Source organism: Tyto alba, unplaced genomic scaffold (genome assembly GCF_018691265.1).
Source record: "Tyto alba isolate M040663 unplaced genomic scaffold, T.alba_DEE_v4.0 Super-Scaffold_1000006, whole genome shotgun sequence".
Taxonomy (NCBI): domain Eukaryota; kingdom Metazoa; phylum Chordata; class Aves; order Strigiformes; family Tytonidae; genus Tyto; species Tyto alba.
The window spans coordinates 29022450-29124502 of record NW_024881272.1 but is presented as its reverse complement, the minus strand read 5'-3'; the positions used below and the strand labels follow the sequence as shown (position 1 = coordinate 29124502).

The 102053-nt window shown below is 39.9% G+C and overlaps 5 protein-coding genes across 11 annotated transcripts; 2 read left to right on the top strand and 3 right to left on the bottom strand.

Moving 5' to 3' along the window:
* Positions 1–6858: 6858 nt before the first annotated feature.
* PODN (podocan) lies at positions 6859–34502 on the bottom strand. Of its 5 annotated transcripts, none has more exons than XM_033008850.2 (11): positions 34254–34502; positions 30506–30753; positions 28853–28946; positions 27162–27226; positions 22788–22897; positions 20406–20562; positions 17268–17383; positions 15013–15670; positions 12170–12318; positions 9180–9381; positions 6859–7828 (listed from the first exon to the last, which is right to left on the bottom strand). In XM_033008850.2, the coding sequence occupies exons 2-10, from the start codon at positions 30746–30748 to the stop codon at positions 9213–9215; spliced, it is 1761 nt and encodes a 586-aa protein (XP_032864741.1). In that variant the 5' UTR covers positions 30749–30753; positions 34254–34502; the 3' UTR covers positions 6859–7828; positions 9180–9212. The 5 variants fall into 5 exon arrangements, with proteins under 5 accessions (XP_032864741.1, XP_032864740.1, XP_032864739.1 ...); XM_033008849.2 differs by having other exon boundaries at positions 34323–34502; XM_033008848.2 differs by having other exon boundaries at positions 34291–34501.
* A 4966-nt stretch (positions 34503–39468) lies between these two features.
* SCP2 (sterol carrier protein 2) lies at positions 39469–62634 on the bottom strand. Of its 2 annotated transcripts, XM_042807523.1 has the most exons (17): positions 62457–62571; positions 61106–61188; positions 60306–60360; positions 59679–59750; positions 57338–57469; positions 56325–56389; positions 55151–55277; positions 54206–54269; positions 53862–53948; positions 53104–53254; positions 52064–52211; positions 50022–50129; positions 48356–48509; positions 45197–45290; positions 44462–44591; positions 42938–43017; positions 39469–41688 (listed from the first exon to the last, which is right to left on the bottom strand). In XM_042807523.1, exons 3-17 carry the CDS (start codon positions 60319–60321, stop codon positions 41593–41595), a joined length of 1524 nt encoding a protein of 507 aa, XP_042663457.1. In that variant the 5' UTR covers positions 60322–60360; positions 61106–61188; positions 62457–62571; the 3' UTR covers positions 39469–41592. The 2 variants fall into 2 exon arrangements, with proteins under 2 accessions (XP_042663457.1, XP_042663455.1); XM_042807521.1 differs by lacking the exon at positions 61106–61188 and having other exon boundaries at positions 62457–62634.
* A 60-nt stretch (positions 62635–62694) lies between these two features.
* ECHDC2 (enoyl-CoA hydratase domain containing 2) lies at positions 62695–70365 on the top strand. The gene is made up of 10 exons (XM_042807530.1): positions 62695–62898; positions 64446–64513; positions 65125–65212; positions 65752–65838; positions 67178–67270; positions 67907–67963; positions 68363–68550; positions 68996–69046; positions 69358–69405; positions 70078–70365. The coding sequence occupies exons 1-10, from the start codon at positions 62778–62780 to the stop codon at positions 70153–70155; spliced, it is 879 nt and encodes a 292-aa protein (XP_042663464.1). The 5' UTR covers positions 62695–62777; the 3' UTR covers positions 70156–70365.
* A 151-nt stretch (positions 70366–70516) lies between these two features.
* Positions 70517–94592, bottom strand: LOC104366180 (protein zyg-11 homolog B). Of its 2 annotated transcripts, XM_033008805.2 has the most exons (15): positions 94471–94592; positions 88021–88186; positions 84765–85519; positions 82059–82199; positions 80609–80785; positions 80374–80438; positions 78827–78926; positions 78695–78745; positions 77862–78023; positions 77707–77754; positions 76870–77067; positions 76729–76781; positions 76005–76102; positions 73456–73655; positions 70517–71609 (listed from the first exon to the last, which is right to left on the bottom strand). In XM_033008805.2, the coding sequence occupies exons 1-14, from the start codon at positions 94471–94473 to the stop codon at positions 73465–73467; spliced, it is 2208 nt and encodes a 735-aa protein (XP_032864696.1). In that variant the 5' UTR covers positions 94474–94592; the 3' UTR covers positions 70517–71609; positions 73456–73464. The 2 variants fall into 2 exon arrangements, with proteins under 2 accessions (XP_032864696.1, XP_032864695.1); XM_033008804.2 differs by lacking the exon at positions 70517–71609 and having other exon boundaries at positions 71630–73655.
* A 2770-nt stretch (positions 94593–97362) lies between these two features.
* LOC104368029 (cytochrome c oxidase assembly factor 7B) lies at positions 97363–99488 on the top strand. Its single transcript, XM_042807537.1, has 3 exons — positions 97363–97601; positions 97691–97831; positions 98899–99488. Exons 1-3 carry the CDS (start codon positions 97496–97498, stop codon positions 99345–99347), a joined length of 696 nt encoding a protein of 231 aa, XP_042663471.1. The 5' UTR covers positions 97363–97495; the 3' UTR covers positions 99348–99488.
* Positions 99489–102053: the final 2565 nt, after the last annotated feature.

Genomic DNA, 102053 nt, shown 5'->3' with positions numbered 1-102053 from the left:
CTGCCTATCTAGCAGTGGGGGAGCACATCTTTTTGCAATAATAATGGCTGGAAAATATATGATTTTGCTGCATTTGGAAAAGAGGCTGCAGAATAGACAAATTTAATACATCCATTCACTGAGGGCCAAGCTGAAAATGAAATACATGTATTCAATTTCTCACTTTAGCCTATGATTTCACATACCACTAAGAAGGCAATATATGCTCAAAAATTACATTCCTCACTAACTACTTTGAAGCATACTGTTTGATACTTCTGGAATATATAAGAGGGTTTTTCCCACAAAACCCCAAGTGGATGAGATCAATAGCGCAGGAAGGGAGGTCACTGCTTAAATTCAGTTCATTATTCACTATCTCAGACTTCTCATGTGATCTCATGGTCAAGTGACCACAAGAATGCAGGGTTTGCTTCCATCTATAAACAGGGGAAAATGGTTTTCTAATTCAGCAGGGTGTTTCATGGTAAGGATAAATCGGCTGAAAACTGAAACAGTTACATAACACATTAAAGGGGACTCATATGATTACATTGGATTAACCACTCCTGTCTCTCTGGAAGCACAAGATCACTGCTCACAATATTCACAGGAATTGCCAGGTTCCTGTTTTAAGTGACAAATCCTCAGATTCCGTTATTTATGAAGTAGTGACAGTTGCATCTCCATAGCCTAGAAGATGATATATGGGAATGGATTTGGCACGGCTGAGATTTTTGGCAGATTTGTGTCACAGGATATTTTAGATATTTCATGGGCTGTCAAAGTAAAATCATAGCAGCCTGTTACTGAGAGAGTTGTATTTTGGGGAATGAATAAAGGCTTCAGGAAGACAAGATGGTGAGTATTGCTAGATGAAAAGTATTTCATCACTTTTCCTGGAATAGAATCAAACCTCCTTTCCTTGCTGGGTCCAAAATGAGAAGGTACCAACAGATGGAGATGTAGGGATGGAGTAAGCCAACCCTCTCTTCACAAACCTTCTTGCGGACAGCTACTAAAGACAGGTCTGCAGGTATCCACAAGCACACCCCATCAGAGCTAATTCTAATTCTTTGCTATCCCTCACTCACTGAAAATTATTGGAACAGACTACGCAGTTAATGGAACAACTTTCCTTCTATTTGGGATATGATGACTTGTACTCCCACAAAGACTTTTGGTGGTAGAGTGTCCTGGTTTTGGCTGGGATAGAGTCTAAACCACGGCATAGGGCATCCTGTCCTTCCTTCCAAACTAGCATGGAGCATTCAGTCCAGCACAAGAACAAGCAAATATTGTCCCCAAAGTGTTTTCAATTAAGTCATTATAAAGCCCTGAACTTCCCATGCCACTGGGAATTACAGATGTGCTCAGGGTTGGTCACAATTCCGCTTTTCAGGTTCCATTGTAGTTTTTCTTCTGTAAGGTACAGAGTTCTGCATCTGTTGCTTTAAAAGCAGTCATCTTTCATCACAGAGAGGTATCTCCATTTACTTTCAAAATGAAACACACACTTATATGTGTCTGCACATAATGCAGCTAATTGTTGCTTTTGAACTTTCCTAATAAGAATATCTCTAGCTTTTTTTTTTTTTTTTTTTTTTTTCCCCTGAAGAAGGCTATTTCAATAAGATGGAAAAAGCAGGGGAAGCAAAACAAAAAGTGTTTTATGTTCACAGATATCTCACATTACATCTGCTACAAATACTGTATGGGCTAAATGGCAAAACCAAAAGAAAAACAAGACTGACCTTGAGATGTTTCATTATGATTTCATTGCTTCTAGTGGTTTTATTGGGTTTTACCACCAGGCTATTAAAAACATGTGGAAATTATACAGAACTAAGTCAAACTGAGTATTTTCAACCCTAATCTTCCATCTTCTTTTCCGTTTAAATACTTTAAATAGTTCTTTTATATTTCATGAGTTTTCTTGAAAACAAACTCAACATACAGAGATTTAGGTAGTATATATTTTATTGGTAGTTTGATCAGTAAATGTATTATCGTTGTTTTAGAATAAATCATCCAATCTTCTCTTTTTTTTTTTTTTTTTAACAGAAGAAAGCATTTATCTGACATGAAATCATTCCTCACCAAGTATCTGGGAAGGAAGGAATCAGGATGGACAGGAGGGTATCAGTTCAGCACTGTGGTTGGAGCTAGCTCTAGCAGAAAGTTCGGAAAGGAAGTCTCAAAGCTCTCGGAGGGAGAGAGTTTCCACTGTGACTGCTCATTCTCAGTTGTTTTCTCACTGGTGCTGTGCACAGGACTAATGTAGAGCTCCGTACTGTACTTTCTGCTCAAATAATCTACAGCTCTTCAGAATAAATTTCACAAAAAGTATTAGAGATTATCTGCATTCCAGATGTTTTGTTCATCCCCTCTCTGAAAACAGTTGAGAACAACCTGGAAGACTCACTTTGGTTGTTCCTGCCTGGTTTGGAATTGGAAGATTAACTTTGGTTCTTCCTACCTGCTTTACAGAGAGAGTAGGAACAACTAAAGTGAGTCTCCCAGTGCCAAATCTTCTAAGATGTGGATGATGAGGGTGCCTCACAGTGCAGCAACTCTACTGTCTCCAGCACATTGGTTAAGTGCTTTGAGTTTTATCCCACTGCTACATAAACAGACCTGAGGTCCATCACAAAGAAGGGGAGAGATCTACTAATCAAAGTTAATTATAATTATGTATAAAAGATATAAACTAAATAAGGATTTTTTTAAAGCTAATTTCTTTGATGTCTGTCAACAAACACGCAATTATATCCTAAGTAGTAAAAGGATGAGACTCATTCATTTCTTGTCTGCACCTGGAGCTGAGAATACTGCAGATCAATCTAATTTTTTATCGGAAGCAACATTCTCGGCAGTATCATAATCATATGCTAAAAACAGATTCTGGAACTACTATGGGGAAAACTTGAGATAGCCTGTACAACTGTGCATTAAAACAGCCTTTGCCTGATTCAAAACCATTTAAAGAAGAACTTTATTGATGGACTGTTTAATGTCCTTGGATACTACTGAAGAATTTTTATGGAAACACTTTGTATACTGGATTATTACAACACATTTATCATCCACTGCCTCCACATATATCTCACAGCTGGATAACTTTACAATAGCAGTATGAATCAGAGCTACAGGGCACACCAATATTTTCCTCACTAAAGGAAATAGAGTTCTTTAGGGAGTTTACTCACTGTTCTTATATTAGCAACATAATAAAGCAATTACAATGACCTCTATAAATTAATCCCATTAGAGAAGGAAATATCTCGTAAAAACAAGGCTAAATTCGTGTTATATAAAATTCTGTATATGTTTAAGTTTTTAGGACAACTATTCCCAAACCCAGGAAGAAAGACTCACTAATATTACAGTATAGAGTGGAATCAATTAATAGGATATTGGACTATATCATAAAAGCTTTTCAAGAGACTGCTTCCGATCAAAAATATTATTTGTAAAATATGTCTTTATTCTTATTACTATTTTGTAAGCAAAATTTGTAAGAATGTTAGTGGGCTTAGTCAACATGGTGACAAACAGAATCATAAACTGAACTCTTATTGACCATCAGGAACCACTGGCAAAAGAGAACAACCGTGAAGTTTCAATCAGGCCCCTCCTGCCTACACCCCCTGTGTGGACCACTGAGGAGCAGAAGAAATAGCAGTTGAGTCCCAGGGAGAAGGACACTTCCTGTTCTCACCCGCTTTGTTAATGCAGGTCTGTACCCTCAGTCCTGCATGTACCTAACTTCTGCTACTCCAGATCTTCAGCCTTTTCAGGAAAAAGTCCCCTCTATCCATCTTGCAAAGCAGCAGAAGAAGAGGGGGTTTGCAGCACAGATGCCTTAGGATCAGTCCTGCCAGTCCAACTCTTCAACACCTGCAGGAGTTGGAGGATCCTTTCCCCAACTGCCCTTCTAATGGACAATCCTGTGGTATTTATGGAAGGAAGCTAAGAAAAATAATCCCCAAGTCCTCAAATCAGCTATTTTTTTGTTCAGTAGATCCAGCAGATCTCCACTCCTGCATGGCTGTCTGACCCAGAGCCAGCTGTGCTGAGGGTGGTTGCCATCTCTCAGGGGAAGCAACGCCACAGAGACACTGTGTGGCTGCCAGATGTCTGCAGTTGGCACTTAGGAGCTGCCACTGCTCCCCCAGGGGAGCACTTTGCAGACTCCCTCCTGCCCCACCATATCACTGTTCAAATTTGCTTGAAAGTTTTCCTTTGGAGGCTCTTTTTTCTTTCTTAACTCATTTTTCCTTAGAAAAGCATCTACTTACTGTGTAAAGCGCCTCTTTTTCATTAAATATAACAAACGCCAAACACCACAGCAGGGTGTGGTGAGGCCCTTGAGGTGGAGCAGTAGCCCCCTCACCACACCACAAAGGTCGCCACACGACCCCCCCCAGCCCCTCACCCTCCCTCCCTCCCTGGCAGCATGGCTGCTGGCATCCCCCACAACTCACCCCTCCTGCCAGCTGAGGCTGGGGACTGCAGGTCACCGGCATAGTCCTGTTGTTCCTTGAAGAGGGGCTCCCAGGGCGCCATCTTGGAGGGCGGAAGGCCTCAGCCTCGTGCCACCTCCCTCTCCACATAGGAACTGCCATGGCAAGGGCCTCTCCTCTCCTCACAGTGTGCAGGATGGCACCAGCTCCTTTGTGGGGCTTTTTTGCCGGTTTGGGCCAGGAGGAGCCCTCTACTTCTGTGAATGTGGGGAGCAGAGGGAAACAGGCTCCCCAAGCCCAGTCTGACCCCCGGCATCTCAGCATGGGCCCTGCAGCCCCTCCCAGCCCCCAGGGAGGGAAGAGGGGCCATAACCCTCTTGTGGGGATTTATCCTTGGTCTTTTTCCCCAGAAGCCCCCAAATAACAAGGCACTGGGGTTACCTGGGTGGCAGTGGTGTGGGGCAGGAGGGAGGGGAGTATGCGCAGAGGTAAGGAGTGGGCACTGGGTGCCCCAAGCCTCGGGAGGAGATGGCCAGGGGGACGAGGGGGAGAACGGCTGCAGAATGGCCTGTCCACAGCACAGATGCAGCCAAGCTACGTGCCCACTGTCTGAAATAAAAGCTTAATGTCCAGAGTCTATTTTTGGCACCCGTCGAGTTCTTGATAGCTCATGTGCTGCATGTGTACTCCTGTTGCTGTGAAAATTGTGTCCAATCTCAGAAAAGTCCCACTTCTCCCCCATTACGTGCAGTATTCTCTGTAATGTAGAAACATGGCCTTTAAAAGAGCAAATAAACTCAGACCTCAGTTTGCATACAGGCCATGCATGAATACCAAGCATGTGCAAATGCATACTTAGGAATAAAGTTGCCAACTGAATGTTTTAGACTTCAAGTTTTCACTATTGATACATCTAACTCAGCCTTAAAAACTTTCTATTCTTCTCTTTCCCATATCCAAGGAAGAGAATTGCATGAAAACAATGGTCGTGTTTCCTCTTTCTGACCCAACTTTGTGGCCTAAGGAGAGGCCAGCTTCCCAACTCTGCTCACTTTCACTGAAGGAAATAATAAAGTTACACCCTGTTCCTGGGTCTTGATCCACCCAACATTGGGGTTGGACCTTTGGATTACAGGTACCACACACAGCCAAAAAAATACGTGGGCTTAGTCCTGTGGACTTCTGATTATTCCTCATCATCTCTCTTGGAGCCTTTTATTCCTTTGAAGGAAGGAAACAAACTACTGTTTTAGTTTGACAGTTTTATGAGCAATATCATAGATGATGATGATACCAGATAAGTGAGAAATCAAGCCTGTGGTTCTCCCTCATCAATCATGACATGACAAAAAACTTGACAATCAAGACATTCCTCTTGGGGGGTTTTGAGGCTTTTACTGGGGAAGACAGGTGTCTTTTTTTTTTTTTTTTTTGCTGCTGGAAAACATTGTCCCCTTTATAGTACAGATTCAGTGTGCAATTATTTGGAAATAAACTTGAAAAAGGGTTTTCTAACTCTACTTCGTCTACAGGATATGCTCCTTCAACTATAGGTAGGCTTCCTTTGCCAAAGACCAATGCCTGATTAAGAAGTTTCACAGTGTACGTATCATCCTGAAATTTTAGGCCTGATTTTATGAGGTGCTAAAATATACCCTTACTCCTGCATTCACCACATCAGACTCTCAAGGGATTCAAAGTGAGTCTGGGGCACCTGATTTCTCACAGAATCACAGTGTAAGGGACTGAAATTTAAAGATAATCAACCAGTTCTCCATAAAACTGTACAAATCTGCATATTCTCACCTCGTTCAGGAGTATAATAAATTGGTCTGTTTCACTGAAGACTGGCAAAACTTTCACTGCGGTTTGCTGGAGATAGCTATTTGATTTGAGCTATATTCTGTGATTATTTTACATAGAAATTTATCCTAAAAGTCAGTTGGAAGGTTATTTTGTTGCTCAGCTGTATAGCTGAAATTCAAAAATGTGGGGTTTTTGCAACTTTTAGATCCATGCTTTTGGTTTTTTTCAGGAAGCAATCTTTCCTTCTAAGATTCATCAATGTGTTGAATTGTCTAAGGTAGGAAATATCAGCTTAAAATTAGTCACGTGCTATGGGAACCCAAAGGAGAGTGTGGAGCTAGATCTTCTCCAGCAGTAAAAACAGCTGTTAAAAAAATCAGCCAGCTGTGTTTCCAAGTAAACCCTGGAATGCAGTATGCAAAACAACACGTGTTCAGTCAGAAATCCTCAAAAGAAAAGACCATTTCATCAAGCAGATTAGTTACCTCAGATGAAGAACATTATAATCAAATAAGCAACTTGCCACCCAGGTACCTCTGTAGGTCTTCTTTTCCTTGGTTTCCTTATTTTCCATGATTCCAAAAGGAGCTGAGAATACTCAACACCATAAAATAGGTGAGGCTTTAATAGAGTATGACAGCAGGAACTGTCTCCAGACCTAAACTAAACAAAGAAATCCTCTTGACACTTAACAGTTTTCTCCTCAGACACCCCACAGTCATTTATATCTTTCGCTTCATTAATCTCACTTTTGACTCTTAATGTGAATGAAGTACAATATGTGAAAAATTCTACCACATATATTAAACCGCATACCGTTACTCAATCTTCTGGACATATTTCAGAGACATTCACACAACTGCCACATGGCCAAACAACAGCAAGACAGAAACTTTACCAAAGCTCTGGAAGGCAGACATACATATTTTTTATATTTATTCACAAGATCAATTGTTTTATCTTAAAACCTTTCTAGAACAGGCATATACTGCAGGCTTTCGCAGTAGAGATAAAATATTACGGGATCCAGCCTTACTTTTTCTTATCCAAATATACACATTGTTATAAGAGAGGAATAGTTGCATCCAGAATTATTATTGCTGCTTGATGACCAAAATGCCTCATATACTGCTCCACACATTAAACTAATGCGAATATCCATCTTCCCTGATCAACAACAGCTTCTTTGGAGTGGAGGGAAAAAAAAAGAAGCATATACATGATTCACTTAAAATGCAGTGACAAAAACAGCATGTGAAAGCATGTGTTCAAAACAGTCCCATATTGTTATTACAGATGGAAACAGTGAAGGAGAGAAACAGAAGAAACAAAAGCCAGCTTTTGTGAGTTCCAAAGCAATCCCTTATGATCCTGGGTCTTGTATAAGATGATTTGGAAGCTTTGGAAAGGCATTCAGGGTCTCTCCCTGCATAAGGCACTATAACACAGTCTTCCATGAGTCTGGCCCAGTGCCATGACAGTTTCTGCGTAATTCATTGCACGTTTTGCTAAGTGTTCTCTGTATATCTATATAGATATATACACATAGATGTATATGTAATTTTCCATATGCTTTCCTGCAAAACATGAGAAAAACAAAATCAATTACATAATGGAATACAGAATTCAGAATATGCTAAACTTAGTACCTGCTGACATGTCACACGTGCCCCAAACCAAACCAGAGATGTGTTGATTTGGAAGTTATACGTACTCTAAGTCTGTAGATATAAATTATTTATTCTCTCACAAAGTTTTCATAAAGCCCAGCCAGGAGGTCTCATGTTTGACTTTCCAAGTAGCTTCTGTCCTTCTCAAGCCCCATCATCTTCCAGCATATTAATACTATTCCTAGAAATTCCTTGTGTCATTCTCCATGACAAAATGTTAAGGACAGAACTAAATATTTTTTCCCAAGTCCTAGAGTTTAACTCTCCAAAAGCAGAGAGTAGTGTCTTGAACCTCATCATCTTTGAACATAAAATGCTTAAGAAATGCATTAAACAGATCCCTATTCTTCTTATGGAAAAATGTATATTCTTCAAACATTATTCTCCCTTAATTTTTTTCTGCAGTTGAAAAAAAAAAAAAAAAAAGAGGTTGAACTAGAGAGATTGGGTGGCTGGCCAGATTGTTTATGGAATACAGAGATGTTAACTTCAATTAACACTCTGGAATCGAAGTCAGCAGCAATCACAACCTGTAACTGGCCAGAGGCCTTTCAGTGAATCTGGATGAAGTGAGCAATGAACCAAGACTTATCAGTAGCAAAAGCACAGGCTGTTGAGAACTGGTTATCCTGGACCAGGCATTAATCCAGCCCTGCATACCATCTCCAAAAGTGACCTGAAGTAAATATTCTTTCCATAAGAAATATGCCAAGTGTAACATTATATTCCCACTCTGACTGGTCAGTGATTTAAGGACTGCATGAGATAGAGGTTGTAAACTTAATGCCATGTTTAACAGACACTGAGGGATCTATCTTTAATTTGTCTCATTTTTTTAATCCATTTTGAGCTCACATGATCTTCTGCATCAGTAAGCTTCACAGTTTGTTCTTTGTTTTCCTTTTGAACTAGTTGCTTTAAAATATCATGCAATATCTTTTCACTTTTTGTTATCAGAATTAGTAAATAATGACCTTCATATTTATCTACTGTGTCTGCTGTGGCTATAAGCAGAAGCCACTATGAACAGTCCACTGCCTCTGATAAAACACAGACATATACTGACTGCTTCACTTTACAAAGTAATGTATTTTCAACACTTTTTGATTCTGCAATTCCCAGTCATGTTTTAGTGTAAGTCTTTGAGTCTAGGGCTCAGACACCCACTTGTTATGTTTCAGTCATACTTGTAAATTGGAATTATTTATGCAAAAGTCAGAGAATTGGGTCCTTGACTTAACTAAACTACAGTTGTTACCTCCCACATGATGTGATTGTGTCAGTTCACATTTTATCTCAGTTCTTCTTTCTCTTCCTCATCTTCCATGTTCTCTTCTGAGTCATCTTTATTCTTTGAACTGTTGCTGAATTCAAGGTTCCCTTCAATATCCAGTACCTGTAAGTGCTTTAGGTTTTGGAAGGTACTTTCCTTCAGTGCTCCAACTGCAATCTTATTAAACCTTTAAACAAACAGGAAGGCCTCCTGTTAAAATAAACCCATTTTTATATTCAACACAGAAATTAGGAGACTAAGAGGAAACCATTGTGCAGAGTTACTCTAACTTACACTAACCCAAGTTACTCTAACTTTACACTGACCCACAACAGCACTCTAGGAGTACTGACTCTGGATGGAAAAAGGAAGGGAAAGCAGGTACTGATCAGCAAGCAGGCAAATGCAGTGACTGAACAAAGTTTGTTGACAGCACTCTGTATCATCACAAAAGGCCCTGAAGGAAAATATTGGGAAACATTAAGTATCTCCCACTGATCTCAAGTTCACTGATCAAGCTTTCAAAAACCTCCTACTTTCCTCTGTCCCAGCCGCTCTTCCCCCTACTATAACTGTATTCTGCAAGGAAAAAAATAATATTGACATTCCCTCCCCCCAAAAATTCTTTCTCTTGATATTCTGCTTTCTTCTTCCCAGAGAGGAAAGGCATCTGCTCCATAGCCCACATTTCAAAGTGTAACTTGATTATTCATGAGATCCTGTGTCATCCCCTGATAGTTTAATTCTTCTCCCACAAAACTCAAAATACTGGTACAAAGTATCCCTTTAGAAACAAAGCAACATGCAATAATTTTTCATCTTCTATTTGGGTTTCCAATAATATAAATAAACTAATCTGCAATTTGAACATCTTGCATATTCTGCCTGGTCTGTTACTCTTGAACATGCTTAAAATCGTATTCTGTCTAATATTCCAGATGTATATTACTGTTTCACAGCATTGCAGTGATTAATAGCCTCCCATTAAGAAATACTACTTAGTTTGGGTGGAGTTGCCTCCTAAATATCTTAGCAAAACAGTTTTGCAAATTCCTTTTTTCTTTTTATATAGAAATATAGATTGTGGTATGTGGTTTCTGGTTTGCATCCAAGCATTCACTAAAATCTCATAAATGTGAGCAGCTGAATAGACAGACTGCTCTAATTTACACCAGACTTTGTAATTTTATTTGCTTGGTATGGAATCATTCATCCAAAAAGGTATGCTTCAGAACTATTCAGAACTACAGAACAGTTTAGTTGCATACAGACAAAATAAGGCCATATTTAGTCTTGTGCAGCAAACAGCCTAGGTTTTCTGAATACATCCATTGGATCAAGCTTAATCAAATATTCTGTAGGGGTTCATAAATTACTTCTAAGCAAGATTTGCAATAATCTTCCATCAGTTCTTGTGATATAAATCTCTGCTTAAATCAGTTACATTAATGTGAGTTTACATTATAGGCAAAAAAGATCAGTATCTGTTACCTATAAAAATGTCCAACTGACAAAGTAGGAAAAAAAACAGAAAAGTTTCTTAACTTAGTTACATAACTGTCAGAGTTGTAACTTGTCACATGTTTCTGACAAAACGATCAAAGGAATGCACACAACTTCAAGACAAGTCATTCACACCTCACTAGAAGGGGATTTTGTCAAAATACAGGGCTAACAGACTCAGGCAAAGCTGCAGGCCTACAAGTAGACTGTAAACTTTTAGCTCAGAGATGAATACTGGAATATGACATAATGTTAAACATTAATTTCCCAGAATTTCTAACATGCTTAATCCATTCTAATAAGCACAGAAAGGACAAACTCTCCAAACAGAAAGATCTTATTATGTGTATTGTGCTGGGTTTCTGTTTGGGGGGGCTGTGGGTGGGGAGTGTTTGGTAGCAGAGGAGGGGGCTACGGTGGTGGCCCCTGTGAAAAGCTTCTCGAAAGCTCCCCCAGCTCCAAGTGAGACCCACCTCTGGCCAAGGCCAAGCCAATTAGTGACAGTGGCCGCACCTCTGTGATAACGTAATTAAGGGGAACCTAGGAGGAGGAGTTGGAGTTGCAACATCTGTGTGAACACCAAGGTCACTGGAAGAAAGGAGAAGGAAGGGAGGGTGCAGGGGGAGGGCCAGGTGAGATGGCTTGAGGTGAGATGGCAGGGCCACCCCCTCTGCCAGTCACCAGGGAAGCAGCCTGTGGAGGAGCTCACACCAGAGCTGTGCTTAAAGGAGGCCAGGACTCTGAGGGGAGAAGCCCCTGCTGTTGTAGTTCAGCACCGGGAGTATTGCAACACGTGGGGGTGACCCACACCGGAGTAGTACGGAGATGGCTGTAGCCACTGAGAAGGACTCACACCAGAGAAAGTTCACGGAGGACTGCCTCCCATGAGAGAGGATCCACACCAGAGCAGGGGAAGAATGTGAGGAGTTCCCCCTGCCCCCAGGAGGAAGAAGCAGCAGCATAGACTGCACCCCTCATTCCCTACTCCCCCGCACTGTGCCACTGGGGAAATGGAAGTGAAGCTGAGCCTGGGAAGAAGGGAGGGGTGCAGGGAGGGTGTTTTTGAAGATGTGATAACGCTTCTCATCGTCCTACTCTGCCTGTTAAGTGGTGTTGTTATTAGTGTCTGAATCAAACTGATTTTCTTTATTCTTCCCCTTATGAGTGTCTTTTGCCTGTGACCTTAATGGGTGAGTCATCCTTCCCTGTCCTTATCTCGATTCTTCAGCCTTTTGCTTTATTTTCTCCTTCCTGTTCCTGAGGGGAAGGAGTGAGTGAGCAGCTGGGTGGTGCTCAGTTGCCCTCTCAGCTCAAACCACTACAGTACCCATGTCTTTTCTGAGCAGATGACCATAGATTCATCATATGTTACTGTGAAAAGAAGTTGCTTATTTAGGAAGTTAGGATTTCAAATACTTTCTAAAAAGGATGAAGAAGAAAAAATGTGTCTTGCAGCTGAAACTTGATCTTACCTGAGGTAAATCCCCTTTATTTTGGGTGTGGATTCAAAAGCATTCTCTGAAACCATTGTGATCTTGTTGTTCTGAAGATACAGATATTCTAGAGATTCTGGCAGGCCTGATGGGATAGAAGTCAGCTGGTTGCCAGCCATGTCCAGTGACTGCAAGGAAGAGACAACAAAGGGCCAAATAAATAATTGAATTTAAATATTAGAAGCACTCCAAAAAGAGATTTGACAAATGAGTTTCCAAAGGCTGGCTCTATACACCACCCCCCACACCCTTTGGAAGTTACCCATTGTTTTTTATATATATACACATATACACATAAGTCTATAAAAATACAGACATATATATACACATATATACTTATAAAAAACTTAGAATGGTAGCAGTGCAGAAGTGAGATGTTCATGCAAAGCTTATTCAGGGTTTGTTGTGTTTGGAAATCATCTGGAAATGGGCTTTATTTTTCAGATGGTACTTCAGCAAGTCTGCTTCAGCACCTCTCCCTTCTGGTAAGGTCAGGAAAATGACAAACACCATGTGTACGGTGGAAATTGTGAATTGTCAGCCATGCAGAAAGGTTCAGTTTCAGTTCATGGTAGAAAACCTGAAGTGGTATTTATTATAGCATAAACTAATTTAATCTACCTCTAATTTGCACCATGGTAAATCTGGCCATGACAATTCTGCTCTCTTATACTACTATCTAGCATCAAGATTTCACATGAGACATCATGCTGTTTTGTTTAGAAGTTCCAACATTTCTTTATCTCTGTCCCCAGGCTTTAGCCCATGCTTGCTTTAAGTGAATTAAAAGCAGACTGGGTTTCACATATGCATGAGAGTTCCTTGGAAGCTGCTACTGCAAACTCTTCACTAGCTAAGGTTAGTGACTACAGTGACTTACACATAAAAACATCTGGAAATATTCTAACATGGGCAATGTATGAAGACATCAGTACTGAAGGCCATGATAATTTCTCAGATTAATTTTATGCAAGAGAATGGATCAACAGAAGTGCTTTGTTATCCTGTATTGTAGCATTTTCATAGCACCAAGCTGACACACTAGTTACACATTATTCAAAGCTACACTTCTGCAAATGATTGTCATGATTTCAGTGTTTTTATTCTCCACATAATCCCAGTCTGGCAAACAATTATGTAAATGTCTAGCTTTGCAATTGCCGATAGTCTTCAGTGATCTCCATGGAAACAGTGTGGACTGAAGTGTATTCTAAGTACATGCACAATCAGGATCTTATGTGATGGTTATTGTTAAATCCACTCCAGTACACTAACTCATAAATCAATTGCACGGTTAAGCCCTTAATGATAAAAAAGATTCATATATACTATCATGGAGATAACTAACAAGTAGTAGTGCTGTTTCAAAAAAAAGCAACAGCCAAAAATGCAATGTTAGTCTAACAGAATATTAAGTATGTGCCATTATCTTAACCTTGTTTAATATGAACAGGGTTTGCTGTGGGGTAGGTACAACTGAAGAGCCAGTGTTTGATTCAGCAATGCGTTACTCTGTCTTGACACTGACTACAAGGGAGAGACAGTAGAATAAAAGTAATGTGAAGTAGCTACGAATCAGGCCTTTTGAGAAAGAAAGCTTGTCATTACAACCAACAACTAAAGCTGCCTAACAGATCTCATGACCCATTTTTGTTTGAAAAAAAAAAAAAAAAAGCCAGCTGATAGTGCCTATGTTTTATTAAGATACTGCAGTGAAACAATTCCAGCATCTGTAATTCTCAGCAGTGTATTCTTTCCAGACTAGTTTTCATCTTAGATATATCTGCATGCACAAACACACACACACACACACACAGACATATCAGTGAGGCACCAAACAAATGTAGTAATACAAATGGAAAATGTATTATTAAAGCCATGGACCAAATCTGCAGCTGATGCAAACCAACAGCTCTTCAGATACTTTGCTGCATTGCTGATTCACCTTAACTGAAAACCAAACTATTGTTTATTCCCAGAAACAATAGAAAGGGACATGTCCACATAGATAAATGTTTGGATTATCTGAAAACACACTGGGAGCCAGTTATGCTCCATCTCCCTTATTCCTGGTCTGCTCTGAGATGTACAAACTTTGCCTGTATGGTGACCTAACCATATGCACCCTAGATGGTTGCCATATGACACAGGTAATACCTTTTACTGAAGGAAGCAGGCTGTTGCCTAAAAGGAAATGCAGACAAATCCTTCAGCCAGTGTAATAATCTTGAAAGGTCATTTTGCACAGCACAAATGTGTTTGTTCCTGCCTGCCTTATGGTTCATGTTTAACTTTCTCCAACAATTAAGCAAATGAGAAGACTGCTGATTGAATCCAGACCTTCTAGCTGCTATCCAGGTGCCTTAGTCAGCTGAGCTGCTAAATCCTACAGCTTGGCCTGTCTGATTATAAGCTGATGTGGGGGCTTTGAGAATTAAGTTTTTTGTTTATGCATTCCTTCCTCCTGCTGTCTCTTTTCAGAGCTGATTTTAAATCTTTTGGGAGACAAGCTATTTAAAAGGCATAATTTCAGTTTTAATGACAACATTCATTAATGTTTATCTGAAAATATAGGACACTGACTTTGTATTTCCCAGAATTAGCAGTACATGGCGGACCACCACCCTGGTCAGTGGTGGGAGGTACACACCTCTGGCACAACAGCACATAATTTCTACTCTAGAAACAGAAGGTGTAACACTTACAGTTCAAGCCCAAAACATGAAGACCAAGTGCATCTAGTATTGGTGCTACACAAATTGGCTTAGGCAGACAAATGAGGACACCAGCATTACAAAAACAATTAGAGGTGATGTTTCTACCTGGAGACTGCTGAGTTCTCTCCATGCTCTTGAATAAATTGAATTTACTTTCAGTTTATTGTTGCTCAAATACAGTTCCCGCAGCTTTGTCATCCCAGACAAAGTCCCTTTTGGAATGATGCTTATCTCATTCTCCTTCAGCTTCAGAATCTGCAAGTTCTTTGGAAAACCAAAGGGCACTGTGTGGAGATTGTTTCCAGAAAGATCCAAAGACTTTAGTTGCCTCAGTTTACGGAAGGCCTCCCGATGAATCTGGGGACTTTTGAGCTTATTGTAGCTCAGGTTCAACTCTTCAAGGAAGTAAGTGGTAGCAAAGTCATTCCTGTTAATCTCAGAGATCTGGTTATGAAGGATCATAAGAGTTTTCACTCGCCGGGGCAGCCCACTGGGAATCCTTTCCAGCATGTTGTTGTACAGGTGGACAGTGTGCAGCTTCTTTAAGCCCTGGAAGGCTAAAGGGTCAATACCTCGGGCTTTTAATTTGTTATTGTGGAGCAGAAGGTACTCCAGGTTCTTAATTTGAGTCAAGACATCTCTGCCAATCACCTTAATTGCATTCTTCTCCAGGTGGAGGAGGACGATGTTTCGAGGTAAACCACTTGGGATTTGTGAGAGGTTATTGCTGGACAAATCCAGATATTCAAGACTAGACAATTTCCTTGGGAAAGCAGGAAAGAAAACACTCTCCATTTAGATTCTGAAAGGTGAAATGATAACCAACTTCCCCTAGGATTTTACAAGCTTTGCTTTAGTCTTTTTAGCCAGCACAGCTCCCACAACTGCCCTTTTTTGTCTCATGATACGACTGATGGGGACAGCAAAACAGGGAGCTCCCATAGTGCCATTAGGGATTAGGACTAGGTGCTGCCATTGCTCCCCAGCCACACTAGCAAGAGAACCTGCTAGAGCTCCCAGACATCCAACTGCCACTGGGCTCTCATCCGACACCACAGATAGCAACATATGAGAAGTTTCAGTCAACAAACACCACAAGAAAGATGCCATGGGAGCACCATTAGAACACAGAATTTAGTGTTCGGTTTCACAGAAACATAGCCTAGCACGAGTGATTTCTGTCTTTCTGAAAGTGTATACTGAAACTGAGAAGCAGGTCTGCTTTTTAGATGATGAAATATTACTTTTAGGAAAAGCAGAAATGCTAATTCAGTGTCCTAGGTTAAGGTACTGAACTTCTCCCGACTCTCCTGCATCATGGAAGTGAGTCAGGACTAGAGCTGCTTTGTATAAGCTACTGAATCTGGATTCCACAGACTCAGTTGAAGCTAAAATAAATTCTCAGACCAGCCACTTGTACCAACTGGATGTGGATCAAAGGTATTACAGCCAGGACGGAGGAGCCCTGTATTCCCTTGTATTTTGAGTCAGTGTCTCAGTTTAAATGAGACTTTTAATCTGCATGGCACTACACTGCAGATGACTAGAAAGCGTTCAGGAAATGTGAGAACTAATGTATTACAGACATTACTTACTGGTTACTACACTGCTATTCACAGCTATCCATGTGTGCTCTGAATGAGCAAATATACTCTTTGGGTAAAGCACTTAATTGCTGCAAGTTGTAATGTTTCCCCATCTTGAGTCCATCTCAGTAGCACTATGCTGTGCTGTATGAGAGCAAGGAGCAATATCCACCCCCTCTGTTGACTGTGACTGGTGCCTTAGCTAAAGCCACTGTATTCTACTCATCAAAACCTTAACAGAAATGGTATGTCCGACATGACCTGGAGGCAGACACAACACAGCTATGGTAAATTACTAAGGGAGGTTTCTGGGAGTGGGAAGTGGAAAATGAAAGCACAGTTTGATACATTTTCATGTTTGGAGATCAGAAAAGTTTACAGAATTACATTACGGGCAGGACAGATTATGTGATCTGGATTTTCAGGTAGCACTCAGTGCAAGCAAACACACAAATGTTAATTTTTTGAAGTGTTAAGTCCCAGGCTGAATTAAGGACAGCCAAAGGCCAAAGGGAGCAATGCAGTCTGATGTTCAGTGTTACATCTTTTGTATAAAAGTATTCTGCAATGTGAATTCAAACCACTCACCCAGATCTTTGCTTTTGAATGGCAGCATCTGAATTTAAGACTTTTCATACCTACTCAGCAGAGAAATGCATAATGTCATACAGCTTTTGTTTATACTTTTCAAGATCTACTTTGTTCAGTAGATGTACTACATTACCAGAGGAGATAGACAGACACAGAGGTACAAATGACAGATCTCAGTCTCACCAGAATGTTTCATTGTCCATTCCTTCATTAGTCAAGTAGTTATTCTGTAAATACAGCTCCCGCAGACCTGTAAGTTCACTGAAGGCTCCTTTGGGAATCTTCTCTAGCTTGTTGTTCTAGAGGCACCAAAAGCACAAAGCACATTATTTGGCATGAAACAACATACGACATTCTGCTCAGCTGACACCAGGCAATTAAACTTCAAAAAGACTAGACATAAGATATTTCAGGGGGCATTATAATTCTCCTTAAAAAATAAATACAAATACTAGACTGAAATATTACAATCTAATTTTATGGATTCCCTGTGGAATCTTTGGGCTAAGGAGTTAGAATCTTCCCCCCACCCCCAGACAGTTTTATTTCGTATTTGTAGTCCTACCTATGTGCATATGTATAATGTAATCTAGACAACTACCTTTGGAGTTTGCTCAAAATTTATGGATTTTGTAAGACAGATTTCACCATAAAAAAGAATTAGCTTGGAAGCTGTGAACCAGCCATCCTTACAGCATTAATGGCATTCCAAAAGGTACGGTTCCTGCAACGCAGATTCCAAAATAATTACTCCTGTTGCCTTAGTGTGGCTTTGGAGTAGCCAGCAAGCAGACACAAACAAAATAGAAAACTAAATTCCACTTAGAAATTCCAGATAGGAACTGTAGGAATTATAAAAGGATATATAAAATACTAGGAACTATAAAAGGATATATAAAACACTGACACTGAATTTGCTAAACTTCCTACTATCCACATATACACAACAATGTGATGGACAGACTGGATTAGAGTCATGTGCCAACTGATATAAAGTGAATAGCACCACAGACAGATTTGGCTGAGTGTCTCAGTGAATAGTGAAAGAAAAAAAAAAAAAGATCTCTCACATCTAAAGTACACCTTTGGGGCACTTTTGGTCCACTACTGGCTGTCTTTCTTTTCTCATTGTCTTGTTTTTTTTCCCAGTCAAATATCAAGGTACTGACAGGCAGTGCACTTGAAAACAAAATGCTCATTTTTCTCTTCAGTTCCTCTGCCCTTAACACAACTGGTGACAGCGGGGAAGGACACGAGTTCAAAGTGTAGTCCTCAAACTCTGAGGCCCCTATGGGAGATAGTGATTACCTATAAATAGCAATAAAATGCAGGGGACTAGTAACTTCCTACTTTGCAGAGAAATTCCAGCAATTAAAAGGATCAGACTGTTTGCCTTTATTTTTCTTCAAGCTGGAGAAGCCTGTTTTCTAGAAGACTTTAATGGGAATTAGTGGTGAAGCCTTCAAGGGAAAAGAAAGCTGGGAGGCAACATAGAACTGCCTAAGTCCAGGGGCTGATAACAGACTCCAGGCTACACACGTCCAAGGAGCTGTCAACACCAGAAGCAAGCGGAACCAGGACTCCCCACCACTGCAGCTCTCCCATTGTTAACAAGGCAGAGAACTCTAGCACAGCCATGACGAAGTGTTTTTATCAAAATCAGATGATACAGAATTATAAATGCTGAAGACTAGTTAATACCACAAATTCTGATATTGCTCTATTGCTGGAGAAGTTGTAGCAGTAAAGAATCACCAATCCAAACGTTCTCTGAGTTGTCTGAATTGCCAGTTCAGTAGCAAACAAAAATCACTGATGCTAGGAAATTGTAGTCTATGTGAATTGAGTTACTGAGCAAAGCCAGTACATAGTGGGTAAACAGCTGTGTCTTGGGTTTGAGTGAGTGGTGAGGTTTTTTGGCAGCAGGGGAGGAGGTTATAGGGGTGGCTCCCCGTGAGAAGCTTTTCGAAGCTCCCCCAGCTCCAACTCAGCTCCACCTCTGCACCAAAACTGAGCCAATCAGCTGCGCCTCTGCGATAACGTACTTAAGAAAGGACATGGTGATGAGCAGTGGGACTTGTGAGGAGGAGTTGCTGCAGCTCTGTGAACACCAAGGTCAGTGGAGGAACGGAGGAAGAAAGGAGGGGGGAGGTGTGCCGGAGCAGAGACCCCCCTGTATCCTGTGGTGAGACGGCAGGGTGGCCCCCCCCTGCCACCCATGAAGATCTACGGTGGAGCAGACATTGATTTATGGCCTGTGGTTTCCGTGTGGTTGATCAAGGTGCTGTGCCTGAAGAAGGCCGAGGTCTTGTGGGAAAAGTTAGCCCCTGCTGCTGTAATTCAGTGCTGGGAGGTTGCAGCATGTGGGAGTGTCCCACGCCAGAGCAGCTCGGGAAGGGCTGCAGACGTGGGAGGGAATCCAGTCGGAGAAAGTTGGTGACCCACGCCAGAGCAGTGTGGGGAACGCTGCGGCCCATGGGAGAGACTCATGTTGGAGAAAGTTTGTGGAGAACTGTCTGCTGTGAGAGGGGGACCACGATGGAGCCGGGGGAAGAAGTTCCAGAAACTCCCCTCACCGAAGATAAAGGAAGTGGCAGCACTGACTGCACCCCCCATTCCCTGCCCCTGCGCCACTGGGGGAGGAGGTAGAGATATCGGGAGCAGAGCTGAGCCCGGGAAGAAGGGAGGGGTGGGGGGAAGGTGTTCTCAAAATGTGGCAATGCTTCTCACTGTCCTACTCTGTTACATGTTGTTAGTGTCTGTAATAAATGTATGTTCTTTTTTTTAGTTCCCCTAATGAGTCTGCCTTTTGCTTGTGACCATAAAGGGTGATTTTTTCCCCATCCCAGTCCTATCTCAAACCCCAAGCCTGGCTCTCTGTCCCTTCTTATTGCTGGAGGAGAAGGGAGAGACAGTGGCTGCATGGTGGTTGGCTGCCAACCAGACTCAAACCACGACAAGCTGCCAGGAAAAAAAGCACTGTCAGTGGCAAACTTAACTGGGAGGCCATGGAGAATGATTTACCTTCTTGTACTATGTATTAGTATCATTATATGCAGGGAAGAGTCCAACAATGCTACCACACAGGCATTTTGTCCCCTATGAGCATTTTGGTGCTTCGCAAAAACACACTGTTACTTATGAACAAAAAAGTAAGGTCATGGCAGACAGCTACTGTTGAGGATACAGCAGATGAGACTTACAGTGGGCCTGGGAACGTTTCCAAGTGCACTGAAATGGCTTAGCTGTGTGGTTTGAATCCCATACAAACACAGCACATTGTCACAATTGTAAAGGAATACAAAACCTTGTTGTCGTTACCTTCAAGTGTAATTTATATAGTGCTGGAGGGAGATTCTTTGGAACATACTTCAAGAAATTGCTGGACATGATGAGTATCTCCACATTATCGGATCCATTGAACATATTATCAGGTAACCCAGCATCTGAAAGTTTGTTGTTATGAAGATACACAGACCTGTTGGAAGGAGAAAAAAGATGAGGTTAAACAGATAGTGAGATCTGGGTGTTTTGTTTACCAAGAGAAAGCTGTATTTCAGTCTTTTCTTCTTTGTTTGAGATAAGTAAATTTGTTTTTAAAATGTGCCTTTTAATTTTGCAAGGTATATAGATGCAAAACCAAGTGGTTGGTCCAAATACTCTCTGAAATTTAGATCTATTCAAAATCCAAAACTGCACGTGAATATAAATGTCACAAGTAGTTTTATGTTCTTAACAAGAAACTGAGTGCACGTCTGCGATTGTGCAGTGCTTTGAAACAAAGAACATCAGAGTGATGGACTCACTTAAGAGTGTTAGAACTCATATCTGATTACTATATATGCCACCAATTTTAACTTCTATTTGGAATCAAATCTGGGCTTGCAAAATCAATCTGTAGATATCTTAAGAAAGGGCCGTCTTTCACTCCTCCATTCTTTCTGCCGCCATGAAGGCTGGAAATACCCCAGGAAACAGTTTCTCTCCTACTCCTAGACCTCAGAAAGGCATAGAGTACTGACAGAAAGACAGCAGATTTACTCAATCTGGAAGAATTTTGGTTTTTAATGAACCTTTGTGATCAAGAGAAAGATGGTTTCTTATTTTCCCTTTGCCCTTCTTAAACTTTCATATTCATAGAAGAGTTTCTCCCATCAGATTTTTAAAAAAATGATTCATTCTTTCTTATACAGGTTTTAATTCTGTATAAAACAAGGGACCCCTATGAAGTTATTCCTGCTTTTCATTGGCTTAGCTGCCAAATTAATTCATTTGACTTCAACAAAATAAATTTTAGGATTTTACTGATGTTGGTTACCTCTTCCCTTCCGGTGTTTACCCCAAATTGTAGTGACAGGTTAAAAATGCAAAAGAGCACAGTGTCAAAGTGTGCTTTTTAAACTTGTTATTGGATTCTCTACCAGCTGCAGAGAACTTGGCAGTATCTTTCTGGGAGGAAGGAAAGGCTCAGTACAGAAACACAATCGTGTGATCACACACTCCAGGGAGTTCAGAGCCACACTGAAAATATTGCTCACCCTGCATGGTCAGCTGTACTTTTAACTCACAAATATTTGCCTTTCTGAAAACCTTGCTTTCCAAATAATCAGTCTGAGACCATGAACCCTGCTGAAGGCAAATAAACCAACTGAAACAACTGTGTTAGGATTTTATACCAGCAATCTTGGAAATCAATGAGTTACCATTCTGATTAAAAAGTGTCAGTATAGGAGAGTGTGAAAATCAGAAGAGTGCAAGAATTTTAATATCAAATCAAATTGCAGCAGCTTCTGCAACTTAGATTAAGGAAGAGCACATGTATAGATCTAGCTTCTTTCATGATGAGATATTGCTAGAAATCAGTGAGTGACTCAGCCTTTTCAGCTACCAAGAGCCTACAAAACTAAAGGCCTAGTAAGCACATAGTAGCTTCAGTTCTCAGTGAATTCAGTGGGAATGGAGAGATCTTCAGTTCGTCACAAGGCTGGGCTCTATGAGCTCAACTGGGTCACCTATTATTAACTGCTTCCAAACTTGGATGCATAAATTGCTACCAACAGACTGAGATGTCTTTGCAGGATTTAGATGCTGCAGCATCTCTACAGATTACACAAAACACCTTTGGAAAATACTATCTCTCACAGGAGGTGGTCTTTGTGCATATGAATTTGAGATGGGCCAATGTGCTGCACTGGATCCAGCTGAGAAAATCATAACCTAAGACTAGCTGAGAGACCTCTGAAACCAGACCTGAGGGTATGAACCACTTCTGAAGGTGTTAAAGTGCTTAGCTTTAATACAGTTGAGTTAGTTATACTCAACTACACTGAGTACTGTACTCTCAACGTGATTCTACTTTTTAAAATGAATGGACTATAATAAAACTAGGAATTTCTACACAGTTAATCTCCATTTTGAGAAACCAAAGATGTTCCTTTCAACTCATAACTGATACGCAAACAAAATGGAGACAATTTAATTTTTATCTATTCAAAGTGTCTGGCAGCTAGTAAAAGCCCTTGGAATGTGTTTGTCTGAGAGAGATTGTTTGATCTTTCATGCTGAGAATAACAAACAGTCAGATTCTTTCCAAAAAACATAAGTAAGCAATAACATGGTTTAGCCAGATAGTTTCTTATCACCCACCAACTGCATCCACGCAGTGGCAGAACACTATTATTGTTTTACTTCCCGACCCCTTACCTCAAGTTTGGTTTCTGTCCAAATGTGAGCCCATATATCTTAGTGAGATAATTGGCTGCAAAATCTGCACTGACCAAGGTATTTGGTAAGAATTTCGGAGCCACTGTTAGCTGTAAAAGAAATATAGAGGGGAATTCCAATTAAATGCAGCAAATGTTTTAACTATTAGACCAGCAACAAAACACTTGCAAATTTATTTTCTTTAAACAGGCAAAAATAAATTAAACTGACTGCAGATTGCATAAGTGAAAACAAATTGTCCTCACTCACTAATCTCTCTAGGAAGGAGACAGACTTTTGCTCCAAGATATGTGAATGCTTGTTTTGGTTGGAAGAGTCATGTCTCTTTTTGGTGGAAGAAATCAAGGAATTGTTATTCAGAGAGCAAACACTTTGCTTATTATTGTTCTTAATTCCTCAGTCTGCTGTGCCAAAAAAATCCAACCCACCTCACAGTGGCCTACTACTTATTCTCTTACGAAAGTATATTGTGAGGGGGAAGTGTCATTTCTTATGTCTGTTCCAATATTGCATCTCTTTATGATGATCTTTTCAACGGTGGATTCAGGTTCTCAAAGGACAGGGATGCTCGTGAGTGAAATGATGGAATATCCTGAGGCTTCAAAGCAAAGACCTGCTGTACAGTGATATTGTGTTCACTAAACAAGTGATGTATCAGAAACAAAATACAGAAAGATCCCGTCTCCTAATCTTTATAGTTGACAAGAGGTATAGGATTAGATGTGTTTGCTCTTGGTCTATTGCTATTTTTACCAGTGATTCTAAAAAAATAATGCTAGGAATATCTGCACCTGAACAAAAATTGACAGAGTGAAAACTAATGATCAAAAAAAGCTCAGTTTTACAGAGCAGCAATAGCTAGGTTCACTGAGTGGCTGATAACAACAAAGTTATTCACCTAGAAACCAAGAACAGAGGTTACAATACAGGCTGGAGGACAGTTTTCTGGAAAGCATAAAGCCAGATTACTGCATCAAGATTAAGCTCTTGGGAAACAAATTCATAACACAGTGCTGTACCAGATATGGTCCTTGAGTACATAAGCAGAATACTACTGAATTTCAGTAGGCAGGTGCAATCACCATGGTCACAGATGTTAACTATAGTACTAATGAGATCACTCAAAATATTTTATGTATGATCTGAAGGGCTCTGGAGTGAACATCTTTTCCAGGGAGATACTTTATTCTTTGTCATCTAAAGCTTTGAGATCAGCATGGGAAACACTGGGCAATGGAAGAGATCTGCCTTCTAGCTTGAAATTCTTTGAATCTGTGAAGCTTCTTTCTCACAGCATTGTTGTGTTAAACAGGACTTAGTCTTTACAGCCAGCAAGGCACATCAAGACTCACAAGATAAGAAAATGTATTTTTCATTTTTTTTTTACCATAAAACTGCAAGTGGTTATTAATAGTAGCATAAAAACAAAAATATGTAAAAGATTAACAATGTTTGAGAGAACAGACACTTTATTGGAGAAGTGCCTAACTCAAGCCTTAAACTATGTATTTACCTAGAAGATGCCTAGATCTCTCTGTACTAGTTTGTTAAGTGTGCACTGATGGACTATATCCATGAACTTTCAATTTACTGGACTCAATACAGTCTTATTTTTTTGAAAAGATGAAAGTACATTATTTACTGTTTTTCATTTTCACCTGTGCCAAAACCTCCAGCCTTAAACTGTCTTAAATGTTTCATGGTAACAAACACAAAAAAGATCTTTCCCACAAATCACACTCCTATGAGTATTTCCAGATAGTATGTAATCAGTGGAAATAGGCATTTTACACATATTACTACAGTTGCCACAGTACTGCTCTTGGCTTTGCCCAGTAGTCTCTCACCTCCTGATCTGGGAGGTATGATTTCAAAAAAGTGGGTAAAGGCACTCATCTCTGACTAGGAAGGACTGGCAGTGTCTCAGAAACAAATGAGTCTCTACTGTGACATAATATTGAGAATTCAGACACAGGAAAGAGATTTAATTACTTTCATACACGATGGCATATTAAAGCTTTTCTCCTGAAACATGGTCTATTAGGTCATAACTTTTATACAAAACAAAGGGCATGGCTCAGATATGTGCAATGAGAGACATCAGAACCACAAGAAAGAGGAAAGATAAAAAGAAATTTAATCCAAAAAGAGTTTTCACTTGCTCAGGACTTTGCTTTGGGATTTCAGCACTTAGTCATGAGACTAATTGACCTTCACTGATTAACTGCTTGAAGGATTAATGCTGGATTGTTGTAACTGTTAGCAAAAGTAAAGTTGACTGTAGCTTTGTCTAGTATATTGCCTAGCACGTAGCAATCTGCATTTCTCCAGCTGAAATTTTCTTGCAGCTTTACTGCTAGATCTTCCTTTCCATATGGCAGATAGTGTTTCTCCTCTGTTAACTAATGAGTTAACCAACGAACTCGTAAGGATTATACAAAAGTTATTAACAGTTTCAGAACAAGTTTTCTTGCTTATAACAAGCATTGTTATAAACAGAAGTAGTGGATCCAGGTGAATCCCATATCACTTTGGGAATACAGGGAAATGTAAAAACTCTGTCGCCAAAATCACCAGCTTATAGTAAACAACAATGACAATTTAGGACCTGCTCTACAGTTTGGTGGAAGAGATTTCTGTTATTAACAAGGCTTACTGTGGATTCTATGTGATAGATACAGATTATGAGAAGTGGGGTGAAAAATTAAAAAAGGAAACTACAGCATCCATACTTTACTTGAAGTACTCATTACTCGTAAGCCACAGAAGGCTTCTTGTCTATTATGATACTTCTTTTCTCCAACCAACTATGCTAGTTTCACGAAAGACAATTTAGCTACAACTGATGGGATCACAACCGAAGATGAAGCAGCATTAAGATAATCCATACAACAAGGAGCAAACTACCAGCAAATCCCTGCTCTCCTCCAGACACCACAGTTACTTGATCTGCAGTGTTTCCTGCTGCAGAGTGGATGTAGTTTGAAGCCAATCTGGTGTGTCCTGGCTTGTGATTTATAAAGAAATGTCTTGTTTTTGTGGGTCCACAACTTTTCACTGTAACTAGTTCTGACATTCGCTGATGTTAGCATTTTCTTTTGGGATTCTTTTCTCTGTGCAGTGAAGCCAGAAAAACCAAACACTTTGTTTTGTCACACAGGGAAAATTGGAGTGCAAAGTTCTGGAATATTAGTCACAGTCTGGCTTGTTCCTTTTTATGGAGTTATTAACTGCCAAGATTGTTATATGGAAATGGTGCTTGAAAGGGAGAAAAGAACACAATGTTACTGTACTAAGGAATGGGTTCTATTCTCAATCACTCCATACAGAAATCTGTTGAGTGATTCTGGGTATGTCTTGGCCTGACTGAAATCTGAATGTGGCCACATGTATATAAACAAAACATCAAAAGGTCATGGATTTTAAGAGGGTAATAAAATATATGTAAAGACATGCATATAATATATATATATGTGGAAAGAGAAAGAGAGAGAGAGAGAGAGAGAGAGAGAGAGGGAAGGATGGAAGGATAGGGGTTTTGTAGACAAAACAAGCTCTGCTTAATGTTTTAACTTCTATTTTTCTGTTTCTTCTGTAGCAAATATTTGTGGACGGTCACTGGGGATAAAGCAAGCCATAATGGCAATCACCCAGATGTAAGGGTATGTGAGAAGTTATTTCATTTCCTAGCCTTGGCAGGAAAGATGTGCTTCTGTCATGACATCCAACTGGGGTCAGTAACAGGAAAGCACCTATGATCTTCACCATTAAAAAAGAAATTCAGCTCCTACCACTGCAGCAAAAAGAATAAATTTGTAACTTGTACAGTTTCACTGTGTGTGGGTATCCCTCCTTCCATCAAACCTAGTAAGAATGAGAGTCAGGGAAAACTGGATAGCTTTTTACAGATCCTGATGACTCAAACACAGGTATTAGGATGTGGTAGTTCAGAAATTTTTCAACCAGCCTCATCTGATGTGATATGCACCATTTCACATCATTACCCCACAGCTTAATTGCATACAGGCAGCTACCAAATCTGCATGCAGTTGATTCAAAGCCTACTGAAGACAGTGGTAATTTATAAACGCAGGAGCAAACTGTACCTCCCTATACACACAAAGGAAACCTTTTACCAGCTGCACAAGTAAGTGTTGCAAATATATGGGCATGTGTGCCCTCTAATTTTTCAGCATACTAACTGTCTCGACCTTAGATGAACCTGCATTAGAATATCACTTCAGACCAATTTTACTTCTGTAAGATAGATATTTTAAAAGAATTGAAGACTTGCTTGTTTAACTTTCAGAACCTGATTAGAAAAGAACTCTGAAAGCCTTGTGAACCTCTTACCTTATTGTTTGCCAGGTACAGGTAATTCAGGTTCTCCAGATGCTCAAATGCTTCCTCTGGCAACCCTTAAATCCAGAAATAACTAATCAATGACATTGGCAACTTCTCTGAGTGAAAATACCACAGGGTAGCTTTCTATCTCAGATAATATCTTTAATGTGAGATTTTTCAATGCCAGTGAATTAATCTGACTCAGACCTATTGTTGTCTATGTTTGTTTGTTTGTTTGTTTTTATTAAAAATTTGATTTAATTAAAAAAAAAAAAAAAAACAAAAAAAAAAAAAAAAAAACAAACCACAGACTGTTAAGAGCAATGGAAGACCATTAAAAATCCTAAACATGCAAGGCTTGTGGCCAGGCCCACCGGCAAGGGTCAGGTACAGAGCTGTGCAGGATTGCTCTATGGCTGATTATAGGTGCTTGCAGCAACCATGCTACCTGAGAAGTTTCTTTTGTCATTTGCTCATAAATCTGCAAACCATTTGTCATGGAAGGACATAATCTGAGGTTGTTTAATACTCAGATCAATCTGATCAATGACTATGATATTGCCAAAATAACACCAGTATCTGCGTATTATAACCTTTGTCTTGTTCTGCTCCCCCACAATCCAGATAGCCACACAGTAACCAGCTAAAAGACCTGATCCAACTCAGATCTTACCCTCCTCCAGTAATTAGTAATTTTCGGCTGAATCACTCCACATCCAGCTGATGACACAAACACAATTGCTGTCTCAATGGAAAGGCTGTAAATAACATTTTCACCTGGCACTGAGATAACCATAAGCCAAAGGTGAAGCTATTTTTCATGTCAAAACATATTGGAAACTCAGGGCTGCATTGAAGCTTGTGAAATGTCAAGATCCAAAGGTAATAATGTCAAAGTTTGAAGCACAGCCTTCCCTGTGCTATGTAAGTGTGTTATGTTTTGGGTCCCATGCATAATATGCCCACATTCTCGATAAAGTCTGTTCTCTATCACTGGAATAAGAACAGCAACAGCACTCAGAGCAACTGGGTGACACACAAGTTAACAACAATTACATCTTTTGTGTTGCATATCCTCCTCTCTTGCTATTTACTCCAATTCCTCCGTTTCTTTTGCTTTCCTTACTAACCCCTTATCAAGTTTCTATAATAAGCATATGACTTAGCAAGCAAAGCCTGTCTACGAAAATCAAAACAGTTTTAGAAGAAGGGTAGAAGTTGCCTTATCTGCAATGTATATTATTTGTATTTATACCAAATTTAACAAGGACTGAACTGGACTAAACTACACTAACTGACTAGACTGAACTAAACAAGTGGATTAAGAAACAAGGTCAGTCAGAAGGAAATTATTCAGCATGTGGACATTTCTGGTTCTAAAGTGCATTGCATCGATGTGCCTGTGGGACCGGAGGGAGTTTTCTGGATGAGATCTCACGCCACAGTAGACAGTGCTGCTGCCAGGTCTCCTCCACTGGTTCAATAAGGCTGCATTCTTATACACTGAGTATTATGTTTCAGATGATAAAGTGCCCCCACGATCCATGTGATGGCCAAAGGATTGAGGCTTATAGCTAACCACTCCAACCAAGTCAGTCCATCGCTCTGTGGCTTTCCCTGTCAGCTGTCACTGGCCTCACTGCATAAGCTGGTGTCGTGGAGGCACAGGCTCTGTCCACTTCACAGCTCTGCCGACTTACCTTTTGAAGTTAGCCTGTTGTTTTGCAAATTGAGAGTTTCCAGTCTGTAAAGACGAGCAAGCTCTTCTGGAAAGATTTCTTCTATCTGGTTATTCTAAGAAAATGGAGAGTATTAATCATCAGCAAAGTAATCCAGGAAGGATCCCAATAAACCCAGACTGTGAACTCCAATAAAACTTGGAAATGAACCCACCATGTCAAATCATTGTCATTCTCTCCGTAATAAGTCAAATTCAAATCTCAAAACCAAGACATCCGAACCCAGCAGCATTGGAAGGGCTGAACCAAGTTTTGTAGCTTGTGCTCATCCCCAGAAATATCCAGCTTATGCACTGGTAGCACACAGTGTGATTTATGCCTGACAAGGCCTGTAATCCATCTGCCACAGCCAAACCTCGTAGCTGCAGCGAAGCATTTGCTACAAGGTTGGCACTGTGGATTTCCAAGTTTATTACTTCTGTTACTTACATTTTGTTTTAAAAACAACTTGTCATGGGCAGGGAGAATCAAACTGGGCCTGGTTTCCCTGGTTCTACTGTCAGGGGTGACTGCGATCAGATTTTCACGGACATGCTGGCTAACATTTCGACCATTAATGAGCTGTTCTCATGTTTAGCATCTAGGGGACTTGTAAAGGACCCACTGTGCAGGAAGCCAGGCCACACAAGAAAATGACAGCTGCTGCTCCAGAAAGCTTCTTTGCTTTTGGCAGTACAGACAGGAGCCATGGCTAGCACACGCCTGGGACAGATCTGCTGAGGAAGGTGCCAGCTTACATTACAGTTTCTCTAACTAGGCTGCACTTGGATGGAAAGCTCTGAACAAAATCTGCATTTCATCCATTGAACAGAATTGGCAAACAGGAGCAATAAACAAAAAGCAGCTGGTTAAGGGCCAAAGAGGCATTGAAAAGTCTGTAACTACTGCCATCGCTCATGGAACGGCCGCGGGGCTGCCACACTCTGGCCCTGTCCATGCCCTCAGGTGTCAGGGCAAGGATGCTGGCCCACATGGTGGTCATAGGAGAGACTGCTTCTTCTACCTGAGGTTTGCAACCCATATCCTTCCATGCCCTCGTGCTGACAAGACATGACATCTCTGCAGCAGAACCACTTGCTGCAGGCCTGACACCAGTCTCCTGGCTGCCCAGCGAGCACGGTACCAGCTGTCTGGATGTCACAGGTAATGCCACTCATGGTGATGGATGGCTTTGGCCATGACTCGCCTGCTCCTTGCTGAGTCCATGTGCTGCAGGGAGAGGCAGGACACTGGGGGACACTGGTTGGGTCTGTGTCTGGACTGGTACACTGTGCTTACAACACTTTAACTAACATGTAATACTGCCAGAACACTTTCTCATTAACGAAGTAATTTCACCCGTCCTTTTCAAAGGATTCATGACCCCAAAACGAAAGGCCATCACTAGAAACAGTAATTATTAGTTTGGACAAAAACTCTTCTCTTGGCACTGGGAGAGCATAAGGAGAAAACTTTTCTTTTTTCCTCCCTGGATCAGTGGGGAGAGAATTGATGCCTGTAACCTTGCACGTCTATTGAGAACACGTGCCAGGCCCACCGCACCTCCCGCTTCCGACGCGAAGCCGAGGTCGCGGCAAGGGGAGGACACCCGTGGCCGAGGCTCGGCTCCCTTACCTGCAGGGAGAGGTGGTTGGTCAGCTCTGGCAGCAGGAGCGGGAATTCCTTCAGGTCGATGCCTCCACAGTCCACGACGCCCTCCTGGGTGCAGCCACAGTCACGGGGGCAAGCGGTGGCCGGGCCAGGCGGCCGCCGCCGCTCAGGAAAGTTGTTGTCAGCAGGCGGGCGGGCAGCGGCACAGCCCAGCGCCAGCAGCCCCAGCACCAGCAGCCCCAGCAGCGCCTGGCCGCCGGCTGGCATCGCCCCTGCAAGCCGAGAGCAGGGCGCGGGGTCAGGCCAAGCCCCGCTCCCTGCTCCCCGCTCTGCACCACCCGTCCAGGGGCCGCGGGAGCTGGAGGTGCCGGCCCCTCTGCCCCCCGGCGTTCCCGCTTTCCCTGGGTGCTTTCACAGCCTTTCAGGGCGGTTTTGGGGAGCAGGGTGGGAGGGGGCAGCGCAGCCCGGCCCCCGGCTGCCAGCCTGGCGCTGCCCCACTGGCCTGACCCGCCAGCGGATCCCCGCTTGCAGCCGGCAGCATTCCCTGCAGCGTCCCCGACTCCTCAAGTTATTTATTGCTTTTTTCATATTGAGAAACACCAGATGATCGCGGAGATTTATAGAGGAGGTTACGCAATGTTATTTCTATGTAACTGTTGGTGGTACTGTTCCTCACAGTTTTGCATAGGGAAGAAACTCTTGTCGTTAATGTAAACCAGGTATGCTAGAAAAGCGTGATTCAAGCTGTCAGGGTGCCCCTTGGAGGGGCTGCTTCATGTACATCGAACAGTAACAAAATCTCATGGCTCCTGAAAACAAAACGGGCTTCCTATTGATTTTGGACAGAGCTGATCTGAACCTTAGAGACCTGGCTAATGTTCAGCTTTTATCTTGCTGGCAGCAGGTTAAAATAATTCAAACAGAAGTTGAATATCTACTGGACCAGCCAGCTGGCCCTAATCCAGCCCCCTTGGTCTTATTTGCTGCCCTTCTCAGATTCCATACGTAATGAATTGCAGTAAGGGCTGGTAATGGCTTGTCTTTTATCCTTTCAGTTATTCCTCACAGAACTATTTGACAGTGATGAGAAATTCTTATTTAGGCTGATCTTTTAAGGTGAAAAAGTACAATGGATGACCTTAATATGAAATAAGTACTCAGTCCAACTCTGCCAGCCCAGGTTCACTCTTTGCATCAGAAACAAGAACCTCCCAGAGGCAGGCTGGCAACCGACAGAACTGGCACAATCTCTTCACATCCACAGGGCTTTGCTGCTTTGCACCAGCTGAAACTCCCTCTGGGGCTCTTACAGACTTAGGTTGCTTGGGAAGCATTGGAGAGATCCTGCTCTCAGTCACAGTCATGAAAATCTTAAATAATTTCTTTAAACACCGATTTATACTTGAAGAAATGGGAGAAGGTGGGACTACCGGACAGAGCATCCCCAAGACATGGATGGTTTTGCTTTGGTCCTGGTCTTTGCTACCAACATGCTAAGTGATTTAAGCATGTTTGCTTTATCCCTCTTCCTCCAGCTCCACTATATCACAGCTTCCATATCTGTAAAAGCTAAATATAATTAAATTAATCTCCTCTATAAAACATTCCAGAGATCAGACGGTGTTCCTTATACGTCAACTAGATATTAACAGTGAGATCAAAATTGGCCATATGAGTATGCCAACACTGGATTAGTAAAATCCTTAGTATTTGGTGACCTAATCTCAGAAAATATTTCAGAAATCTTAAGAGAAAATAGTATCAGAAAATAATCTCAGAAAGTATGATACATGAGATCTCTAACGAAGTATTCTTCCTATGTACCAGCTTACCCTTGCAGATACTTGCCAAAGAAACTGAAGAAAAAAGCCACCTTCTTATATGCAAGTCACAACCAGCCCTGCTATAACAATACCAACACTGTTCCCATAGCAGTTACTTCACAGTTGGTATTGGGCTCTACAGATTTGCAACCTGCTGACTTTTCCACATATATAGCTGAAAGACATTAAGAAATTAACATGCAATACTGTATCTATTGCACACTACAATTTCTGAGGCAATCTCACCCCACTGTCATCAATATGCATGCTTCTGCTACAATGCCTTTTGAAGTGAATGCTGCTCTGGTGCCACAGGGAGACACTCTGGATACAGAAACATCTGCTTGCATCTGGAGTGCAGGCTGTAAAACCAGGCATGATTTTGATTTTCTTTTCAGTTCAAAGAAAGTCTGAAGTAACTCACTCCATTTAAACTCACTCCTATGGGCCTGATCCAAAGCCTTATTAAGAAACCTTATTAAAGGAGTAGCTCAAAACCCACTAGAAAGAGTCCTCTTCCCTTGCTGTCAGTGGGCTTTGGATCAGGTCCTTCCACCCAGACTGAAGTTACACTGAAATCAGCTCAGGGGTTTCTGTGGTTACATCTTTCTGAGTTCAAACAGAATCACCACTGATTTCTGCACTTTGCTGCCACACAGCACCAGAAGCAGAGTGCTACAATAGGCACAGTCTCAAGAAGTAAGCTGAAGTTTTGGGAGTTACTGTATGCTTCTCCGTGATTACATTTACCTTAATAAACAACAGAATCGTGTTCAAAATATCTCATCTCTGTATCTACTACTCTCCACACATATTCTCACAGGACACACACACACAGATGAAAAAACATCCTCTCCTTCAATATCAACAGGTTAACCGAGTTTGTTACTTACATTGAATATCCTTTCTAAAAGCTCCAGCTGAAAGGCAGGCTGTTGGATGTTGCCTGACAATCCAGCTTTTAAAAAAAATAAAGTGCTGAAAAACTCACCTTTGCTGTCAGAAATCAGATGAATGGAAAAGAACATTTCTCTTGCCCCCACAGGCTCCTTCGGCTCATGCCATGTCAGTTAACATGCGCTGAGCTCAGAGCAAGTCTCCCCTTTCCAAGCCAGATCCTTTCCAGATGTGAGCAGCAGAATTAGAGAGAGTAATAGGCAACCCTCTACCAACGAGAGTTTCCTGCACTTCCCAACGAAATCGGAGAGGAATTTTCCAGTCACCATATGGGAAAATGTGAGTAGGAAAGAGGAAGCAACTATAGTCTGAATATAAAGACTTGGGGAAGAAACAATCTCCCATTGCTTTTTGTCAAAACAGTTTGCAAGATCCATGAGGGATGCCAAAAGAAAGCATGCTGGAATTGACAGAAGAGAAGCAGAGACGGTGTGTGCTTTAGCATTTCATTGCAGGATACCAAAACTGCACTATCTGTTACTAGAGCTTTAATTTTATCTGTATTCAACACAAAAGCTGAATTCCAGGTGGGTATGTCCTCCCATTCCCTGGGGGTTTAGTTCAAATTACCGAGGAACAGATAGATCAGCAGTTTTTCCTGCATTTCACCTCCCTCCCCTTTAACTCCCCCTGGTTTTCAACCCATCAACTGATCTTCAGGGACCAGGGATAGATAGGCTGAAACTACAAACACCTTAGAAGCAAAGTGCTGGAATTTGATATAACACCATATCTACCCAATCTCTTTTTTATCTCCAAAGTCCTGTATTACATAGCACTAAACATCAAAACAATCCTCCAAACACACACACTCCAGCCCTGGTCATGTTTAGTCCAGAAGCCTGACATTTCTTATTTCTTCCCCTCCTGGTAAAAAAGAGAGGAACATGCTGTTTGTAACACAGTATGCTCTAAGTGCAGCAATACTTCCATGAAAGCAATACAGCTTGTTGTCACTGACAGGAGAATTACTATTTTAAATATAAAGCCACCTGTTTTGTGAATGCCCCGCAGCGTTCCGTACAGTACCTCCACAAAATCTGCAGAGGATCTGTCCTCACCAAGAACACGACGTTCTTGCTGAATTCCAGAAAAGGGACACTGATTCTCTCCTCTCTCCAGCTGAATTAAAGTCTAAAGCAATTAAGTTACTTCCTCCCTCTCTTCTTCCAGGCTCATATCAACTGGACCTCATCCCCCTCTGTGCCACGTGTAAGTTTCAAAACTTAGTGTGGGAAGTGTGTTTTTACTACAACAAAAATAAAAACAAAACTAAGCTGGCTGCTTTTTCTTAGTGATTCAGAGTTCAAGGATGCATTTGCCTGCTACCCTTTCTCGATTACAGTACCCTGAGTCCATATAACAAAATTTATGCATGGTTTTCAGGAAGGAAGAAAAAAGTATGCTTATGTTGGAGGACCACCCCATCTTACCCCAGTCTGCAGACAGAGAGAAGGAAGAGCAGGGTAATTACCTGGCTTGCTACTGAAGCCAGAGCAGACCACAAGGGAGAGGAAGAGAGCAGGATTCACCCTTCCCCAGAAGCGCATTTTCATCTGTGTTTTTGTTGTATGATTGTAGTACTCAGATGCAATGTAGCATCCAGACCTACAGGATGTTATAAAAAGGGAATTATGTGTCCTTTGAGTGGGGAAACAGAGGCACACAATTGTCATAGCTAACCCAGGATTATCAAGCAGGATAGAGCCAGTACTAGAAAACAGATAGCCCATGTGCAAAGGTAACACACCCTTATGCTATGCTATGAATTACCTACATAGGCTTTTTTTTTCCCCCAAGCTTTCACACTTCCTTCACATCTTACCCACTTACATCAACATAACCCCAAATTGCCATCTCCTGTCTCCAGGCCCTGGGCTACACTTCCATCAGAACCCCCACAAATTTGCAGAACCAGAGCTGGAGTCAAAGCTACTTAAAAGCATTCTGACCCACCACTAAGCCAAAGACTATGCCTTAGCACGGTTATATAGACTCAGGCAACCACTGTTTCTGTTCACTACAGCTCTCGGGTGCTTTCAGAGGAAAGAATTTCCACTGCAAGTCTCACAACAGAATTAGTTGCAGGAAACATTTCCAGTCAAACTCAGGTCTTTGTACTCCACACATTCTCTGCCAATGGGTGACAGTGGTGGTTGCAGCCTAAATGAAGAAACATTTTCAGGTTCAAAAAACTGAAAACTCATTAAACTTTGGTACAATTACTTCTTCGGATCACACAGATGGCAGAGAAACACGTCATTGGGCAAACGACTGCTAAGGTACTTCACTGAACAACTGGCAGTTATGACAGTGCGTGCCACAGCATGCCACGGTCCTTTTGCAACGGTCCTGGCACACAGGGCACCGTGCAAGACCCAACCTCCTGCACTGGCTCCAGCAGAAAAAAGCCCCAGTGGTGGTGAAGAACAGACCTTGCTCACTTGGGCTCTTATTTTTCAAAGATACACTTTCAGACCTCAGCATAAGGACATGCCCAGTGCCCAACTGCAGTCTGCAGTACACTGGATTTCACTACTGTAACTGAGAAAGCCAGACAACTTAGGTAAGTTAAACCAAGGCTGCACTTGCCTTGTGGAACCACAGAGGATCAGGACAGCACAGAGGCAGCTCAAACCTATGAGACCTGCTCAGCTCTGACTTTGCAAATATTGTCACTGTTCTGAAGAGATTATAGGCTAAATTTAGATGTGATATGATAAACTCAAATAATGAACACCCCAGTCAACCAACATGGCAGAGAACAAAAGGTATAAGCAGATCTGTTGAAGCATGAGCTCCAAGAACTGTGGTTCCACAGGCATCAACTCACTTGTGATTAGCACAGTGAGGCATGAGGCATTCAGGAGATTTAAGTTTTAGTTATACCTTAAAAGGTAATAAAACATTTGTTACGCTCACCTTTATTTATCTGATTTAAATAAGACTCTACAGAAATATTGGCATTTCTGAAGTGTTCACCGATATGTGCTGATATTGTGCCTTTATTTGAAAGAAAAAAAGCCCATTAAAATTCTTTTAAGTCACTTGCCGTCATTTGCTTCAAAAAATGAATAATCAAAACACAAAGAGTAAAAGGAGTTTTTGTCTCGAAAGCAGAAAGGGAAGTATTTTTCAAACCTAAGAATGCACAATAGAGCCTGGCCATGAGCCTACTGGCATCTGTGTCTTGATCCGAATGAACTTTAAGATGTCTGTTCTCCCAGAGGACTTGTACCGTTTAAAAAATAAATAAATAAAAAACCCACAAGTGCTTTTAATCTACCTGAAATACGGGATACAGACACAGCGTATTTTGTACTTGTTTTATACTAGCCATGTTCCTTTTAGCCTGCTGCAACATTATTGGGATATTTCTGTTCCTATATCACAGTATATAACTAACATTTCCCAGAGAACCCAAGAAGGGCCATGTAAAGCCATCTGCTTTTAAGTTAGAAATTAATTCTTCTTACAGATACAGGGTACATAACAGCTCACACTGTCACTCCAACAAATTATGCTGCTGTTTATTTAAGTAATAAAGGAATTTGTTCCAAACAGTTGGGGTTTTTTTCCAGCATTTGTTCTCCACATGCAGTTTGCTTCCTCAAGTGTTGATTTTTCATAGTTAAGAGGCTTTTTCCTGCCTTTTATCCACCAGGCTAATTGCATTCTTATTCTTGTCTGTTTAACAAGAGCTGACATCCAGCTTAGTGCTCTGTAAAACAGGAAGCGATGTATTTCCTGTTCCAAGGAGGTAACAGTTTAAACTGACCTCAGATGAATTGGACATATGGGAAATGGACAAATCCAGCCTTGTGATTATTTAATTTTTTTTCTATTGAGACAGAAGACATAGTCAAGTCCCTTGCATCCTGCAATGATCTATTACCCAAAAGAATAGCTTCTTAACCCAGCTGCCACAAACCATGCTCAGCTGTTCACAAGCTTCTCACCTGAGCAAACTAATCCCTCTCTCCTGTTTACCAAAGCACTCCCAGCTTACCTTGTACCAGGACTCACTTTACACAACTAAAGCCACAGTGAGCCACCTGTCAGATTCTCCATTCCCCTTTAACACTTGCAGTTATGAACACCTGTACTAGGTAATCTGTCACATACCCCCATGAAGCTATTGAATATACAGTATACAGCTGCACTGCCTTTACCCTAAATTATCTCATCTGCCCATGGGTGTGCCCTCATTTATCCACAGAAAGCTTTCTTGCAAATATCCCAAAATCAGAATTTCGTAAAAAGTTCCAAGTTGTTATCCTGATCAACATAGGAACTGAGATTATTCCTTCAAGTATCACATTTTCCTAAGGAGCCATGTTCTGACCTTCAGCTTTTCTTCTAATTAATTAGAAGAAAAGCAGCAATCACTTTTGAAAACACATATGGTATAAAGTATGTAAGTGTAATGTACTGCATTGTACATTAAATTAATATCTGAAAGAAGTACATGCATTTTACAAAAGTAAAGATAAAATACACCTGACAGCATCTCTGGCTGTCAAAGTATTAACACGTTTATCAGCGCTGGTAAAAAATATCCCAATAGCCACAAAGGGGATTCACCAGAGTCTATGAAGGAAGAACAACCCTCCCAAGCACTTTAATACTAAAGCTGAAATTTCCTCTCATATGAACTGGAAGTCTGAGAACACTAAGCCCTCTGCCTAGAGGATTAGGATTATTTTTTTTTCTTCTTTACAGAAGGCCTTTTTTTCTAATTCTGCCCTCAAGGAATCAAGTTAACGTAACAGAATTGCAGTAACACATAAACTTTGTAAGAAAGGCTGATCTAAAGTTACAGAGTATTTTAGCTGGAGAAGAGGTACTTAATGCTGTTTGGTCAAAAGAACATTATGGAGCAAGAAAGAAAACTTTTGTAAAGAGATTTCTAAAATGGTCCAAACTTAGGCAATGCTTTATTTTAGTTATGCAAAAAATAAGCAACAGAACTTAAAGATAATGTCAAAATCTGCTGTATCACAGAGCTTTGCCTACTTCCTTATCATGATGAGCAGGACAAATTATTTCTGTCCACGACAGAATTTATTTATTCAATGTTATCAGATTCCAAGGCTGTAGAATGTAAGTGAAGGATCTGGGATTTTTAGAAAAGACCTCCCCCCACACCTCACTCCCAGATAAATTAGAAACAGTATTTTATCACATTTTAAAAATACTCAGCAAGTTATGACACAAAGAAGGTGCTGAAAGTGAAGAAGCAACACAAGACAGATGTCTAAATAAGACATTAACTGGTAGATGGGGTAAATATACAACTTTGTCCTTTACTCCATCTTCTTAAATATTGCAGAAGAAATACAAAATTGACTAGTTCTCTTACTTCCAAGCAGAGAAAGCAGGCTGTGCTAACCTCTGCACTACTCCCTCTAGCTACAATCAAACTAAGTGAACTAAACATCTACATTTAATCCTGGATTATTCTGTTACAATGACATCACATCTGCAAGTGCCCAAACCTGGAAGTCCTGGGCCTGCACAAACCTAGAGATTTCTCTCAAGGCCACAGTCTCAGACTCAACATTCTTTCTCTTGGTAGCAAAAAACTTCAAAAGTTAATTTTGCACTGTTTTGGTGGGGGTTTTTTGGTTTTTGTTTTGTTTGGTTGTTTTGTTTTTGGTTTTTTTTTTTTTTTTTTTAATATTCCTGTGCAAATTTTTCCCTGCCTTAAAAAACAATCTCAACCTGTAGGTGAACACACCCCACTTAAACTTTTATTGGTATGGATTACTATGATCTATGTTAACTTGCTTATACTTCAAAATTCACTTGGTTCTTTAATTAAACAGTGGCCAAAAATATGTTATGTCTGTGCTGAAAATTCTTGGAAAAAGCATGTTCTTAGCTTGCATAACAGACATCTACTCAAAGATCTTCCGGTAGTGTCAGTGATTCAAAAGGAGGACAAAGCTTGAAAATGAAAGGCTGTACATGCAACTCTGTGCAGATGAACAAATTGCTTTCAGTACAGAATTACTGCTGCAATCCTATAATTCCCCTTTACTTTAACCCACAAGCCAAATGGTAGGAATTGAGGAAAAAGCAGTGGATACATTAGCAAATACTGTTTTGTGTAGAGCTAACACTGCTTTCATTTGAGAGATATGGCTCCTATCTACTACAATCCTTCGGGTAAGTCAATAACCAAGTACACAAGAGGAAACCTGATTCATATGACCAGATTGTATTTTAAGAAGTTTACAGTAGGGCAAATCCGTATCTGTTGTACTTAACACCAAACTAATGCCTTGGAAAAGATGATGAACAGTGGGGTGATAAAAGTTGATTCATCCAGATATTAAAACCCAGGGCTGAGCACAAAAGCTGCAAGGCAGGTCTGAACACTGAATGCCTGGACAGTAAAACAGTTGACATTTCAATATAAAGTGATGCATATGGAACAATAATTTTAAAAAGTTTCAGCTTCACAGTACAGAAATAAGCATAAAAGAATTAATATGAAAGAAATGGATCTCTTAAATCAGAGGGCTCAAGAGAACATCAGCTCAAAACTAGTAGTCAGAAGAACGCCTGGGGAAAGAAAAATAAAAGCAGAAAATGCTCTTGTATCTTGAAAGCTTTTAACAGGACAATCAGAATGCAGCATACAAGGAGGATACGTGGATGGCTGAGACATTACAAGGGTCTCCCCATGTGACACAATTAAATAGAATGTCCTCTTCTTTAAGCTGCGAAGCCTGAAGGTATTAGGGCAAGATTATAAACACCAGGAGTTCTTTGAAGCTGTTCACCATTTCTTACTGGAAGAAACAAACAAACAACAGAAAACAACAACCACCCCCCCAACCAACAAAAAAAGCAAGTAAGAGATATAAAACTGCAATGTATAAAATAAAAAGGAATAAATTTAATTCCACATGTTGTCTAGGTAAGCTACTGAAATTCTTGACCCAGGCTAAAAAAAGCTGTCAAGGATTCAAAAAGGGACTGGACAAAGTCACGAAAGACTATCCACCAAGAACTTCAGATACAGGCATACCACTTCCGGCTCAAATTTGTGATGTGGAAAAAAAAAAAAAAAAAAAAATCAAAATCACTGGCAGCTAGGGAAGTATTCTGGCTAAATAGATGTTTGGGCCATCTTAATATTCCTTCCAAGGTATCAACGATCAGAAAACAGAGTGGGCTAGATTGATTTTTGGTCTGAGTCAGTACAGCCGCATTCTTACTGCTCAGCAATCTTAACCATTCACACTAGAAAAGCAGAATGACTGGCTTGAATTAGCTCATTTTCATTATGACTTTAGTTAAACCAGGGAAGTGAAAGTTTATGCATAAATTCCTCAGTCACAGCCCACATATGTGAGGATGTGACACGTATATACTGGACTGATAGGTAGTTTATGGAGTATCTACTGACAATGCCTGAGAGGAAAAAATGGATGATTGCAAGCACCCTTCATGACAGCCTGTATAAAATAGTCAATTCAGTGCATTAACATGAAATCCATATTTACATATCTGAGGAAGAAACACACAGGAGAACAGGAAAAGTATATTTAATTTTCTATTAAACTCCCAACCAGAACACATTTTCCCAAAACAGAATTGAAAACTTTTTTACATTACTATTAAGAATTTCAGAGATCAACACCAGATTTTCTCAGGAGAAATCAGGTAAAATGGTGGTTATATTCCTTCTCTGCTCTCCCAACAAACCTAATCTTTTTTCAAGGTGAAGCATTAGCAAATCCTGTGAATCTCACAGCAACATTTTAGTTCTTTCTTACTTCTGGGTATTTTATTTTTTAATTCCAAAGTAGTAATAAGAAAAGTATCTTATAGCAAATTCCCAAAAAGCCTATTCTAAAAAAATGTTGTTAAACATCCCCTTTATAAGACCATTTTAATTGAAGCAGTAGTAAATTTGTTAGAATGGAAATCTGAAAGCATGTGTATGACCTGCTATTACAGCTTTAAAAAAATGCAACTCATTTACCTGATACGTCAAACAATGTAACCTTCCTCACTCTCTTCCCAACTAACTTGAACAACAGTAAGCAGCCTCATTCAACTCTACATTTTATAAAAATTTTCATACTGATTAAAACAAAAATTGTCACAAATACCCACCATATACCATTTGTAAGAGTTAGTGCCTCAAGCTTAACCTAAAAATCTTAGCTATAGAGAAACTGATGGAATTTATTAAGAGAATTAATTTACGTGAGATAGGTCAAATCAAACCCAGTCTGCACCATATTATTGATAATGTTTAGTTTCATTCTACTTTTTTGTCAAGAATATAAAGTACTGTTTACTCTAATGAGCTCAAAGTTTAGCTTTGCCTGGCTGAAGCTGTAGATTCTGAAGTTTCATTGCCATGCCCATGTTCCCAGATATTTTCAATTTGCCTTGAAAGAATGCCTAGAAAAAAAGAAAGACTATATGAAATGCAATACAACATATCACCCCAAATGCACCCCTCCCAAAAGTTATCGGCTATTATGTATGTGCAGGTCCTGGCCTGCAGTTTTGTAATTCCAACAGTTCTAGCAAACACCTTACATTCATCAACAAATATATTTTCTGACACTAGAATGTAGAATAGTAAACTGAGGAAGTTGTATGCTTATCATATTTGTGATACCTAAAGAGAATAAAGTTGGTATTGCTTGTTTCTTGGACTATCATAACAATAGATCTATATACAAAGCAGGGCAGAATACCTAATGTTTTGGTGATGACAGTTCATAGACTAAAAGTTCACTATTTCAACTGAAGAAGATAAAGCAACAGTGCATAGTAGATGCCACAACTGATTTCTTACTCAAATCCAACCCCCCAGCCATTCCTGGGTTTATTACTGATTAATTCAACTTTACAAATCTAGTTTGTGAAGCAGACATGATAAAGATTTGGTTTTTCTCCCTCCAGACCTTATAAATAAAATGAACTGCATGCACTAAAGTATCTAAATTGTAGATGTAAAATTGCAGTTGCTTCTGAATTTCCTACATGTACGTTACGACATTTGTATAATGTGTTTTACCTTCAAGCTTCTCCTAGATGCACTTTAGCTTGTGAAAATTTTTATTTACCCTGTGATTACCAGACCAAAAATTTAAAAAGAATGTTACCCAGAGCATTTCGAATTTGGAAGTACAGAACAGCAACCTGAAATTAATTTAAACATCCACTTTTCTTGTACACTATGGCTGCATTAGACACACTGAGGAATACAAAACCCCAAATAATCACTTTCACTCAGTAAATGCTCACCTCAATTTCTATTTTTCTGCATCAAGATTACTCCTTAGACTAATGCCAGCTAGAAGCGTAAAGCCCTCCAAACAGAGGGCCAACATTCTTCCTTTAAGTCATGCTGCAAACAGTAGTGTCCCCCTCTTCTCTGCAAACCAAGCACTATTATATACCCTCTTCTGGATTACCTACAGGATGTCTGAAATAATATGTACCTGTTGGGAAGAGTAGATCATGTCTTTCCTGATTAATCTTACTTTGGTAAATTTGTTCAGAGAAAGTCAACAACTGTCATTTTTCAGATCAGCCATAGCAGTTTTGGAGGAGGGGATTTACTTAAGTTATTTCAACTTAAACACACTCAAAACAAGCGAACAAGTCAGTTCTCTTACTTCATCTTTGCTATACTTACTGTCTGAGGATTCATTTTGCCAGTCATGAGAGCTAACAGATCAGTGTCAGCCATTGTAATCGTACAATCTGCCTTCTTATCTGTAAGACAGAGTTGGCTATGAAGAGTCAAACTGAGAGATGAACAGTAATAGAAGCTGCAACTCTATGAATAATCTGTTGATACTACAGGTTAGCAAAATGGTATCTGAAGTACATATAAATAAGGGCCATTACAAAAATATCAGCAAGAGATTACCCAATATCCAACAGGCATCTGTGCCACCTTGTAGCACAGACCATCCCAGCACTGAAGAAAGACGGACCTTTCTGAAAGGTGCTAAGCGAATTAATTCCTTGAAAATAAATAATAATTTACTTGTAATCAGACAGAATGTTAATTGCCGTCATTCACAATCATCTTAAGTTTTATCAGGTTTAAATTTGCTAGTATTAAAATCAACTCAGAATAAATGTGCTTTCCGCTGTGACAAACTCTGAAGATATTCATCACAGTAATCTCAGGCATTTCCTGCCCTCTCCTTCAATGGGAACAACATGTGCATTCTAAAAGCACTCATTTGAATTAATTCAAATCCAGAGGTTTTTAGGACCTTCTTACCAGAAATAAACTGAAAAATTATTTTACTAAGTTCTGATAGAAATATTAACATATATACCAAAGGGCTAAAGACTGCACACATCTACACTCATCTGATTATTAAGTCTTTGATAAAATATTGTCCATACAACAGAAAAGAGTCCTTTTCTTTTGTAATAACTTAGATCAATGAATTCCAAATTAAATCCTATGTCATGTTTTTAATTAAAAGTTTTATGATACAAGCTCATGGATATATGAGATTCTGAGGACAGACTGCTGTCTCTGGCTTTTTATTTACATTACTAGGATGCATGACTTCAGATATGACACAAGACATTTTCATGGCAAGGGTACAAATCCTTTGTTTCCAATACTTTTATGGGGTTCCCCTCCACCACCCAGTCTGTGTCTTATTTATGTCTGTGTTTTTTTAAAATGGAACTTGAAGCTCATGTCAGCTGGTACGGTATTGAAATCAGTCAAGTTCTATTGCTTAAGTAGCTGCAGAGGAGTTACTTGACGAGACAGACCAGCTTACGGCCTACCAGTGTCTCCAACAAAGCAACTGAAGAAACAGCTACAAACTACATCTCTGGCCTAAATTTTAAGAGGCGGAAACAACCAAACCCCTGAGGTTTGATCATCTTTTTTTTTTTTTTTTTTTTTTTTTTTTTAAACTGATTCCTGTGAAAGTCATATGACAGGTCTGTCTGGAGCCTCTAAGAAAACACGCAATGATCTAGACAGAATTCAGAGTACAAGACATTTAATTCTTGGTCTGAAACATCATGGATTAAGTGTCAGTAGTAAGCAAATTTTAAAACCAAGGTAGCCCGACACCACTTTTGCCCAAGGTCACTATAGCTAAAACAGAGTATGTATTTATATTCTTTTAATTAGTTTTATGTATTTCCTGCAATGAGATAATAAAATAGCACTGACCTGAATTAACTGCCACAGACCCTTTACCATTTTTCACATCTACTATCCAAGTTGCTTCTTTCCCATCAGGACCATCTTTTATTTTGAAGGCAAAGACTCCACCAATTTTCTTGACAAATTGCTCTCCTTCCTGTAATGACCATGTAATGTGCAAAATATTAATTTACTTTAAAATAATTTTAAAATAGTTTGAATGAAACAGAAAGTAATTTCAAAACCTTTATTGTATCTACTAACACAGAAATATCTATTTACCTCTATTAGGCATCATTTAAATAACTATTTAAAAAAAAACAGCAAAAACCCCACCAAAACCCCAAACTATGACTATCTATATTAAAATCTATCAGCTGAGAAAAATGACCACTGTCCTAAAAATCTCATCTTGATGTACATCTGACAAAATGTGATTTCTTCTTCTAATCATACTTATAAAGCAAGCAACAAACACCAAACACAAAGTTTCTTGTGTCAATTAGCAAGCTCCTCACTTATAACCTAAACTTGATTTTACTGAAATACCCTTACACGGGTAGGAACTGTCTGAAAAAAAAAAAAAAAACTTAAAATCATGGCACAGTGTAGAAATCTTTCTAACACAGTGAAATTCAAAGCTGTAACATTTGTTTCAATGAGCAGTACCGAGGAAGTGATTGGTGCTTCTATATTCCTGTTGGTTTCACACATGTTCTGTCATAAACTGAAATCCTATAAGTAAAAGAAGTAGTCAAATACCTCTTGGAGCTTCTTTTCAATCTCTTTGAAGACCAAATGTGACTTAAATCCATCAACAGCTGCGCTGAGAGGCACAGCTGCAATACGGCCAGTGCTGCAATGAAAAACCCATTCATTTACATATCTTTAATCACATTTTCAGCACCTTCAAATTATCACTAATAGGCCCAACACCAGTGAGAAGAGCCACATTGAAACACTTCAGCATTATCTTCAAGGCCAGACAGGACAGGTCTGGTGGAAGGTGTCCCTGCCCATGGCAGGGGGTTGGAACTAGATGATCTTTAAGGTCCCTTCCAACCCAAACCATTCTATGAGTATAGAGAGACTATATCATATCAAAGTGAATCTTACTCTCTGATGGTCTTGACATCTTGAATTACAAGTACTTCAAGTATCTAGATGTTTTTGCATGTATGGACAGGGCACTAATTTTATAATGAAAATAAATTATTAAACTTGTTAAGATAAATCAGCAAACACTACTGCCACACCTTGTGTGAAGAGAATGCCGCACATGGACCATCTCAGATAAATGACTTTTTTTTTTCCTTTTTTGCAAAACAAATCCCCTTTTTCCTCCCAATTCATGTGGGTCTCTGGACTGTCACAAGAGGTATTAAGTATTACTCCTGATTCTCTGGAACAGTCATCCTGCATGGCCAGATAGCAGCATGAAACCTAATGCTTCATTTCTGCAGAAGCACCCAGAGCTGAAATAAGTATAGAGATGTCCAAAGAAACGGCAATCCAAACAGCAGGAAAAACAAGCTTACAATTATTACCATCTCTTGGCAGCAGAGTATCAAACCTGACAACAGTTCTGAATTGTTAAACTGACAGAATTGCTTAAGAAATGTTTCTGGAACTTATTTGTATGGTACTAACACTACCTTACAGATGTATGCTAGGGTAGCAATAGTAGGGACCGTCTCACTTGAAGAAGACACATCAATTTTGCTAATGAACTAAGGCTGTACGAACAGGATGTGAAATTGCAAGGTGTCAAAAAAAAAGCAGAACTGTTTCAAAGACTAATCCAAAACGGTTAAAGTCCTGCTGTCCTTTACCTTGATGTGCATTTTTGGCAGCTATTACTAAAGCCACTAATTACAGACTAGATCCGAATCCAGAATCCAGTGATTAAGACTATGTCCATTGCTGAAGAAAAAATGGTATGAAGTTTCTTCATAAACATGAAATGCCTCCACCTTTCCCTTAATTGCACAATACACAACATCATTCAGTTACATAAGCAGTATCTGAACAGATTAGCCACACTGTTTCATTCCGAAGTCTGATATACATTAGTGCAACTCCTTGTGTCCAGTATCTCCTACACATAAAGCCTTTGGGAGAACTAAAAGTTTTTAAGCTTCTCTAATGTAAGATGAAACTATTGCCAAGATTCCTCTGTTCTGAGTTGTACTTAATAAAAAATTTTTAATACCAATGAAGGTGAAGTGAGCTGTTAGTAAATTAGACTTAATTTCTTCAGAAGAAATATTATCTATTCATGTAAAGCTTTTCCTGACAGGAAGGCACTACTACTAGCAGTACCTCAAGGTTAACGGTGTACAAATAGCAACAGATTCCCTGTTTCATAAAATTACATTTTTAAAGACAAAGATCAAAGCAATAAAAAACACTGTATTCCATATAACAGTCTTCCCCGCAGATTTAAAACTGTGTACCAACACCCACTGCCAAGTTTTGAGAGCATGTCTGAAGAGAATCTATGGGAAGATGTGTCTTTTCCTGGATCATACCTATTTTCCCATATGGTCTAACCTCTTACAGATTACAGTAGTGATAGGATTATCACTTCTGACACTGCACTATAAAAAGCTACTGCTTCAAAGTTCAATTGCCTCTCTCATTACCTCTTCCACAGATTACATATATTGTCACCTCCCTGGAACTGTACAGGTCTAGCTAAACCAGACATTAGAAATAGGACATGGAAGGGGAGTATTTCTTTCTGTAAGTCCAGCACATGACAAATTTTACTGTTCCATAGGTTTTTAGAGCAAATATGAAGTATTGGCGTTGAGCTTTAAAACCAAAACCATAATATCCACAAAGAGTAGCTCAATCCTTCTAAGCAAGGGTGATAGAAAAATGTAAATTGAACGGTGTATTAAAAACAGTCTCTCCTGAAATCCTGTTATGTTTACAAATTTTAAGTATTTTCTCTCAATTCCTGTCCATCCTAGCATAAAACTATAGCAGACTGCAAATCAGTTTCATAGCAGGGTTCTCCTCTCACTCTGAAGGATGCTACAACTGCAAGTGCAAATTCTTTAGCCAGGACTGGACGGGTAACATGCTGGAATTCTAACAAGTACTTAAAATATCCCATGTAACATACACAGCTGAAAGCAATTTTTCATGAAACCAAACTGGTAACAATTTTGGCAGTGAAAGCAGTGGGTACCTCTATTCCCATGGATATCTTGATTTTTTCGGCAACTCTCTAGTTTAAATTAATGTCTTTTAATGTGGCTTATTTTGTTCTTGGAAGAGTCTGCATTTGTTTTGCTGGCTTTTTTTTTTCCTCCCAGCATTAAACTCTTCCTTACAGGAAACCATGTGAGCCATTTTTATGAGCCAGTCTGCTCTTTTCAGTAACTTGTAACTCACAGTACATACTGCTCATCAGGACTACAACACTGTCTAAATTATAATCTCTGTATACACCTGTGGTGCTGTAGGAACAAAACAGTCCCAACTGCTGAGCGAGTTTCAGTTTACAGAGGAATTTCTTCCTTGCAGAGAGGTGAACAGTAATTCTATAAAAAAGTAAATTTTGAACCACAAAGATTAGGGAGCACTGTCAACACAAAGTGAGCCTCGTTTACACCACAACTGAACCCACGGTGAAAGTTTCCAGTGACAGCATAACCAAGACCTATACACGAGTGCTGAACACCCTGCAGTGTGCATTTTCTTGCTCTGTGCTCTATACAGTCTGAACAGTGACTATTTTGTAAGGGTTTTCATTACACACGGTGCTTTTTTAACCCCCTAAGTCAGCTCCAGTCTGAGGGCAGACCCTCAGCTGCCCCACCACTGCTTCTCCCTGGGCGTTGCGCGGTGGGATCGGACCGTCTCGCCATGCCTAAGCGCCGTGGGCAGCCGCAGCCCGCGGGTTCTCACCTGGCAGCTCCGGGGAAGCCCATGGCGTAGAGGGTCACCACCACGGCCCCGCCGAGGCCCAGGTTATGCTGCAGCGCGACCTTTGCCCCCGGGACCTGCCGCCCGCCCGCCAGGCCGCGCAGCTGCCAGCAGAGCTCGGCGCACTGAGCCAGGCCTGAAAAATCGAGCGCAGAACGGAGCTGGTTAAACGAAGCGTATTTCCTGGTAAGATATGATGTGAATACGTGCGATAGGATTTGAGAAAGCAAATTCTGTACAGCTCAGATATTTAGCAATATATTTTCTGGGAGGCCCAAAACTAAAGCGAATCCCATTCCATTATAGCCCTGATTTTCAGATTACAGTTACCCTTGGCCTCCCCCTACTATTCCATCAGCTATTGCTGCAATGATGATCCAGTTCCACTGCACACACATTTTTTTCTTCCCTCCATCATCCACAGACCTCCATGCCTTCCTCTTCCTTCCCCTAGACAACTCTGTAGGCCTTTGGGCAAGGCAGAGGAAGAATCTGCATTTTATGCACCAAATTTTACTCATTGCCAACCAAAACATTATGAAGAGGACGAGTAGGAAGCTTTATAATTCTAGTCACAGATGAGAATTAACAGGTTTCATTTACATTCTCTCAGCCTCAAGGAGAGAATGTGCACAGTGGTACAGCCTGCCCAGGAATGGTTTGGAAGTTTAAAATGACTTGTATGATGTCTGATTAGCATATAGCTAGCCTCAAGACTGTTTTGTAGTGAAATTAAGATGACAGTCTCTGGACATGTAATTTTCTGCATTTTAATGACTCTCCCCCCCCATCCCATTGCAACAGACAGAGGCATGACTACCAGTAATTGCCTCTACATTTTTTTTATCACTGGGTAACTGACAAAAATTTAACATAAACCTAGCAATGTAATGCTCTCATCCTGTTACAGTGCTTCCCCCTATACTAACTGCAGTTATCCAGCTGTTACAGCTGTTTAGATTAAGGTTTGTTGTTTTACAAGGTTTCCTCTTCTCCAGTTTTCTGACAACTTGTCATTTCCAGACAAGGAAGGTGAATTACCTTCACAAATCCAAACGCATTTTATCCAAGAGCCATCTCATTTGGAAGCAAGCGTAGCAATTTAAAGAAAACAAAATCAAAACAAAAAAAAGGAAAATCTGTGTTGCTGGGAAACGGTGACTGAACTTCTGTTATAAACATCAGATAAATATTTTGACATCCACAGCTCAGAAATAGCTTTTATTACAGCTAATCAGGCTACAGGCTATTCACACGCAGTAAAAATCTCCAAAATCTGAATTTTAAAGGGTGACGACATATGAAAGTAGTTACTCAAACTACATTCAGCAGAAGTTGTACTACTGAGCAATTATTTAGAAAAAAGTTAAGCTGCTTTGCAGGTTGCTTTAATAACAACAGAAAAAAAGCACCACAAAATTGAAGAAAATTTAATTCACACTCCAAGTCTTTTGGTTTGAGCAATCCTACATGGTCAACCTCTCTAATGCTTGCATCAGTTGAAAATGAGGATCAACTCCAGAGCTTCCTTCTAGCTATATGAAGCCCTCACGTTTCATACAGACAAATACAAGTGGGAAGCATGTGCCTGCTCAAGAGCTGCATCTCATATCTAACTGGCATGACAACATGAAATGTTTTGGCATACCTGTAGCACCAAGTGGATGTCCCTTTGAAATCAAGCCACCACTAGGATTAACAACCCATTTTCCTCCGTAAGTATTGTCTCCTCTGTCAATCAGGTCACATGCTTTGCCTATAAAACAGTATTTATAAAAGAAAATTTTTTTTTATGTTTTTAAGTGATTTTTCAATTCTACTGTTACTTATGAAGATTTTGCATGTCAGTCAAAATGTAGGAAATACTACACCACAGATTTTACAAGGAGCACACTAAGATTAGCCAAACTACATTAACGAGACTTGCTTATACCACTGGAGAAAGTAAAGTGGAAAAGCAGTAAAAGGGCTAGTGCTTGACACAAAAGCTTTTAAAATTTGCTGTTGAACTGTTTTGTTGATATATAGTATTATGATATAATCAATACAATGAAGCTATTATTTTATTAATGAAACTGCAGTAATAACTATGTTTTTTGTAAAAGAGGGATTAGTCATAATTTGTGACCCCCAGGAGATGGATGTCCTAGTGAACATCAAGCTGAACACGAGCCCTTGCCACAAGGAAAGCTAACAGCACCCTGGGCTGCATTAAGATAGTAAAAAAAACCACTCCCAAGACTAATGCTTAGAATTGCTTAGCTTTCCAGACTATTAGTTCCCATGCCTTCAGCAGACAGTTCTCCCTTTTAACCAGTCTCTTCTTTATTCTTGTACCAGCTTCTTCAGCCTCCATTATTAACGTTGAAGTCTAAAATAAGATCTGCCACATCTCCCATATTTATAACTTACTTCTGTCATTAAATGAGAATACCAGATTAGTCTTGCACACCTAAATCTACAATGTGGTTTAGCCATTTCACTAATCTCTATAGCTAATTAGTCTGCCATTCCAAACTAAGTTTCACTTACTATTAAGGTCAGACTGACTGAAAGGTGGTGAGAGTTGCACTATTAAATTACCATACACAAGACTTATTGGTCAAATAGGAAAGTACCATCAGGATTCTTCTGTATCTTGATTAAAGGAATGAAACTAAAAACCTTAACGTACCTATTTAAATAATGTCAAATGTTTAGCATTCTTATGGCAGATTCCATAAAAACACAGCAAAAAAGACAGTAAAAACCAAGCATTCAAAGGCAAATCTAAAAAAATCTTCCTGAAGTTCTATGAATATCTCTGTTTCAGTGAGAAAGCTTAGACTTAATACACCATCTAGTGACAGAGTTTGGTATTTACCCCAAATTAGTGGAAAACACAAAGATTACATCAGATGATTATTTATTCAAAGCAAGAATACATTTAGAGTTTCAACATATCAAATACTGAAGTAGCAGTTCAATGAATTATTTATTTGAAATCAAACAAAATCCTCTTCAGTAGAAGATTTTGATGGTTTGACTTGCATACATAGAACTGAACTTCACTGACATTTAACCTCTTGTAAATCCACTCATTTCAATGAAATCAAACTAATGCAGACAGATTGTGCACTCTTATACAGTTGACCTTAGAGGCACGTTCACAACTTGCCAACAACTCTGTATTTTCAAAGGCAAAGATGTTTCAAGATTTAAAAAAAAAGTCATAGCAAAGATAAGTAACCTGGTAATGCCCTCCATTGACAATTCTTGTCTGATTTTTAGCTTCTTAAAAGGAAATACAAAGATGGAAGGAAAACTTGGGGTAGGTAAGCATACAGCCCTGAAAAAGAACATAATACTAAGAAAGACGACAGAGTCCTTGATTTCCTTGCTCTACTTGCTTAAAAGTGCTATCCCTGCACAAGCTAGCCGTATGATTTCACATAGTTGTCCAACACTTGAATTTCCTTTGTGCATTTCTTCACAGTAAGACGCTCATCTGTCAATTAATTCTAGAGTTTGCAGGTCTTCCTTATGTTACTACAGTGGTAACTTGTTTTTCCTCTCTTACGAGGTTAGCTAATACAACTTTCAAATAGAAAAGACCTGTCCAGTAGACAGCTCAAAGTTTTAATTATATGAATAGATAAAAAGGTATTTTTAATATTTTATTAAAACAGTGATCTCCACTGATGCTATTACCTTCTGGACAGAGTCCCAGAGCTTCGTAGGTAATTAACTCATTAACTGAGAAACAGTCATGAAGTTCAATCACATCAACATCTGTAGGTTTTAGGCCTGCTTTTTCAAAACATTTTTCTGCAGCTCTTTTAGTCATATCATAGCCAACCTGCAACAAGAAGAAATTTTACATTAAAATATCATTAAAGAAACATAGCTAGCAATTTCACTTCTACACTTAATTTTAAACATGCTTCTATATATCCTGTAAGTGAAAGCAACCTGTATGAGGTAGCATTCTAATTTATTTTAATGCATCACATATCACAGTTTAATATTCATACAGTATGAATTGTATAAAAAGAAACAATACATTTCAAGTCTCATTTCTGGCATGTGGAAACTTTTCTGGGGAAAATCCTCTATTTTCTCAACCTTGCTCACAAGCCAAACTGCTCCTTTGCATGACTCAGACCAACAGCCTTGAAACAAATTCTCAAACTGTCTTGCTGCCCTTTTCTATCAGCCTTCTGACTAGAATTGTATTTGAAACCCAAACAGAACATGACTGCAGTATAAACTATTGGGTATTCTAATGGTTTGACTTACATCCAATTATTTTAGTCAATTTGCAGTGGGATCCAAATTGAGCAGTTCAAATCTTTCCCTGCATTCTACTTAAGCAAGTAATCATGACTATACTGAAGTTATTTCAGCTTCAGTATTACACAGAAATAAGTAAAATTGTTTTAAGTTTCATTACTCTTATAAGCAGAAAAGTGAAAGACATGTTTTTCTTGCTGTTCAAATTGTTTAAAAAGTAGCCTTCAAATTATTTGTTAAAAACTAGGTTTTTGACAGCCTGTTTATAAATATCTTACTGTTATTCCACAACATATTCTTTGCTTACTCCACCTGCCTAAATGAAATTACTTTTACATTCACCACAAAGCATAATTTGTTTGCTTACTGTCATGGAAATGTCTACAGTATCATTACGACTCACAGGTATTAAACAAAACCCTTGAGGAGTATCAGGGAATACAGAACTGTAAACCTACCGCCTTCATACAACTGTTTCCTTCAAATGAGCTTGGATAATCAGTAGCCATCACCTGGGCTAGAATTTCCACAGCTTTTGGCTGCAATTTATGCCTTTTCACAAATTCCTCACTAGCCAAAACTGCAGCTGCAGCACCATTTGATGTCGGACTGATTGAGAGAAAAATAATTATGTCATCATTCTAAATTAGTAATGTCAATCTTCCATAGAATTATCTTTTAATACAAACAAAAAAAACACAAAAATGACACACAAACACTTTCTTTGGCTGATGCCACTGAAACTATAAATTCCATCACTGTTTGCTGAACGCTGTCAGTAATATTTATAACAGACATTTGAAAAGCATGACACCAAAACAGAAATCTATCATTAAGGTTTTTCAATTTAGAAAAAAATCAAAGCTTCTACTTGGCTATAAAGATTGTTAACAACAAGCCTTTCAGGAGTGTACAGGAAAGGCTGAAAAGAAGAATTAACTCTTAACAGCAGTAGATGCACACTGGTGAAAGATACAGAATGACATGAGAGCCCCAAAGTACAAAATATATCTCAGCTTACTGTATTATACTGTGAACAAGTATCTAGATAGTGTTTGGTCAAGGCAGAGATTCTACATTTGTTTTATTTATAAGTTTTACTTAAAATAATCCACAAATTTTAATTTACACACAAACAGACTTTTATTTACATAATGTCCTACCATATTTGTCTTAAAATCAAGTTTTATTTCACAGTGCTAAGTCCCCTCCTTACCAACACTGTAAGATAGTCAAGAACTCAAAAACTCTGCGAGAATGCAGAACTTCATCTAATGTGTACTTCTTTTGGAACTGGGAATACCTAAGAAAAACATACAGATGCCATCTTAGTGTTAGCACAGCCCTTAGCAGAAGACATACTAATATCACACTACTATGCAGCTATAGAGCTGTTTTTACAAAGTATAAGGCATTGGATATAGAATTTATGCTGGTTCTAATTTTCATTCCATAATAAAGAAGATACTCTGCAAAGTACTTCTAAAAATAATACTCAGTTTTGCATGAATTTTTTAACAGCAGCATATGTTCAATATCAAGGTAGAGTACATTACTCACGGGTTCTTAGTTGAATGGTTATGATTCTTCCATGCAATTTTTGCAAAGTATTCTGGATTTGTCCCTGGCAGGGGAAAAAGAAAGCTGTGTTGAACTACTCTGTTTAACCAAACAGTGCTAATATGGCATTTTAAATACTGTGTCATAAGAATTTGACCTTTACAAGCACCTTTACAAAGAGGCTCATTCTTATCAAGGTTTTCCACAGAACTCAACTTAGGTCTAAAAATTAGATAAAGCCTACTATACATGGTTGAGTTTTAGCTAAGGGAACATCTTACTTGGATTTTAACACTTACTAACATAAAAATACAGAAACTAAGTGCATTTTATCTGAGGTATTATTATCTTACAGAAACCTGAATGCTCATTTTCCTATGAGTGCAAACCAGCTGCACTGAAATCTAAGTTTAAATTTTTCCATATAATAGTCTAAAACTAAGTGCAAATAAAAGATGCTCAACAGGCTAGCCTGTTATCTTGGAGTCAATTCCCTTGCCTGGCGATGAGGTAAGAAATGGCAGTGGCAGCAGCCTAGTACTATATATTGAATCAAATACCTGAAAGCTTTTGTCACACAATTCAGTCCCAAGCCTATCTACCTATCCTAAGAAACAAGGAAAAAATGCAGGAAGTTATGCAGCCTTATCACCCAGACCTTACAGAAGCACAAACCATACCATTAGCATGATTACCAGATGCTCTGTATCACAGCATTAATTTTGGCTCCTGATGGTTTTGTTTGCCTATGCATCTCCAACTTTTCTGTAGATAACTCTTTATCCAAATGTATTCCCATATGTGGTAGCTATAGATGTTGCAGTTGTAGTACTTGGGTAAAAGAAAGGACACCGAATGCTATAGTTTTTTAAAAACTAAATCCTAATATATATTTTTTTAAATCATCTCATTAAGAGGACAATGCAAAAATGTATTTTAGCATACCATGTTTCTCCATATATTCTCTGCCAGCATTTCCAAAGAACTGAGGTGCTATTGGAGCACTTGCTAAACCGTATTTATTTATCATAACTTCTATATGTTTATCAACTGGATTAGTTCTGTCTGAAAACTAGAAAGAAGAAAAATAGTTATAAAACAAGTTATAATTTCCTTTCCCTTCCAACACCTCCACAAAAGTGCTATGGATTTCAAACAAAACAGAGTTTTTTTCTGATATTCTAACAATTCTACTGGACAGCATGTTGCACTTCATTGACAGGTTTTGAAGCATTCATAATTTCCCAACTATAAGAAAGAGTAAATAAACATAAAATCCCTAACATTATAATTACTGCACTGATTCATGGCAAGGACCACTCCTATGTGATTTCTATCACGGTCACTATTCTCAGCAGAGGACTTGAGGTATTTTTCACCTTAGCACGAAATCCTCTAGTTAATAGTTCTAAGTTATAAAATTAATACTGTATTAGTATATTCAATAAAGCTTAAGTAAATCTCATAAAGCATGTTAAAGATAACTCTTACTCATTTCAATCAGTTGTTAAATTTAACATTTCTCACCCAAACCTCCATACACATTATCAGATTTGGCAGTTCTGTAGCTAAATGACATATGGGCTCTAATATTGCTTGCCATAAGGCAAAATACAAACAAACCCCCCCACACTTCTTCCATAAAAACAAAGAGACAATAAAGAAAGGTTTGCAGAAGCTGATAGTTTTTGTGAAAGTGTGTTAACTGGTCAACTGAGTAAGCATCAAACCAAAAGTCAGAAGACCCAGATTCTTTCTTTGATTTGCTGTGTTATTTTGAGAAAGAGACTTCAGTTGCTTCATGTTTCAGTTATTGGTACGTTCATTAATCCCTATTAACCCTGACTTTAACATATTCTTGGTAAAATACTGTAAGCATGACATACTACATAAAATTATTTCTAAAACATTCCATACAAAATTTGTATATCATAGCTTCATTCAGAATCACAAAAGTCGTTAAAAGTTTCTGTGGATCAAAATAATGGTTTATTTTGTAATCATCTACAGCAACATCTCAAAGCAACTAGTATTTATGAGAATTCGCCTCAGAGAGGCAAAAGGAGGTGTATGTCATTTATGAATACAATGAAACGTATAAACTGTTTCAGACACTTACAGCTGAACCAAGGGAACCTTTTGCCATCCTCTCAAAGCCAAGTGCCAGAACACAATCTGCCAAACCTTAAAATAAAATTTGTGGCTATTTAAAACACAACGTAATTATAAATGACATTATGTACTAACAACTGTTCAATTACAAGAAATATATATAAACACCTACCAGCTGCTTTCCCTTTCTTCATTTTTGAAAGGCAGTCAAATTGGGGTGGGAATGGTATCGATATAAACATATTGATACTGAAGAATGAGAGATCTCTACAGGTTTTGGGTTTATTTTTAAACTGTTTGATAGCAGTCATCTTAGAGACTATGCACTTATGATCGTACTAGAATAATACAGCATGTTACTATAGTTTTCATTACAGAAACATCAGCATTTAAGTGCATGAAGGTATCAAAGTCCACAAAGGAACTGTAGAAACAGAATGAAACACTCATCTGTCAGTTCAAAGCATAGTCTGTCACAAGGTGTTGCTCTCTTCTCCTCCCTTCCAAAAAGGTATTAGTCAAACACTTGTGTTAACTTCAAGTTAAAAAAAAAAAAAAAAAGCTTTTTAGTAGATTCTTCTCTCCTTTTCATCCTACAGTGTCTAGTGTCTTGCAGTACTATAATGTTACTTGTTCTGCACTGCTCCAAACAATTAATTCTTGCAGAAAAAACTTAACTAGCTTACTACTTACTAGGTTCATATAGCTTATGACACAGGAAAGGACATTTATATCCATATACACCATCTTACTGCATCACAGACATAGTCTCTTAGGTGCACACATAATGCTCTAGTTCGTAGTGATAGTCTTACTCTTTTAAGTGCTTGGTCTTATGTTTGTATATACAACTGATCAACATTTTCAGCTGAGTGAGGTAGAAAACAATTTTGCCTATGACGATAGGATAGGACATTTACAACTCAAACTACTCACACATTCAATAGTTCCATTCTTCATTCAGGTTATATTTATAGAAACAGAATATGTATGACCCAGTCCCAGAGCAAAACAACTCACCTCCTTCTATTAGCTGCTTGGCCATGAACAAAGCAGTTGATCCAGTAGCACAGTTGTTGTTAACATTAACGATAGGAATGCCAGTTAAACCCAAACCATGATAGACAGCCCTTTGTCCACAGGCTGAGTCACCTTTATACAGAGACACAACATTACATTAAGGTACACACTGAAACTTTACTAGCAAAAGGAAATCCCACCATGACTGTGCAATGCTACCATTTAAAATTGTAAAGAACTTCTGAAATGTCACCTTGAGTATGTCTCAAATATCCACAGTATAAGAACCTTAGAAACAAGATGAGAATCATCAGATTTTAAGAAAAATTTGTCCTGCTTCTGTGACAACAGGCCATGAATCAACAGAAGGTAACTGAACTGAACAGAAACATCTTAGAGGTGCAGCTTGGAAGCCACTACAGGTATCACAACTATACTAAACAGGCTGGAACTCCAGTGTGAACTTGAGTTGAAGGGACTGTGATCTGTGAATGAATCCATGCAGCAACAAGACACCCTGAAGTGGTAAGTCCACACCAGAGCAGGTGTATCCCAAAGCATCTGTGGCTGTGGTTATGTCTGTGCTGCAGCAAGTATACCTCTAAAAGTAGTGTGGCCCATGGAGAAAGCCATGCTGGAACGTGCTCCTCAGGGCAACTGTGGCTGTGGGTACGTCTGTGCTACAGCAGGTACACCCCTGAAACGACTGTGGCCTATAGATAAAGCTCCACTTAGAGCAGGTACACCCCTAAGGGACCTCAGCTTGTGGTTAAGTCCAAGCTGGAGCAGGGGCAAAAAGAGGAGTTCACTGCAATGTTAAACCCAATGGTCTGGTCCAAAGGGATCAGGGGTGGAGACTGTTGTAGCCCAGGATTTGAGCTGCACGTTGTGGGAATTACTATAGCAGGAACCCCTTGCTAGCTATGCTAGGAGCAGGGGGAGGAGTTCATTGCAGTATTAAACCCTATAACCTGGCCCAAAAGGACATGATGTCGAGATTGTAATGGAAATACCTTCAAATTGTTATTACCTGGGATTTGAGTTGCATGTTATGGGAATTACTGTAGCAGGAACCACCTGAAGCAATGGAGGAGAAGCCTTACAAAAAGCAGTGCTAATGCAACAGTAACCTGACCTGAAGGTGGCTTTGATGCCCAGAAACTCTACGCAACATACCACCTCTCCTGTCCTGAGTGACCACTGTAACAGATGGAGCCCAAAATCATGGACTAAATGAACTCAATGGACATTTTGTGAACATTTTACAGAGGTGGTCCACAGACTAAGGGAATAATATCTGTGTATTATAGCAAAGGATAGGAAAGGGGGTAGGGGTTAATGAGGATGTATTGGATAGCATGGGACCTGCACATGACATAAATGGTATAGAATAATGGGTGGAAAATGTGCAGGTTTTAGCTAGGATAGTGTTAATTTTCTTCATAGCAGCTAGTATGAGGCTGTGTTTTAGATCTGTGCTGAAAACAGTGTTGATAATTCAGGGATGTTTTAGTTATTGCTGAGCAGTGCTTACAGAGTCAAGGCCTCTTCTGCTTCTCACCCCACCCCACCAGTGAGTGGCTGGGGGTGCACAAGAAACTGGGAGGGGACACAGCCAGGACAGCTGACCCCATCTGCCCAAAGGGACATCCCAGCCCATATTGTGTGCTGCTCAGCATATAAAGTGGGGGGAAGAAGGAGGGGGACATTCAGAGTGATGGTGTTTGTCTTCCCAAGTCACCATTAGATGTGACGGAGCCCGGTTGTACTGGGGATGGCTGAGCCCCTGTCTGCTGATGGGAAGTGGAGAATTAATTCCTGGTTTTGCTTTGCTTGTGCACACAGCTTTTGCTTTACCTATTCAACTGTGTTTATCTCAACTCACGTGTTTTCTCAGTTCTACTCTTCCAATTCTCTCCCCCATCCCACTAGGGGTGAGTGAGCAGCTACATGGAGCTTAGCGTACACACAGCACCACACAAAGAATAAAAGAATTTTCAAGTCTATTGCAATAAACTTATTTTGCACCACTTGAATAAGTATACCGTCTGATCTTGCTGAAAGAGCTACTTGTATGAAACATCTGCAAGGCACAATTTTATGGAAGTGTTTCCATACCTGTGACTAGAACTGTAAACTCCACAAGTAAGCAGACACAGATCTGTGATCACTAAATATAGTAATTTTTAAGAAGTTTGAGACAGTTCTACAAACTGACACGATTAAATATTTTAACCTGAAATTGATGAGATCCCCAATATTTTATCCACATAAATGTGGATAAACTTTATCCACACAGATGTGTGCAAATGTCACATCGCAATCAAATAACATTACTTACCATAAACATAACCCACACATGCCTGCTCCACCATCGAATATGGAATCCCAGCATCAGCTAAAGCCATTTGGCCTAAAAAAAAGTTCAAAAGTTGGAAAAAGTTTGAAAAATAAAAAAGGCAGTGCTCACAACCACAACAAGCAAATCTTAGAGTAGTATGTACGAGTCATGCATTCACAAACAAGAGCGGTGTAAAAATTCCTTATTATATGATGCAAACAGTTAATATAATCTTGCATCGTAATTCTCATAAGAACAATTCTGCAGTATTTTGAGTTCTGAACAAGCTCACTTATCAGAAAATTTCATGCAATCAATTCTGTGTTCATGCACAAAGGTTGTTTGTAGCAATGAAAGTATGTTTGAATAATTTAGGTAGGTATGAAATTATTTAAGTGTCCAGTTCAGTTTTAAGCTATCCTGACTTCAGTAGTGGAAGGCAGCCAGTTGAACAGGTCAGTTATGGATTTTGTGAAACTGTTCTTTTTTAACCAGTTTTAGATTTGCTTTTTGTATGTATCTATTTACTGAACAGTAGCTGTTCCTTCATACATACAATAACAAGATTAACTGTAAGATTTAAAGTAAGTGTCAGCAATCAATCCAAATGCTTGATTATTACATTACCTGCCTCCTTAGCCATGTCAGGATAATCTCTGCTATTCTCATGGGGCTTTGTGAACTGACAAGGAAAAAAGGAAGGAAAAAAAAAAAAAGATCAAACCACAGTGAGATTTAATAAATATTTTGCTCAAATGGGTATATTTAAAAGCTTTATATTTAACTTAGAAACAGATCTGTGAACAATCAGTTTTAAATAATGCAAACAATTTTACCCAAAAGTGCATGCATTAAATCTGCACAATTCCTAAGTGCTACTGCCAAACCTTATGACAGCTAAAATCAGGAAATAGTGCAATTTTATGGAAGCTGAGGATATTTTTGCTCAGTCCTAAAGAAGATCCATTACTTGTATGGAGGTAGACAATAACCCTGTTCAAAGCCTGTGGGTGAGACAGAGAATTACTGTCATCTTCACCAGTTCATTATAATACATGATATAATCTTCACTAAGGCTTTGACAAATATTTCCCTTCCAATTGATTTTGTTATACTCCTATTTGTAACAAGAAAGTGTTTATTCTTTGCACAGAACTTAATTCTACATAAGCCTCCCTTTCCCAAGTCTTATTCCACTTTGTTACAAACCATACTGTACCTTACCCCTTACCATTGGAGTAGAGGTGGTATTTCTATTTTCTTTGTAGTATGACTCATTAGAGTCTACCAAAAAATACATGTTTTGCATTTTTACATTGTCACTGCTAAAAAAAAAAAATCCTCATACTAACTACTTCTAGTTCTACAAATTATTTGACCTTCACTGTTAGTATATAAAAGTTAATTTGCTATCTCCTTATGCTTACCTCCCCAACTCCAGTCTTTCGCAACACTTAGCTGTACTTTCTGTAGTGTCTCCTTTCCTTAATTTAGGCAGAGAACCTTCATACTGAAGGTCATAAGAAAAATCAGTCAGTGAATTGATCATTGCAAAAGTCTGTAAGAGCGACTGATGTTACTTGGACTAACAAAGAGGGAAAAAGAGTATTGACAATTTTTCAAATCATGCTAGTAACTGAGATGATCCACTTCTGAAAATGAAAGGCATGGTCTGCTGAACCGACAATTACACACAGAGGAAACACAGTTTGTTGTTTTGAAAAGATATACCAATTTTTAGCAGATTTTAAAATTAAAAACAAAACAAAAAAAAAACCCACAGAGTATACAATCCTAAAAGAATCCATAATAAAATGCTTAAGATGCAATATGGTGTCTGACAAGTTCTAGCTGTCTCTTCCATGCTACTGCGCCTTCCCTGAGCACATCACAAATGAGTTTAAGGTGAGGTCCAGTAACTTCCAAAAGTAGAGGCTGTGATCCAGTCCAGTAAACACAATTAATAGAATTAAGTCCTTTACCATTTATTTCCTCCGCTATCACAACACATGCTGGAGAAATACCCATGCAGAAACAAAAAATAAGCTACTTACAAAGTGGCGGTGAGGTGGGTGGGAAGGGGTTTGATTTTTCTGGCAAATACCAGTTGTCTTAAGTTTCACCCACCGAGATAAAAAAAAACAAAAAAAAACCAAAAAAAAACCCCAAAAACTTTCTTAGCTTTTGCAATTCTTTCAAAAATGCGCCATGTTGTGCGAACTCTGTGTTAGCAAACGAATGAGCAGGTACAGAAAGGCCTGAGGAGAGCATCGCGACGGCAGCGGCCCGGCTGCTGCCAGTCCTGCCGCAGCCCGGCGGGAGACGAGCCCTTGACCCCAGGCTGCAGCAACACGGGGACACACTCCGGCCGCTGCAAGTCTGTTCAAATCAACTTTCCCAGCGGAGTTTCAACATGTTTAATTTGGCCGGCGGACCCGTCCTCCCCGGCACACCAACCGCAGGTGAACTGCGCGGGGCCGCGACGCCCCAGGCCGGCACCGCACGCAAACGCGCTGCTGACGCAGCACCTCGGCATTTTGTGAGGGACTTTATCCCTACAACGGCACCTGACCCCCCACCCCCTCACCCCGCGCGCCCCCTCAGCCGCCGACAGTGGCGCTGACAGGGGACGCCCGAAGGCCGGACTCCTCCGGAGCGCCGCCGGGACGCAGACCCGCTGGGGCCGAGACCCCCACCCCCTCAGCCAGGCGCCGAGCTTCGCAGGAAGAACGGCGCGGACGGACGGACGGACGGACGCCCCCCTCCACCCTCCGTTACCTTGGTCATGCCGACGCCCACCACGAACACCCGATGCGGCATGATGGCGGCAACCGCTCCGCGAGCGCGGCGCGCGCACATGCCCCCACCTCCCGCTGTCGCCGCCGCCGAGACCCCTTCCCGCGGGCAGCGGCGCGCGACGGCGGAGCAAAGGGGCGGGGCGATCGCGCGGGGAGCGGGGCACCACTAACGCCTTCCCATTCCTTCCCCACCCCTCCGTCCGCCTGCCTTTCTTAAAGGGGCAGCGTCCCGTCCGTTCCCCACCCTACCCCCCCGCCTTGCCGCTCTGCCCGGAGACGGAGGAGCCTGGGAAGTGGCGCCATGATGCGAGTGGGGCGGGCGGGACGGGAGCTGCTGCGCTGGGGTGTCGGCGGGGTCCCCCCGGCCGCCCCGCGGCGGGGCGCGGAAGTGCTGGTGGGCGCGGCCGGCGGGGGGAGCAGCGGTGAGTGCGGCGGGCGCGGCGGGGGGGGCCATGGGGGTCAGGCCCCGCCGCTCCTTCAACGCCCGTTCCGAGCGGCCCGCGGGGCTGATCGGGTGTCGGGAGCCGGTTTGCTGGTGCTGCCGGGCATGTCAGTCTGATCGAGTTTTACCAGTTCGGGGGCAAAACACACCGGCTCCCGACCTGGCGGGGTTGGGGCCGTGTGTACTCCAGCCCCGCCCCGGGCCCCGCTGTCCCTCGGACGGGCGGGAACACTCGAGCTGTCCCCACAGCCCTGCCCGGGCACCGCGCGTTTTAAGCTATACCTTGATACTTTTCTCGAGAACACAGCTGCTGAATAAACAGCTAGATGCATTTTTTTAAAAAAAAAAAAAAAAAAAAAAAACAAAACCAAAAAAACAACACGTTTTCTATGCAGGAGATGTCAATACCAGAAGTTTTGGTTTGCATACCTTAGATTTTTCTGGTATCAGTAATGTACGATGCTAAAGATAGGACAAGGGCATGTCTGTGCATATTTATGCACGAGAGTCACTAAGCAATTCGAGTTTTGGTTCAGATGGCCAAAGGAGTTACTTTCTGATAACTACTGCAAGAGCTCATAAGCAGTTCTTCGTAGTTTTGCTAGTAACACATACACAAAGGTAGTTACCAGAATTCTGAAGTTCCATTGTAACAGTGGGTGCCCGCAGTTACCTGTGTCTTTGTTCCTGTATGACATGGCTTATTTACTAACTAGCCACTGGCATAAGCAGAGGAATAAAGATGGAGATCTTCTAGTAAGACAGAAGGACTGAGCATGACAGACCCATCTGCGCACCTACAGCAGCAGCAACAGCATCTTACAGTGTTAAGGCCTGGGAAGTGATCAGAAGCCTAGCCAGGGAAACAGGAGAGACGTTTTTTCTTCTCCAAAGCATACAGAAACCATTGGATAATCATTTACAAAATAAAAGTGCAACAGAGAAGTAGGTAGTTGTGATCTTACTTTTGCGCTTGGACTCCGGAACTTGGAGTGAAGTCTTTTCCACTGATGGGCTTAACTTTAAATTAATAGAGCTGCAGTTTCAAACCAGTTCTGGGACATGAACTGAGAGTGACCAGTTTGTGCTATTCTCATGCAAACAGCAATCCCAAGAGGATGGCTTTCTTCATTAAGGAATGTACTTGAAAACAGTAAGAGTGTACAATAAAAACTGAATTAAGTAATATTTGAAACAGAAACCTAAGATGCATCATTTAGGTTTGGGGTTTTTTTTCTATTCCTGCAGTGATTCGAAGACATATTCTTAGATGTCATGGTCATTTTTTAAAAGTCAGCCTATTTATATTATTTGCAGTGCTACTGAATTTTACAGTTGTCCTGCATAAGTGGGTTTCATAGACATGGTCTACCACCTCCACTTTTAAAATAACTGATTGTTTTAGAATATACTTTATATGCATTTTCAGGAAAGAGAAGATGCAACATATGCAGATATTGTTCCCAGTTGAATTACTGTGTCAGAGAATTAAATGAAGTATAACTGAAATTGTCTCCTATTACTAAGGTATTGCTGAAATCCTAATGAACCGACCCCACGCAAGAAATTCATTGGGAAAAGTATTTGTAAATGAAGTGAGTATGGGCCTGGCCTGTAAACGTGTTTGGAATCATGATCAGTAACTAAATGCAATAAAATTGTTGTGGGAAATCTGAAACAAAAACTTAATCTCTTGCTGAAGGTTAGAGGGAGACAGACTGCATTGGGGCAAGGCAGGTTAGACTGAAGACATGGTGATATGTCTATACTGCAGTTACTTCGGATGTGGACTGGACAGAGATATTGGAGTTATTTAAGTTACCTAACTTGGATACAAGTTAATGTCTTCACTTGTGTAATTAACACAAAAACATGCTCATTGTCAGACCTTAGCAGGTGATCTGCTCAAGGCTGATAGATTCTAGAGAAAGTCTGGCTCATGCCTGGGCAGGAAGGGGAGTTTAAGGTACAGCAAAGGTTCATCTCTGAATGGAAGAAAAAAAGAGATGGGGAAACTTGTCATTCTGAGGCTGTCATGGAAGGATCCTGCTGGCTCCACATACATGATTTCCAGGAAATTCCTGGCACCTGATGGGAAAATAAAAAAATAAACTTCTATCTTAGATTAGCAACTTGCTATGATTTAGGTATATACATCCATATGCTAAAAGTTTTTTTTCTCTTGTTTGTACTCCTTCCCTCATAGCTCTTCAGCGCTCTGGAGCAGCTCCGCTTTGATGAGAAGGTTCGCGTGGTGGTGTTCAAGAGTGAGGTGAAAGGTGTATTTTGTGCTGGTAAGTAACAAGGCTCTGCAAATTATTGTTTAAAAATTTGATGGCTCTTAGGGCTGTGCACTGATCAGGTCGTGCAGAAAAGCAGTTGGAAATGCATGCTAAAAGGGGCTGGCTTTTGTGTAGCAAATAACAAACACATTGGTTTTTCTTTCATCTGTCTGCCTCTTGGCTTCAGTAATGAAGGTGTGTGATGGAGTGAGCCGCATAGGCTGTGTGGTGCTACTGTTTGTTTTCCATTTATAACCATCTTCAAGCACAGGTGCCTCTGGTGTTAGAGTCCTTGGTTCCCAGTTTTGCAGATTATCGTCCTTACAGTGTTTGGTGCTCCTCTGTGAAATTTGTGTGAAGGGCACAGAGGAGCACTCTAGCCACTGCTCCAGCCCAAATGTTCACACTCCAACTTCCACTGACCTTACTTAACCAGAACACCGTATTTCCAGACTTCTGAAATGGTCTGTCTTCTGAGAGGGACAGGAGGGAACACAGTTCAGGTGTCTTTTCCCTGTTCCTGGATTCTAAGCTTTTTCTCCTCTATTTAGGTGCAGACTTAAAGGAACGTGCAAAGATGGATGATGCAGAAGTTGGACACTTTGTTAAAAAGCTGAGAAATCTCATGGATGAAATAGGTAAATGATTATTGTCTGGGAAATTCATACTAGGCTGCCTGTACTGAGACATTTGGAAATGCTGCAGGAGGGGAAGGATGCTAGCCCCAGCAGGTTATCCATTTACAGGTAGCTTCCCAATTGGCTTCAGCTTATGCCTGAAACAAAGGTCTGATTAGAATTAAATACCAACTGCCCTGCTGCCACTCCAAGGACAAGATGCATTTCAATACTGCCTTATCCATGACAAAGAGCAGCACCCACACATGCATATAATAAGTAACAAAGCATTCTATATACAGTTCTGTGTAATCCTTGGGGAGACAGTGCTAGACAAAATGAGCTATGTTGGTCATCCCACTTTCAACACATGCTCAGAAGCGCTCGTGATATGGCAATGACCTAAGAACATGGATTTAGATCCCTGAACGGATCTCCTAAGTGAATTTGTTGGATATCAGAGGGTTTGTACCTACAACTCCCCCCTGCCCCCCCCCCCTTTTTTTTTTCCAAAAGAAATATGGACTTCTGAAATTAATTTTCTTCCCCTATTTATGGGTTATTCTGCTCTCAATAGACAGGAATACCAAAGTGAAATATTGTTGGAGAATGGCTCAGACACAAGGGTCCTGAGCCCACCGAGCAGTTGTATGATCAGAGCCTGTTCTAAGGGCTGATGCTGCCTCGCTGATGCTGGGCCTCACAAGGGTTTGCCTGCAGCTGCTCGCAGCTGCTGATACATGAGGAATGTCAAGGACGCTTCGGCCTTGTGTACTGTGGTGTGTCGAAAACAGGAATTAGAAATAGTGGCATGAGAAACTTAGTGTTATGAGAAGCTTGTGCTGTTAGCTAACTGCAAGTAGGTGGACCGTGCGAATACGACCTTTAGAGCTTAAGCCAATCAGCTAGTGACTAGTAGGCATAATAATTATCATTGTCTGTATAAGCATATGTACCCTGGACCAATAAAGACACACGTAGATTGATGCTCTATCACCCACATTGAACCCATCTCGGCGTGTTGTTCTTCCACGGCTCCGCAAAATATGACCAAAATGCCAAGCAGAATTGCAGTAATTAAAAAAAACCCTGTTTTCTATTGCAGTACTTTGTATTTGCATGCTTCTTTGTATGTAAGAGGAATGTTTTGCATTCTTCTTACAAAGAAGGGCGAAGTGCAAAAAGACAGTTTCAACTGTTCAGAGACAGTCAGAAAGTTTTTAGCAGCATAAAATAAATTATTGAGCAGTTTTGAATTTGAGAACTACTAAAAGCTTTAGAATTTAAGCATTTAAATTCCAGAAGTAAGTTGAACAGAACTTCTGGAACAAAACTGTGTAATCTGTGTTGTCTTCTCTAGCTGCCCTGCCTGTACCCACAATTGCTGCAATAGATGGCTACGCGTTGGGTGGTGGACTAGAACTGGCTTTAGCTTGTGACCTTCGAGTAGCAGGTTTGTCTGTGCCTTAATATAGGATTGTTGTTGTAATTAAGGACTATATTTTAAAGAGAATTTACACACGATAGCTGATTGTTAATGGAATCAAGTAGGCTAAGAGAGGAACTTACACAGTTCAGGAAATGAGTAGGCATTTATCCAGAAATTGTGACATTTAGTTACTACTGGGAAAGCAGTTTCCTTGCTTAAAAAGTAAGGACTGTTTTTAGGCAAGATTAGGATTCCTTCAGAAACCATTTATTAGTAGAATTAAATAGTTATTATCGTGTAATATTAGATCAGCACGCTGGCTAGATCTAACCTTCCCTACTTAAATCAGTTTGGACTGGAAGACTTCCTTCTGCCATTTCTGTTCTTCCATCCATTACATTTCATCTAGTATGGACTGAGGGCTCATTTTTCGAGATAAAATTGCTACGTTAGGGGTAAGCAGCCATACTACACATCCCCCATCTGACTTGAGATGGACATTGGTTAATCTCTGTAATATTCAGACTTTCTAGGTACTTGAAGAAATGGAGTTCCAGTTCAATATTGACAGTTTGTAGTTTTATGAATCAGTTCGGTATGGAAAATTTCTAGCTATACAGATCAAAAAGTAACTAAACCTTGTATTTACTTTTTTAATAGCTTCATCAGCTAAAATGGGCCTTATTGAGACCACAAGAGGGCTTCTTCCTGGAGCAGGTAACCTTCCATTAAATCTTCAGTCTCTTACTTTCTCAGCTGTATAGTAAATATTTTGCTGTTAGAGCACATAAAGTGTTTTGAATGTAAATGAGAAGTAGCATCTTACAGTGACGCAAGAGATCTGTGAATCAAGAGTTCTGTTACAAGCCCTGTCTCAGACTTGCTAAGAATTTAGGAAAGTCCCTTTACACCTTTTCCTGTTTTATGGAAATACTCAAAAGGATGCTGAAGCCTTTCAGATGTCTTGCAAAATGTTGACGTATTCAGCTAGTAGTTACCAATGAAACATGCTCGCTTTATTTTTCAAACTCCTGTGTTTTATAAGGAGACAAAATACTACTGGTTTTTTGGGCATTTTTCAAAAATGGAAAATGGTGGTTTTGCTGTTGTCATAAGGTGGAACCCAGCGCCTGCCCAGATGTGTTGGAATAGGACTTGCCAAGGAACTCATTTTCACTGGTAGACAGATTGATGGACAACAAGCCTTCTCCATGGGATTAGTAAATCACACAGTGCCGCAAAACAAGGAGGGAGATGCTGCTTACCAGAGAGCATTAACTTTGGCTAAAGAAATCCTTCCTCAGGTAAGTGCATTATTTATGTGGTCAATGTAAAGAAGGCATTTCTGCTTCTCTTAAAAGAAAGCAACCAGTTAAATTTTTCCTAGAAAGGAATTTCAGATCTTGCTTCCCGATGTTTAAGCCTCTTCACTCTGTCCTTTTTTGTGAATGCAGTTTCTGTAGGAACAAGTGTTAACATTCAGCTGCTTAACCCATAGGAGTTTTACTGCCCAGGTGCAGTTATGCAGACCTGCAGGACACATTGAAACGTTGTACCGTGTACATCTAGTAACTGTAGATAATGCCAATTTGTTTTTTAAAAATACTTATTAACTTGCTGCAATTTTCAACAGACTAAAAGGTCATTTAGAGCTAGGATAATGACATAACTATGCTATTATGAACTGATTTGGCTTTAATTATTTTTAAATGTTTATTGTGGCTTCATTGTGGTTTTTTTTTAATAAAGGCTCCATTTGCTGTGAAAATGGGAAAACTGGCAATAAACAGAGGAATGGAGGTAATTGGTTTTATTTTGTTTTTTTAAATACTGAGGTAAATGGGACAGGCAGCTCTTACAAATTAGTACAGTAAAAATATTTAGAACAGGTGAGTTATAATCCTTGTTTAGACAAGGCATTTAAAACTACTTCAGGTGTTTTAAAGATTGTCCTTAAAGACAAAATTAATACAGCAAGATTTTTTCTACAGATGCTAACACTGTAGTTCTAATACAGGAGGGAAGGTCACTCTACAAATAATGTTCATTGATGTGAGAGCTGTGAAGTGGTTTTGAGGGCTGGACTTCACAGAAATCTGTCTCATCCTCAGGTTGACATTGCATCAGGGATGGCTATTGAGGGGATGTGCTATGCCCAGGTAGGTTACCTTCAGAATACATTCCTGAAAGGAAGGAACAACTGTACATTTTCTAAAGCCAGGTATTCACAGCATCCTCTTGTATTTTCCTCTCTGTAAGGGAACACTAACAGCTAAACATACTTGAGTGCAGTTCTAGATACCTATTTCAGAATATTGATTGTTGTGTCGTGTATAGCTTCCTCTGTCAGCCTGCCTGAGACCAAAATCCTTCCTTAAATACCCTTTTGTCTAAAGAAATTGTATATTCCTAGTTTCAACAATATGTGAATTACAAAGTGAGCTTTATGAATGGTTTTAGTTTTAAATTAAAACCTAGATTCCTCCTGTAGTCATTCTTCCCAACAAGTTTTAAGAGCATGCACCTGTCAGCTATGGAACAAAGTAACTGCTGTGCCTCTCAGTGTATTTTAAGATGGTAAAGTATTAAATTTATGGAAAACTGTTTTCCTATCTAGTTCTCTGATCTTTGTCTTATATGCTTTTCTTGTGATTTATACTACAATCTAGCCTATTTTCGTCATTGCAAAATGTGAAAGGTGGGACTTAATGTATGATTGAAGGAAAAGTAATCTTAGTCTTAGACTACTACTGACTAATTAGTCAGTACTTAAAAACACGGACTTGTCAATGAAAACCATACCATTTTTAATTTTTTTTTTTTAAATGTAGAATATTCCCACAAGAGACCGTCAGGAAGGGATGGCTGCCTTCAAGGAGAAACGACCACCTCAGTTTACTGGCAAATAATGCCTTCCTAGCTTTCCCTTGGGTTTTTTGTTTTTTTTTTTTTTTTTGAAGGTGAAGTAGGACTGAAGAGGACTCACTGATTTTTTGGGATTATTTTTATCATTGCATTCTGTATACCTGGGTCCTTGCCTTGGACTGCATTTCTGAATACTCCACTGGATCATTTTGCTGTAAGAATTCCCAAATAAAGATTTAACTTTGTACAGCTGATCTTTAAAAGCGCAGACATCTTAAGTTGGTAGTTATGGCTCTCAGACAGATGTCAGGTAAGGAGTATGGAAAAGTTTCAACTTACCATAAGCAAATGTAAAAAAAAAAAAAAAAAAAAAAGGCAGAAAACACACTGCATCTAAACATTGATATGAAAAAAAAAAAATCACTCTGAAGAGAAAGTCAACTTAGGAAGGTTTTCTTTTAAGTTTGCTTTCCCTTATCAGTGCTCTTCTAACTAACCAGGCAGAAGAAGCAGCATTAACACAGAGCAATGGTGTTTCACTCCAGATCTGTTGTGAATTGTGCAAAATACAGAGCTATCACTCCAACCAGTTGAACTTACATCTCTTTGGTATCAGTGCTTGGGAAAATGGAAGGCCTGTGTGTACATGTATATATGGCCACTGTATTGGTCTAGGTCTGAAGTCTCAGGCGTGTCACGTCTCTCCCATCACCTGTTTTCCTTTGTTGCCTGACTAGAAGTAACTCTCTCTCTGCTTAGAGGTTCTCCAGCACTGAGACTTGCCACACAATTTACCTCTATGGCTTCTTACTTCCCTAGGCCGGGGCTTTCAAGCAAAAGTGAATTAGTATAGTTGGAGAAATTTATTTTTCGTAAATGCTTCAAAGGTTATCAAAATATACTTACAAAACGTGGCTTACCACATTGGAACTGGGCATCACTTCATGCTATGATAGTCTTGAAGCAAACCACAATTTCACTTGTGTCAAAAGTTAATCGAACAATTCTGTGGGTGAGGTAACCTTACCAGATTATACAAGTTTCCTATGTGAAGATCTGCAAAGGCAAAGCAGAGTCAGAATCTTCAGCCTTCACAAAAAAGATGGCAAATGCCACAGGTGAAGTACAAGAATTTAGAAGTTGCTTCCAGAATTATTCCACCCTGGCAGGAATTCCTGAAGCAGCTCAGGAATGTGAACAGAACTTTCTGAAACTGGCCCATTCAAGTAAATTTAGTGGATTTATACATTGCAGACATTTTAAGCTGCAGCATTGCAGCTTAAAAAAATTCTGCTCACTATTTGTTTACCTGAAGCATGTGAGAACAAAACAAAAAGGGTATGGAAAATATTTACAATGTCTGTGCTTGCTGGTTGCAGAACTTCATGAAGTGACATCTTCATCTGGACTGATGCACATTCATTTTGTGCTGCATGGAGCTGCAATTTCTTTTTATTTCCCCACAGTTTTAGTTAAGATGCTTCAGCAAGTTCTCCTGCTATTAGAAAAAAACAGTACTGTAAGGAGAGTCGTCATCTTTATTTTAAAATCTTGTAGCAATTGATTTATATTCATTCTCTAAACACCAGTTTTGACAAGTTTTGTGTTCCATTTCATGTAACAGAAATTTCGTAGCAGAAGTCCCATAACAGACATCCCAGAAGGGTGGTGGGTAAAGACTTGCAGGCCATTTTTCACTTTTTAAACCACCTTCATAATTCAAAGCTACAACCAATTTAATTTCTTTCTGAATTAAGAAAACTGTATATAACCAGATACACACATGAAAATTATGCTAGCCAAATTATACCTTCATACAAAAAGCAATTACACAACATTGATTAAATTACTGGATCGGTACCTTTTGAAGTTGCTGAAATATACAATAACTAGATTATTGAAGATTAGAGGTGATTTTTTTTTTTGAAGGATGGGAGTTGGGAGAGGGAGGGAGTTAAAAATAGTAAAATATGGGCATCATGAAGAAGCCATCCCTGCTAGTAAGCTACCAAAGGTAAGTTTTCTTTTTAAACTCAATTACCAATATATTTACAAAAGAGTCTCTGAATATCAATCAGTTGCCATGGAAATATGGAGACTAACCAGATAAACAAAAACAATACTTAAAATGAAACTGAATTTGAATGGACATGCAGTTTGCTTCCATCACTTATATTTTATCAGACATCTGTATGCTGTGCAATATGTTTCTTTCAACACATCATTTGAAACCCATAGGTAACCAAGAAAGAAATAAGTTGTTACAATTAGCATCTTTATGTAAAATTTCACACCCCACAAAACAACGCAATTGACACAGAGCTTACATAGAACACTGGGTGATCTTTTGCACTGTGATGACTTGGAAATATAATTCACTGCACAACACTGACAGACTATTTACAGAAAACAGAGTAATCATTAGTCTTTTATAAATAAGGTGACCAAATATCCTGGGCCTCCTATCAAGACATGCAATCCCCTTCATGGTGAAGACAAGTCAGTATTTTGCTCTTAAGGAGCCTTCTCCTTTCCCTATCAGTATTCTAAAAAGAAAGATATCACACACAACCAAAAGCAGTCAAACAACAACAAAAACCTCTTCTTGTTACCAAGTTTAAAACCTCAAGCTTAGTTCATCCTTTTAGTATTTCATCTCGTTTTAATCCTGTTTCTATTGCTTTGCTTTAGTAGGTTTCCCCTTTCCCTGATGCAATGCTGGTCCCCACCTTACTAAGAGTAGGGAGGACTCAGGACAGCTGAACTGCAAAAAGGCATTGTTCTAGCAGTAAGGAAAACAAAAGAACACAGCTTGCAGGCAAAAGAAAAATGCAGTTGAAGACCCCATTTGTGTTTCAAAGGGTTATGAGACAATGGACATTTTGGTCGCCTTAGTTACAAGTCTCACTGTAACCTGCATGCATGTACTTTTGTTTTTTTGTGAAAGTGTTGAATCTCACAACCACACACAGTTCTATTCAAACACCAAACTGGTAAACAGTGTTATTAACAGCAATCATAGGGATAACTTTCTCTCCCAGAAGTCACAAAACAAGATATTCCTAGAGGTCTTTTTTTCGGATGTGCATATTGATCTATACAAGTCCCATCTCTTTGCAGCCAGCAGTAATCCTACAGGTATGACCAGCTCAAGCAGTGACCCCTTACAAGTTGCATACGCGGTTACCATTAAAGTTGACATTCACCAAAGGTTACTGTATGTGGTTCTGGGTACCACAATTATCAGCAAATCACTTTAATGGTGACCACTGTATTACAAGTTACTCCAACTACACACACATCAGAAGGGATTATTACAGAAACAGTACTTTACAATCCTATACCTGCAGCTTTCAGTTCGGTTTATTTTGTTGCTGTTTTCTACATGGTGGTGGTCTCCCATGTCTCATAATGTGTTTTTCCAAACTATCGAGGATGGCAATAGCAATCCTTTGGACATGTGGATCAGTCTGGACATTTTCCTTGATGTTGTATAAGTGCTGTAAACCACCTTCTTCAATCAACATGCTGCAGTATCTGGCAGCTGTAGTAAGATTTAAAAAAGGGAATTAAAAAATAAATTCTAGGGTAAACGTAGCAGATAATGCAAACACTGATTTAAATGCACTTTCATCTCCTAGACCAAGCAGCCTTTAGGACCCTCCCGAAAGTGTCTATAGAAGTGCATTTGTACTTTAACAAGTGACAACATAACAGAGTTGTTTGGACAGGACTCTGATATAATCACGTGTGTTTCCATGCTTGTCTTAGCTGACTGGAAAGTGCCTTGTAACATGCATAGTATTCTCTCTCTCCCCCACCTCCTCTACAGGCATTTTAGGTGCACACACAAAAACTTTAAGAAATTGGAATGAGAAGTACTATAGTATCTATCAGTATCCAGGTAAAAATATCACCTTTACCAAAAACCTCAGTTCAGAACAGTTATCAAAAAATGGTATCAGATATACTACATCATTTGTACAAGCTTACAGAGTGAATAGGAGCTAGCTCCTTCAAAAACAGTTTGCCAAATACTATTGATGGTGGCCTTTAACTCATTATAAGTTGCTACGAATGCCTTTTCAAGGATAAAATTATAATTTTTCTTTCCACTTTCATTATTGATTTTAAAAAGCTGAAAGCACACCTATATCAGCTCCAGTGTTGTTAAGAGCAGGGACCAGCTATAGAGCACCATATGTTTAATGTAGCATGCAAGCTTCGGAAGTTACTGCAAACGGGCCAGGAATCCACAATGCAACCCACAGAGCGTTACCTCGGATGTGCCCCAATTCACCATTCATCTCGGTGAAGCAACACCCGAGCTGTTTAAACGCTGACATTAAGCTTTTAATGGGGATCACAATTACTGCAGTGCTACTGATATTTTAGTTAAGTTAGCTCAGTGAGGTGGAGATGACATAAAGAAACAGCAAAAGGAGAAAAAATTTAAAAAGAAAAATCAATCCCATTAACGGCAGACTACTTTTCACCCTCATCTAAAAGAGGAGGTCAAAATAAAATGCATCTTCTCTTCAGGACAAAAAGCCTTCTTGGTGCCAAGCACCAAAAGTTTAAGATTTTCCCTTCAAATACATCTTCATATTTCAGAATGAAACAGATTTTCCCTCAGAGTAGGTTATTACATTTGGTTTCTCTGCCACTTTGTCCAGAAGCTTCTGGCACCAAGGACCATCAGAACAAAACTTCAGGAAAACTGTCTTGATCTCAAAGCAGTAGTACAGCATCCAAATATTTCCAGCCTCTCCATTCTATAGAGCAGTTACTCCCTGTCAATACAAACCTCTGTGGCATGTTGAAAGCTCAGAGGCTAGGGCAGCACAAAATAAACACTAAAAATAAATAGAACAAGTAGGACCATACTAAGTTAACAGGGATGAGGCACAAATAGAAATTAAAAGGTCTTAATCAAAAACTGTTATCCAGAATCTGACCAGTAAAACAACTTTGTCAGAACAGTCCTACTTCAACACAGGAAAAGTTCTCACAGATCTCTGGACAGTGTACCCTGGGAACAGTGTCTCATTAGATTTACAAGCTCTATAAAGAGCAGGAAAACAGTACTTTATGTGCAATTATATATTATGCCATGTTACTCTGGTCTTTTCCTGGTAGAAAAAGTGCTTTATGAGATAGGGATAAACAAGCATAGATATATTGCAGTCAAGAAGATTAAAAAACTGACACAGAAAATACTTTCAATACTTTACAGGAAAGCTGCTTTATATCTGGTAGAAGTGAACGATAACACATACATTCACATCATACAAATTTATGTAAAAAAAAAAAAGTATTAAGAGCCAGGAAGGTTTGTCTAGTCTTCTAATAATTTAGGTATGCTTAGGGGATATATTTCCTTTCCCAACATTTGTGCATTTCATCACATACAAACAAGACACTGGCCTTCTCATGTTGCAGATGGGGAAGGCAGACTAAGAAACTGACCTTCATGTCACAGCAAGTTATTGCAAAAAGGTGATTAGAGATGAGGATTACCTAAAACTTCTGTTCTCATAGTAAGAGATAGCTACCTGCTACAATCATTGCTCTTAAAAGAAATTTGTGGTCCATTATTAATATTTACGTTTCTGAATTAAAATACATGTGTAAACCAAAAATGTAGTTAATCCTAACACATGTCCATCAACATTTTTAATACTGTGCATTTAACAGTAAAATTCCAGTAAATAAGAAGTATATAAAGAACTTTTATTACTCTTTTCCTGCCCCATTTAGTCAAAGCATAAATGTAGTTTCTCCAAAGAACTAAGAGTGTATACTCTAGAAATTCTTATTTTTCCCACTTCATGCTAATGAATAATATGCAAAGAAATAAGACTTTTAAGGGTAATGTTATCCTAATACATACGATTTTTGCTGCAGACGTGCTGCATGGCCCACACTGCCCATAACTGGACACCGGGTGTCATGAAACAGCCAAGTAGCGGAAAAAACGGATTGAAAGACCTATAAAAAAGGAGAGGAACAGCAACTCGTTTTACTGCTAGGTATTATTACTTCAGAGGTCACATGTTGTGTATTCATTCAGCTACAGGTTTAACTAGGAGAGACACCTGCTAAACTAGAGTATTAAATGCAACAGGCAAACCTTTTAATGTTTAAGACAATTACTAGCAAAAATCATACATTGTGGTATACTTTTACCATAACGTTTGGATGTCTCCTGCTCCTTAAAAACAGGAGTAAAAACCAGTGGAAATTACAAGGATTAGATGGACAGTAATTATCTGATTGTACTTTTTGGCCTCAACCTTCTCTATCTAGGACAGACAGTACTAACCTAGTGCTAGTCAATATAACCTTACTGGTTAACGTTTGTGTCCAAGTCTTTTAGGCATGCAGCTGAATACCTTTAATAGAAAAGCAGCAGAACAACATTACGTTTTTCTTTTACAGGAGTCCCTAACCTTCTTTGGTTACACAAGGGAAATTAACACACCATGTATTTTAAGCCAACAGGTTTTATTCCACTGGGCAAAACCATGTCTAGCTAGCAGCTCATTCTGCTTTGGGAACAAGTTTGAAATCTAGCTCAGTTTATTTTCCAAACTTGAAATCAAGACAATAGTTACCTGTAAGCCACCATCTCACATTCTGGGGTTGGCCAATTCAAAATGGCAGAATGCTGCAAAATATAGAACCAGGAACACTCATTGTTAAATACAAACATTAAAAACTATAAAAGAGTATAAAATTCACCATCATTTCTGTACCAGCTGTTCAAGGAGAGATGTCCTCTGGCTGCGACTTAACGTCCACGCCTGCTCTCCTCGAGATATCAAATGAGCAATAATCCCTGCTGCAAAGTAGCTAACTTCCACCTCCACACTGTGCAATAATTTACTGATGTGGTCTATAAAGTCCTTCCACATTAATTCAGAATGGAGTTCCTTAACTTCAGCTATGTTATTCTGGAGGGGAGGAAAAAACAGATAATAGAAAATATTAACAGAAGAAATACCATATGAGGGAAATAAACTTATAAACTTGAACTACCTTGTGTAAGCAAACACATATGAACACCAGGATGAGATCATCATACATCCAGGTGACCACCAGATGCTAAAATACTACTTTTGCTTTTGAAAATTTTTCCAGCCTAATGCAGAAATTTGCCTCAAAACAAAGAGGGTTTCTCATAACTGATTTCAGACCATGACCATGCAGATTACACTAACTTAAAGGTTAGTTTTAACATTTTCAAACACAATTTCATTACATTTCAGCAGTCCACAGTTCTGAATTCCATGGATCTTCAACCTCCTTTTTGTATTTGGACTCATTTGAAGCCTCGCTCACTGTCCTTTCTTAAAAGCTCTTTTTGTTTACTGTAACTATCAATTTCAATATAACTAGTGCTGTTGGAGAACGGGTAAAACAGACAAAAAAAATGTCAATTGTAAATAATAGACACTATAAAGATCAAAGAAGAATGTAAAAATATTAAGCAGGTTTTTAGATTAACATGGGATAAAAAAAATATATATTTTTTTTAAATCAGTTTTTAAAAGTATATATTTCAGATTTTTTTTTTTCCCTTTCCGTCTCACCAGAAGTCCAAGAACCTTCTGTTGGATGGATGACTCAGATGGAAAAGACTGTGGAAAAAAGAAACAAACCACAGGTAAACACTTATGCTTATTATTGAAACAATGTTAATTATAAACCTATCTTGATAATCTACCACCAAAACTATACTCCTCACCTCTAAGACTCTCATGAAAAGTTCTAGCCCTTGATTTTCAATGAAGTGTCGACATGTTGTTGGAGATTCATCAGTGAGGTTCCAAAGTGCACTCAGTGTGAACTTGAGGGTAGTATCTACAAGATTCTGATTTGTTTTCTGTTTAACTATTTGTAGAAGTTGCTGTGGGGGGGGGAAGGGGGAAAAAAAAAAAAAAAAATCAAAAAATCCCAGTTATAATTGCATATCAAAAAATATATTGGCTCCTCTGCTTCCTTCTGCACCGACTAGGGTAATGCATAGCTATCATTTATATGCAGAGTAAAGATCTGCATGTTCAGCATCAAACTATACAGAATAAAACAGCTATTGAAATTTTTGCCTCTCCTTTGAATATGGTTGCCTGCTGGAGGAATTTTTTTTTTTTCGTCCTAATTTCATGTGTAGTACTATTTCAGATGGCACAATGCCATCCACAGAAGTCTGGACCCCATGTGAATATTGACAGCACTAACCCATTTACTTCAAATACTCTCTTTCTGAGTATCTTTCTTCTTATACAACGGATTTCAAATCAAGAGATGTCTTGCTATTTTACTTTGTTTTAATTGTGTCAAGTTTTTCTACTTCAGCTTCTTTATATCTATGCTAATATGTCTCATTGCCACTGTCTCTGTTGTTATCTTTAAGAAATTCTCTAGGCTTTTCTATTCTCACGAACTTTCTAATGAATACAGGTTAATGTATTCTTGGAATTCTATCTCCTTATGTTTATTTTCTATCTTTAGGAAAACTGTTAGCATGAATAGCTGGAGAGGATGGTATTTTTTACTGTCAGAAAGTATCTGACTTACCCTAACAATGAAGAGTTCTGCACCAAGTTGAGCTGTTTGCTCTGTTGAAAGCTGTAAACAAACAAAATCATATCAACTTTTTTTTAGACTTTAGAAATTTTATCCTATCATCTCAAAGCTTAAATTTCATACCTTTGCAGCAAGAATGGAAATTATGGCTACAGCCATCCTTTGCATGTTTTGATCTTCATGATTACACAGCCACTGCATAACAAGTTTGGCTGCTTCAAACCTGGAAATTAAAAATAAATTTAATTTTCAGAAGTCTCATAAGTCTTAGTAAATGTACGTACACAGACAACACAGAGAAAGGCATGCATGACAAAAGAAACTGAAAGAAATATGCCTTGTACCAAAAGAAAGTAGAAATACACAGTGAAATTACAGGTATTGCATGAGCCTCAGTCAGCTTTCAGTTGTTTGCTTAAGGTCTCTTCTGAGTGCCATTCCTCAGGGGTTGTTGTTGGAACCAGCACTGTTTAACATCTTTGTCAGCAATACAGACAGTGGGATTGAGTGCACCCTCAGCAAGTTTACCAACAACACTAAGCTGTGTGGTGCAGTCGACACGCTTGGAGGGAAGGGATGCCATCCAGAGCGACCTGGACAAGCTTGAGAGGCCTGCGCAAGCCTCATTAAGTTCAACAAGGCCAAGTACAAGGTCCTGCACGTGGGTTGGGGTGATCCCAAACACAAATCCAGGCTGGGCAGTGAATGGGTTGAGAGAAGGACTGTGGGCCGTTGGATGATGAGAAGCTCAACATGAATTGGCAATGTGTGCTCATAGCCCAGAAAGCCAACCTGCTCAGGCAGGTCCAGAGAAGGCCACAAAGATGATCAGGGGGCTGGAGCACCTCCCTTATAAGGAGGGAGTTGGGGTTCTCTTCAGCCTGGAGTTCTCTTCAGCCTGGAGAAGAGAAGGCTCCGGGGAGACCTTAGAGTGGCCTGCCAGTGCTTAAAGGGGGTACAGGAAAAATGGGGAGACACTCTTTATCGGGGGGTGTAGGGATAGGACAAGTGGTAAGGGTTTTAAATTGAAAGAGGGTTGATTTAGATATGAGGAAGAAATTCTTTACTGGGAGGGTGGTGAGGCGCTGGCACAGGGTACCCAGAGAAGCTGTGGCTGCCCCCTCCCTGGAAGGGTTCAAGGCCGGGTTGGACGGGGCTTTGAGCAACCTGGGCTGGTGGAAAGTGTCCCTGCCCATGACAAGGAGGTTGGATCTAGATGATCTTTAAGGTCCCTTCCAATCCAACCTATTCTATAATATATCAAAGTGCACAGGAATTGCTTGCAAAGAAGGAAGAAAAATTTGGCACAATCTTCTGAAACATCAGACCACACACTTCAAAGCATTTGGGTAAAATATTTAAGTAGAAAAATCTCTGGAAAAAACAATCCCATAGTTCCCCAGAGAAATCCTGATTTCCGTTACACGCAATTAGTGACAGACATATCCATGTGAAGTAAAAAAATACCTGTATACCAAAGGATTTTTTTCAGACCTATACTCAATTGTGAATTACAGGCCCAAAATAATATAGGCCAAACAAATTCAGCACACTGGAATGATTTAAAGTGAGCAAAACCGAGACCGGAAACAAACCTTCTGAAGGAACAGACAACAAAGAAAAATATTCTGCAATGCTACAACTCATTCTAACTGACATATAAAACTTGCCTGTTAAACGGAACATCCTGAAGGATTCTGTCACTGCATAGCGAAAGAAGACAATTCTTTTGCAGCTATGAAAAATTAAGAAGAATTACTTCATCAGAAACATATATAGTTCAGAATACTTTCTTGATATGAATCACTGAATGTATTTCCATGAGGTTATGAGATGTGGAGAAACCTTTTGTAAGATCCACAAGACAGGGAATCCTACAGAAAATAAAGAAATTTTGTCTTTTACCTGTTGATGATTTGGGAAGTGTTCCATGGCCTTCAGGAGCAAGTGAGTGACATCAGCCAGAAGTCGCACAGGCATGCCTGCTGCTAAATCTTGCTTGGTTAGGTTAAAGACACATGCACTTGCTGCTAACTGCACAGGCAAGTTCAGGGGATGATTTCTCATTCCAATAACCACAAGCTGAAATGCAAGAGTTTTGCCCACATTAGTTACACGTTTGCGCACATACCCCAAGAGCAATCCACTGTTGCTCCAGGCCACAGCAATGACTCAGAGTCCAATTTCTGCCTCCCTTTTACTTAAGTGAAAAACCCATCTGGTGTGATTTTAATTCTCAAGAGGAACATTTCCTTCTGCTCAGTGAGTCAAAGCTGACAACTTCTATTTCTCCAAGTACTTTTGCACTGGTTCCGGCAGCTTCTCAAAGGAGAGGCTATGTGGAATGCAAGAGTTTCCTAGAAAGATCCAGGGTTTGCTTTAAATACTAGGATGAAAATCACCAAACCCCTTCAGAGTTGAATGAGACAGAACAGAGTTTCTGCAGTGTAATGGCAATAATGTAGTAGCTTATTGTTTGGCGACCAGACATTTTAGATCACATCCTAAACTGCTAGGTCAGGATGTATTTTTCACAGCTTCTTCCTGAATTATGTTTTGGGCTATGTATGTTGATTGTGATCTCACCTAAGAAAATATGTTTCTTTTTGATTACTGATTGCCAAAGACTTTTTGATATTGAAGCTAACAAAATCAAGGTCACTTGCTCAATGTCAAAGATGGGAAAAATAAAAATAATCTGTCCTAGTCAGGTCACAGGATGATCACAGGAAAATTAAACTACCTCTGGTGTTCTAGACATGGAAAGCCAATGCCTAGAATGGATTTTTAAGGAAGTTTCTAGGATTTTCCAAGTTAGAGACCAATATAGAACACTAATGATATTTGTTTACTTGCTGTTAATCTGGAAGGTGACAGTGGAGAGAAATGCAACTGAATGCCTTCCTTATTATTAGTGCATTGTAAGCATCAGCAGAAGGCACTGCGGTATCTGGGGAGTAAGACTAGACAGACCTTTGATTTGACCTAGTACAGATATGTTTTAATGACAGAATTCAGCATTAAAGGTTGGACCAGATGATCCTTAAGGTCCCTTCCAACTTGGTATTCTATGATCTGAAGAAAACTTTGTATCATATTCAAAAATTGCATGAAAAAAATAATTTAGATACTATACCTTAATCCAGATCAATTTTACTCAACATAAAACACCAGAAGGCATCTTCTACATCACTATTGTTTAAACAGTTGTTAATTTTTATCCAATATTACAATTTTAATTTTTAAAATCACACCAAAAAATGTATAAGTTTATAAAATAATTTATACCAGGGTTTTGGGGATGGACTCAGTTTAAGAAACAATGCATGACAATCATCAAAACTATGTATTTTACCTTTAAAATTTCAGGCTTTGTTTTTTCCATTACATGCGTCAGACTGAATAAATGAAAGAGTGCTTCTCTCACAAAGAAGGCTCGTTCACTGTAACGCTTCAGTGCTTCAGAAATCTGAGTTTCATTTGCTTCTCCTGACACCTATGAACAGAGAAATAATCTTTAGCTCAAGATGTCATAATGTTACTTTACAAATTTTGTTCTTAAAAAGTACAAAGCTGCAGTTTCAAATGTGGTGATATTTTTAGCCAAATCCTACAGTAAGCAAATGATTACTTTACCTGGCCATCTTAATCCAGAACTACACAATCTTCATAAAGAAGAATCCACATTATAAGCTGAAATTAGACTTTTAGTCATGTGTTTAAGCAGAAGTGTATGAAACCACTAAGTAAAAGTAGTACTTCATAACTAACAAAAGCTGCTTACGATGCACCAAATGCCTAAAAGCACTATTTGTAACTGAATACTCTGGCAAATGCAGTTGATAAACTGATGAAGATAGTATTTTGGCTGTTAATTTTTTGGCTCTGGGTTGTAGCTCTGGCAATAAAAGATTTCCATTCATTGTCAACATCAAGCTTCCTGTAAGATATATGTATTGCAATAGTTTTCCAGCACCATATTAAAGAACTAACTCATGCTCTCTGCAAAAGAAGTAATTCTTAAAACCAGACCTTAAATACACATGAAAACTAAACAATGAGCTAACTTAGGCAAAGACTGCATTAGAAGCTATGAGCTGTTGACTAACATGAACTTAAATTCAGAATATTAGATCAGCAACTAGCTGCAAATTTTTCCACTTCCCAATCCGCTATACTTTCCATTTAACTACATTTTATCTACTTTATAACTGTAAATTGCATAACCGTAGATGGTTTGTTTCTCAGTTCTACTATTTAATGAATCATTGCTGCAATCATTGTTTTTTAAAATTCTTAAGGAAGCATGCAGATCTTGTTCTATTTAATGTGTCATGTAAGGGAAGGCAAATGTTCACAGATTGAAGTGTCACATTCTGTGTATCCTGTATTGTATAGAGCCAAATTTTTCAAAACTTACTAGATCAGGAATAGATTACAGCCTTGAGAGAACTGATACTATCTTGGATTTTGGCTTATATTCTCTACTGATTAGAACAGGGTAATCATACTTACTAACATGTTTTGCAGCCAATTATACACTACACGAAGAATTTCTACTTGGCTTCACATTTTCAACTATAACATCTGCCTAGCGTTCAATCTATCAAGAATTTTCTGTAATCAGATTTCACAGGACTGCTGTAAACACAGCAATACTTTATTTCTGCTGTCTCCATATTTCATTATAGTCAGTAATGAATTTCAGGTCACCAAAAAAAAAAAGGGGGGTGGGAGGGAGGTGTTAATAAAACAATCCCTTCTCTTCTTGACAACTATGCCCTTAAAAAAAAAGAAGCAAACTACACAGCTGTAAATCCATCAGATTTTTATGTTACTAGAATCTTCCTTCCTACATTTTCATAGCACAGTTACTTGTATGAAGCATGTAGTCTAAATAGCAAAGATTATATTGAATAATTTTATACCAAACATGAGGTATAATTTCTCGATGCTGTACATCATCACATCAAACAAGAACTTGCTTTCTCCAACAATGCATTTCAACATTCATACACATCATTATCAACTGTGACAACTAAGTACTCAAGAGACTTAGCCATTAACAACTGTTAAGGTTCCAGAGGGGAAAAAAAAAATTATAAAGTTGTGTAGCTATGTTACCTCACTTGCCTATAACAAGATAATTCTGAATTTTAAAACTGAAGTGCAAAACTCAACTTGCACAGGAGAAAGACTGAACTATGGACAAATTATGCAGACTCCTCCTCATTTCCTTTGCAACTTCCATTATCCTCATGGCACAGTAGAAAACAAAACTCAAAGATGATATACCACTGACACTGACATGTCTAAAACACCTCCTTCTTCTTTAATTCTGACCCCTTCCTAGCAGGGACAGGATAGGCTCATTCTCCAGTAAGTGCATGCACATTCTACAGAACAGGGAACGACGTCTTGTTGCCTGGCACTAAAAGATAAATAAATGTACTTCAGCAAACATCATCTCATTCTAAGGGGCTAAGTAATTTAGGATTTGTACAAGAAGAAGTTTTTCATTCTAAGTAATTGCTTCTAACATGTTCATCACCAAAAGACCTCTCAAGGTGGGCAGAAATATTGTAATAGGAAACAGAAGTGGTGATGGAATACAACAGCAGGTCAGTTATAAAATTTTATTGTATCTGCTGTGTTAATCATGAATTACTCCAAGTTTATGCAAACTGTACCTCCACCTTTTACATATTGCTGCCTTATGATAGGTACTGTGCTGGAATCCATAGAATATTATTCCAGTAAATTACTTTAGACTAGACAAAGGTCAGCTCTCTTAGATCTGATATGTTAAATCAGGATCTAAGGCTGACTGAAAAGGCACATAAAGTAAGTGCTTCTTACAATAGTATTCCATAAATTTAGCAGTTTCTTTGCCAGAATTGGGTAGAAATTTGACATAAAGTCAGTAATTACAATTAACAGTTAAAAAAAAATGAACCTACCAGCCTTCCTTTGAAACACCCACATACATTTGTTACAAATTATTAGTTCTATTTTTCCTGCACATTGTAATTTTTCAGTAAAATTAATTCCCCCACTTAACCTTTAGATTTCCTTCTCCTGTTAGGAATTCTGAGTAGCCGGCATCAGTAGCTAGTAGTCCTACAAACTGCATTGAGGGCCGTTGCTGAATAAACGCTTCTACAGCTTTATCTGTAACATGTTTTCTTCCAGAAATGTCCAAAGACACAAGGTTAGGCAAGATATCTTTCTGTTCCAGTAAACGAAGTGCTATGTCTGATGTGAACTGTTTGTCATCTGAAATATCAAGGTGATTCAGGTATTTTAGTTCTCTTATAACATCCAGAATCTGGGTTGTGGTCATTTTCAAGCATTTCAGGTGGTGCATGGTTAAAGACTTGAGTCGGTCTTTGCAGGTGAGGAGTGCTGTTATGTCAGTGACAGAGGTGTTTGATATATCCAGACTTTCTAGTCTAGGAAGTGAAGCAACATCTGCCAAGTCCTCATTGTAGAACAGAACATTGGTAATACTCAATGCACGAAGCCCAGACAACTGACTGAAGCACCTCTCGTATGGGTCCTCCAAAGAAAGAGTTAGTGAGTTCAGCACAAGACATTGCAGATTTTGTTGGATCCATTTATTGCTGCCAAGTCCACTTATAATGTCTGTGATTGTTATATCTGCATTCACTCCAGTAGCATCAAGCTCTACCAGCTTGTGATGGCAAAATGCTTTCCTGAAAGCCACAGCAGAGATTTTCGCTTTCCGAATACAAGCTCGTTTCAAACGCATCTGGTTGCCTCGGAAGATGCCCACAGTTCCATCGTTCAGAAGACCTGTTGGAAAACAGCATTAGTGTTTGGCTCTAGAGTTAAAGAACATCACTTTTATTTTAGGAACCCAAAGAGTACACAGTATTAACAAAGCAAATTAATTGCAAAGTAGTTTGTCTTGGATCATTATGCCACCGATCCCAAAATTTCATACTTGAGATTTCACATTTAAGATTACAATCTCACTTTTGGAAAAGTCCAGGTTTAAGAGTAGGACAAATAAATCAAGATGCAGTATATACACATTACCTGTTTGGTTTAGAGCATGGAACATGCAATAAATAAAATGTGGATATGACTCAAAACCATTCAGACATCTGTCTGCGTTTTCCAGATTTTTTCCCTGAACTGGTTCGAAACATGCTAAAAACAGAATTTCAAAATTTCTGGAAGTTACTCTTCCTGGTCACAGTTCTATTAACCTCAAGATAACTCAAGTGACTAATTTAGCATTTGACTGAATTCATAAGTAGTATCAATACACTAAGCTAATTAAGTTCTTCTATATATCCCTCATGAAGAGGGTAGGAGTGTTGCCCAGAAACAAGCTGAACGTGAGAAAGAAACCTAAAAAGTGATTCAAAGAGGACAAAGGGGAGGACAAGGAAAGGGTGGGAAGGAGAGAAAGACAGTGATGAAAAAAGGAAATGCAACAATCTTGTTTGAGATTATTATCTTTTTGCTCTGTATCAGGAAGACTGTATAAGTAGTCTTTTCTTGCAGCCTAAAGGTAACATCCTGAAACAATGCATTTAATTCCATGCACAGGATTAGACAAAACACATTGAAAACACTAAGATTTATTCTTTGTATCTTATCAACAGAAGGATTACTGCTTTATAGAAAGCCATTTGAGAATGGTATGGTTGCACAAGCACGCAGACAAAAGGAGTAGGAGGAACATGTCCTCCTAGTTTCTCTCTAGAGGATTATGTCAACACTCCGGGTTTTTATCTCCTGTCTTCAAGCATACTGAACATCAAAAAGAAAATGAAAATTCAATATATTTTAATAAAAACATCATTGCCACTAAAGATTGTATTTAAGTCACAAGCTAGTAATTGCCTCTGTGACAAAGGTAAATTAATAATAAGATTTGCAGACCTTTCGAAAGAGCAGTCTAAGCATTTCTGACCAAGTAGTCAGGGCATTCCTCTTTTGCAGGGGAAGCAAAAATACAGGGTGAAACAATTGGTACCCAGCAGAAAAAATAAATGTGATAAATAATTATAATTAGCTTAAAGTATTGCTAAATTACTAAATTTTTTGCTCATCTTTCCATTTAAGGATCCGGTTCGGCCCCCTCACAGTCCTACCTTAGCCACACCCTGTTTATCTGGCATGCGCTTGTTCTGATCCTCCACTCTGACTGTTTGTGCTGTTTCGATGTCGGGAACTGCCTTCATCACTACTAGCACTGGTAATAAGTTTCTAGTAATTCTTTGAATCTGATTTCTTGGGACTACTCTAAATAACTACTTAAGAAAGTAATGTATGTTGAAGATTAAAAGTTTCTCTGAGTTTGCCTTTTTTTTTAGGACCATTCCTTCTGTTATATCTGACTAGAACAACTTGAGAAAACTAGAACACCAGTATTTGCACAGTAAGACCTAGTCAAATGTGCACCTATAGGATAGGGCACTTGGTCTGTTTAGACTAATTTTCCTAGTGTCATGTCTCGTCTCTCAAGAAAAGCCTCCAGGATCTCCAGGAATGGGTCTCCTGCCCCTTCTCTAGGGTAATCTGTACATTCACTCTTCATGCTAAGAAGCTTTTATTGACACAACATTTTCCTTTGGCATGCTTCAAGCAAGTAAGGAAAAGGCAGCCTTCTCCTCAAAGATGTGCTAACAGAGAACATGACAGACCAGTACATAAAATGTAAGATCACCACAACATGTTTTTCACAGATGTTTATACTACTTTTGAAACTGACTGCTTTTGAGCAAATAATTACACTTCAACAAAGCGCTAAAAGAGATGAGAAACTATTTTCATGAAAATCACAAGATTATTTCCTAGTTTAATCATAAAGACACACAGTATATTCAATTACTTGCTCTGCAAGAGATACTGAAATAGCTGAGGTCTTTAAAATAATAATAAAAAAAATTGAAATAAGATCTATTAAAGAACGTTCACTTAAAGGAACATTAAATTAAAATCATAAACCCAAGACAAAGGACTTCCTATTTAGAATTACCTATATGGCAATGCAACATTCAGCTGAAGCTGAAAAAGCAAAAATAACAGAAATTCTCTATTAAGAGATTAAGAAAGACAGTTTTAACAGCTGCAACAGCAGATTCTACTAGAAAATAAGCTAGAACTCAACATTCAGCTGTAGCTGAAAAAGCAAAAATAACAGAAATTCTCTATTAAGAGATTAAGGAAGACAGTTTTAACAGCTGCAACAGCAGATTCTACTAGAAAATAAGCTAGAACTGCAGTGTCACATTCTAGCAAAATATTTTCACTGATGACCCACAAACAATTGTTTTTACCATGAAATGCCATCGTCTGCAGCAATCGATCAGCCACTTCTTGAGGAAACATTCCTGGTTCCTGCAAGCACAGTGTTCCATCTTGCCTTTCTGTGCAAAATTTTTCTAGGTTGGCAGTCAGGAAATTCAAACAGATATCAAGTAAAGAATAAGGAGAAGCTTCCTCCTGTCATACATAAAACACAATGAAACAAAGGAGATTTAGTCAACTTATTCTATCAATCTTTCATTACTCTATGTTGATTTTAGGCAAACTAGTCTTTTTTGTTAGCCTGATTCTCCTTGGAGCAGGCAAATATTACAAAAGGAGACGTCCACGCCTTAGAGCCATGCAAAGTCAGGTCACACAATAAACAGCTGGCCACACCAGTGGGCAGCCTCCTCCCCCAGTCACCCCCAGAACCACATCCAGTCTGGTCTATTGTGATTGAGCCCTGCTTGCGTTCAGTGAAAGAAAAGTAATTGCTGGTAAGATCATTTGGATTTATGAAGTCTACTGCAATCAATCAAACAGGACAGACTGCAAAAAGATTTTAAATCAGATTTTACTTCTTGATTTAAACTATTTCTTCTAGTCTTTCGTTTAAGTCAACCCATATTAGAAGTCTACCACCAACCTACATTAGAAATGCAAATAAACTTCATATATTGTTAGGAGCAATTTTTGACACTGAAAAGGACAGCTAGAGCTTCAGATCAAAAAAGGAGACTCAGAAAGAACTATTTTAATCCCAAATTTTGTGCAGCAATAAAGTAACAGCTATTACGGTATTCCTTATGATTACAGATACCAATTTCTTCCTTTTTACGCTAAGCACCTGGAAATCATCTATAGTAGAACCATGGGTACAAAGGACAAGGCAGAATATAAACTTCAACTTTTCCTTCAGAATTTGAGATTTTAGATGAAACTCTCAAAGTTGTTTTTTTTATTCCATGTCTAATAATAGCCTACTGTTTTCAGTCACACAGATTAATCAACATAAAGAATGACTTGCAGCACTGTGAATCATCCCCAGCACTACACAAAAGAAGGCCGAGTGACTGGTACATACTCCCCCAGACAATTTTGAAAATAACAGTGTCAACTGTTGCCAGATCTCATCTGTAGGAAAAATTCTAGCTTGCCTTTTATACTGAAAGTTCTGGATAATTTCACCTTTCTTTCCTACCTCATTTAACTTCTGTTGCTTCATTTGCCTAACATGTGCATCACAGAAGTACAGAAATATATAAAAGGTTATACAGAAGAAATATAAAGAAAATTACAGAGAAAAGTAATCTAAAATAAGGTACATTTATTTGAATACTGAGGTACCACATTGGGGCAAAGATGGAATGGAGCTTATCTTTAATGAATCATGTATTGACAACAATGAGACACTGCAGTTTAATAGCTCCTGAAGACTTAAGTACAGGTTTGAGAACCAGAAACTCCAAATTATTCAAATACAAGTTCTTTCTACAGCTTTTGATGTGCAACTTCCAACTCCTTTGACTCAATTTTGCAAAGTGCTTTTTTTAAAAAAAAAAAAAAAAAGCTTACTGCATTTTATTGTTGAAGAAACAGGAGTTATTTTGTGATGCGACTTGCTGTCGTGGCTTAGGCCTAGCTGGCAACTAAGCACTACATGGCGCTTGCTCACTCCCACACCCCCACCGTGAGATGCGGAAGAAGATCGGAAGAAAAACGTAAAAACTCAAGCGTTGAGATAAGGACAGTGTAGTTGGACAATGCAAGGCGAGAAGAAATAATAACAACGCTAATAAAAGAATATATGAAGCAAGTGATGCACAATGCACATGCTCACCACCTGGAACCCAACACTCAGGCTGTTCCTGAGCCGAGATCACCTCTACCCCCACCCAGCTCCCCCATTATATACTGGGCACACTGTCATATGGCATCAACTCTCCCCTTGGCTAGTTCAGGTCGTTGTCCTGGCTGTGCCCCTTCCCAGCTTCTTGTGAACATCGACTCTATCTGGACACTTGTTCACATTACCAGGAAACAGCAATTTTGACTGCCTCCAGTCTTAAACTGATATAAAAAGGAAGGACAGAATTTGGAACTGTGAACATCTTTTGTTTCTTTATAATGTGCAACAATGCCCGAATTACTTCTAAATAGAAAAAGCAACCAATTATTTTAAAGTAGTACATTTTCTAATGGAAATTAGAAAATTTTCTTTTTAACATGAAATTAATACACACCCCCAGGACTTCTATGACAGTTGCCAATTCAAGAAAAAAATCAGAATCTTTACTCAAAGGTAAGGTACTTATGAAAATTATTCCCACTGAAGCAATGACATCCTCATCTCCCATTAGATCCTGTGCTTCTAATTTGATGCTGAAATATGATAAAACCCGAATACTGTCTCCCTTCATTCCTTCTGGCACTGTTTCATAATTTCTGTCAGAAAAGCTATAACACTTTTACGTATCAGTGAGCAAACTCCAATGAGCATTTCTAGCTTTGCAGAAAGGCCACTAGCATATGACTCAGAAAAATTTTTTTTCAGCCAGTACCTCTAACTGACCAATCTGTAATTTGGAGATACTGTTTTAATTTTCATATAATCACTTTAGAAGTCCATACAGGACAAATCCATACAATAAAGGAACAAAATCTACAAGCAGGAATCAATGACACTTCCAAACAACACAGCATCATTTTTACTAACTCCACTTATACCAGTTATAGGAGACATTTGTAAGGTTTCTTCAACTTGCTGTCAAATGGCTGAAGAAACACACCTAACAAAGGCTCCTGAGGTAACCAGAGCAGATAGGCAAAATATTTTTATCTGTACCTAATAAAGTCCCTTGATGAGCATCATAAAAACAATTTCCTAGACTGTCTGCTACTGATATAGAACAGCTTGAATGCAGTCTGTAAACCTTTTATGTGAGCTAGCGTCATTCCTTCTCTCAACTTCTATTTATTTAATGAGAATATTGCCCATGTAAAGACCTCATAGTAAAAGTGTTCAGCTGTATTTAAGCTTTTAGAAGGTTAGGATTTAAGTGCTTCCTTTCTGTAGCTATGCTTTTGAATGTTGAAAACAAACTTGGCACTTGTTTGTAGCTCATTTCACTTTCTGGTTCTGATACTCTAATGAGACACTGCAAATGTGTGTTAACCATAATGTAGAGGTTTTATTTATTTATTTATTTAATAAAGATCATCCAGCAATATTTGAGTAAAATTTTTATTATATTTGACTTCTGCATACCCATCTTATTATCTGATACTTCCTTGTAACCTCACCATTTCTTTCATTCTATCAAATTAATTCAGTGGCCAGAAAATAAATATAAATTTCCCGAAACACAGAATTACACATTACATGATGCAAGTCTAGGCATATTCATTAGCTAAAACACATAGTATAACAGTACTGTAACACATCTAAAACCAACTAGCTTATGGAATAGTACAAAAAGTAGAATAATTGCATTTAGATGGACTTTTAAAGGCTTATTTAAATTAATTTGCTCTAAAAAGATACTTATATTAAACACTTATAAAGTTAAGGCAAACAAAAAAGTGTCGGGGGTGGGGGAGGAGTAAACTGCATGGCTACTGGCATCTAACAGTAATCCAATACACTAGTGGATTGAAATGCAATACCGACTTCAACATGATGTTACTCAGTGCAGCTTACAGCTCACACACTAGTGCAGCTGGAAAGGTTCTCACAAAGAATACAGTCCTCTACATTTTCTTTTAAAAACTCCTTGGATTGACTTTAAATCTTGCTAGAATATATTTAACCTGTATTTCAAAATGCAGTTTAGAAAGATCTTAGGGGGACATATTGAAGTACGTGGAATAAGTTAGAGAATCTTAAACCCAACATTATGCCTTGGTTAACTGGCTGAGTGCGAGTATCAAAACAAAATCCTGTTCCTTTGGGGAAGCATCACCATGCAACCACCTGTTTATACAACAAGAGACAGATTTAACTGATGCTTTACATCAGTAACTGCAATCTAACTGTGCACAAAAAGTAAATTCCACTGCTGTGTGGGCCTTTTTCTCTATAGGTATTGTGCTCCTACCAACTCTAGTCTGAAAGATTCAGTTCCTTCTGGCTTTGTGTCTCAGACTCATTAAAAAAAAAAACCACCTTTTTTTCCATAGGTAGTTTTGGGGGTTCACACACACACACCCCCAATTAACCAGTATAAAACATCAGAAAGCAAATACCAATTTCAGCTCTAACAGAACCACTTCTGTGACATAATCCCCAATTTTTATACCCAACTGCAGACTCAGTATGACAAAATCCAAACGTGTAAGGTCTCTGTATGCCAGGCCCATCTGCTTTTTTCTCTCTGAAGTCTCAAAGGAGATGGGGTACAGGATAAGGGTCTTTCCAAACTGTGACAGTTATTTCTCTCAAAAAGTTAGCCAGAAAATAATAAGTAATTTAGAGCCTTACTCTTTGGTGTTAGACATACGATGTTTCTAACTGTTTTTTACCTCTCCACAGCCCCAAAACTGTACTTTCTTAAGATGATCAAGAAATAGCAACCCAAGTAATGGTCATCAAATTTCTTCCGAGTGCTAATAAAGCAAAGGCAGTGAAAAATAAACTAGTTCATTATTATGTTACAGAAAAAGCTTTATGATTATCCTACTTAAATTAAATGGAATGAAACAGATGTAGGCAATTTATTAACCAGGCTCGAGGAAGGATTATGTTCAAAACTCAAATTTAACGTCAACTATTCTGGCACAAGTGGGAACATGCTGATTAAAGTTGCTAGGGATACAAAGTTGGCAGAGATCATGAGAGGTCTAAAATTAAATAGTGCTACATTAAAACTACATAGTAAAGCAATGTATTTCAAGATTAATATAAAAAACTTCAGATGTGAATTCATTAATTAGAAATTACTGGAGAGAAGAACCTGAATGGTTTGCTTAACCACAAGAAAACAATGTGAGGCAGCCAAAGAAGGTATCAGGAGAAGCATCAAGCAAAAATAAGGAAGTATTATGTAATTTTCAAGACACTTGGAGATCTCATGGGGCTATTTATGTTAAGAGATACCTGCACCATTTTAGTTTGAACATAACAGCTACTGGAATGCTTTGAGGAAGAAAAGCATGTTGGGAGTAGAAAACAAAACCAGCTTTTCTTTGCTTAGCAGATTAAAAGATGAGAGATATGAATGCTGCCTATAAATACTGCACAGTGAATAAAAACTAGGGAAGGAAAAAAAATATTAAGGTGAAGCACAGTGCCAGCACAGCAACAAAGGTGCACAGAAATGCCATGAATTAGATTTTTTGCCATAAATTTAGCTCTAAAAGAAAATCAAACAATGAATGTCTACCCTAGTCCACTGAATAGAACAGCAGGTACAAAAAGCACCTACTTTTAAAAAAAGACAGAAAACTTTATTAGGGGATTAAATGAAATTTGGCTCTTCATAATAAGGGAGGAGACTAGATAACCCAGGAAGTTTCTGCTAGTCCTTTAAAAGCAAATATGCACAACTCTCAAAGAGAGGAGCAATCAGAACAGCACCCATACGTTCTGCTCTGAAACCGGTCTTTAACAGAGAAAGGCAGTTTATCCACAGCCGGTTTCAGCCAGCTCCATGCTGTAAGGGCACGCTACCACACATTACACGGATCAGCAAGGCCGACGTACCGTGCATGCCACAAACCCCGTGCTTTCGGTGGCACGGCTTCTTCCAGACAGCCCCTGTACAAATCAAGCCCCGGTGGGAAAAGTGCTGAGGGTTGGATTGCACCCAGGGCTGGGGAGAGGCATGAGCTGGCGGAGGCAGAGGCGGCTGGTCCGGTCCTGTCCTGCCCTGCCCTTCTTGCCGGCCGGCTGAGGAGCTCTGCCCGCCGGGCTGCCCCCGTTTCCGGCGTGGCGGGAAGCCGGCCGCTGTCCCTCGGCCCCACAAGGTGCTGAGGGAGCAGCGAGGTGAGCGGCAGCGAGGCCGGCCCGACCATCACTCTCACGGCGCTGCCGGGGCGCACCGACCACGGCTTCAGCCTCCCTTCTGCCGGCTCTCGACCGCCTTTTTATATAATCGGTAGGGCGGCAGGCGCAGCGGTTACACAACAGCGAGCGGGAGCGAAGGCTCCCGGCCCGGCTCGGGGGCAGCTGCCTGGGTGTGAGGGGGAAGGGTCTGAGGGGGGGGAGGCGCGCGCCCGCTCCGGCCAACGGCCTCAGCTGCCCGGGCGCGCGGCAGCCGCGCACTCCCCCCGCCCGCCCGCCCGCCTGACAGCACGGGGGCTCGCGCCGCCGCCATCACGACCCCTTCGTTCCCCGCCGCCGTCGCTGGGCTCCGGCACCGCGGGGCGGGGGGCAGCCCGCCCGCCCGCCTGCCCCCCCCGGCACGACGGCGACCCCCCCACCACCACCCCAATACCCTCAGCGGCTTCTCGGCCCGGCGCTGCCCGCGGCCCTCACTCACCATTGCAGCACTGGGTGCCGGAAGCGAGCGCCCAGCCAGCCGGGTCCCCGAGCTTGGCTCCTTTTTTTTTTTTTTTTTTTTTTTTTTTTTTTCCCCTTTCCCTCCCCTTCCCCCCGTTTTTTACCCCCCTCAACCTGGAAGTGAATCTGCTTCAGCCGGCCGGGAAGCGGCGCCGAGCCCGCCTCCCTTAAAGGGGCCGCGCCAGGCACATGCTGCCTGCTCTCTGGGTGAGTGGGAACCTCAAAATCCAGTTTTAAGGATGAAAAGCGTAACGTGTCAGGAGAAGGGTATATTATTCAACAAAACGCATTGGCTTCGCGTGTTACGGTGTGTGTGAGACCGTCCCTGACGCCTCTTTGCTTTCGTTTTGGAACAAGGATGAAGCAGCACCGAAGCGCCGGTGAGTCTGTGCAAGCAGAGGCTGCTGAGGAGTGAAGCGGTTTTATAGCAGTTCCTTGTCTTTGGGTAACCTCTCATAACCAGGAATTCAGCGTCACCTTTATGCTTGTTGCTCACAGATCAACCTCTCTAATTTAAATGTTTTCTGCCCACACTAGTTTATTCTAGCAATATGAATAATTATCTGCTTCAGTACAGTAAGTTTTGTCACCTGCTTCAAAGTTGGAGAGCTTTGCCATAAGCTTTTATACAAATTAATTTTAGGTTTCAGATACAGTAGTAGTGATGAACACCTGTCTTTTAACAAATACATACTATGAAGTATTGTTGGTTTACTTTTTGTTTCAGGATGCAAAGTGAAGAGTGCTACAATTACCCTGCCCATGTAAAATGAAATTATACAGAGCTTACTGTTAAACCTTTAAAGAATTGCCTATTCTACGTACAGCAGCTTTGAATAAAAGTTGTTTGCAAACCCAAAAACCACATAAACATTAAGGAACAGTTGCTGAAATCATTTATGTGTCTGACATTATAAGATGACAAAATATTCTACAAATATTACCAAGCACAGTTTTGCCTATTTAGGGACTACATCACAAAGGTCAGTTATAGTCCCAATTCTTTAGATTAGAGTGTTGATGTAGAGAAAATAAATTGTGTGCTAAGGATCTGACAACACAATCAAAAGCCCTCGTGTTCTGAATTTAACCACTTAAAAATCTAATCTGTTTAGAAGAAATATTTTAATTTCCTTCTGATTTCTTACTTATTATGGACACAGAAATTATCTTAGATTATGGAGGGGCTAGTACTGTTAGTCTTGGTTCATTACATGTTCCTTCTAGATCCTAACGTCTCTGGAGCTGCCAGGCTGTTCTTGCCATACCTATTAACAAATTCACTCATTCACTCCAACCTGACTATCACCAGATATCTTGTCTTTGCCTTTTTCTTATTCCATCTGGATTTATGATAGGAACTATCTTCCTTTCTCCCGTCTGGCCTCAGATGGTGAAAACTTTAAAGCGACAGACTGATCCCCTGCCCTGGGCACCCATCCTTGGCCAGCCCCCCTGTGCTGGAGAGCCGCAGCAGCCAGGGCAGCCTCGCTGCGCCACTTCGCTCCTTGTACGGAGAGGCCGTGCAGTTGGGTTGGCACTGACTCAACATCAGCATCAGAAACCTGGCAAAGACAAAATCCCAGCAAGTACTGACTCTTCAAGGATTTAAACCAACAAACTCAGAGAATTTCTAAAGAGCCTATGCAAACTGAAACTTTTCAAAGCTGGGTTTTCAGAGAAAGAGTGTTGCTGGTACAAAAGCAGTTCAATTTCCGAAGGCCTTCTCCAGAACAGAGGACTTGACACAAACATTTTTCAGACAGCAGTCAGCAGGGGCCAAACTGTGTGTATCTTCTTGCTTGTCTTCTCACAGACATGTCAGTGTGTTTGATCAATACATTTTGAAAACAAGATTTTAGCTTCATATGGACGATGTGTGTTAACCAGCCCAAAGAGTGAAAAGTCTGAAAAATTCTAAGGAAGTACTTTAACAGCACTCATAACTCGCATTTCAGCAGCACATGCGGCAGGTGGTGCCATCAGTCCGACCAGCAATGGTTCTTGCAATTAGCATCAGCCATTAACAGACAATCAGGTTTCATGGGAGCCTGCACACAGGATTTAACGGAGTTCTGTGTAACCCAAAGGCTTGACAGGTCGGCATTATGTCCCTGAAGTAATTTGAGAGAAAGCATTCTCAAATATTCCTTGAAATTAATTTTAACTCAAATGTTCTTTGAAATTAATTTTCATCAATTTGTCATGCAATTGTCCACTGTGCTGCTGCGCTGTTGGAAAATTCAATTTGTACTCATAACTGCTGGAATTGGATAATGTGCCATATTTTGTATAAGTATCTTAATATCACATCTGGCTTAAATTCATCCATAGCTAGAGAACTAGGGTATGTTGTGTGTTAATTGCTTACCAGCCTCAGGGTGTTTTCAACAACTCTGGCACTGCCTGCTCGGACACAACTCGGACACGGGTTCCATCTCTTCAAAAAACATCTGTAAAATCCTTTGTTGTACCACAAAAAGGAGCGGTTGCCAATATCAGTCACTAGCAGCAACTCCCCATTCTACAACTGAGTTGAAAATTATTTGGCTGTTCATCCGAGACAAAACCAGAGGAATTGGTAAAGCAGCCCTGGCTTCTAGGCCATGCATAGTGTGTTAATGTATGCGGTACTGGCTCAACTTATGGATTTGATCGTCCTGAATAAGGCCTCTGAAATGTGTAGCCAACGGCGCGGGAAGTCAAATCCTAAAAACGTCTTAATGCTTAAAATTTCTGAGGTGTCAGTCTCTGGTGATCCCGAGGGGGAGAGATGAGGTAGTGGAGGCGGACGCGGGGACCTTCGCCGCCGAGCGGGCGGTGCCGGGGCCGAGGGGAGGCGGTGCCGGGGCCGAGGGGAGGCGGTGCCGGGGCCGAGGGGAGGCGGGGCCGGGGCCGTGGGGAGGCCGGAGGAGCCGGGCCCGGGCCCGGGCTCGGTGGGCGGCGCCGCATCGATCCCTCGGCGCTCGCGGAAGGCGCCGCGCGGCGGCTCCGTCAGCGCCGTTATGGCGGGGCTCATCAACTTCGAGGACGAGGAAGAGGTGAGGGATTACCTCGAGAACCTGCACATCGAGTACAGCTACCAGTGCTTCAAGGAGAAGGACCCGGACGGTAAGCGGCCCCGCCGTGCCCACACTCCCCCCCCCGCCCGCCGTCCCGGGGCCGGCGGGAGCCTCAGCGCCCTCACCGCTGCCTTGCAGGCTGCCAGCGCCTCGCCGACTACCTGGACGCCGTGAAGAAGGACTTTGCGGCGGCGGCGCGGGTGCTGCGCGGCAACTGCGAGGAGTACGGGCACAGCGAGAGCTGCTACAAGCTGGGGGCCTACCAGGCCATCGGCAAAGGTGGGTTGGGCGGTCCCGTGGCTGCTGCCGCTTCCCTCCCGCCCGCCCCTCAGCCGCCCCTCAGCCGCCCCTCAGCCCGCCTCTTCGTCGCCCGTGCCTCCGCCGCCGGTGGCCGGCACGGCGGAGCGGGTGTCGCGGCCCCTTCACCCGCAGCACCGGCGGTCTGCGGTGGCCCCGGCAGCAACCTGAGCTCCTCGGTGTGCGGGCACCGGGGCGGGAAGGGCGGCTGGTGCCCGTGAGGAAACAGCTCTTGCTTTTGCGAAGGTGCTGAACACGCGCGTTCCCTCCTGACCTCGAAGGAGGAACAACCTGTCCTGCCCCTTTTATGGCCACAGAGTAAAAGCAGGGGAAGGGTGGAAAACCTTAAATTGCTTCCTTCCGAAGAATCAACTCAAGGTTCACCATGTGGTTTGTTGGTTTTTATAATTACGTGTGTGTAAGCGGTAAGTATATCCAGTGCTGAATGTTATTGTGTGTTGTATTCTTATAGTTTGGATTGTTTCTCATCTCACTGTTCTTATTTAGAGAAAGTAAGGAAGAAATAAATTTACAGACTTAAGACTGCTTACATCAGGAAGTTGTTGGGTACTCTGCCCAAAATGTATATGCTAGTACAATAATGGGAAGCAGTTAAACTAGTGAGGCTTCTTCCAAATGACAATAGTGGTAAAGAACCTGTTATTTTTACTGTAGTTCAAAACTAGTAACAATCTCAGTGTATGTGTAGGTGTACTGGCAAAAGAATACTTTGCCTAGTGTAACATCTTTAGAAGTCCATAGGTGTAGTAGTGGAAAGAGTGTTTTGTGGTTTTGTTTTGGGTTTTGTTTTTTTTTTTTTTTTTGGTTGTAACTACTGGAGGAGTGGAGGAAGGTTTCCTAACCCGAAGACATTAGCAAAATCTTTGTAACTGAGACAATGATGGTGTCTCCAAAGTCCTAAATTTTGACTGTAGCATCTAAAGTGAGGGATAATGTGTTTCCCAAAGCCCTGGGAAGCATGCTGCAACGCAGAGGTCCCATCTGTTTTGGCATGTCCTTACAGTAATCTTTTGTTTCTTGGCTGACAGGTGGACTTGACCCAGATTTGAAAGCTGCCTACAACTCTTTTATGAAGTCATGTGAAAAAGGTGGGAAGAAATCAGTCAATGCGTGTCATAACATTGGGCTGTTGGCCCATGATGGGAGAGTAAATGATAATAAACCTGACCCCATTGTCGCTAGAGACTATTACACAAAAGCCTGTGATGGCAATTTTGCTCCTAGCTGCTTCAACCTCAGTGTAATATACCTCCAGGGGGCAGCCGGGGTCCCTAAGGACATGAACCATGCTTTGAATTACTCGCTGAAAGGGTGTGAGCTGGGTCACATATGGGCTTGCGCCAACGCCAGTCGAATGTACAAACTGGGAGATGGCATTGAGAAGAATGATGCTAAGGCAGAGGATTTGAAAAACAGGGCAAAACAGTTGCATAAAGAACAGAGAGAAGCCCAAAGTTCCTTAGTATTTGGGGAGTAAAACTGTCAGATGCAGTTACTAACGCTGCAGTTTTAAATGTAAAGTGAACTTATGTAAATTGTGAGCATACAGTTTTCATTTATAATAAATAACCTGTATTTGCATATGCAAATAAACTTCTAATTTTGTGGATGCAACAAACATGACCAACTCTGCCGTGCCTTTCTACATTTTTAAATACACAGGTTCTTAAGTGTATTGCTTAGATCCCACCTCTTTAAGGAAGGCAAAAACTTCTGGCCTTTTGGAAGTTTGTCCCCATGGTTTCCAAGTAGGAAAGGTGCTCTCTCATGTGTAATGCTTCAGTATTGAGGCTTGTGCTCAGACCAGTTCTAACACACAAAAAGATCACAAATGCAAGGTAACCCAGCCTGGACATTCAGAATTGTGCTCTCTCTTACAAGCAGTTATGGAACTTTGATAGTGTGCACACACAGGGTGATCTGCTGTGAGGCTGCTTTGTACCAGGACTGCTTGAGAAACCTGAGTGGGTTTATTTGCTGAAAGTAACATTTGTTATCCTAAGGTTGTATTTAGACTTGCTGATTTAGTTACGTAGTCATCATACCATCAAAATGCTACTTGGAGAAAAAAAGAGATGACTTCTTATAGGGAGAACTAGTAATTTGGTACCTTGCTAATGTTTAAATTATATGTTTAATGTCTATTTTCATCTGAGAAGTTTTGATTTCTCAGTCAGTCTAAGTTTTACGGTCTGTCAGTATAGTTATTTCACTTGTGCAAATGTTTCCTCTTTGATTGTAAATCAGTGTTATGGAATTATTTGATATAGTTTGATTTCTAAATAATTAAGCATTCAATTGGAGCCAAGCCAAAATATTTTGTCCAAGAACCTTCTTCATTAAAAAACTGAGTTCAGGAGAAAGGGCCATATGGGAAAGCAGTGAAGAAGCACGAGTGGATCATTTCAGCATACAAGTAAGAGCTGTTCCGTAGCAGTGTGCAGCCTTGGGATAGAGTTGTATTAAGCTGCAGTCTTCTTAAATAGACATCTGGCCTCCAGAATTGAAACAGATTTCTGTTGGGTGACAACCTGTGCTTTGCTGGTGCTTTGCCATTCATAATGTGAGCTGTGTCCGTGTGCACTCGCTGATTTGAAATGCCCACCTGTGCAGGGCCCTGCTCCGTGCGTGTGCCTGGCTCTGTCACAGACCTTGCTTTACCAGGAACACCGATTTGCACAGGGAGTGCCTGTGCAAACCCCACTGTCACTAGTCTCCTTCCTGCTGAACTTCATACTTTGGTGTTATAGTCAATCTGATGACTGCTTTTTGGTCCCATCTGCCATTTTCATATATTCATTGTGATATGAATCTTCTACAATACTGGTTTGGTTTGGTTTTCCCCTTATAGTAAAAAGCAGCTCGCAGTTGCTTTGTATTATGTTTTAATCATCCTGCTGGAACAAGCACGGATTTTGAGCTGCTTTCACATGATGTTTAAGTCTCACCACTTGCACTTTAAAACCATGATTATTTTGCTCTCTGCACACAGAAATACTGTCCTTTGCTTGGACTGTCAACTTCCTTAAGTGCAAGAAGTTCATCCAGGCAGCATATTGTCCTGGACAGTGGTTCTTGCTGTCTGCAGTGATTCCAGGTCCAGGGGGAACATGCTGCTTTAGGCTCTTAAAGTTTGAAGCTTTTCCCTGGTCAGCTTAGATCTAGAAACATGTAAGTCCTATTCAGATGATGCCAAGCCCAAAACAGTAATGATCTTGTATGTCAATATGTACACAGAAACATCTCTGCCTATAGATCTCGCAAATGAAATAGGTAGGAGAGACAGGCGGGAGAGGGGGGAACTTAATTAGCTCTGCTGAGCAGATGAGTTACAGGGGCAGAGCTCAAGAGAGCTGCCCCAAGCTGTGGGAGAAATAAGAGAGCTCGGAATTGGCCTACATCTACTGAATTACAAGTGAGCATCTAAGGCCAGAGGTTCCCCTGCAGATAAGGCGTGCACACAGGTTTTAAATACCTCTAGCCTGAACACTGGTTTTAGCATCCTGCCAACTGGTTTGTCACTGTGTCACACCTGCCATGTGTGCCTCACTGCTTTAGGCTGCTCTCCAGCGCATGGTGATCCCCCCTTATTCAATTACACACAAATCGTTTTACTTTCCTGCCAGCTTCTGGAACGTTATGTTCTATTTTTTATAATACAGATTTAGGGAACAAGGTGCTAACTGATCAGATTTTGGACTCAAATCCATAGCTTAGATGTGTATGTGTGTATATATATATGTAAACCATATTTATACATATTCTGAAACAGCTAAGTAGGGCAGTATATGTAAATGTATTCATGCACTGACATGATCCTTTATAATTCTGGTGTGTATAAATATATGTAAAATTTGTGATATATGCATGTATGTTTTGCTGGAAATTAACTGCTGATTTAGAACATGAATGCTCTGGCTGTGGTCTGAATAAAGACACAAACTTACTATTGAAGTAAATTAAGTGGGAGAAAAAAACAACACTGATTTGGCTATTGCCACAATTGAAAGCAGAATTGTTAGCATCTCATTCCATGTTGTCTCAGGCAGAGCATGTATAAATTAAAGCAGTTCTTCCAACTTAACAGCACTTTTAACAGGCTTCTTGGAAAGGCTGTGCTTACTGCTGGAGTAAAAACCCCAGCGGTACAGTGCAGTGATGATATGGGTACACTGTAACGAGA

Coding starts and splice junctions, on each gene's coding strand:
- LOC104368029 (XM_042807537.1), top strand. CDS start 97,496: ATGGCGGGGCTCATCAACTTCGAGGACGAGGAAGAGGTGAGGGATTAC. Junction 97,602..97,690: donor CAAGGAGAAGGACCCGGACG/GTAAGCGGCCCC, acceptor GCTGCCTTGCAG/GCTGCCAGCGCCTCGCCGAC. Junction 97,832..98,898: donor CTACCAGGCCATCGGCAAAG/GTGGGTTGGGCG, acceptor CTTGGCTGACAG/GTGGACTTGACCCAGATTTG.
- SCP2 (XM_042807521.1), bottom strand. CDS start 62,537: ATGTGCGCGCGCCGCGCTCGCGGAGCGGTTGCCGCCATCATGCCGCAT. Junction 60,361..62,456: donor TGGGCGTCGGCATGACCAAG/GTAACGGAGGGT, acceptor TTTCCTTGTCAG/TTCACAAAGCCCCATGAGAA. Junction 56,390..57,337: donor CAAGCAGCTAATAGAAGGAG/GTGAGTTGTTTT, acceptor TTTTATTTTAAG/GTTTGGCAGATTGTGTTCTG.
- PODN (XM_033008847.2), bottom strand. CDS start 33,332: ATGTTCTTTTCCATTCATCTGATTTCTGACAGCAAAG. Junction 15,671..17,267: donor ATGGACAATGAAACATTCTG/GTGAGACTGAGA, acceptor TGCTTTCCCAAG/GAAATTGTCTAGTCTTGAAT. Junction 12,319..15,012: donor GAGAACTCAGCAGTCTCCAG/GTAGAAACATCA, acceptor TCTTCCTTGCAG/TCACTGGACATGGCTGGCAA.
- ECHDC2 (XM_042807530.1), top strand. CDS start 62,778: ATGATGCGAGTGGGGCGGGCGGGACGGGAGCTGCTGCGCTGGGGTGTC. Junction 62,899..64,445: donor GGCCGGCGGGGGGAGCAGCG/GTGAGTGCGGCG, acceptor CCTATTACTAAG/GTATTGCTGAAATCCTAATG. Junction 68,551..68,995: donor CTAAAGAAATCCTTCCTCAG/GTAAGTGCATTA, acceptor TTTTTAATAAAG/GCTCCATTTGCTGTGAAAAT.
- LOC104366180 (XM_033008805.2), bottom strand. Junction 78,024..78,694: donor CAGAACTCTTCATTGTTAGG/GTAAGTCAGATA, acceptor CCCCCCCCACAG/CAACTTCTACAAATAGTTAA. Junction 77,068..77,706: donor AGAAGGTTCTTGGACTTCTG/GTGAGACGGAAA, acceptor CCTCCCCTCCAG/AATAACATAGCTGAAGTTAA.